At 42.7% G+C, this 144,179-nt stretch overlaps 1 protein-coding gene and 1 pseudogene across 2 annotated transcripts; both read left to right on the top strand.

Annotated features, from left to right (window-relative positions):
• The first annotated feature begins 324 nt into the window (after positions 1-324).
• CFAP58 (cilia and flagella associated protein 58) lies at positions 325-87,551 on the top strand. The gene is made up of 18 exons (XM_082223476.1): positions 325-474; positions 4,667-4,948; positions 8,442-8,590; positions 10,179-10,335; positions 11,660-11,854; positions 14,583-14,720; positions 16,355-16,514; positions 18,745-18,827; positions 21,559-21,750; positions 30,252-30,413; positions 33,038-33,184; positions 43,638-43,778; positions 44,107-44,330; positions 48,101-48,212; positions 52,377-52,481; positions 79,703-79,822; positions 82,760-82,893; positions 86,351-87,551. The coding sequence occupies exons 1-18, from the start codon at positions 466-468 to the stop codon at positions 86,469-86,471; spliced, it is 2,631 nt and encodes an 876-aa protein (XP_082079602.1). The 5' UTR covers positions 325-465; the 3' UTR covers positions 86,472-87,551.
• A 7,144-nt stretch (positions 87,552-94,695) lies between these two features.
• LOC309532797 (V-type proton ATPase subunit e 1 pseudogene) lies at positions 94,696-94,986 on the top strand (annotated as a pseudogene). Its single transcript has one exon. The product of its transcript is annotated as a V-type proton ATPase subunit e 1 pseudogene (transcript).
• Positions 94,987-144,179: the final 49,193 nt, after the last annotated feature.

Consider the following 144,179-nt stretch of genomic DNA (forward strand, 5'->3'; position numbering starts at 1 on the left):
CGAGAAAAAACAAGAACTGGCAGTCATGAGGGACTGAGCAGCTTATGGGACGAAAGAGAGAGCCCATAGTAGTCACTTGCCGGGAACTGGAAAACCCTGTTTCCCAGTGAGCTACTCAATGGGCAGCAGCAGCAGCAGCAGCAGCAGCACTGAGCTGGATGTGCTGGACTAATAATGGTCTGATTCAGCAGAAGGCGCCTTCCTGGGGCCCTGCGGGTTTCGCCTGCCGCCTGCGCTACTCCGATGCCCCTCTTTGGGGCGCCCCCTTTCTCCTCAGCCCAGCCGCCTCCCGGCCGAACGCGGGGAGGGAGGGGGAGCGGTTGCTAGGAGACGAGAGCGGCGGCCCGTGTACACAGCGGCAACGCGGCAGCGAGGAAAAGGACAGGCCCTCACGCCCGGCCTGTACGCGGGGTCCTCGTTCCCTTCTCACCTCGGGGCCTCTGCGTTTCTCCACCCGCTGCAAAAATGGCAGAGGTGAGCCCCTTCCTCACGGTGCAGCCTCTTCCGTATCTCCCCCCCCCCTCCGCCGCTCTAGGGCTCCCCCCTCGCCTTTATTACCTTTCCTTAGCAACACATTTTCCCCTATCCATCCATACCTAGGAATCGCTTCCTTTCCCCCCAAAAGGAAACAAGGGTTACTGGGCGCCCTCTCAGGTATTTCCACGACCCCCTTCTGCTGCCTCCACCCCTCCCCGCACCAAGAAGTAGAATAATATCTTCTTTCATTTGCCAGTCGCAGTAACATACATGATAGCGTGAGTTTCGCCAGTTTTAATAGATCTAAACTTTGCACGCTTGTAGGTAGGCTCACGACAATGTCCTTTCACCTTATTTTATAAAGACATGGGGTGTCAAAAATCGCCTCATCCCATCCCCTTGAGAATGTACACACACCACACATTTCCTCGCCAGAACTCAAGGATGCGCTCTCACTACCTTGCACCATTATTGTACACAGAAGTAGTATGGTTTAAGAATGGTGAAAAAGTGGGATTATAATCTGAGTTAGTGGTGGAGCCAGGTAGAACTTTGTTCTGGATTAATTGATCCAGAAAAGTTTTCATGTTTGATCATACACCTATTTTAAGCGTTTTGCTCTCCACACTTTCCCATGCCTTACCTCTTGCCCAGTTCTTCTTCCCTACCCATCATTGTGTCCTAGAATTCCTGTCCATGAATTTGTCTAATTTGTTTTACCCTTCCTTTCCTAGAACGACTCTCTTAACTTGTTTCTCCCACATCTGTATTCCATCCTGCCCTGTATTCCATCTCTGTCATCATTCTCCATTTCATTTTCTACGCCTTTTACTATCATTTCTTCTAATTATCACTTGCTGACATCTGTCAGGGACTGGAGGAAAGTTTTTCTCTCTCCCCTCATAGTAGCAGAACTCACGGATGTCCAGTGAAGCTGGATGTTGGGAAATTCAGGACAAGCAAACGAAAGTACTTCTTTATGCAGCACTTAGTTATGCTATGGAGTTCCCTCCCCCAGGAGGCGGTGATGGCCACCGACTTGGATGGCTTTAAAAGAGGATTAGACCAATTCAGGGAGGATAATGCTATCAGTGGCACTAGCTATAATGGTTACGCCTTGCCTCCATGATCAGAGACACTAATGCTTCTGAATGCCAGTTGCTGGAAACCACAGGAAGAGGGTAGTGGAGCTATTGCGCTCATGTCCTTTCTTGCTGATTTCCCACAGACGTCTGTTTGGCCACCATGAGAACAGGATGCTGGACTAGATGGGCCAATTGGCCTAATCCAGCAGGGTTCTTCTTACGTTCAGTTTCCCTTTTCGTTCTCATAATGCCTTCTCTATGTATATTGGTGACTGTTCTTTAAACCTTGTTCACTGCTTTCCTATCAACCATTTCCCCTGTGGGCTTGAGCAGACAACAGTAACTCCAACAGACATGTGTAGTGCTGAACTTGAAATGGAGAGAAAAAACGTCAGGGGCACAAACTCTCTTTTGTACTGGTGGAACATGTGCTGATCCTATGGGTTGTCAGTTTAGTAAGAATTCAACATGTGGACTAATCTTTGTGTATTGCTGATGACAACAACAACAACAACAACAACAACAACAACAACAACAACAACAGCAACAACAATAATCCTGGAAAGCATTTAACACCACTAGCCATCCCAAGGTCCCCGCCTCTATTCCATTTTTGTGGGTCCCCCCCTCCAACACAAGGGCTGGATCTCTTTTCTGTCTCTTGTTTGTAGTTCCCTAACTGCTCACTTTCTCTTCCCCTCCTTATATCTTTCTTTTGCCCCTGCCTGCTTTTACTCCTTCCCTCATCCCACTACCTTCCTTCTCTCTCTGTCTCATAACAACTTTGCTAAGGCACTTGGGATGGAGTTTGTTGTCTATTACTGGTTGGTTGATCTCATGTTTTAAAGGATGCTTTATGCTATTTTAGTCATTATGTATATAAGATTATTTTAATGATTTGTCGATATTTTACTGCCAAAGCTTCCTCCCTGGGGACAGTTGGTAAAGGGTGGGATAGATAGACTCAAAATAAACAAATGACTCCTTTTTTGTTTCTCTTGTTTTGTATGTCTGTTATTATTTCAATCCTCCTTTCTTTCATCTCTCAAGTCTTTATTTTTCTCTCCCCCCTCACATTCTGCAAGGGTTTCTTTAAGAGGCCATTTTTTGTGTGTCTTCTAGTACAGTTGTCCTATGCACCTTGTAGCTAACAATCTTTTTGTCATTTCAGCTAGCCGTTGCCTTTTCCCTTAGTTTTGTCCTTTATTAATTGAAATGTTCCCAGCCTGTGCTTCTTGATACTCTGGGCAAACGGGGGGCAATAAACCAAGCTTTATAGGCTGAATAACTGAGTTTGGCATGAACTCAGACAGGGAGAATAAAACAGAGGCAGCCTCACTGCTCTCCTTAGCCCACAAAACATCTTTACTTCCGTTTGATTTCACACATATTTTTCTGTCAGCAAGTAGTTTATCATGAGTAGAGAATACTATTACATTTTAAGCATTGTGAATTGAAATAGTTTTATGGTGAGGTGCAATATTGTGTGCTATAGGCTCAGTGGTGGCATGGTGATACAATAGTGATATATTGGCTTCTATAGCTAAAATATATTAGTTGAAACAAATGGGATCCTGTTCTCCTCTCTCCACATCTTTCTCACTTCCTTCCAGTTGATCAGCATTCATGCCCACTGAGCATGCTCGGTTCTCATTGAACTGTTCTGGGGTTTCCCCCCTCCATTTTGGATTTTTCTTTGTGAGTTGGGATGGACACACTTGTGCACAGTTCTGGCTGGGTTAAAATATTGGATTTTTCTATTTTTGTAGGCAGTTCTCACTTCTTAGAAATTCAGTTGTTGGGGCTGTTTACAGTATGTTTTACCTCTCAAATCAGTCAGCGTTATGTGGTCATTGAGTCCTCATTGGACTCCTTCAGGCTCCCTTACGGATGGGGTTTCCGGTGTGGGATTTGTGTGCACCACAGCTTCCTCAGAAACCTCCCCGCTAGTTACCTGTCAAGCCCCTCTGCTTGTCTCTTTTTTTAAAGAAACGAGGGTTTGTGTGCTCTTTTGTTTAGGAGGGATTGTTTTTTTAGGGGTGTTTTTAAAAACTTTTTATTTTTTTGAGATGTGTATAGGTGTTTTGCTTTTTGCCTGTTTTCTTTCTTTTAAGAGACTGAGAATCTTCAGTTTTTTCTTCTATGAAATGGGTATTATGTGGTGCCCACAACAGTTTCTTAAATTTCTAAGTATGGCCCTGAGCCCCAAAAGGTTGGGGATTCCTTATCTATTTATTAAAATGTGATGTTTAGTGATCTGTGTGATTTTATGTAAGAATAATTCAGGCTGCAGTATTATACTCACATGGAGGTAAATTCTATTAAACTCAATGGGGCTTACTTACTTTTGAATACAAATAGCAGGGTTTTTTATTTCAGACCAACTTAGTTATTGAAAATGTAAAAAACTCAAAATGACTTACTTCTGAATAAACATGCATAGGATTATACTGCAAATCAGTTTCTTTTCTTCAGACCTGTGGTTTATCCAACTTAAATTGAATATCTTGTTTCTAATAGTTGTTTCAGAGGAAGTGTACAGAAATGTAGGACAAACATTGTCAAACAAATGGCTTCCAGGCTGTGGCATGTAAACCATGCACTGTAACCTGCCAGGTCCTAGATATACCGGTACTCTCTAACTTCCTGGGACTACAAAGTATTGATAAGCCTAGCATTATTTTAAGGCCGAAATGGTGTTGATTCCCCCACCCCATCCCAAGTAACTGCTTAGTGAAGAATTGAAGAACAGCATACTTTGAAGTGACATCTTCAAGGAATATATGATCATGAAAACAAAGACAGCAGTTGTGATATAAACACTGGAATCTTTAAAAGTTGTGTTTTATAATTGGATACTTTGTGTAATGGTAAGTATAGATGGGCTGAAGTTATGTTTAAAAGACTCTGCTTGCCTAAAGGATTGTGCATTTAAAATAGGATGGAATGTAAGCTTCATATGGTATGAGTTGCCATAATCACAGATGTTTTAATCAAAAGGAGGTACCTTGGAGCTATTATACCAATATCTTGGGATATGTCATTATCTTTATCAAGATGCCTTTGGTGACTGACTGATAGATTCTCTCTTTCCTTTCATCCAGGAAAAATATGACAAACCTGCAATAGAAGAAAATATATTTGAAGCGTTGGAAAAAGACTTCCAAGAAGTCATCAATGAGCTTACAGGAGATCAAAGCCTTGAGAAATTTCGCGTGGAATATGAGAAGCTCCACACGGTGCTAAGAAAGTCCTATGAGAATGAAAAGCGTCTCATGGCAAAATGCAGGGAGCTGAATGCAGAGATTGTGGTGAATTCGGCTAAGGTGGCTACTGCCCTGAAACTCTCACAGGATGACCAGACAACAATAGCATCTCTGAAAAGGGTAAAGGAAGTAAAACATGACAAATGCATAACTGAGGCCATAGGAGGTCTTGAACCTGTAAAATGTTAGCACTTTCATGATCCTTAGTATGATGACTTGGTGTGAGTTACAGTTTGTAGTGGAAATTGATGTCACTTTACTGTTGATCTCACCTCTTCTAATTCTGTTAATCATCTGTGGTGGAGAGGGAAGATCAGATTATGCAGAAAAACTCACGGCACCTATACTAAATATTTAATAATACATATTTAAACCATACATTCACATTCAGTTACATTAACTTTATTCTCATGTCACTTGAAACAGTTGTATAATGTAAATGTATATGTGTAGAGTATAATGTAAATGTATATGTGTAGTGTACGCATGCTGAAGTTGTGGGTCCTTGCTACTCCCCCGTTCTTCTTCTGTAACATTCCTAGAAAAGTTTTTAATGAGGTCAGTGTTCACCATCAAACTGGCATTTTCGGAATGTAGGTCAAATGAACCTGTAATAATGATTGGGGTTACTCGTGCGTAAGTTGCCGCCACTCCTGGCTAGGTTGGCTGGTTAAACCTTTTCTGTCTGGACAGCCCTCTACTTTGTGGCTGTTTCAGTCGCTAGCAGAATCCGTCAGTGGGCGTTTCTTAAACCTTTTCCAGCATAAAAGCTGTTTGACACCAAGTCTCCTCCTACTCTCCCTGCGCGGAAGTCTTCTGCGCAGGGAGGGTGTGGGTAGCGGAGGACCCGTGCTCTCCCCGCTGGTGTCCGGCGAAGAGTCCTGGAGCCCTCTCGCCGATTCCCCCATCTGCCCCCCTTTATCCCTGGTGTTGCGCTGATTTCCTTCCCCAGCTGATGAGCTGCCTCTCTTCCTGCTGGGTCCTTCTCCAGCATCACTTGGGAGCCTTCCCTCCGCCTCTGGCTTCAATGTCAGTTCCCTGACAGAACCCATGCAACGTTTGGCATGTGGTAAAGCTATTGTGTGATTGTTTCATCACATACATGCCTCTAGTTTTCAACAGAAGCCACATTTACAGTATAACAGCAAAAGTGCTGAAAGTGAATTTAAAAGAATATGCAGGAAATGGACTACTGCGTATGTCAGACTGCTCAGAGCGACACAACCTACATTTACAATGTGCTAATTTTATAGTGTGAATTTGGTAAAAATAAAATGTATTTATATATCTAATTTTAGGGGCTAGCATAAGATTAATTCTAGTTAGAGCTAACAGGTTTTTGCAATCTTTTTGTTTTGTATCTTCAATCAGTCATACTTGAACTGCTTATTTTATTATCTTACCATATTAATACTTCTTTGTCCTTTTACCCTGATACAAAAAGGAACAACCTTGTGTTCCTCCATCTGAAATAAAACAAACAAACAAGAGGACACTTTCATAATGTTGTGTATAGTCATGCTCTAGCCAAAGTAAATGACAAAAACAAAAACCCATTTGGGTATTAAGATGTCCTTCATCTGAGTGTACAGACTCCTTTGACTATGTCAATGAGAGCAGGAAGAGTATGGAGATGAGATGATCAATTACATTATGCACCAAATTATCCAGTTGTGCCACTGTGGTCCTTTGGGAACTTTTGGGAATGTACAGTAAAGTTGCAGCTTAAGGCTAATTGATTGGACCATTTTTTCACTTAGGCAGGTGAAATATGACACCTTTTACTTAGGCAGGTGACACTGATTTTAATGAAACTATTATGACAGTATTGTAAAAAATAACTGATATCATAGAACTGTAGAATCTATTTGATGGCTTGCTTTGGGGCTGCAGTGCTAAGAAAAAACATCAATGAAATTTTGTGGGGTTTTAAGGGGATAAAGAGTGACTGGCATGCTCTGGTCCATGGGGTCACGAAGAGTCGGACACGACTAAACGAATAAACAACAACAATGGGATAAGGAATATTCCTGTAAAATATTATTTTCCCCTTCATCTTCTTTGTTGAACAAATTTGTTCCTTAAACAAATGTAAATGTTACATGGCTATTAAATACTATTTTAAAACATGGAATTGCACCAGGATTAATTTTATGGCACCAACAAGTGGTTTTCCTTTAATACAAATAGTAGCTTTAGATGGGTGATTTCAGGACTAAAGCAGAGGAAAATCACACTGCCTGCTGTGAGCATGACAATTATCACCCCACTGCAGGGCTGTTATTTGCATTTTAAAGAAATTAATATTAAATATAAAGCTGCATTTAAAACCAAATCTAGATTGGCCCTTAGATTCTAAATACAAAAATAGTTCGTCTGAGGCTAATTCTTCTGTTCTTAAACACATTGTTAGTTACATGTATAATGCTTTATTGAACTGGACTGTAAGCTTAATATTATCACTTCAAAATCAAACAATATTTACATAATAATGAGATGTGGTATGAGAGCACAGAACATAGAAGAAATATGGTAGATGAAAACACATTTCAAAAGCTTTATGAGAATCCTTTAGGGTGCTTGCCTTTTTACTCAAATTATCCTTCTGAGCTGTCCCAAAAAAGAAGAGAAGAAGCTAAGATGTGGTAGCAAGCAGCTTTCCTGGCCCAAGAGCCACAGATATTAAGGGGATGACCTTCTTACTACCTGAACTCTCTCCATACTTTTATGATTTGATGGACTAGTATATGATGGTTAAGAAAGAAAGGGGAAAAAATCCCTGGCTATGTGCTGGAAATAATATCCCAAACAGTAGATTTTAAGTTCTATGACAAAACATGGCTTCAGGTCATGGTTGAGTACCCTTCCTTTGACCCCCATTGTTTATGGGCTAGCTTAACCATAAATTGCTTTGCATTTTAATCATTCTCCCAAATATTCATATATTCACATTTATGAGATAAGCAGAAAATATTAAAAATACTAGCTTGCTTTCCCCTGAATTTCTTGTTTGAATCAAATAGAATCATAGAATCTTAAGAGTTGGAAGCTACCCCAAGGGTCATCTAGTCCAACCCCCTGCAATACAGGAATCTCAGCTAAAGCATCCATGACAGATGGCCATCCAGCCTCTGCTTAAAAACCTCCAAGGAAGGAGAGCCCACTACCTCTAGTGGGAGTCTGTTGCACTGCTGAACAGCTCTTACTGTCAGAAAGTTTCCCCCCGAATGTTTAGTTGTCATCTCCTTCTGGACTTTTTAAGAGAAAAGCTGGATTTTAAAATTATGATTATAGAAACGTTGTGCAAAATATGGATAAACTTGACCACGGATTCCAGTGGACTTTAAGCAAGATTCATGCTGATGAAAATAAGTAACTTTGAAAATACAATATAATTAGGTATAATGTTCCATATTAGTAGGTATGGATTACTTAATTGAAAGTACTAATATTTACTGGCCAGACGGAATTGGCTAATAGAACAGAACACAGATGAAGACCAAAGGTTGAAAGAAGGCTGAAAACTTTTATTCATTAACCTGGAGGAAAATTAATTAGCTAATTGTTCATTTTTAATTAAATATATGAAACTGTTTTCTTCAACCATCCACAGGAGATCGAAAAGGCTTGGAAAATGGTGGATGCAGCTTATGAGAAGGAGCAGAAAGCAAAGGAAACCATCCTGTCTCTTAAAGAGGAAATTGTGAACTTGACTAAATTAGTGGAGCAAGGATCTGGATTATCATTGGGTCAGGAGCATAAGTGAGTTGCATCCGGAGAGGGCTGGGAGAAATTGCCATTCATTGAGACTACATTTGATAAAGATAATGCAAATAATCTTGCAAAAACCTGCACATATTATATTTTAGGTGGGAAAATATATTTCATGTGTGAAAAGCTGTGTGTTTGCACCCTCAGAATAGCTTGATAATTTTTATTCAAAAGCCACAGCAGTCTATCCCCTAGCCAGGATGCCTTATGTGCCCTCCCAGCAAGTTTTTCTGCCACTGATTTTAGCAGTGGTACAAATAAAAGCAGCATGGCAATGGGGTGGGCAGAAAGGTTTAAACTCCTTGGCCAAGTCCAGTTCCCTGATGAGGATGCAAATTGCCCCTTCCTGGTCTTCAGATCAACCATATGATGAGTGGGGAGAGGGCAGTAATGGGGGGGGGGCTGTGTGCCCACACACATTTTTTCCAACACCTACCACTGGTATGTGGTCCCCAGAGTGTTTGCCAAAGGTGAATGTGGCCCTCAAGCCCAGAAGCGGTTGCCACCCCTGATCTAGGATTTATGTTCTGGGGAATGTTAGGCCATGGGGGCATCTTCAATCTCTGCATTGATTAGTGGTTTCAATGCATGAAAAATGTTAAGAAATTGTCAGTGTGCAACAGTGTGATTGGTAGATGGGAAAGCAGTTGCCACAACCATTTGGTGTTGCTATATTAGCTTTAATTTGTACTGTTAATCTTGTGATTTTAGCTTTGCTGCTGGGAGCACCTGTGTAATAGTTGCGTAGCAGTTGCCAGCATACTTGGAGCATAAATTCAAGCTGCCTTCCACATGGGTTTTCAGTTGGAACCCAGTGTCTTTCATTGTTACTCAGTGTGTCTAACTTTTGCTGTTGATAATAACAATAATAGGCAGTAGGTGCTCATGGCACCTTCCCTGTGGGTCCCTGCTTTGAAGAGCTTACAATCTAAATTTTAGCACTGCAGTACTGTATGTGGTTGTGGCAGATTATGTTCTTGTCTGTACACTTCTTGGATCCTGGACGTTTATGTGTCATGTAATATCTCAGATTAGCTGAGACAACCTATTCAAATCCAAAGGGAGACACCCAAAAAACGGCAAGACAGGACTAGAGGAGCGGGCATACAGTGAACATGCTGCAGAGCATGACATTTTAGAGTTCTGATCATTAGGTTGGAAGGAACTAAGTTTGAATCATGAATTCAGCTGAAGAATAAAAACTACTGGGTTATGATTTTTGCTACTAAGTAGTAATAGGGTGTTTTTAGTAAATGTTCACAGACATGCAATTTAGTTGACAGGTTTTGTGAGCTAATAGAAGGGGAGTTTCATGTAAAGCAGTTACCGTATTTTTTGCACCATAACACTCACTTTTTTCCTCCTAGAAGGTAAGGGGAAATGTCTGTGCGTGTTATGGAGGGAATGCCTACGGGTGGCATGCCTACAGATTTTCCTCCTCTAAAAACTACGTGCGTGTTATGGTCGGGTGCGTGTTATAGAGCGAAAAATACGGTATATCTTTACACTATCATTTCCCAGAAAGCACCTTTTGCGGAGAACACGGAGAAGTTGACTTAGATCTTTTTTTCCTCCACAGCCTGCGGGAATTGCTAAAATTCAAGGAAGAAGTAACAAAGGAGCGAGACCAGCTTTTGTCAGAGGTTGTAAAGTTACGTGAAAACGTAACAAATATGTCAGATCAACAGCACGAAGCAGAAATGACAAAAACTGTGGCGGAGCAAACCATTGCTGAGGTCTGTGTAAACCCTATTTGCTGTCACTTTTGTCTTTGTCTAGAAGGCTTTCCAAGCTTGCCAATTTGTCTCTATTAACTACCACCTGCTATTTTACTTCCTAAACCTTTTCCAGGCGGGTTGGTGAGAAGTCTTCAGTGACAGAGCATCATCAGTGCATTTAATCTCTTTCATTGATCTCTGACATATCTTTTTCAGAACAGTTTTCCTTCTGTAGGGGACTTAAATGTTTGCCAAATCTGCACCAACTGGAGCTGCTGCTTTATAAATACTGAGAAGACATGTTCCTACCCTGCTGAGTTTATAATCTAGATTAGATTGAGGGGAGACATCAGGGGAGAGGGCAGAATGGAGCCAGGAGTAGGTTTTTAACTTTAGGTAGAGTGGGAGGGGAACAGCCTGAGAACCAGGGTTCCTTCTTCTGCTGGTTCCATCCCTTTTGCTTGCATCCCATCTGGCATCCCATCTGAGTTTTGTGATCATTTCTTTCTTGTACTTGTAAAACCCATATGGGTTTGTGGGGTAGATAGTGGGGGTGTTCAGCGATCTCTAGACTTTCTTGCCCCTCACTCCTGAAACATTCCTTTCACTGTTCATCAGATCACTTCTTTGTCTTCCCTGAAATCTCCCTAAAACATATTTTGTTTCACAAAACCATTCCTTAAGCAACTGTGCTTCAACCTCACCTCCATTCTTCATGTGAAGCGTTGACTTTATCTCCTTAGCCCTATTTTGCCCAATACTGATTGTAAGTTCTCTGGCTGGGGTTCTGATCAATTTTACTGTGTAGCGACATGGGTAGCACTGTGGTCTAAACCACCTTGGGCTTATCTATCGTAAGGTCAGCAGTTTGAACCTGCGCGACAGGGTGAGCTCCCATTGCTTTGTCCAGCTCCTGCCAACCTAGCAGTTCAAAAGCATACCAGCGCAAGTAGATAAATAGGTACTGCTGCGGCAGGAAGGTAAACGGCGTTTCCGTGCGCTCTGGCTTCCGTCATGGTGTCCCATTGCTCCATGAACAGTTTAGTCTTGCTGGCCACATAACCCGAAAAAAGCTGTCTGCAGACAAATGCTGGCTCCCTCGGCCTGAAAGCAGAGATGAGCGCCACACCCCATAGTCAAATTCAACTAGACTTAACTGTCCAGTGGTCCTTTACCTTTTTACCTTTTACCTTTACCTTACTGTCCAGATGCTGTGTAAATTGTTTAAATAGCAAAAAGTAGAATGCCGAACTTATATGTGGGTAAAATATACACTTACTGATTCCTCTGATTAAAAGAAAAACATTTTTTTTGCCATTTCCTCCTGTATTGCTGTTTGCAGCTTAATCAGGAAATCCAGTTGCGTCAGAATGAGGCTTCAAGGGAGGCCCGAAGAAAAGAAAAAATGGAGAGGGAACTAAAACAGCAGCAGATGGAATTAGACAGTAAATTGGCTGAAATGAAGGCAATGCAGCAGAATATGAATAGAAACAAGGAGGAACTCTTGAGAATTGAACAGCAGCTCAAGGAGCAAAAGGTAATGTAGGGTCTGACATTGAACTTCCTTAAAAACACACACACATAGACTCTTCAGATCAAGGTCAGATTTTCAGGACAGAATGAAAACACTTGGGGAAACTAAACACTTTCTTTTTCTCGGTCATATACGGCTAATATAGATTTTGACAAAAATCCCACCTGCTCCCTCACTCGCACTGAAGTAATTTGAGAATGCCTTCTAAAGATTTGTGGCAAAATAAGACAATAAAGCCACATGCACAAAATTACATCCTGGTCCCCTGGGTTTGTTAAAAGTATCTCTGAGTGTGAGCCTTTAGTTACATGACATGAGATAAATGAATGCATAACTGTGGGATCCTGTAACATGGGAAGCAAACATGGTTCCCTACTGTTGGACTCCATCTTCCAATCCAACAGCATCTGGACTGTACCCCCCGCCCCACTGTAAGATGACAGGGTACTTCCTGTTTCCTCTGAGGTCTGCCAAGGAACAAATATGAGAGAGCAGGAATCAGGAAGGATTCTAAAGATGGGACTCATGTCTGGTTTGTAAAATTATCCAGCAGCACATAACACAGTTTTACATATGTGAGTCTAGCAATACCCATTATGAGCCCATTGATAGTTCTTGAAATTATGGTCTTTCCTTTGTTGCTTAAAAAAAAAAGTTGCATTGAAAATGTAGCAGCTCCAGATAGCGACTAGTAGTTGCATTTATGTCTTATTAAATGGGCTACTGGCTTTCTACTGAATATTTCTATGAACTTGATTCAGATGCGTTTGAACCTTTTTAGTGGATACATTAAAATGAATATGCCATATTTTCTTGTATATAAATGAATTTTATCAGAAAACTCACTTGAATGTATTTAGTTTCTGTAGGTCTTCAAGAACTAACTTTGGAAATTTCAGTGTCTCAGGGTATATTCCCACACAGTTGGTTTAAGCAGCATGGCATCTGTGGGGAAAAATCAGCTTATGCTGACTTATTATTTGACTTATTATTGTGTGAATGCTGCTTTTTTTGTGCAAAGGGATAATCCACGCCACCACATTTGTGGTGTTGGGCCAGAAGCTGATTTTGGCTGAGAAGAGCATGTGTATGACTGTCTCGGTGTGGACTGATGCAGCTTGAGTAGCAGAAGCTCATGTTTTTCTGCAGTTGCCTCAAACTAATAAAACATAAGAATGGACTTTCACTTCTGCCTAAAACAGTGTTCATGCTCTGATGCCATGGCTCACCAGACTGTCATTTCATACTAGTATATTTCTTAACATACAATTGTTGCTCATTTCCCTCTGAAATATTGAAGCCTGCAGATAAATAGGGAAGCATGACAATAATATTTTCCTATCTGTCACTTGTGAGGTTAGCTGTCAGAATGCTGGTAAAGATCTTTAGACAGAAGTTGCTGTCAAAGTGCAAAGTATTCATTTTTAAAAACCAAAATATCATTTCTTAGCATTTTTCTGATCAGGCCTTAAAATGGTCTAGATTGTTTTTTCACTCCATTTCCCCTGATGCTGCAAAGCCCTATGAGAAGCAATTTTAGTAAACAGTAAAAGAGGTTTGGTAATTGTAAGCAGTTTCTTCCTGGAACAAAAGTCTTCCTGGAGTTGCTTGTGTCATGCAAATGTATAGTCCTTCCTTCCATTCCCTGAGTGTATTTGGGTAGACGTCTGTGACAGTTGTTCATTTAGATGAAGTATTTAATAAAACCAAGCACAGATTCAGTGTATATGCAGAACTGAAAGGAAAATTTTATTGTCTCTCTCAAATACCTTGGTCCTGATGTAGCCTTTTAAAATAGTGTGATGATCCATTTACACATTACGAATGGTAATTGTGGGCCAATCCTGGCATAGCTATTAGCAGCCACAGAATGGCGCCAAGTTTGCTTTACTAACATGCTTCTCTGCTCCCAGAATGTATTGTGTGTATTGATTTTAATCAGTCTGTCAGATAGTGATGTCTTGCTACCCTTTTCTGTCCTTCCTATTGAGGTAACTGAATTTCACTGGAATATGCACTTCTATGGACTCAAGTAATTATGAGCATGTTGAACATATGAAGTTGCTTTATATTAAAAATACTATCTAGACTAGTATTGTGACAGCACCCCTGAAGGTGCACTCTTCCACTGTCTCCCAAGACAGACGGACGCCAACCCATCTAGACCAATATTATGACAGGCAGTGGTGTATCATGGTCTTAGGGGCAGTCTTTACCAGCTTTACCAACTGCAATCCTTTGCCTTGAAATACTTGAGATTGAGCCTGGGATCTTCTGCAGTGATACAATATGTAGTCTACCATCTCATAATAGTCCCTGCTTTTTATTAATGTAGCATATGTCTGTTAAGATTTATAATTTATTTTCATGATTGCTGATAAAAACCATTTGACTCTATTGCTCATTTGCAGTGATTACAGGAAGTGTTGTACACTACCAAATGTCAATAAGGCATTAAAATATTTATTGGCTACCTGTGAGGGAGGCTTACAAAGATCCTACAAAAAAGATTATACCCCCTGAGTTATTCATTAGAAGCTGCCACTCTCATTCCCAGTTTCTGAACAATTGTCATATTTCTCAAATAGGATACATTACTAATATGGTGGTAAATGGCATTTGATTAAAAAAAAGGTGAAGGAATTCTGTTCTCCTTAGAATCTTTGTAGAAGTTGAGGGTGGTACTAGTATATTATAAATACATTTATGGCTTTGTGCCACAATTCCACAGATTCTGAATGAAAGAGCCACAAAAGAACTTGAACAGTGTACAGCAAGAAATCTCAAGCTCCAGCAAGAAAATGAACAGCATACTTTGGCCATTGATCAACTCATGCAGGAGAACCAGCAGAAAACCACGGAGCTGAGAGTAAGTTCAGTATGACATCAGATACTATCCCAGTTTCAAAACTGCATTGTACAAAATGGCTGCTTAGTAGGTGTGTGACTACTAGATTATGTGTCTAGATGTTTGATCGCTATGAGGCTTCCTTTGAAACACAAATAGCAGATATGGAAAGACAATTCTTGTTGGGACAGAACATTCTCACCCCCAGTGAGAATTACATTACAAAACATGCACATGAATTGCACTGACATCCAGGATAGCCCAAACTTTGGAAGTGGTGACATCATAATCTGCTCATACAATTTATTTTCTGCAAAAACCTTATTCTTCCTATTACGGCCTCTTTTCTATTCCAATTTGTTCCCCAACCTTTTGTGTTTTTTTACATTGGTTTTGTGGCATCTTACAGATTCCTGCCTTTCCAAGATAGGCCAATCTCTCCTTGAGATGAAAGGCACTATATATACCTAAGATATTGCCATTGTTCATCTCTTTTGTTTAATCTCCAGTCAAGAACACATCTGCAGTTACAACATGGTTTCTGTTAAAGAAAAGGACAGAAAACCAATAGTTTATTGAGCTTTAGTAATGTACAACCTGTTCTTCTAAATAGAAGAAGTCATTTGCTGATGAAGTGTTTGCTTCCAAGGGGCCTGGTTGGTTAAAACAATGGAAGCAAGTTCTAGAAGCATATAAAAATATTTATCTGGTGTAGCAAGAGGATTCCATTTCAGAGTTTCAGGCTATCACGATTATTTTCTGATCTATGTTCATGTTTATTAAAAAAGTCATTATCAAAAGCTATTATCACAGCCGATGATCTTCCTTTGGATATGAACCAAGACTTTGGGCACCTAAAAAGCTAAAAAATTAATTGTGGCACAAATTTCATCAGATACATGGTAGACTCAAGCCTACGAAAGCTTCTGTTGCACAGTTCTATGAGTGTCAACTTAGAAGTAAGCCTAATGAGTTTAATGGGTCTTACTTCCAGGTGCATAGGATTACACCCTAAAATGCCATAGAACCTTCTTGTTGTTGGCATAATTTACCAATATTCTAAACTCTTTTCAGGAGTGGGGCTACTGTTGGCTGATTAGCCAGAGCCCAGAAGAGGGAATATAATACTTTAAAATAGATGTTGGCTTGCACCACTCTTTTTGCCAGTGTACGATCTGCTGAGTTGCCAGGTCATGTGACTGAACTAAAAGGTTAAGAATCAGCGTGTCTTGTTATCCTGTCCCACCCCACCACTGCATACGTTTGAGTTCTGCAGGCTGAGTCCCAGCTGAGCCACAATCAGGGAGTTACAGCAGCTGAACTAGGACAGCCCAGGATCTTCCTAGTCCAAACTCACTCATCCTGGTGAATCTTGGGTTTGGAGTGCACTGTTAGTTCTTCTGTCCAGCTGTCATTAGGCAAGTGTTGGTACTAAAGCTCAAGAGTGCAGCGGAAGAAAAAGGATAGAGAGAAAAGAGGATGAAAAACAAAAGCTGTGCTCTGTAAAGCCTTCAGGGCTCTGAATATTTTCATTTATTGCAAATGACAATGGCTATTATATATTTTTTTTACCCAACACATTGCAGTAGGAGCAAAAGTTGATATATACCTTACTAATTGTTGCCTCTCTATTCCTGTTCTTTTGTTTTCTGTAGTCGAGAGAAGATGAGGTGTCTCAGATGCGTCAAGAGATTTCAAAACTTTCTAAAGTGAGAGAGGTTATGCAGCGAAAATTACGTGCTGTAGAAGAGCAAAAGACTCATGCTGAATTCGAAAGGGATACCCTTAAAAATCAGATAAATGGGCTGGAGAGAGGTAGGAGTCAAATTTAATGCAGTGATATGGAAATTTGGTTGGGCAAAACAATTTCCCCCCAATATATGTCTTAGCTATACTTCAAGTGTTACAGAAAAAGGCAAGCTCCTGAATTCCCATGATATGTCAATTGTGGGTTTATTATTGTTTAGTTGGTGGTGGCAGGTTGAAGGTATGACAATGCGCTTCAGCATATCTTAAAAATAAACAAATTCTTGTTTATTTTTGTAATGTTAGAAGGAAGTATGGGAAAGCAAACATGCATCTGTGAAATGTGGGCAGTTGCAGTTCCCCTTGCAAGTATTTTCCATACGTTTTGTATCTCTTGAGTCTTCTTTCCAACCATTTCAGAAAAGACCTGGTTGACATGCTTGGGAAATCTGCTATTAGCAGTTCCCTGCAGGTGCAGGAACTTGCAGTTTCTAGTAGAAAATAGCAGAATGCAGAATTCCAAGAATTTTGATGCAGCAGGGCTGAGAATTGTGCCTAGTTCTTGGTTAGGAATACAATGCAAGTTGTGGGAGCAGCTATGAATATGTAGTTATGGTCCACTTCTCTTGGCAGGAATCCACCAGAGGTTTATCTCTTGTGTCCTGAGATGAAAGAAGTCAATGGAATATTAAATACTTCATTGTATAAAGGCGAAGTTGAATCTTCATTCTCTCGGTCTTAGAAACCAAATGAGCTTTTCCAAGAGATAAACAGAGTGAAAACAAGATAAAATCACAATATAAAAACACACAATACAGAATCAAAATAAAAAACAAAACCAACCCAATAACCCCCTAGTATTTGCCTAGTATTGTATCCTGTTGTGATACATGCTTTCATTATATAAATGAATAATTATTAAAGCAAACTTTTAATTCAGAAATAGTAATTTAAAAAATAAGAAATGGAAAGTGGGGGTTGTTGTGTATTAAATTCTTGCCATGGATTCACTTGATCTGATTAGACTTTCTTTGTGATCAAGAGTCTTCTACTTTGTATGGATTTTGAGTGTTGCCAGTGAATTAATGAATTAATATTTTTTCAATTACCAGCTGTATGGATTAGTGTATTTCATCAGGTTTATTCTGTATTGCAAGGTTTTGTATTGCACCCTACAGTAAGCCCAACAAAATCAGACCTCCCTGCAGCTGCAGTAAGCCCTGGAAAGAAACCTCCCACTGGCATGTTCATTTAGGAGACCTTATTGTTGGAACTACTCCTGGGCCTCCATACATCTTAATTTGGCAGAGACATACTTAGAGGTTGGTTAGGTTAGCACCTGCCAAGGCCACAGACTCGGTGGGGGGGAGGGTTGATGGACAACAATTGCTGCTCTCTCAGCACCTCAGCGGAACGATCCTGACATGGCATGGGCTGATGCAGCAACCCTGCAGAGCCCCCTCCCTAGTCTGCAGTGGTACTGTCTGTAAGGACGCTGCTGCTTGGTCCGCTGTCCTAGCATGGCAGCCGCTCCTGTCCCCCCCCCCTGCTCCCTCTGTTTGCCCTGAGAGCGGCTTTTCGGCTGATGTGGTAACAGTTGAGGCTTTTAATTCACCATAGCTGATTCGCTTTCCCCTGTTTTCTCTCCTGCCTTGACCAATTTCCAGAGTGTGTGCCGCTGCATGTTCACATCAGAGAGAAAGGGCCATTGACTTAAGCAGGGCTTACTTCTGAGTAGGGACGCGGGTGGCGCTGTGGGCTAAAGCCTTAGCGCCTAGGGCTTGCCGATCGAAAGGTCGGCGGTTCGAATCCCCGCGGCGAGGTGCGCTCCCGCTGCTCGGTCCCAGCGCCTGCCAACCTAGCAGTTCGAAAGCACCCCCGGGGGCAAGTAGATAAATAGGTACCGCTTACCAGCGGGAAGGTAAACGGCGTTCCGTGTGCGGCTCTGGCTCGCCAGAGCAGCGTTGTCACGCTGGCCACGTGACCCGGAAGTGTCTCCGGACAGCGCTGGCCCCCGGCCAATAGATGTGAGATGGGCGCACAAACCCCAGAGTCTGGCAAGACTGGCCCGCTCGGGCAGGGGTACCTTTACCTTTACCTTTACTTCTGAGTAAAGTGTGCACTGGGGCAAAACCTCCAAGTTAGTGCCTTTCTGCTGTCACCTTGTCAGAAGTAATGAATAATCATATTGACTTTTAGTTTTAAAGTAAAACTGCGTTTAAAAAATAACATCCCATAATGTTCAAGTTATGCAGTCTGACTCTGACCTCAAGGTTTATCAACTTTTCCTGTGTTTTAGAGTTGGACGGTGCAAAAAAACAAACTGAAATTGACAAAAAAGCTATAGATGAGCTGGTAAGAGAAAGGGACATATTGAACAAGGTGAGTGTGTACATCTGACTCTAGAAAATGCATCTCTCAGTCATTTGTACAAAACCAAATCCTAGTTGTGGTCATTAGTAGTCATTTGGTCAAGTATGAATATGCACACTGCTGCTGGAAAATGCTTCCCCTTTCTTGGGCCCATCAATCTTCTATGAAAGGGCTGCATTTTTGGTGGCAGGGGCTGGGAGAAATTCTTTTACTTTTGTGGGTGATGTGGCATACCATAATAGAAATGAGGTGGCAGAGAGTTTTAGTCTTTCTTTTACTGGAAAAAAACTTTGCCGTTCCATCAGGTGACCTGATGGACAGCAGCAGCATCCTTCTCATTGAGAGTGGCCCAATGGGAAAAACACGACAGGGGCATTATTGGTAAAACTAAAAATCAGTCTGACAGATATACATCTATTGATCATTAGCGATGACTGGATCAGCCTATTTCTGTTCCATGTCAGTTTTGCATGCACTCAGTCATACGTCTGTTTCCTTTTTGGTTTTGCGGATTGTGTTCTGATCCATGTAAGTCCAGGACTAGTTGGTTTGTGACATAATGCAGACTGAACAAATTTATCCTCCATCCCTATTGAAAAGAATTATTCTTGGATATAAATGTAACAAAGTTCTGTAGACAGTTTGTTTGGCGAAGTTTCACGGATGCCAGTTGTGCCCGGGATTGCAAACTTTGTCCACTATCTGTAGTAACATGCAAACTTTAAATGGAGTGTCTTGCATCTTGGGAACAAGCATTTTTTAAAAATGAAATACCAGGTGTTAAGAGTACGACCTTGGGATGATTTATGTACTTTTCTGGCAATGAGAGTCAAATTATATGTTACATAGTCCAGTGTTTCCCAACCTTTTTTGGGCAAAGGCACACTTGTTTCATGAAAAAAATCTCGAGGCACACCACCATGCCAGATGGGGAAAGGTCACTTTTTACTTATGTTAAAAAAAATAATTTAAAAATAGTAACAGCATAGAAGGTAATGGTTAGGCTAGCATCCCTCTTCCAAATATGCTAGGTTTTTATTTGCAGGGACTGTTCTACATGGGAAAGCATTCAGTTGCTCCGAAGTTTGGGGGGCCGCGGGGGTGGGCGCGCGTCCCAGGAGGCGGAGGCCAGCCCGGGCTGGGAGCCGCGCCGCGGCCCGGGGGCGGTAGGCGGACCGCGGCTCCTAGGATGTGGAAAGGGCACGGCGGTGCAGGGGGAGGAGACCCGCACGGCTAGGGCAGCGTACAGGGGGAGGGGAGCGGGCCGGAGGCGGGCGAGGGGGGCCGCGATCCCGCGCGCCGCGAACATGGCCTCCTTCCCCGCGGGCCCCGCCGAGCCCCCCGGCGGGGAGGGCGGCGCGCCCCCGCCGCTGGAGGAGAGCAGAGGCAAGAGGAGGAGGACGAAGGCGCTGCCGAGGAGGCGCGCCAACTTCTGCCAACTTCGGCGCCCGCCCCGTCGCCGCAGGCTCCTCCCGGCCGAGAGCCAGAGGACGGCGGCGGAGCAGGAGGAGGAGGATCGGGTTTGGCGACGGCTGCTGCGTCCTCTCCAAGCGCGGGGCTGGCCTCCGCCGCGCCCGATCCTCCGCGCTTGCCGCGCTTCTCGGCGGAGCAGGTCTCGTGCGTGTGCGAGGCGCTGCTGCAGGCGGGCGACCCCGGCCGGCTGGGCCGCTTTCTGGGCTCGCTGCCACCCGACGCCGAGGTGCCGTGCCTGGAGGCGCAGGCGGGCGAGAGCCTGGCCAAGGCGGGCGCGCTGCTGGCCTTCCAGCGCGGCGACTTCGCCGAGCTCTACCGCCTGGTGCAGAGCTGGCGATGGGATGTGGGAGGGAGCTCGCTCGCCGCCCCGCGTGTGCCTATGTGGGGCACGTTACAGCCCCGTGACGTCAGCGCCACGCAGGCAGCCAGGCAGGCAGACGGCGAGAGCCCCGCGCTGGGCGGCCTCTCCTCGCCGCTGCCGCCCCGCCTCTCGCCGCCCGACTTGCCCGCCTCCCTCCCACGGCACACCAGGCAACGTCTCGCGGCACACTAGTGTGCCGCGGAACACCGGTTGGGAAACACTGTTCTAGATAAGGAGCTAGGAAGATTTGAGCAGGAAAACAGCCGGAGGAGACATAATTAAGCAGTCTTCTCCCCCACCCCAACTCCTCTGCTGTTACTTTCATTCTACTGCTGCCTCCTATGGCTGCTTTTCATTAAATTTTTATGAGGAACGGCTAAGGGAGCTGGGCATGTTTAGCCTGGAGAAGAGGAGGTTAAGGGGTGATATGATAGCCATGTTCAAATATATAAAAGGATGTCACATAGAGGAGGGAGAAAGGTTGTTTTCTGCTGCTCCAGAGAAGCGGACACGGAGCAATGGATCCAAACTACAAGAAAGAAGATTCCACCTAAACATTAGGAAGAACTTCCTGACAGTAAGAGCTGTTCGACAGTGGAATTTGCTGCCAAGGAGTGTGGTGGAGTCTCCTCCTTTGGAGGTCTTTAAGCAGAGGCTTGACAACCATATGTCAGGAGTGCTCTGATGGTGTTTCCTTCTTGGCAAGGGGTTGGACTCGATGGCCCTTGTGGTCTCTTCCAACTCTATGATTCTATGATTCTATAAATAAGAAAAAGTCAGGAAATTCCCATGTCATGTATCTCCCATGTAATGTCATGTTTGGACATGAGTGCTTGGTATTATTAGGCTTTGTGAAATCACTCTTATACAATGTGTCCCCTAACCATCTTCACCGTTTGTTTGCAGAACTTGCTCAAGGCTGCTACCGTTACTCAAAAGCAGATGAACCTTGTTAAGCTCCATGAACAGTCAAAGAAGAACCTGGAAGAAGAAATTCAGAATTATAAGGATGAGGCTCAGAAGCAGAGAAAGATAATCTTTCAGCTCGAAAAAGAGAGAGACCGCTATATCAATGAAGCCAGTGATCTCACACAGAAGGTATGAGAGAGTTGTTTGCAGACTTTTGCCTTTCAGAACTAACAAGATGTTCTTTTCAGTTCTTGACTTTCTATACGAATTTTGCCAAGGTCCTCTCGGTGGTCTTTAGGGTACAAGAATCAAGTTCCAGTGAGTCATACTTATTTCTCTGCATGTTCTTTACATCTTAAAGAGTCCACTTAAGCATACATTCTGGTATCTACAGTTAGTGTCCTAAAAACCCTCCTGTTGCCTGGCTAATCAAGAGATCTAGGATCTAAAATAAACATACTTAATTATGCTGCCAGAAAAACTCTAATTCTGTGATGGGAGTAAATTATGCAGATTAAGAAAATTGACATCTTTTTACTTAACTAGCATGTTTTGCTTGATGTGAAAAATTTGCTGGTTGGGGACAGAATAATTTTGTTTTTGTTGGAACATATGAGCAGGATGCATGGGATTTTGTGAATTAGCAGGCATGCGGAAATGGGAGAAAAGGGGTGAAGAGCCTGCAGAGATTACAAAGAGCTGCGCAGAGCATGTCTTATCAGGCCTCAGATAGCATGTAGAGGGACAAAGAAAGGCAAGTGCTCCCTAGAAAATTGCTTGCCCTTCATTTCTCTTCCCATTTGAGAGACATTGCTAGGTTCTTACAGCTGTTAAATCCTGAATGACTATATAAGGTTTATTTTGCATTTTTTTTATCTGAAAGCTTGGGCAAGTGGGAAAAAGCTTTCCCCCTTGCTCTCCTCCAACCTTACCCTGCACTCTTTAGCTTGTTGCTTTTGTAGTACAGCCCATACCTCAAACACTAACATTTATACACAGATATCTCCTGGCTTCGTGCACTTAAGGTGAAATTGCTTGGGTATTAATTATTTATCCACTATAAAATAACTTACTCTTTTCTCAGTAATATAAAGGATATGGCATTATAATTAAGAAGGGTTTTTTAGATTGGCCATGCGGATATCTAGACTTATCTTCTTGCATAAAAAGCTGTTACTGCTCAGTATGTAACTTGAATCTGATCTGTTGAACAAAACACAAGTTGTGAATTTTTGCAGAAGCTATGTCATAGCCTGTTTTGTTCACTCAAGCTGGTTAGGTGGAGCTTTCTTGCTTGCTTGCCCTGCTATGTGACTGTAAAATGCTCTGTTATTTGCTTGAGAACTGACTGACGAGCTCTACATAAAACTCACTGACAGGCATGCTAGCTTCCAGTCTGTTTTCTTCTCATTGTTATTCCCTGCTCACTTTATGATTACTTTCTGTATCTTTATCTGATTAACAGATAGGTGCCTTCTTGTATGACAGCATGTATAAATTCCTTGTAATAACAATTCCATTTAAGTAAGATTTGTTATTATTTTGGTATCTTAAATTGTCTTGTGTTTATGGCAGTGAATCCTTATCAATAGCATTACATACTGTGTATCAGTATGTGTGTGTGTGTGGAAAGTGAGAGAAATTGACGTGATCACCTGTCCACAGGCTCTTGATTTGTTAAGTTAGCAAGAAGAGAAATTTTTATGTGGTAGCATGATTTTTACATTTTACATTTACATTGGCCTACTTCCTTGGCCTAGAGATAAAGAGCTATGTATGTATGTATGTATGTATGCATGCATGTTTGACGGATGGATGCCAACAACAGGAGCCATGGCCATTTCAGTGCTCCACCACAGTTGATGTTAACCATAGGAAGGAATATTAAGAACTCTTGGGTATTCTTAAAAAAGATTATTGAGGCCTGTTATGAACAAGGCACATCAGTCATTGCTGACACCTCAGAAAGGACCTTATAACTAGAGGTGATTGTCCAAGTTTGAGTATATGTAATGCCAGTCCAAAATGGAAAATCATAAACCAAGAAAAAAATACATTTGATTTCTTCACTGGAGGTGAATTCTGACTTTGGACAGCCTTGGCACATAGCTGGTGCAAACACATTTTGCAAAAATATCAGGATATTTATAGATCATCAACTTCAAGTGAGAATTAGCTCAAGATCTGTTTTATCATTGAATGCATTTCATATGGTACTCTCTAGCTACACATAAAAACCAAGGAGCAAAAATGCTAATACCTAAAAATTGCCAATAGGTTGCACAAATAAAACTGTGAAAGAAGAACATAATGAATACAATTTTGGTGATTTTGATGTTTACTGCATTCCCTTCAGTGCTTCTTCCCTTCTTCCCTTTGTCTGAGAAGCTTATCCATAACAAAGCATGATCTGCCTGCCAAATTTCTATGTTTAGGAGACTTGGGGACTTTCCAAACCAGCTGCTTATTGAGCAATCATGCTGACATATTAACACACAACTTGAGCAGAAATTATACAGTATTGTCTGTTTATTGAGTATTCATTCTGATATGTTTGTGTTGAAGTTTTATGATATTGCCAACTAGTGGTTATTATCCCATACTTTCTAGTGCAATTTTCCATCACCTTTCTTACCAAACATTTTGCTATTAAAAAGGTAATGGGATATTTGTGCTATAAATTGTTGTGTAACAATCAGGTTTTGTGTGAATAAACAATCCATCTGGAAGCTCCAAAATAATAGTAACTCTCAAAATCTTTAGTTCAGTATGTTGTTGTTGTTGTTTAGTCATTTAGTCGTGACCGACTTCATGACCCCATGGACCAGAGCACGCCATACACTCCTGTCTTCCACTGCCTCCCACAGTTTGGTCAAACTCATGTTGGTAGCTTCGAGAACACTGTCCAACCATCTCATCCTCTGTCGTCCCCTTCTCCTAGTGCCCTCCATCTTTCCCAGCATCAGGGTCTTTTCCTGGGAGTCTTCTCTTCTCATGATGTGGCCAAAGTATTGGAGCCTCAGCTTTAGGATCTGTCCATCCAATGAGCACTCAGGGCTGATTTCCTTCAGAATGGATAGGTTTGATCTTCTTTTAGTCCATGGGACTCTCAAGAGTCTCCTCCAGCACCATAACTCAGAAGCATCAATTCTTCAGCGATCAGCCTTCTTTATGGTCCAGCTCTCATTTCCATACATCACTACTGGGAAAACCATAGCTTTAATTACATGGACCTTTGTTGGCAAGGTGATGTCTCTGCTTTTTAAGATGCTGTCTAGGTTTGTCATTGTTTTTCTCCCAAGAAGCAGGCGTCTTTTAATTTTGTGACTGCTGTCACCATCTGCAGTGATCATGGAACCCAAGAAAGTAAAATCTCTCACTGTCTCTATTTCTTCCCCTTCTATTTGCCAGGAGGTGATGGGACCAGTGGCCATGATCTTAGGTTTTTTGATGTTGAGCTTCAGACCATATTTTGCGCTCTCCTCTTTCACCTTCATTGAAAGGTTCTTTAATTCCTCCTCACTTTCTGTCATCAAGGTTGTGTCATCTGCATATCTGAGGTTGTTGATATTATATACTGATAATTCAGTGTATAAAGCCCCAAACGTGTGACCATTGTTAGGTCAAGGAAGTAGCATAACATAGCACTTGAATTTGTAGGCATCCAAAGAAGCTGAATGTTGAAAGATTCAGGACAAAGTATTTCTCCACACAGCACATAATTGAAACAATGGAATGTGCTCCAACAACCTGTAGTGATGACACAAATTTGAATGATCTGCACTGGTTTCAGGTTTGCTACTGGGCTGGGTTGGGTTAAAGGTGTTACTATTTGTATATAAGGACCCTAACAACTTGGAAGAAGTAGACCTATGAGATCACCTTATGCCACATGTACCAATAGACTGCTTTAGCTCAGCAGAATAGGCACTACTCTAGGTGCCACATAATACACAATGCATTTGCAAGAACTTGATATATGAAATAAATAAATAGTTTAATTAAAAGAAGATTGATGGAAGATAAAGCTATTCATGTGGGCACACATTGCAGGGCTAATTTTCTATGCAGGACAATTAATATATCTTTTCCTTTATTACTGTTTTTCACTGTATTATTATTAAATGTTTTTATAGAGCACTTCATGGCATAAAGCCATCAAAGCAGTGTATTAGTAAAAACAGAATTCTAAAACAATAAAACTATCTGTACAGACTCTAAAAACAATGATACCATTTAATTAAATATAAAATTGATCTTGATCTTCATAAATGACTAATTATGCTTTAGGGAAAACTTTCCTAAACAAAAATGTCTTTAGTAGGTGCCTAAACAGTATCACTCTAGGTGCATATCTTATGTGATTCCACAGAGCTGGTGTGACAACACTAAAAGCCCAGTTTCTGCTATAGCATGAGCACACTTCTGGGGTGTATGGTACTCTCAACTGAGGAATGCAGTTGCCAGGCGGGTATATAGTGGGTAAGGCAATCCTTTAGATATCCTGGTCCCCAGAGTACAAGTAATGCTCTGCAAAGTAACCTTTCAAATGTAGTCTGAAAGACAAGATTGCTTAGTAGTAAGTGAAGCAAATAATGTAGATCCAATGCAGAATTTGTGATAAGCAACTTAGTTCATTTAACAATGGCTGCACTCCGAAGCATAGTTACAGGAAAGTAAAACTTAATGAATTCTGGGATTTATTTCTGAGTATGCATGCTTAGGATTGCACAGTAGTTGGTGAAAATGGAGGGTGAAAAGCAAAATACAAATAGATCAGGGCCAGTGGTATTTTTCTGGAAAAGAGGTGCCAGAACTCACCATGAACACCTCCCTTATTCTCTTAGAATGGCAATGGTGCCCACTTGAGAGGTGCTGGAACTAAGTTCTGGTGAGTTCCTGCTGCAAAAAGCCTTGATCAGGGCTATGGCAAAGGTAGGAGAAGCACCATGGCACATGATGTCTGGGCCGAACAAAAGCACTAATGCAAATTGTCCTAAATCTGGCTTCCTAGTATGAGGATATTGACAGAACCAGTGGCCGGCTATAGAGCTAATACTTCTGTGCTTTGAAGCAACTCAGAAGCAATTGCCTTTTTATATTGTTCTAGTTGACCCCAGAGAGCTTCCCAGGATCAAATAATTTAGTCTATTTTTTCAACTGATCTAGTCACAACTGAGGTTTTCTTTCAGATTTTTTAATGTTGTAGATCAGTTTCCAAAACTTATATACTGATTTGCAAATAATGTATGATGTGCCAAATTGTTTGTGAGAGAAACAACCCTCTCCAGGCTTCTTATTCCAATTTAGGCACATCAGTTTGCTAGATAGGTTGCTTGATGTACATTGTGCACTGTGGACCCAGTCACAGTGGAAGGATGCTGACTGCTTTCAGTCTGAGATGATTACACCCTGTACAAGATCAGTACATTGAAATCCAGGAAGTTTAGTATTTACAGTTTCCTATGAGTTTCTGATGAAGAAATGTTAAGAGTTCATTAGTTCATTGAATCATGCCGAAGAGCAGAGGATTCAGATTACCTTTACAGATGACAACCTCCAGCAAATTGACCAAGCGTGAATAACAGGTGCTATGCCAAAAGTGAATCTAGAATTTTAAAAATGCATTTGAATTAGTAAAACTATTTCAGATGGTACAAGTTACTTGAGTCATGGCACATTGTCCTAAGAAGACAGATATTTGTGTCAGTAAGTAAGCAGTCTGTTCCGATCCAGCTTCATGTATGTATGGCAGTTGAAAATCTGACCTTCAATGCAAAATCACTCTACTGAAGCTCATCAAGTGATACTTTGTGCATTCTTCCCAACATGCTATCTGTAAAGGAGATTATTACAGAGTTCTCAGAAAAAAAAGAACTCAGCATTGTAAGGGAAATGTTTTCCTAATCTCAATTGACAACTCTTGAGTTATTCATAATAAAATATCCATTAATTCATCCAGTTCCAGTTTGAGAGTTATTGGAGAGGTGTTACTCCCACGCAACAATTTTATAAATTCTTATGAAAGCACAGTCAGCCTCAGAACCATGGATGCCAACTTGTAAAACATAGTAAAGTAGTTTATTATTGTACTTTTGTTCATCAACTCCCAAGATGCATGGTTACAATTCAGTGATCTGTTTTCTAATTTTGCTTCAGCCTATATAATCACTAAGCTAGGCTTCAGATTTGAAATACACATTATTGATTTTGAGCTCACTTTTATTGCTATTGGCAACTTGTTTTTAACAGGAAAAAGCAAAAGGTAGGAGTAGGAGTTAAATTATAAGCTGGATCTCTGCTTTTGTTTTAAACTGTAAGCAGTTTTTAGGCATCTCTGCAGTCAGCAACAAATGCACTTGAGTACCATTGCCACTTCTGCAATAAAACTTTCTATATTTAGATGTGCTTTATCTCCTGAGTTGGTTAGAGGTATCTGGTAATCAATTAATTAAGCATTCGCCCCAAAGCTTGCACACTGATAACCCTACTATACACTAGCAAAGCTTGAATTCTTTCAGCATAGACAAATGTGCTGGTTGCAAGGTCTACTACTGAGTAGCTGTTTTGAACATTAATGTTATCTCTTCCTTTGAAGGTTCATGAACATAAATTTATGAATTTAAACAATAGGCCTCAATGCAAGGAAGCTAGGCAGGGTGGACGAATTCCAGCAACCTGTTTCATTACCATCTAATGTCAAGGTAATGAAGAAACCATTTCCAGAACCTCAGATATCTGAAATTTAAAATTTATCAGATTTCTCTGGCTTCTCCTTATGAGTTTTATTAGTGAAAATACATTTTTAAAATATTCCCATGTCTCTCATTACTGCAAAGTTTGTAAAGCTCTCCCCAGTCAGTTGGATAAATGAAGTGGAAACTACATAGCATATATGTAAATAATTATATGGGAGGGGGGATTTTGTACAAGAAAGCACAAAAAACCTTGGTGCTAGAGATAGGTTTCTTCCAGTATCTTGCATGGCAGAGACGAACATGAATGCATATTTTTCAAGAGGAAGTTGTAGTAGTAAACTGTTTTTCTTGCCGGTTTCATATCTTACGAACGTCTCTATTTGGAGCTTCTATGCTCTCCTTGCTTAATTTGAGAGCTCGTATGTGCCCTGCTCTTTAAAAAGGCAATTTTCCTTCTTCCCTATCAATATAGTATAGTGTAAAAAAATATACTGGAGAGGTATTAAGATTTAAGTGTTTGTGACACCTTAAATTTCTTCATGGCAAACTGTCCAGTGCATTCCAGATGATCTGCTTCCACTCATTGTCTCCATGTTTTCTTCTCCAAATGCTTGTTTTCCTTAAGAAAGGTGAATTGTGATATGATTAGGCAAATAATTTTGGCTGTTTTTATCCTTGCAAAGAGGTATGGAGTACAATGGGATATCCGGATTGACAGTTATGATAAATGAGAATGACAAGAGCCCATAGTAGCTCAGATACTGAGGATTCTCATGCGCACCTGAAGTTATAACACAGAGCTGTCCAAGATTATTAAATTCCACTGACCGTATAAAGAGTATTCATTGGCTAAAATGATCCATGTAGACACCCTTTTTTAAAAAAACCGTACTTTGCTCTCCTTTATTCGAAAATAATTGCAGCTCCTTAAGACAACCATTTCACACTTTGGCAGAGGGCAAGTTTCATTACTAAGGTGATGTATTGATTCATAGGCTAGTTTTCAGCAACAAATTTGAAATCTGTCAATAGACAGTTCAAACAACTGGGTCACTACAAATGAGAGAAAGACAGCAATGTTGCATTCTTCATAACATGCGGTTTCATTTCATATGCACACGTGTATATACATATACATATACACAGAGGTTGCAGGACGCTGTGGTGCTGTGGTCTAAACCACTGAGCCTCTTGGGCTTGCTGATCGGAAGGTCAGTGGTTAGAATCCACATGATGAGGTGAGCTCCTGTTGTTCTGTCCCAGCTCCTGCCAACCTGGCAGTTCGAAAGCACGCCAGTGCAAGTATATAAATAGGTACTGCTGTAGCGGGAAGGTAAATGGCCTTTCCATGCACTCTGGTTTCCGTCATGGTGTTCCTTTGCACCAGAAGCGGTTTAGTCATGCTGGCCACATGACCTGGAAAGCTGTCTGTGGACAAATGCCGGCTCCCTTGGCCTGAAAGTGAGTTGAGCACAGCAACTCCATAGTCGCCTCTGACTGGACTTAACCATCCAGGGGTCCTTTACCTTACCTTTACACAGAGGTTGCAATCCTGTACCCATTTACCTAGGAGCATATCCCTCTGAATGTAATGCAACTTATTTACAAGTAGATATGTATAAGATTACACTGCAAAAATCTTTTTAATAATTGCAGAGTGGACTTGACCTCTTCCCAGCTGCTTTTATTCCTGTTGGGGGAAAGATCTCGGGAGATCCTGTTGGGGAAAAGCTGAGTAGAGACAATTTTCAGTGGGAAAATGGTGTGTGGGGAAAGGTTATGATCCTGCCTTCCCATGCTAGTCTCCTCCTTCAGATTGCAGCTGCATTCTTTTACAACACAATAAAGTCTGTAAATATAACCCAGACCTTAGCCCAAATCTGTCTGGTTGAACAGAAATCTTTGTATTTGCAGTTAAGTCTGTATATAGAGCACTGCTAGTCGTCATAGAAGGATGGTTTAATGATATTTATTTTATGCTTTCTCTGACAGGTCCTCCATCACATGGAAGATATCAAAGTGCGGGAAATGCAGATCTTTGACTATAAAAAGCAGATAGCAGAGTCTGAAACAAAATTAAAACAGCAACAGAACCTCTATGAAGCTGTGAGATCAGACAGAAACCTCTACAGTAAAAATTTGATCGAAGCCCAGGTACTAAAAAGCAGTTCTCTTACTAAGTTTGTTTCCCATTTTAGTTGAGCCATTCAGTGGTGGCTGGTAACATTTTGACATGGGAGGGCTGCAATTTTCAGATTGACAGAAATGACTGTAAATTAAAGACAGTATAAAATGTGTGTGGGACGGAAAAAGCGTGTGGCTTTGAGTTTTTGAGGATTATTATTATTTTTAATGGCTTGATATTTTCAGTAGGAGGGCTGTGGTCCTATAGCCCAGCCTCCACTTGAGCCACCCATTCTCGGTTAATATCTAGAAGATATAACAATGTTGACATGATTGTTTTCATATCTTTGTCCCTCCTGTGGGAAAAGTTATATTACAAACCTCAGCCACATTGACCTGACTGTTTATGCAAACAATCGTGACTCTAGAACAGAGCTTTCCAAACTGTGTGTTGCAACACATTAACGTGTCAGCTGCAGTGTGTAGGTGTGTCACATGAATGCTCCCCACGCTCCTCCTGGGGCTGGAAAGGGGTTAGTTTAACCTCTAGTTTCCTAGTAAAACTGAATTACTGTGCTGCGAAAGGATGCATGTCTAAAAAGTGTGTCACCAACATGAAAAGTTTGGAAAGCTCTGCTCTAGAACATAGAGTCTAGGTGGCTGCAGGGCAACCATCCACGATACTATCTTCACATGTATGTCTTTGAAAGATGAAGAGATGTCAGGAGTCAAATTAGGAAAGTGACAAGTCTCTGGTGGTTCTGGATTACAGGAGAGCTTTCCATATCAGATGTCCTCCAAAGATGATCTAGAAATTTGTACCCAGTGGAGAAGGGAACCATTTTTCAGATGGCCTAGCTCAAGAACATTAGAAATAAATGCTCTTGAATGATATGATTATCTGAATATAGTATTGTTTTAAAGTAGATGCCTTGAAAGTGTCTGCCAAGGGGCATCCAAAGCTCCAGGGGACTACAGGAGAGTCAAACAAGACTGTATCAGATTGGTAGCTCAACCATCAATTTCCTTTTGTCTTCAGCTTTGTGTGAAGAATCAATAGACATGTATAAACCAATATTAAGCAACAAACTATTTTCTATAGTAGGGAAAAGCTGTCGTTGCAGCATGAAGGAAAAAGATACAGATTTTTTTCTGAGGGAAAGTTAGCCCATCAAATTATTAAGGAAGTAGCTACAAAGGAGAACATAATTTAAATTTGACCAGGGAATTTCTTGCACAGGCTTGTACCTGGCTAGGAATATAGCCCTGGCCCAAATGGAAGTGGGTAATTATGGCATCTATAAGGTGTTAATTTATTTCAAAAGAGTGTGGGGAGCAAGAGGATTCAGTTAGCATGAATTGCAAAATTCAGGAGTAGGAGAAAACATCTGTAGCTGAACATAACTTTTATAGTATAGTCAAGCTATGCTATAGCAATAAGACCATCATTCATAGTTCAGTAACAAGCCAGCCAGCCATGAAAACAAAGATGGTCTTATCTGAAAAACTATGCAGAATTGTCATCTCTCTTGGGATATAAGCTTAATTGGTGCAAGCTTGTTTGAGAAAGCAAACCTCTTGGTAGGCATTTTCAGCTTATTTAATACGGAAAATTCCCCCATTGCCCAATCCTGTTCACACTGCTTCTGATCTCCAGGGTATCATAAGCTCAGACACAGTAAAGCCATTTGATAAAGGAGTTGTTGGCTGAATTTCAGTACTTGCTAGAATGGTTTCACATTTTTGGATCATTCTGGTTTTGGGAATTGTTGCTTGTTAATTTAAACGAATGTAACCTCAAGCTTTGCAAAATTCATGGGAGCTTTTCCATTTTCATTACCATAGTAGTAGATTTGGAAACATATGTGCATACCAACTTTTAAAATAGCTGGCTTTCTTCATGAGGATTTGTAACATATCTAGGATTATACTCAGCTTTCTCCTGTTCTCTTTACATGAGTGATGATGTGTATATCACATCATAAGCTCTAGTTTCAAAGGATGTGTGTGTTTGTGTGTGTGTGTGATATTTCTTCTGTTGCATTTACCTAAGTGAGAACCAGAGCTCTTATTTTGTCATTGTATTATACCTTTATATCAGGCAGGAGCCTGAGACCTTGCTCCTGCTTCTTGATACAGTGGTGCCTCGCAAGACGAAAATAATCCGTTCCGCGAGTCTCTTTGTCTAGTGGTTTTTTCGTCTTGCGAAGCAACCCTATTAGCGGCTTAGCGGATTAGCGCTATTAGCGGTTTAGCGGATTAGCGGCTATTAAAGGCTTAGCGGCTAAAAGGCTATTAGCCGCTTAGCGGCTTAGAAAAGGGGGGGGAGCGAAAAAAATCGGAATTTCCCTATGGGCTTGCTTCGCAAGACGAAAACGTCTTGCGAAGCAAGCCCATAGGGAAATTCGTCTTGCGAAGCAGCTCAAAAACGGAAAACCCTTTCGTCTAGTGGGTTTTCCATCTTGCGAGGCATTCGCCTTGCGGGGCACCACTGTATTTTTCTGGCTTTTGATGGCATTGTTCATGGTATCCTCCTGGACTGGCTCTGGGGTGGACTATGGCTATGCTGAAAGAAAAATGTGGGTTTTATATTTATCATTGCTTTAGAGCCATTGGTACCTGCATATAGTAAGCCCTCAATTCTGTCATGTTAGGATGAAATCAATGAAATGAGAAAGAAGCTGAAGATTATGACACACCAGGTAGACCAGCTGAAAGAAGAGATCTCTGCTAAAGAGGCAGCTCTTGTGAAAATGCACCTGGACCACCAGCGGATAGAAAAAGAGAAAGAGGCCTTAAAGGTAAGGAACTTCCATTAGGAAAAGTGTCCCAGTATTGATCAGAGGTAAAGGAATTGGTTTTAAGTTGTTGAATTGGCAGAAATGTACCTGTTTACCTTCTTGAATAGACTTTTTTATTGTCTATATAAAAGACATCTTTTTTCTGTCAATAGCTGTTGAAGAGCAGTATTAAAATATATTTCATCTTGTGTGGCTCTTCAGAGTGGACCAAGGGCAGGAGCTGCTGCACTAGTGCTGTTGTGGAACATTTATGGTTTTAGTAATGGTAGGAGTGCATCCTGCAGTCATTGCCAGTGAAAGCAGGGAGAACTGGAAGTCTCCCATTCCATTGCCCAGAAGAGGCCCTGCCACTTGGCATATGTTGGTGTACTGCTCATTCTGCTGTGCTCCATCCATCAGCCTGAGCTGATAAAAGTGGTATCCGATTTGGTGTTGTGGATTCCTGGGGATTTCAGCATCCATGTTAAAGCTGCCAGATCCAGGTGCCTCAGGACTTAATGGCTGCAATGGCTGCAGTGGGGCTGTCCCAAAACGTCACCAAACTCAACATAGAACACACTTGATCAAGGAGCTAGATCGTGATCTGAAAGGGGTTGGTGGGATTTAACGTCTATCAACTTGTCATGGAAAACTCACTTCCTACTTAGGTTTAGGCTTGCATGAGCTTTTCCCCTCCTGCAAGGATGGGGCACCTATTAAAATGGTCCCTCCTCTGGAAGCCGTTGGATTCCATAGAGCTCTGGAGGATTTTCCTGCCAGGGTGCCCTAGGATGATTGGGAAATAACTGATTCTACTAACACTTGGGGTTCCTCAAAAAGACTCTACAATTCAAACTGAGTTCTCTGCTGGCCCATGCTGGTTATTCATCATACTTTTTGGTCTACATTTGTTGAATTAACTTCTGTTTAACGGATTTGTAGGATAGGAGTATTTTAAATTAAGTTCCCTAGTCTTTAAGTGGCAGGGTAGAGTCAATATTCCATGGTTGCCCTCATTTTTCTGGCAGGGCTTGTATCCCTTTAACATTTGTGTGATTCCTGGCATGGAGATGCATAGATGGAAAATTGTCAGTTCTTGAATTTTTGCTGGCCATGCAACTATAAAAAGTTTACGATCTTGCCAGGAAAAAACATAATAAAGAATATTATAGAGATCTAATACTTTTGCTGGAAATGGTTCCTTTTTAGCTTAACATACATAGCTGTCTGATACTAAGCCAATGAATCTTACTACTAAGTAATTATATATAGGATTGTAGTCTTAGTTCCCTTCTTGACAGGTTGTACCAATGCCATTTTAGCCAACTGCCTTCATTCATGTTTCATTAGCCACTTGTGCTTGGAATCCACTGAACTATTGGTGTCTGGATTGCTCTGTCATAACATTATTATTGTAAGTGTGGATATACCCATTAAACCCCAGTTTAATAGTACTAGACTACACTGATATTTGGCACAGATCTCTAGAGTTAAATATTTGCAAATTAACTTGAGGAGTTTGTTGCTTAATCATTAGATAATAAGGCTAAGGGCCCAGTCCAAACTCCCACCTCCTGCCTCTGGCCAGTGGGGCTTTGTGGAGTGGCAGGGCCACCACTGCATCTGCAGCCCTCATGGTGCCTGTGGAGGCAGGTGATGGTGGAGGATGCTCAGGCCCCATCCATATGTGATAGCTGTGCCAGCCCAAGCTGGTGCAGCGATTGGGCCCTATGCCATTGTGCTGTGGCTGTAAAACTGACTTGGGATCCAGTCAATCCTGAGCTGGCACAGCCCCCCCCCTTCATCCTTTTGAATGCCCCACTCCAGGGCTTTCTGCTGGCTCCCACTGGTGAGCTTCATACCTACTTGCACAATTGACAGCCTGTGGGAGTCTGGCTGAGTCCAAAGAGCTGGGAAGTGAGATACCACCACCAAATCTAAACCCCTCCCCAGGTGTAAGGATGGGTATGGTGAATTGTATGGTGAATGGTGGGTATGGTGAATGGTGGGACTGCATAACCGCAGACTGATCTTTTGTAACTTTAGGGGGAAAGAAGATCAAGGATTTGAAGAGAGATAGCTGAACTGGTTGAATATGGAGAGCAGGCCAAAAGGAATAGAGAGGCAAAACCTAATATAGAGCAGAGATATCCAGGATTCTGGAGTTGTTCACTATTGGAAGCTGATGTGGAAATACTATTCTTTGCATAGTCTTATTTCTAGTATTGATGGATACTTAACAATTAACATTTGAAATGCTGTGCAAAGTTAGTAATTCCGACTTCCCTATAGTATATTAAGAAAGAAGAAAAAATACACACATGGAGAGATTTTAGTTTTTCATTACCAAATAACTAGATTCCCTATGAGTGGATTTCTGGTCAGGTGGAAATTTACTTTTGAGGAGCAGCAGAAAGTCATAAATCTGTGCTAAATCAAAAAGAAAGTAGGAGAATACTGTCAGTGCTTCTTTTAGTTACAGTGAATGTAGCTGAATCTGGCTGCATGAAATGTAACTTTCTCAACTTCAGTCTCTCTTTTTTTGTCTTTTTAAGATCAAGAGAAACAGCATCCATAGCAGGTCATTTTTATTTTCGCTAAAGGGGGAGATCCCTTCCTTGCTCCTTTTTGCTTTGCTTTCTTTTTGTCAATTTTATGCTACGCTCCAGTGACTCTGTAGGTTTTCAGCTATTGTCAGCACATTACTGTTATGACAGAATGTCAATAGAACTCTGTAAAGGGGTGATGAATTTGGGTTCTTGGTCTGTCTGCGAGTTGTTATATCAGCTATGGAGAAAGCATTCAGAACTTTACTTCTTGTGCAAAACTGTCTCCTTTAACTAGCCTCTAATGCCGCCTTGTCACTGTGGAGCCATCCACCAACAGTTTGACAGCAGCTTGATTGCTGTGCTCTTTTACCTGTTCAATTATTCAGCAGCAAAAGTGTCTGTGGCCTATCCTCACTTTAGTAACTGGCTTGAGGGCATTCTGCTCTGATGCCTACAGAATTTCTGCTAAATACCTAGAATGCTAAGAGTTTCCTCCTCCCTCTTTTACAACTTTCCCAACCCCAACCCCAACCCAAATATTGTGCATTCAATTCAGTGGGCGTCCTAGTATGCAACATCTACATTTGTCTTTGGTGCTTTGGCCAGGATCCAGTGGATCAGCGGGAAAGCTTACCCATGCACTGTGTGTTTCCTGTCACATGGGAATGTGCAGATCCTATACCTGAAGGTATTTAGATCACACCTTTGTGAGATTTCTGACACCTCTAGGGCTTCTGCCTAACATGGGGCTCCTGGATTGTCTGGTAGTTGTTTAGATTTTGCTTTGCAAGATAGCTTAGATTTTCATGCACTTAATGCATCTGAACCAGAATATTTGCTTATATCAATAGCCCACATCTAAAGCTGTATCTTTTTTACAGCTTGTATATTCTGTGACAAAAAGGATAGCGTTTTGATATTAAAAAAATGTTTCAGCAATGCTGAACCACATGAACAGTTTTACTCTTCCAGACAATTACTTTTTACACGCTGTTGCTTGCATTTAATACTAGGCAGCATCCATTTTTGCTCTGCTGATAGAGTTTGATTAGTGTCCAAACTGGAGTAAGTGTGGTGCAAATATTGTGCATATGGGAAAATAAAAGTTTTATTAAAGAAAACAACACGGGAGCAAGGTATTTTATTAGTATAACAGAACAGTTCTACCAGTTCTCTTAAATTATTGCTTTCGCAACCAGTTTTGTTGTTGTTGCATTGCTTTTTCTCAAGAGACCAAACACACATCCCCATTTATTGGAACCGGCCCTTTTCAGAATCTGTTGTGACAGAGCAGGATCAAATGTCTCTGTCTCTGAAAAACATCCTGTCCTGAAAATATATCGCAAATGTTTCTTGCTTTTAAAGATATTCCCCAACTAAGGAATCAATAGGAATAGCCTTTTCCTTTCTATCACTTTAACAAAGTGATTGTCCCTTTAACAATTGAAGCACCACAGAATATTTGGTGGTTCCTTTGGCATGGTATCATTATCATATTTGAAAATAGCACACCTTGAGTTTCTCCCAGTGAACTACTGTACTAGCAATGTATCTAGGAATGATACAACTTTGCTAAAGGCAAAAGCAATAAATTACAGATAAATAACAGCCCTATTATGTGCAAACTTTATCACCTCAACTCTTGACTGTGAACGTGTTGTAGCTTACAGTATTACATAATATTATCTTATGTACTATCCTTGAATCTTTGTTTCTGAGTTCTCTATGCTGTTCCAAGCATACTATAAAAATGTCAGCAGCTTGAATGAAGGTGACCTGGACTGCTTCCATGGTTATGGGCTTTGTCTGAAAGTATTCTCTGTCCACTGCAGGGGTAATGCTGTTAAGTCATCTGATTGTAGTGATTTCATGATCAATCAACCGTCTGTGTGATTGTGTCAGAATTTTCTGTGTCAGAAAATGTATACTTTCACTTGCACCAATTCCAGACAAGTTTGATAAATTATAAAGATAGTGGTGGGTTATTACTGTAAGCAACTGAATTCTCCACTATCTACTACTGTTCATTTTCCCCCTCTGTAAGTTTAAGAAATGCCCGAGAATTACAAATTGAGCCTAAACCACACTGACATTTCTCCTGGGTATGATGTACAATACAAAGATGTTGGACATATTGTTACAACCTGTCAGGGGATGATTAGCTGCTTGTGCTTAAAATAGTGCCCCTTCAGAGTTTGTGCGACCCCACAAACCTCTGTGTGTGACAGAGCTCCTCAGACATGTCTGCTCTAGTCACTTGTAGAGTCCGACAGTGGCTGTCTGCGGAAGCGCTTCCAGCAAAGAAGTTCCTTAACGGAAACGCGTCTCCTGGACTCACGACGTGACAGCTTCCGGCGAAGCATAGGTCTCCCTGCAGTTGCTTCTGACACCTCCCCGCTATTTTCGCTCGAAGTGTCTCTCACCCCTTTCTCTCCCCTTCTGCTTCCTGCCTGGGCTGCTGCGTCTCTCTCAGCATTACTGAGATCCTCCTCCAGAGACCCCGCGCTCCCCCTGCTGGTCCCTGCCTTGGCTGTTGACTCTCTCCCAGTCTCTGGGAGCCCTACCACTTCCCTTTCCTCCGATGTCAGTTCCCTGACATCCACCTCCCCTCCAGGGCCCCCCTCTCCCCCGCCCCTACTCTCTCCTCTGGGCGGTGAGGAGCTGAAACCCCTAAAAGAATCCTCTTCATCTTCCGACGTCTCGAACATTTCCCTCCATCGGTCTTCGTTCCGACTCGCTGAATCCTCCTCCACCTCGGAATCAGCGAACCCCTCCAACTCTTCTTCTTCGTCGGTGGTGGCGAAGTATTCCCTCCGGAACCTCGCCACTGGCTGGGGTTTCCGAGGGAATCTCTGATGAAAAGTTTCAATCAAAACCTCGTCATCTACATCCTCTGCCCTGACCCAGGTGTTTTCCGACTCCGGCTCCCCTTCCCACATTACCAAATACTCTACTTGCTCTCCCCTCCACCTGGAATCGAGAATCTCCGCTACATGGTAGCTGTGTTCTTTTTCCTCCATAGCTGGTCCCCTATTGACCCTCCCCTCTCTGTCCCCTATATACGGTGACAGCAATGATCTGTGGAACACTGGGTGCAACTTCATGTGGTTAGGTAACCGGAGTCTGAAAGCCACTGGGTTGACCTGTTGCGTGACTTCAAATGGGCCCAGCCTTTTGGGTCTTAACTTCTTACAACCTCCTTTAAATGGTAACCCTTGGGTGGACAACCACACCTGGTCCCCCACCCTAATGCTTTCTCCTTCCCTTCTGGTTTTGTCTGCCTGCCTCTTATATTCCTCCTTCGCCCTGTTTAAATTAAGTTGGAGCTGGCGATGGATCGCTTCCATTTCTTCAACGAACTGTTCTGCGGCTGGAACGCTCCAGTTCTCCCCCTCCCCCCCTGGGAAGGCTCGGGGATGACACCCGTGATTGGCCAAAAAAGGGCTCATTCCCGTGGACACGTTCTCCGCATTGTTATAGGCAAATTCTGCCAACGCCAGCTTCTCCACCCAATCATTCTCTCTGTCATTCACATAACACCTCAAATATTGCTGGAGGACACCATTAGCTCTTTCCGCCTGCCCGTTGGTTTCTGGATGGCGGGCAGTGGAAAAATTCACCTCTACATGCAATAAGCTCATGAGCTTCCTCCAGAACCTGGAAGTAAATTGTTTCCCTCGGTCCGAAACCACCCTCAAGGGGGCACCATGCAATCTAAACACATTTTCCACAAACAATTTAGCGGTTTCTTCTGCTGTGACCGCATGTGAGCAGGCTATAAAGTGGGCCATCTTGGTTAACAGGTCTACCACAACCATAATGGCTGTCTTCCCTTTGGACCTGGGCAGATCAGTCATAAAATCTATTGCCACTGCCTCCCATGGTCTTTCCGGCGTGGGTAGTGGTTCTAATAAACCTGCCGGTGCCCGCCTCTCCCCCTTGGCTCGTTGACATCGGTCACACCCTCTCACATACTCCCGCACATCTTCCCTGACCTTGGGCCACCAGAATTCCCTGGTAACCAGCCACATGGTTTTGTGTTGCCCAAAATGCCCTGCTGTGGGGCTATCGTGCAGTTGCTTGAGTACCTTTTCCCTCAATTCTCCTTCAGGTACGTATAACGCTCCCTTGTAGTACAACGCCCCGTTTCTCTCCTCAAAACCCCCGGGTTTGTCTCCCTCCCTCCTGAGACCCCTGAGTTTGTCCTGGGCATATTCATCCTGCACCGTTCCCTCTATCAGTTCCCTTAGCCCCACCAATGCCGCCCCACACACCCAGCGATCCTCGGGAATGACATGGGTCTCTTCGGGTGCACCCTCTCCCTCCAAATATTCAGGTTTGCGTGAGAGAGCGTCCGCCCTAACGTTCTCCTGGCCTGGTACGTAACAAATCTCAAAGTTAAATTTGGAGAACTCCTGGGCCCATCTCAACTGCCGTTGGTTGAGCACTCGCGCAGTTCTCCAATACTCTAGATTCTTATGGTCCGTGCGTACTTGCACCTTCTGTTGTGCACCAATTAGTAGGTGCCTCCATCTCCGGAAGGCCTCATAAATCGCAAGAAGTTCCCGGTCGTACACCGTGTAGTTTCTCTCAGATTTGTTCAGCTTTCGCGAAAAGAAGGCACACGGTCGCCACTCGGACCCCTCCTTCCCCGGCTGCAGAAGAAGCACCGCCCCTATGGCTCTGTCAGAAGCGTCTGTTTCGACCCTCAGCTTTTTTTGTAAATCCACATGTAGAAGTTGTTCGTCAGAGGCGAAGGCCTTTTTCAGTTCCTCAAACGCTCGCTCCGCCTCCCCCGTCCAAACAAACTTCTTTTTGCTGCTGAGACAGTCCGTGATGGGCGCCGTCAGGTGAGCGAAGTTTCGGATGAACTTACGATAAAAGTTTCCAAACCCTAGGAACCTCTGCACATCCTTCTTAGTCTTGGGGGTTTTCCATTCCAGCACCGCTTGAACCTTGCCGGGGTCCATGGCCAACCCCTTGTCTGACAAGCGGTACCCCAGGAATTCCACCTCCTTGGTATGAAACTGACACTTCTCCAGTTTCACCCACAGTCTGTTGGCTTGCAGCCTGCTCAACACTTCTCTGACGTCTCTCACATGTTGCTCCTCATTCTCCGAATACACCAACACGTCATCTAAGAAGGCCACGCAATTCTTGTAGAGCAAAGGCCCCAGTACATGGTTCATAAAGGCTTGAAAACACGCGGAGCCTGCTTGTAATCCAAAAGGCATAACGAGATATTCAAATGCCCCCAAAGGGGTGAACATGGTGGTCTTCCATTCATCCCCTTTCCTTATACGTATCAGGTTGTACGCCCCCCTTAGGTCCAGCTTTGTAAAAATCTTTCCTTTTCGCACCCTGGTCAAAATATCATCAATCCTGGGCATAGGAAAAGCCACCGGCTCTGTCACTGCATTTAGGGCCCGAAAGTCACATACCAGTCTCGGCTTGTCCGTGTTCTTTTTATCCACAAAAAACACTGGGCTACCCCCCGCTGCCTTGGACTCTCTGATGAAGCCTCTCTTCAGGTTCTTGTCAATGAACGCTCGCAACTCCTGCATCTCCCTGTCTGACATGGCATACAACCTGCCTACAGGAAGCTGTGCTCCAGGGAGTAAATTGATCTGGCAATCAAAGGGCCTATGCGGGGGTAGTTGGTCAGCTTCCTTCTCGCTGAACACGTCGCTGAGATCAGCATACTGTGATGGCACCTTCCCCTTCTCCATCACTTCCGTCCCTGCTAGGGTGGCTTGGGTCCCTGCTGACCCCTTTTCCCCCCTGCAGTGTTCTAAGCAATGTGCGGAACCGAAGGAAACCACTCTTTGATGCCAGCCCACCAGCGGATCATGTAGGGCTAGCCAGCTCATTCCCAAAATAATGGGAGCGCCTCCCAAGGTGGCCACATTAAACGCTATCAGTTCTGTGTGCCTTGCCACCCTCATTATCATTGGGATGGTCTGCAAGCTGACGCCTCCTCCCAACAGTTCTCTGCCATCGATCGTGGTCACCTGCAGGGGGTTGCTTAAGGGGATAGTCTGTATCTGGTGTTCAGCCGCAAACTCCTTGCTCATAAAATTGCAGGAGCTGCCTGAGTCCAACAGCGCCTTTATTTTTAGGGGGTGTCCATTTTGCAACTCTAGCGACACTTCAATCACTAGAGCAGGTCGAGGAGCTTCTGGCACTGGCACTTGGGAAAGGGGCACTTTCACTGCTCTTTGGCCTGGCTGCAGTGCCCTGCTGGCAACCAGGCGTTGGCTTTTACCTTCTCCGTTTCTCCCTGCTCTTCCCCCTCAACAGTTCCCACCATCCCTTGCCATTCCTTCCTCTGGGGGCAGACTCTGGCAAAGTGGCCTGGCTGTTGGCAGAGATAGCATTTCCGGGGTCCCTTTCCCTCCTTCTTCGCCCCCTCACTGGGCTTTGAAACTGCGCGCGCGCGGGCTGTTCCGATTTCCATCGGCTCTGCCGGCGGGAAAGCTGGCTCAGGAATGTCTGGAATGCGTAACTCCTTCCAACGTTCCCCTCTCCCTTCCCGCCTCTCCAAGGCTCTTGCCTCCTGGCGCGCTCCAATGGTCAGCGCAGATTTGGTCAGCTGATCCATAGACACCGCCCTGGGGCTCCTGGCCAGCTCGTCTTTCACAGCTGAAGAAAGACCTTCTTCAAATAGCATCTGAATGGGTGCTGCCGATAAATCCCACCCCAATCTGTGAATCAGCATGGTAAATTCAGTCCAGTACTCACGGACAGATCTGCTTCCCTGCTTGCAAGCCATTAGCTGTCTGCGCACTACCCCCTCCTCAATATCGCTGGAGATCATGATATCCATTGCACGAAAGAATTTCATAGTGTCCTTCAGGATATCGTTGTGCGTTGCCATCAGGGGTCGAACCCAATCTCGCGCTCCCTTCTCAAGATGCCCAATTACGAAAGCAACTCGGGATTCCTCATCAGGGAACTCATCAAACTGCACATTCAGGGCATATTGCATTTCAGTCCTAAAGGCATGGTAATCCTTGGGGTCCCCCCCAAACTTCTGCACTAATCCTGGTACCTTGCTGGGGAACTGAGTGGTTCTCCCCTTCTTGTCTGCATCTTGAGCCCTCCTCTCCTCGAGCCTCGCCGTCTGCAGCGCAAGTTGGACCTCCAATGCTCGGTATCTGTCTTCCAAGCTTGGACCAGCTCCACCCCCTGCGGCTCCGGCTCCTGCTGGGTCGCTCATGATGCCTTCTCCTGCACAGGCAGCGTACAGAGACTGTCGGACTGCTGTCAGGGGATGATTAGCTGCTTGTGCTTAAAATAGTGCCCCTTCAGAGTTTGTGCGACCCCACAAACCTCTGTGTGTGACAGAGCTCCTCAGACATGTCTGCTCTAGTCACTTGTAGAGTCCGACAGTGGCTGTCTGCGGAAGCGCTTCCAGCAAAGAAGTTCCTTAACGGAAACGCGTCTCCTGGACTCACGACGTGACAGCTTCCGGCGAAGCATAGGTCTCCCTGCAGTTGCTTCTGACACCTCCCCGCTATTTTCGCTCGAAGTGTCTCTCACCCCTTTCTCTCCCCTTCTGCTTCCTGCCTGGGCTGCTGCGTCTCTCTCAGCATTACTGAGATCCTCCTCCAGAGACCCCGCGCTCCCCCTGCTGGTCCCTGCCTTGGCTGTTGACTCTCTCCCAGTCTCTGGGAGCCCTACCACTTCCCTTTCCTCCGATGTCAGTTCCCTGACACAACCTTTCTTTTATAAGAGTTTAGTGTACATTTGTGTGGTATTTCTCATTTGCTGTTGAGAACCAGCAAACTGAATCCAACAAAACATGAGAACCTAAGCAAGAGTACAAGATTGTCTAAATCTTAATAATCCTAAATTCCCAGGTTTATAAAGACGGAAGCTGTTAATAAACACAATTTATTTCCTGTTTCTTTTGTTTCTGTCAGAGTGAACTGCTTAAAATGAAACAACAAGCTCTGGAGACTAAACACTTTATTGAAAAACAAGAGGAAGAAGAAAGAAAACTCTTGAAAATTATTTCTGAAGCTGATGCAGAGAGGATCAGGCAAAAAAAGGAATTAGACCAGGTAAGTAATACAAGCACTGCTTCAGTGGCACTTACGCCAATGTGACTCAGTTGAAGCAAATTGGCATCAACCCTTTTAACATACCATAGTGTTATAAAACAGAAGGATGCCAACTTGTCCTAGTTGAAGATCTGGCCTACTGTCAGGACTGCTTCAGACCCTCTTCAGTAATATTTTTATTTACTGACAATATGCAACATTTTGGTGTTATGGTTTTTTGTTTTTTTTTGCTGATGAAGGCAGTGCTCCCCCTTATGCTTTATGACTGACAATTTTCATACTTTCAGCCCATCTGTAGAATCTTGTCTTGGCCTGCCACTTTTTCTAGGTTATCAGTGAAAGAGACATTCTGGGGAGCCAGCTGGTTCGTCGCAACGATGAATTGGCTCTTCTATATGAGAAGATCAAAATCCAGCAATCAATTCTGAACAAGGGAGAAATGCAGTACCGGCAAAGAATGGAAGACATCCGACTACTCAAGCTGGAGATCAAGAAACTTCGTCGGGAGAAGGCAATACTTGGCAAGAGTGTAGCTAATGTGGAAGAACTCAGGTAGAAAGACAGAATGAATCAATTTTGCTTGTGGCTGCGGCCATGACACTGCTTTTGAGACACTGGGGAATGTTTGTTTTCATGCATGACAAAGATTTGTGTTGACATATCAGTTATTTCAAGGAATGATTTGCTTCACATGACCTCGTACAATACTAGATTTAAATTCAAGCAAATAAGCCAATCAATAGCCAGGAAAAAGAAACATCATTTTAAAGGGAAGTTGCTGGTACCAAACTATCCCACTTCCAAACTTTACTTACTTCTACAATTGCTACAACGTAAAACTTGACAGGCTGCAATGGGGAAAGTGTTCAGAGTTCAGTGAATAACTTAGTGGGGCCCAGGACCCACATTAGCAGAGCTGTTTTTTATTAGGTAATTCATAGTGGAAACAGAACATTTGACATATTTATAACAAGCCCTAATATGTTCTCAGTTTTTTGTCCTTTAGATTTATCAGGTAGCTTGATCCTAGTAGAAAGATTTGCTTAAATTTTCATTCGAGATTGTGTTTACCTCAAAGCAAAATTTTATGGGCTTGCTAGATTTATCTCCTCCTTTTTTGTGCTAATACTTTAAAAAGAAAAAGAAAAAAGACCTTGCTATACTTGAGACATATTTTGTTCTTTTGGGAAAACATTGTTATATAGTCACTGTGGGCTTGTAAGAAAATAGACTAAAGAAAAGGACTGCTTTCAGTGAGTTACTGGTTTGGCAAAGGAGGATTTAGTTCTGTCTTCTGTTAAGTAAGATTTATGCTGTTGGCAAAACTTCACAGACATTAATAAGGTTTGCTCTAGAGAGTTACTCTGCTAGTCCCAAAGAATAAGAACAATAAAATAGGTAAGGTGCTTTTTTTAATTAATTGGACTTATTTCTTTGGGTGAAAGAGTGTGCAAATTTCATGGAACTTTTTACTGTAGCTAATTCTCAAATGCTAAATGACTTTTAGGCAATTAAATAACAGGGTGCTTCCTGAAAAGTAAATCTTATTGAAATCAGTGGATGTTACTGTGTAGTAAGTGTATATAAAATGCAGCCTAAGATAGTTTTAAAAGATTTTTCAGGTAATGTGCCAGTGGTGGCTATAATGAACAGATTTTTTTTTCTCTTTTGGAAACTACTGTAGAGAGAGGCAATGGTCATGTGATGTTTTTATTGTGAACTTTAGATATTTGAGAACTAACAATTTCTGTTGAGCGGCTTAGTAGACTGATACCTTTTTGTGGGGTGTGTGATATTTTCCCCCCTCTAGGCCCAATTGGCTAGTGGTTTTAATATATGGGGAGAGGTCCTAACAGAGGATTTTGTCTCAGTGCAGTGTCTCAGTGTCCTAACAGAGGATTTTGTCTCAGTGCAGAACTTGAGAGAGATGACTTGAAGGTTCCTTCCCGCCCTCATTTAAGATTTTATTTAGATTTAAGCATTCTAGAAAGATGTGGCATTTATTTGTTGTCTATGGTCAATGATACACTTTGGATTTTGGGCTGAAATGTATTGGGCTGGGTGCTTGATTACCATGTGGAAATTCAAGTATATGCTACTGTGGCAAGGTTAACTTCTGTTAATGGCATCAGCAGCTCTCTGTTTTAATGAACTCCCCAATCATTGCTAGAATTGCCAGAAAATAGTTATTTCATCATTTGCAGTGCTAAGCTGCTTTAATTGGTAGTACAGTTACTTCTTTGGGTTTGGCCCATCCATCTAAGAATCGTTTCATACATTACAAATGTAAAATGTAAAATTGTTAATGCATCCTGTTTATGGCACTAATAATTAATATTTTTATACTTGGAAATAGAAATGAAATATAAGGTATATAACTAAAATTATAACAATAAGAACTTTGAAAATCACTTACATCATGGTGTATAAATTGATATGAAGCTAAAGAGACTTCCACTATGTTTTTATTTAATCAGAGCATTTATACCTTGCTCCTCACCCGAAAAGATTCCAATGATGGCTTATGTCTGATCAATGAAACAAGACCATCTACTGTATGTCTACAGGCATACAGTGTAAAAGACACTGTAAAGAAAAGGGGATAGGGGAAGAGGGGAAAAGCACACTTGGGAGGTTGTCCTCCTCAGGACTAGCTGGAATGGAAAAAGTTCAGGGGCAGGAGGCACCCGATGAAGCTGATCTTTCAGCAGAGCTGAGGTAATGAGCTGTTCCCCATCTCTAAGGCAGTCTTCGGGCAGTAGCAGCTGGTGGAGCTGTGCAGGAGGGGCTGTGTTGCTCTGCTGTCTTCCCAATGCTGTATGTTGCTGCCATTTACCAAGAAGTCGAGGGGCAGGGCAGCAGGTGTTTAGCATGGCATGGTATGGGCAGTGGTGTGTCCAATCCAATATACCTGCATTGTGCTGAGCTTCTGTTGCCTTGTCCCCCTGCATCTTGGTGGCAGTGATGTCCAGCATTGGGAAGACAGGAGAACAGTAGTAGGCTGCCTCAGAGACACAAAGCAGAGCTCATTCCTTCAGCTCTGCTGAAAGACCAGATCCACTACTGCCTGCTGGAATGACCGTTACCAGGTGATAGTTGATGGAGAGGTCTAATGGAGCTGGCAATAACTAAATGTTGTATTTCTTGTTGCAGCCATGTAAGAAGTCACAGAGAGCCGAGTGCACTGACATCTGCATTTGTAGAAAACGCATGACTGAAAATACACATTTCTCATGTGTATAGATTACATTTTTAGGCATGCCTTAATATATTTTATAGGTATATTTTTACTCTTAAGTCTGGTGAAGAGATAATGAGGATAGGTGGGAGTTTTTTCAGTTCCGATATTTAGCTGGAACACTATGAATAGAAATGTAAGTGGGACTTCCTCAAGCTGCCCAAAGGAACAATTTAATGCATGTTTCCTCAGCTACAATAAACTTCTGAAGTCTGCCTGCTTTGAAACAGCCTTCAGTTTATATCTTTCGATGAATGCTCCGTACCATGTTGTAGGGCCAGCCCCAAACATTTTGGCACCTGAGGCAAACCACAAAATGGTGCCCTCCCCCAACTAGGGAAGAAGGGATAAGTGAAGTTCCTACATTAGGAACAAAGGGGAATAAATATCTACATCAGAATTTCTTGCCTCTGTGGATCCTGTTGCCTGAGATGGTTGCCTCAACTTGCCTCATGTATCGACCGGCCCTACCATGAAGTTCCATGAGTCACAGATGGAATGTCTGGGAAATACTCGACAACAAGGTCACTTAGGTTGCTTTGGGGACATTACATTTATCTCTTTGTGGTAGTGGGCATGATTGGATATGTATGACATCTGGACAGTTTCAACTATAGTTTTGTTATCACTAGCCACTCATTACCTCATCTCAAGTCCTAAATAATGCATGCTGATTGTACCATATTTCCTTTTACCATATTTTGCTTCTTGAAACAAGACTTCTAATTTTTGATCTCTTAGGTAAAAAAAATACTTTGTGACAAGCCTAATGCTGGTATTTTGCATAGCAGACCTCTGAATGACTGCCTTGTGTAAATAGGGAAAGTTTGCCATTGCTTTTGGCAAGAGTCGAATGGGATAACTGAAAATAGCATTACATCATGAAACTCTTCTGCACCCAGTGCTGGAAATGTTTGCTTGAGTAATTGAAATTACTAGTAAATACATGCGAAAGAAGAATTGTACTGAGAGATGGCTACATGTTTCTCTCTTACACCAAATAAAAGAGTTAATAAACGTTTTGCCATATTCATATTAAGTTCTTTGCAGAGGTCATGGTGTTTGTATTTCTTACTTTTTGAAGGCAAGAAGTTTATCATATGCAGAAGGAGTTACTAAAGGAACGGACCCGCTGTAGAGCCTTGGAGGAAGAGCTTGAGAACCCCATGAATGTTCACAGATGGAGAAAATTAGAGGTAAAGTGTCACCTTTCAAAGAGACCCGGTTTTTCAAATAGATAGCATGGTGCAAAGCATATTTTAATCTGTGCAAACTGACATTAAAAAGGGCAGACAGGCTAAAATTTCCACACCATATTCTATAGTGGTTAATGGCAGACAGGCTTTATAGGCACAAGGCATTTGGGGATTATTTTTGTGTTGCTTCCATGATGTATGATTGCAGAAAGTTTTGCAGAATGAAAACTGATAAAGCCCAAAGAGAAGAGAAAGGTCTGAAGGTGAGATTGAGAGAGTTGATTAACTTGGACAGGGGGCTAGAGTATTAAACAATTCAAAGAGAGTCCCACCCACCTTAAAGAAGGAACGACTCTTCCATGGTCAAATGTGAAATGCTGCATTGGATGAAGTTTACAGAGAACGGAAGAGAGAACAATTGAGTTGAAGCAGAAAGGGCATGTATAAATTTGGGAAAGAAAAGAATCTTAGTAACCAGTACAACATTCTGTGTAGTCTATTATAAACACGTACACTCGTTTGCTTCACAACTGAAAGCAAAATAAATAAAGATCTTTAATATAAGCTAAATCCATGAGCAGAAACGATACATTTGAACATTTCTCAAGCTGCTGAAATTTCTGTTTTGCATGCATGTTGGTCTTTTATGCAGTGCCAAATGTTGTTCAGCTGACCTCTCAAATTGGTAGCAATATTCAAGTTTCTGAAGAACTCCAGCTGAATGTTTTGGTTGTATTGATTTGCCCAGCAGACAATTCTGATATTTTGATGCTTTATTTTCATCTGATAAAGTATTCTGGAATTTCTCCTTTAGAAGCAGATAGAATATAGAATATAATTTAATTTAAATGCTTAGAAATTGCTTATATTTTAGAGATATTTACTGTAGCCTGTCCATAGCCTATGGGATAACGTCAGCTATACATCTAAATCTTACACATAAGCAACAATTTGATACTTGCAGAAAATGAAGTCTTTGAATTCTAGAATCATTTTGAAATAGCTTGATCATCCAGTATATAGAATCAGTTGAAATAATTTGTAACAGTGCCTCAGTTCATCTCCAGAACAAAAAATAGAACAATTCCTGCAAATCAACACTTCGGCTGTTAAAGGCATGAAGCATCTATGCTTTAGTCCTTAGGAATTTATTAATTGGACATGTTTGTGTAAACAGATGGGAGGATTCTAGAAAGCTGCTATCGGCAGCCTGGTTCACATTTTACAATAAGCCAAACAATGGCTTATCAGGTTCATGCAAACATTTGTTCAGTGGTTGCAGCTTGTTGTTAAGGAGCAGAGACCTAAACTGTGATGCCAGGTTCAGATGACATGCTGAGCCAAACCTTGGCTTAACTGCCACATTGTGCTAAAAGGACTAGGGAGGAGTAAAGTGGATGGGAGCTCTTCTCTGAGAGCCAGCATCTTTGTGCAACCCCTGTAAGACATAGTTTGGCATACTGTGGAATGCAAACAGGGCCAGTATTATGAGCCAGTGTGTTTGTGGTTGTAGAACACAAGAAAAAGTATTTGCAGTCTGTCTCACTAGGAATCACTGGGCTCATTTGTTTTTCAAGTGTGAAGATAGAATAGCAATAGCATATATAAGAAAAATGTGGTTTGCTAATATCCCTCTCTCCGCTCGCCGTCCTGTGCTAGAAAACCCTATAATTGCCCGCATTGTTATAGGACCCCCTTTGCTTCTGGGACCCTGCTGTCATAGGAGATTTTTCTTGCAGCATGTTGCAGTGACTAAACTTTCACACTACTGCCCTGCAGCAAAATAGCAGATGCCCCAGGGCAAACAGCTCCAATGTTGATCACTGTTGATAAAATGTTCTGAGACAATGTGCATGTCAACACAATTTTCCATGTGAGCACCACCTCTGGAAGTAATTGATGACAGTAGTCTCTCTGTAGCATTTTGCCAATGTATTCCAAAACTACCAGAATAAGAACATAAGAGCCCTGATCAGCCCACAGACCCATGTGGACTAGCACCCTGTTTGCACTATGGTCAACCACATACTTATGGGAAGCCTGTAAGCAGGATATATATGAGTGCAACTGCATTTGCCTCACTTGTGTTCCTCGACAAGTGGTACTCAGATACATTCCTCCTCCAGTTCTGAAGTCGGTGCACAGCTATCATGACTAATAGCCATTGATACTGTAATCCTCCATGAATTTGTCCAAACCCATTTTAAAACTCCAATTCAGTAGCCATCATTTCATCCTGTGGCAGCAAATTTCATAGTTTAACTATGCACTGTGTAAAAAATACTTCTGTCCTGAAACTTCCAATATTCAGCTCTCATTGGGTGGCCCTGGGTTCTAGTGTTATGAGAGAGGGAGAAGAGCATTCCCCTATCCACTTTCTCCACGCCATGTATAATTTATTCATCATTTCTATCATGTCCTCCCTTACTGAATTATTGTATTTTAATATTTTGCTGGAAGCTGCCCAGAGTGCCTGGGGAAACCCAGCCAGATGGATGGGGTATAAATAATATATTACTACTACTACTACCACTTCTACTACTCACTCCTCCCCACCCCCAACTGAAACACCTCAAATGTTGTTTGCAACTTTTCATATGGTGAAGTTGTTACAGCGGCTTGGTAATTTTGGTTGCCCTTTTCTGCACATCTTTCAGCTCTAAAATGCACTTTTTGATATGTGGTGACCACAACTATACACAGTATTCCAAGTGCCCCAAAAAGTACTGCAGCAATTTTAAGATTCCACTGAGCAAAGGGAGGAAATTTTATTCCAGCTGCTGTTAAACTATTTGCTGAAAAATCTATAGCACAACTATTATATGGTACACAACTAGTTCCCCTCTCTAATTTGAACTCCTATGAAAAAATACAATCAGGATTTCTTAGGTCAATTTTCTGAACCCGTAAATGTGTCCCTAATGCAGCCCTGTGACTGGAGATGGGCCTATATAGGATTGAAGCCAAAGTGTGGCTAGTTACTCTATACACATGGCTAAGACTTAATAAGACTCCAACTGTGCTGTTTCCCTTGTTGCTAGTTCATAACTATCAAACAAAATGGTGGAAGGGCATTACAAGAAAACTGTCCTTTTATGGCCTTTCTCCTGAATAGTTTGTAAATGGGGAGGGCCAGATATATAATCAAAGAACAAATCTGGGACATAGAATTCCAAACTGATTTTCTCTGATCCTCTAAAATCTATAAATCTCTGCACAAATCTCAAATATCCCATCCAGCAAACGCTAAACATTGTTGGACATTTTCCAGAGCCCATTTTAATGTTCTCCCTTCAGCACTACTAGAGGGCAGATATCATGACATCCCAGCTGAACAAAGATTATGTCCATGCAATTCTAATGAGATTGAATCCATTGGGCACGTTCTTCTACACTGCCCGTGGTACCTGAAGAGAGCTTTTTTTACCTTTATTAACGAAATTTCCTGGATGCTTAGAGGAAACTTCTTGGTGTTAAAAATCTAGATATCATCAGGCCTGTTGCAAAACTCTGTTTTATAGCAACAAGGACAAGACAGGCTATGGTGACAGTGATGGCTGACGAATGAGTACTGATTTTAATCTCCGGAATTCAGATTTTAGCTGAAGGGGTGTTATTTTTAATGTAAATAAGTTTATAGGCAATTTTTAATTACATCCACTTCTTCATGTGGATGTGGCATATATTGTTATTGTTAACTTTGCTGTCTGGTCTTTGACCGCAATAAAAATTGATTGAGGGGCTATATCAAAAGTTCTTTGAAAGCCCAATAATACAAAGTGTAGCATGAATGTTACAATTCAGAAGATGGTACTACTGGCCAGAAGACGACAATCATGTGACTACATTCTATTGTGTTCAAGATATGTGCTTGCTTGCACATGTTCTGTTGATCAAAGAAACTGATGCTTCCTCAAATCCTAAATGAGGTGCATAGGCAGATCTCCATGACTGCTCTGTGTGGAAGCAATTTGAACCTGCTACCGTCTAGATTGGTAGCCTGGGCTGTTCATATTGCTAGGGGAATAAATAACAGCTTTAAAGTTTAAGTTTTATTATGTAAGGCCATGTTTAGTGTGGAAGGTATTCATTTAAGTTTTGAGCAATTAGGCATACTACAAGGCACAGAACTTGCAACTAAAAATTTGTATTCCTATCATGCAGGCCAGCGACCCAAATACCTATGAGTTGATACAGAAGATACATGCATTGCAGAAACGACTTATTAGCAAGACGGAAGAAGTAGTTGAAAAAGAGTTGCTCCTCCAGGTACAGTTGGCATGTTGGATGTATCCTGCTTACATACATGTGTTTCTCTTGGGTCATTTCCATATTATTGGGTTCATTTTTGCACAGGTGTTCTTTTTATTTGCTTTGAGGGATCCATATATCATCCCCCAAGGCTGTGCTTCTGTTGCAGGAATACTGTACTCCCCAAGCAATCAAAAAAGTATCTTGTGTTGCTGGGAAAATGCAAACTTCCTTCAGCTAGTGCAGTCAGTGGTGATGGGATCATGTGGAATGTGGATGTATGAATGACTGGTGTGATGAATAGTGCATGTGATGTGAATGGTTGCATGGAACAGAGATCTATTTGTCTTCAGAGCTCCTTGCTGGCTAATTTCTTTTTCTAATGAGCACACTCCTTAGAAGACTTGTCTAAATCAAAAAGGCTTCCTGCTGCCTTCTGACACATTGTTATACATAATTTTGCTAGATTAACACAATTTTGCTTCACATCACCAGTGCAGAACCACTCAGCTGTAGTATGCTAGATGGAAGGGAATAGTCTTAGTTGAGGCATCTCAGCTTCCTATATTCCTCCAGCTGAGCAATTCTCTGGGGTACAGAGCCATGCTGTTCTTTGTTTAAAAATGGCTCTACAGCAAAACTATAGAGCAGGGCCATGGTACCGTCACTGCACAAATCAAATCTGACTAGAAATGATCTCTGAGAAAGCTAATAGAATAAAGGAAGAAATGTGATGGATTGTATGCAAAAGCCTTGAGTGCTGTTCAGATACTCTGGTATTCAGTTTATGGAATTAAACACAGTGCATGTCCAGTAACTAGCTTTAGATGGCAGCACTTATTCACATATAAAGTTTGTTTACATGAAACTTTGTTGCTGCAACCCACATTTCAGAATAAAAAATGTAGTGAAAAGTCCACCCCTCTACTTCCACTTATAGCAACAACAACAATCAAAACACCAATTTTGCCAGCTTTAAAGGCAGCATTATTTCCTTGGTCAGGTCGTTCTGAATAATTTTGATCATGCCACTAATTACCAGGTCAGTAGAGAATAATGCCTGTTGGATTTCCTACTTTGCTTATTATGGCGTTTGGTAGAAGATTTCAGTGAGTTTTTTATGACTTAAGAGTAAGACGTGTTTTCTGCATCACTGGTTTTTCTTGCATGGACGCTAAGTATTTCCTCCTTTTGCACATTAGTTCTGTAGTTCATTTTTTTTGTGGTACATACATATTGATGTGTTTGGGAATGCCCCTAAAATCTGAAGGGAAGGTTGCACATCTTTAAGATGTACCTCTGCTTTGTATTACATTTCACACAGTATGCAAGTCCATTAAGTGCTCTGTGTCCCAAAAGGCAGTCTGTATTTTCCCAACACAGAAAATACAAGTAGAGATGCAGGATTATGCTTTGACCTGGTGGAATGATGCCGCTTGTGTTCATACATGTTCTCCCTCTAAGTAGAATAGTCTAAGCCTTGTGCTTTATGTCTCTACACAGTGATTGTAAATGCATCAGGTAAGCAGAAATTTTTAATTGCCTGAATAATCTTATGTTGCTAAAATGCAGGGATACAGGATGCAAATTGGAAACGGGAGTTTTCCTCTTATTTAAGTAGCATGAGGTATTTTTTGGAATTTCCTGTTCAATATTTTATCACTTGATGAGCACAAGGAGCATACTATTAATGAAGAAAGAGATCATTTTAGAAATTTCCTAAGGAGGTTCAGCATGTGTATATGGGTAAAACATAGCAGTTAGTATATGGTCAGAAGAGTTAATTTGATTTCAGTTTACACTAAGATGTAACCTCTTCCTTCCTCCTCTTATCATCAGCTTGTTGATCATTTATAGGGTTTTGTTTTGACTCCTCTTGAGTCACTCCCTTGCTGCTAGTTTAGCATGAGCCAGCATGAGATTTAAATTTAACGGGTTTTGACTTTTTTGACTTGCCCAGTCTGCATTGTGGCTCATTTTTGAAGACCAGCTTAGCACATTGTCCTTTAAATCAGTTAGTGTGTAAAGTCAAGTTTGCTCCCTTCTGCTGGAGGTCAGTGTCTCTCTCCTCCCCTCTTCACTTTCCTCCTCTCTACCCCCAAATTTTTGGCATATATATGGTTGATAGTTCAGAATGGGATGGTGGGTGTTAATCAAAAGCCCTGGTTTTGGTACCTCCCGACATACAAAATTATAAGATGTATGTTTTTCAACACAGTATGTTTAAATAAATGGCAACATTTCCTACAATCATGAATCCATACCCTGAGGTCTTCATCTCATCAAGAGACTAATATGAACCAAGGTGGACCTTGCTGTCATCATCTGAGGCCTTTCTTCCTGTGTCTCCTCCATGAGAAGCCTGGAGGTTGGTAACATGAGAATGGGTATTTTCTATGGTGGCTTCCCATTTGTAGAATTCTCTCCCCAGGGAGGCTCGCCTGGTGCCATCCTAATATGTTCTTAGGCACCAAGCAAAAACTTTCATCTGTAACCATGCCTTTGGCCTTTAACTATCTGTGGCCTTTCAGAAGTGGGTAAAGGTAAAGGTACCCCTGCCCGAACGGGCCAGTCTTGACAGACTCTGGGGTTTGTGCGCCCATCTCACATCTATTGGCCGGGGGCCAGCGCTGTCCGAAGACACTTCCGGGTCACGTGGCCAGCGTGACAACGCTGCTCTGGCGAGCCAGAGCCACACACGGAACGCCGTTTACCTTCCCGCTGGTAAGCGGTACCTATTTATCTACTTGCCCCGGGGGTGCTTTCGAACTGCTAGGTGGGCAGGCGCTGGGACCGAGCAGCGGGAGCGCACCCCGCCGCGGGGATTCGAACCGCCGACCTTTCGATCGGCAAGCCCTAGGCGCTGAGGCTTTAGCCCACAGCGCCACCCGCGTCCCTTCAGAAGTGGGTAGGATGTTTTTAATGTATTTCCCCTCCTCTTGGCTTTAATGTATCTTTGTGGGGTGTTTTTTTTGGCTTTGGGTTTTCCTGGGCAAAATAACAACAACAAAGTAAGTAAGTAAGTCAATAAATAAAACTTTTCCCTAGTTTGTTTGTTTGTTTATACATTTAATCCCACCTGATGTTCTCTCTCTCTCTCTCTCTCTCTCTCTCTCTCTCCATTTTATCTTGAGGTAGGTTAGGCTGAGGGACAGTGACTGCCCTAAGTCATCTAGTGGGCTTCATGACCACTTCACACTACGAATAAAGGAACTGAGCAGAAGATCTGAATGCCCCATACACCATGGCAATTTTATTCCTGTTTTATTCTGGACATGATAGTTTGTTCATGAAGCTGAACTGAAATGTTGAACTGTAATCAGTATTAGTGTTGTCCAGGTAGTAGATGCTGTGCATAACAGCATAGCTCAGAAGCTCCTATATATAGTTGTAAATAATCTGGATAAAGGCCCTTGTGTTCACAGATAGTTGACATTTTCCCACCTTCAGCTACTGTTCCAAATTGCCCAGCTCTCCCAGGAGCTGCTCTGCCATTGCAGGAAGAAATGAGGTCTTTTGTTGATTCCTGTCAGTCTCTGAGCCTTTCTTTTATGTTGCTGTGGGTGGAAGGTGATAACCTGGAAATAAATGGGTCCCTATACACCACAGCTGTAAATGCTACAGGAAGATTTGCCACTTCCAACAGGAGATGAATTTTTATGGGTCTTTCATTGCATTCAGGTCAGTTTGGTTTCCAAAGCCTGGGGAGATTGGGTCAGAGTGAGAGCCTAGCTAGTGTGGTACTTTTATTCTCTAGAATACTCTGAATTTGAGGCTGCAGTATTTTGGAGAAAGCGTTTTTGTTGAAAGAGCTATTGTAACTTTTTGAAAACTGGAAAGATACAGTGAATGTGTGTGTGTGTGTTTGTTTGTTCATTTGTGTGTGTGTAAACTTTTGTCTGCTATAGTATAGTATTTTGGGTGTATCATTAGATGTAATGCTAAATAAACTTTGGGGATTTTATTTTATTCATAATAAAAATGACTATTAGAGAAAGCCCCCTTATGCTTACTCTATTAGTTATGATTATGTACAAAGTCTGGAGACTTTCAATTGTGCAGCATCCTCACAGCAGCAATAAACTGCTTCCACAGGGAAAAAATGAGAAATCTCATAATTAATAAAGCATCTGTGTCCCTTAACCCCTATTTATTTCAGTCACCTCTTCATCCCTAAAAATCATCATTTGATTTATCTCGTATGTGCAGTCTGTAGTACTATTTATATTGAATGGTTGTTGTCAGCCTGTGTGTCTGTGGGAGAAGGGAGTGTCAAAGGAACCATGCCTGACTCTCAGATAGATGCTTTGTTGTGCTTTTAGCACAAGCCAAAGGATAGAGCCAGCACCTTTATTGCTTGATGCTTTGTGACTACTGTGGAGAGCAGAAACACAGAAGATCTTTCAGTGTCTTAACAAACTCTTCTTTCATTTTTCTTCTTCAGCAGTTCAGTACTTCAGCTGGTCTAGTTTAGTAAATTGGGGGATGGGGAAGATAAAATAAAAGTAAGAGCAGTTCCCAATTGTTTCCTTACCCCTTATTTTTTTCATTGGGACATAGGAATCTAAAACACACAATAATCATGCAGAGTACGAATGGTTGAAGCCTTGGAACTGTACTAATTTGTGGGGTGGAGGAGGAGTAGAAAATAATGACCCCTTATGGAATAAAGCTGCATTAGTCTGGTTAAAGGAACAAAAGCAATGATGTCTTAAGTTTCCTTTTGCCACCATTTTATACTTCCTTCTACACCTTCACAACAGGCCCAATGCAGGAAATGAGCAAAAGCAATGATGAGTTAAGTGCATATGCTTAGAGTATTTTCTTTTTGTTTATTAAGGTTTGCCCCCCACCCCAAAAGTTCTTAGTTTGCTAAAAGTTGTGAACTACATGTGCTCAGGGTCCTCCCCATCATGCCATAATGAATATATTGTGTTACTCTTTAAGATACCACTAGATTTTTTTGTGGTACCTTATTGCATGTATGCTTTTTGGAGGGAAGGGTGGCCTATTTTTGGGAATTGCACCAGGGCCCCCAACAACCTTAATCTGCCCTTGCTTGCCTGAGTTTTCTCTGGACCCAGCTTTGTCTTATTGTGTAGAATTTGAGGCCTCTTGCCTCATAGTAAAAGCCTGTTATTCTGTACTACACAGCTCCATCCAGATTTTGTGCCATGCCTCTCTGGCTTTCAGCTCAACTGCCATATGACATTTCCTAAGAAGAGTGTAAGGCATTTGGATTCCTGTAAAAAAAGAGAAGTTGACCAGTAAGCTTACTGTCCAGTAGAAGCAGTAGAATAAATGACAGAGAATCTAAGTTTTCTGTACAGAAATTTAAGACTGGGTTTTTGCATTTTTCCACTGGTACAGGAGCCATAGCAGTTGATTCATTCCCATATAATGTGAGAATCATGGGAGACCCCTGCCCCCATAAACAAATGTTATTGGGTATAGATGCTTGCATGGCTTCCTCCTGTATCCTATGTTACTGCAGTGGAGCTGGAAGGTGTTGTGCAGCTGTGGCTCCTATGCTGATGAGAGTGTGAGCACTGGATCTAAGCCGGGGGGAAAGGAGCTTTCAACACATTCCAGAAACTCTCGGTATATTAATGGCTATTCTAAAGATAATTTGCAGCTTTAGGCAGGAGCTGATAATTGGGTAATTCCAGTAAACAGACTGAAGAAAGCTCTGACCCTACATTAAAGGACATCAACAAAACCAAGAACAAAGGGATACTAGTAATCCAAAGCTTGTAACTGTAGAGGAATTATAAAGAGAAAGTTCCAAGGCGAAAGTGAGCATTTGTCTATTTAGCTGTTTCATTTGTTTTGTCTGTAAGCTGCTTTGAGTCGCTTTCAGGAAAAAAGTTGGGGTATATTATTGGCATTCTTCTGTCCTGAGAGACAATGGAGTGTCCCCCAGGAGGAAAGGCAGACTCCTGTGACCTTCCAAGGGTTCAAGCCTGGGCAGTGTGCATGGAGGTTCTGGGCTGCCCAGACGACATGATCCCCTTCTTGGCCTTGCTGTTGTGGTCCAAAAAAAGCAGAGCAATATGGTTGGCACCAGCTTATCTGCAGGAGTTGCCAGAAGGAGGCATATATAACCATCTTAGGGACTCCACTCCATATTCGTATAAATTTTACTCCTTAGCCTTTTCTTCTCCTGAAGATATCCTGCAAGGCAGCAGTGGATCAGTTTTCCTTCTTCTAGATAGACTACCTTCTCAGGTTGAGAAGCCCCATCTGCCCCTCACTTTCCTCTACAGCATGTGCAGAAACCACCTTCTTGACCGTTGGACCCACTATTGGTCTCGTCCACTCAATTTGCCATTGCCTTCTTTGCATGCAGGGGAAGTCCCTATCTCACCAAGGGTTTGAGACCCATCAGCTATCCTCACCTGGTATAGCTAGCCAGTTGAAGCAGTTCCCGGGGTGTGGCTACTGTCACATGCTGTGTGACAGCTTCTAGGACCTACAGGTGAGAACTGAGTGCAGGATGGGGACCAAATGTGGACCAACTACCCCAGGAGGAGCACAAAGTGTCCCCCCACCAGAGGTACTACCCATCCCTTAGTATATAAATCAATATATACTAATGCTAATAATAATTATAAGGGCTTGAACAAGTTGGAAAACTCCAATCCTTCCTTGGATGATACTGTGGAATGTGCTGTCTCACTGCACTAGAAATGTCTTTTTTTAATATAGTTTTTATTAACAGGCCAATCAAATCATTCCAAATCACATTAATTCCAAATTATACAGCCAGATTTTTAAATTTTTGTTGGGGGTACCCATACATCAAGCTCCGAAAGGGGACCAAACATCACTCATGTTGCTGCTTTAATTAAACAGTTCTATCCAGTTCTGTCCAGATAGTCTCTTTGTTACTTTCCTCATCTTCTTGTTGTTAACATATATTCCTTTCTTTGCGATCTCTGATAGTCTTCACAAGCGGGTTGAAAACAAACATCCTCTGTGTGGGTTTTACACTCTCCAAAAATCATATCACATAAAGAACAGGCGCCATTTCCACACCTCCATAAAGAACATTCCCTCCTTCTGTCCGTTGATTTCCTCAGGCTTGCCAAACATATCTCAGGGGGCCCTGCCAGGTCAAGATCACATTCCGATAACCATACTTTCACATTCTGATGACCCTGGTCCTCCTCCCCCTCGTCCTTCTATAGGCAAGCCTGTCTTAGCGAAACACCATTTGTAACTGCGTCATAAAACTTCCTCTCTTTGATCATTTCCACACAGTTCTTGATCTCCTGCTTGTGATTAATAATTTGCAACGATTCTTCTCTCTGGAGGGGAGGGTTATTGGTACTCACATAAGATAAAAAAAGGAAAGTTTTTTCCTCCCCCCCTTTCCGTTTCACACCAACGTACCAGTCTTTTAATGATGATTCTTCACTTGATTTATTGTTTACCCCCTCGCTCCGCTCACAGAGATCCATTAATCAGCAGTCTTTACTCCCGATCTTCACTTCATGTATGTGCATTAGCTTCTTTCCAATTATATATTTCCAGTTATATATTCCGAGCTAATGCGAACCAGTGCGCAAATTAGAGACAGCGTCCGGGAGAGCCGGCCTCACTCGAGGGCTTCATGCCAAGTGCCCACACCCCCTTCTTTCGAATCCGGGGGTGAATTATGGACACCGCTGGCAAGGCAGTCCCCCCCATTCCCTTGGGGGGGTAAGGGAGGCTGTGTACCCCCATATCAGCCTCTTAATTACCTCGTGTGGGTCGGAGAGATGTTATTGTCGGCCATCTTCCAATGCGCCCCCTGGTGGGGCGCATTGGAAGATGTCAGAAGGATGCCTCTGGGTGAACACATGGTTTTTCCCATGTAATGTTTTGTTAATGCATATATTTGTACAAGTTTCCAGTCTAGGATGGTTTTGAATCAAATTGTGCAACTTTACTGGTTATGCACCTAAATGGAATCTTCCTTACTTTAAACTTTGGGAGAGGCAGACTTTTCTAGAATGTTCTGCTTCATGATATGCTCAGCTACAATTCTTATGTTCACAGAATCATGTCAGGAACCTCAAAAGTCTAGTCTAATCTCTTGACAGTACAGGAAACCTGCCACTGCAGCATCCATGCTATGTGGCCAGCCACTGCTTACAAATCTCAAATGAAGAAGTATGTACTATTACTGTGTAAGGGAGCAAATAACAAATAGTAAATGAACAAAGTAATAGTAATTACCTTGTAGATATAGCTAGCATAGCTTGAGGAAAAAGTGAATTATGCATGTCTTTATTTGTTTAAAAATATAGCCGTCTCCCTTTAAAGCAAACTCCCTTTCTAAATTTGATTTTCTGTCTAACTGACTAACAGTCTGGTTTACTTATCTGCACATTCAAACCAGATAATAGTGCAATGACATCATATTACCTGCTGGTTGTCAATCATCTTCTCTAAAGACTTGTCATGATCATAAAGAAGGTATATGCAGGAAAAAGAATGGCTTTAGCTGAGAGACAGTGCAAAAAGAACTCTCTGTATTCCAGAATAAATTGTGAAATCCTCAACATATTAGATATTTCACATAGGTTTGGTAGCATCCCACTCCCAAAGTCTGATTCTAAAATCTACATAGTGAATTTTGAAGTCCTGAACCCTTAAACTGTTTTGGTTTAAGAGGACTCTTGTACCCTTAATCAAACAAATCTTTATGCTGGGATTTCTATTCAAGAATGTAAATATATTTCTGAGCAGTGTTTTCAGCCTGAAGTTGGTACTTCACCTTGATATCTGATTTAGCCTGAACCTAAAAAATGGTTATGGAGCATGTGCTGTATTATTTCAGTTTGATGGGTTGTATCCAGTGAAGTCCTGTTGGTTTCAAGGACTTTTGTCTATGCCCGAAATCTTTCCAGATGCCCAGGGTACCCCCAGAACAGATTTGGCAGGGCACGGAGGGAATAAGCCCTGTTTAGCTTCACTGATATAGGCCTGTTACACTTCACATTCTTGCTTTTAAGTCTTGGCATTTGTTATTCCCTAAATCATTCAGGGATCTCAAATTGTTTGACATGCTTCTTTTCTGATCCCTTGTTAAAGTTTTCTAAAACCTTTGCAAAACCCCATTTGAGGATTGGGCAGCCTCCTTGGTCCTCGAGATGCAATCTAGGATGGAGAGTCAGTTCTAGCTGGGCTGGGAGCTGTTGCTTGAACTTGGCCCTCCCTTCCCCCTTTTCCAGTTGCCCCCCCCTGCAATGTTGGTAGCCCCTTGATTATAATCGTTTTGGGCAGGAGGTGAGCTATACCACATAGAGCAAGAGATGGGACAGAAACATGATATTGTGCAGAAGAGACTAAAGGGTGTGTTCACATTGCCACCTTATTATTTCTAATTCCAATTCATATTGAAATGGTGTGTAAAATAGGGAGGGGGGGGGAGAGAATCATCATGGTTTTTAAGTTGAGAAGCATTCTGATGTTGGCACTAACTTTTCCTTCCTCCCCAAAGAACAAAACCTTCAGGAGAAGGCAACACTTTTAAATCTGTGCTTTTTAAAAAAGGAATGGCAATGATCAGTTTAACTTCATCTATTAGAGGTAATCAGCTGAATTTAACAAAAGGAAAATTGTTTTCCAATAAAAACCAGTTATGTTAATCTAGCATCAAGAGATGGAGAAAATAAAGCAGATCACTTAGCACCCAAATGAAGAATTTGTGATAAAAAACTTCCTCACTTCAGGTCTTAGTGAATCTTTGTACCTTTTCTTTAAGAGCACAAAGAGAGAAGAGGGTTTTTTGTGTGATGAATCTTCTTTTGGACAACAGCAAGATGCAAATTTGACAGAAGAATTAGACAAAATTGGATCAAAATTACAACTCTGGGGAATCCTCACCATTTTTAGCTATTTTGATGGGATCTCAGTATGAGATATTTTCAGACTAAAGGTGCCAGTTACAAAGAAGACAAAGTTGCAGCCGGAAGAGAAATTAGTTTGAGTTTATTGTTAGGAAAGCTCCATGAATATTTAATCTCCTTTATGTTTTAAGGGAATTTAAAAGATTCATTGGAGCTAAAAGGCAATTCTACTGGGTCATAAAATTGCACCCATTGCATCACATGGGATTTATATAATTTCTTCTTACCTATTCTTGATGGATGGGTGCCAAGGAAAGCTTTTGTTCTCTGCATTTTTATGGATGTGCTCCGTTTTGCATGCATCTTAAAAATGAGAATAAAATAGTTTAAAATACATAAATAAATTTATATATTTATCTTTCGCCAGGCTCTCTGTCTAGTTCAGTGGGGGTCCAGAGTGTTTGTTCCTGGTGTTGCGTAATCGGGACAGATTAGGGATTCTGCTGGTTACCTCCCACTTTGCTGCCCAGCAGTCTTGCTGCCTGAGCTGATCTTGGAGGTGGTGTTGAGGACTTCCAGACTGCTAGTGTTGGGGGACTTCATCATCCATACCAAAGCAGTTAGCTCTGGGGTGGCTCACGACTTAATGGCTGCCACATAGAGTGCATTGCAGTTATCCAACCTCAAGGTTACCAACACATGGACTGCAGTCATCAGGCTATCCCTGTCCATGGACTTGGAAGAAAATCCTACAGTGTTCAGTAGATTTTACCCCCATTTAGTTGTGTACAGGTCACAGCCTGTCAGGGATGACAGGGCTCTGGTGAGTGTGTGATGGAGACAGGGGGTCTGGAGGCTGACCCAGGAGAGGGGGGCAGTGATTTATGGGGTTTGATGCCACCCACAACGCAGCAGCCAGGACAGAGGGAAGGGGAAGGGTCAGTCAAAGGTGGAGATGGGGGCAGGATGTGTCAGAAGCAGAGAAAGAGGCTCTTCATGTGACGGGTGAACTGGTCAAATCCCCATCATCCCCTGTCCTGCTGTCTCCTAGAACCAGGAGGATCTTGAAGAGGGAAGTGGAGGGGCAACCTCTGTGCAGGAGAAGTCCGTCTCAGGTTACAGGCATGCACACCATCAGACAAGGATACATAAGCCCAGGGGAGGGCATGCTCCTACTGTTGCTTCAACTGCTCCACCAGGCGTGAACCTGGAAAAGTTAATGCCAGCTATGTTGGTGCAAGAAGTGTGTGCACGTGTGCATCTGGTGCACCTTAGGAAGTGCTGTAAGTGTTGCTTTTGTCATTAAAGAATTAACTATCAGCTATTTGCCTTCCATGGCTGTGTTTGTGTGGGAGAGCACTGGAGGTATTGATTTGTTGTCCTAGTAAATGGAAAACTCCTACTTCCCATAACAAAAGAAGATGGCAAGCCAACAAAAATGCAGAAAAGAACTGCTGTGTTACTTTGTTTTTTAGAAAACATGCTGAGTATAGTGATAGTACGTTCAACTCGTGTCATTGGAAGACAAGGTGAGGGTGAACATCTTCTAAGAGGCTGTAAGGTATCTTCTTCTCTCATTAAGTTGTTTTGAAAATGTTAGTCATTTTGGTGCAATCTGCTCCATGCCATAGGGGACAAACTTACTACTTAAAAGCACTCGGAGAGACAGAGAGGCATGTCAAGGATGTAGCAGAATACAGACTACAATGCATTCCATCCGATGCAGAGAAACCACCCCAATCTCCCCTTGCTTGGCTGCAGGTTGTTTTACTAGTCGTTCCTTAAACCCTTGTTATTGTGCATCCCTACAACTGTATGGAGCTGCTTGCCTATGAAAATACGACAGCTTTTATCAATGACTCTAACTAAATGAAGTTCCTTCCTGAAGAGCAATCTTAAACTTTCAAATTCTGTAAAGTAGTTAAGAAGCTTGCACAAATATCCTTGCCTATCTAGCACAGGTAAAACGGTAAGAGCAGACCTACTGCAGGGTAGTGCTCCTATTTCCAGCTTAATTTATCATAATTGATGGTAAAAAGGCTTTTGAAATGTCTGGAAAATCAAAAGGATAAAACTCTCTATCTCCTATCATAGGTCAATAATGGCTACTAATCTTAGTGGCTATATTACCTCCAGTACCTGGCTTAATGTCCCTGAATATTAGTTGCTGGGACTCATGAGCGAAAGAGTGCTATCAGTATTTCCACTGATATCAGGCACGCCACGATAAGAACAGAAAGTGACACTAGATGGCCTTTGATCTGATCCAGCAGCACTCTTATTGTGTTCTAGCACTCTTATTGTGTTCTTACTCACTGGGGGAACCAGAGTAGCCACAAGTCCAAGCCTAAAACCATATTGAATTGGCTTCAGATCCTATGGATATACTCTTAGAGGAATTGTTATTATGGAAAGAAGAATATGGCTCTAGGGTCTGACTGTCTTTCATCTTGAAATTGCTTTGAGTGAATAAGTAGCTTCTTTTCAAAGGAGTTTGTCATATTGCCAAACTAGAATTTGTTGGCTGTATGCCCCTCACTAGAAAGCAATAGTGAAGTTCATGAATCCAGCTGCAAGAAAATGTTTCCTTCAAGTTGCTTCAAGTTGGGTCTCACCGTTTGGATTAACTTCTCAGATATCCATGCTATGACATCAGTTCAGCATGGGGTAACTGAGGGCTAATTTCTCAACTGTTAAAACAGAAAACCTAGCAAAGGATGATGCTTGCGTGTCATGAACACACCAGCTCCAAGTGTAATCTTGCAGCCGTCTGCAGAATGCAGTCAGGAACAGGGAGGCTGGGCTTTCAAGCCAGCACAGGAGAGCTCACAGCTGCCAGCGTTGACTCCCCCTGACCTTAGATGGCTGGCTGATAAGGGAGGAACAGAGAGCAAGCTGGAACACAGCCAAAGCTCCCCGGAAGCCCAAACAGGCGCAGAAAGTCATAGAGACAGCTTTTCGAAACAGGAAGGGGCTGCAGCTGACCAAATAAGTCCGAGGTGTAAGCGTATAGGAAGGCTTCTAGATAGGAAGCAAAATAAGAAACATAAAGGTTGAAGGTTCAGTCTCAAAGAGTCTTTTCTCTTCTGTAGAATATGATTTTTCAATGCTGATCAAGGAAGGTGGGATAGCTTTTAAAAAGGAAGCCAAATATGGCACACACATGACAATGAGTGAAGTTCATGGATTTCTTGATTTATATGAACTGAAACGTTGCAGCTTTCAGAAGTGTTTGCTGAAATTTATCACAAGTGAAAGACCTTTTAAGAAGAGTTTTTTGAGAATATCCATATTGCAGCTATCTTGAAAAGCTTAAGGCAACTTTTCCCCATTGTTGTAAAAGAAAAGAAAAAAGTGAAGGTTACTGTATGCTAATTTTTCATATGCCTCATAAAACATTTCATCATAGGCATCCTGAGCTGAAAATGTTCTTATTATGCAAAAACTTTAAAAAGAAGAAAACAACCTCACTATGCTCATAGAAGTAAACTGAACAGGGCTATACATTGTTGCATTTAAACTAGTATCAGCTTCCTATGTAATATCTTGAAGAAGGGTTCTTAGCCCACTTGGAATTTTCACTGCTTCATTACATCATGAACAAATAGTTCTGGAGTTCAGTGTAGTTGACATTTTGGTTATAATGCCAATAAACATGAAACCCTCAAAGCAGAGGGTTTTGTTTTCCTCATCAATGCAATGTCAAACCTCACTGTAATTCTTCCACTAATTGCAATTAAAGTCTTTGTAAGATTAAATGTTTTAGGACTCTTTTTAGAACAGTAAGCAGCACAGCTTTTAAAATATTTTAAACTTTCTGTTAAAATTCTGCTCTTAATGCTGGAACCTTGATTATGACATTAGTCTCAGTCTCTGATGAATAGCAGCAGTTCTGGCTCCTTTCTGTTTGCTATAAATTCTTTTCTGGGTATAAATACCCAGAATCACTCTAGAAGTTGTATCTACCACCAAGCAGAGTGTGCTGAAATATTAGTTTAGGATGGTAGTTGCTAAAGAAAAATGTGAGAAGCAGTTTCGGGTTCTAATGTGAAATGATGACGAGAATTCTTGGGAGGCTGATGCTGGACTGATAGGGGAAGAAGAAGAATGCTTGATAGCACCCAAAATAATGTTTGTGCAGTCTGTATATTTGTTAATAGCTGATATTCTACAAATGCTTTATTGAATGTCCCACCATATAGATAAAAGAAAGCATAAAAGATTACTTTTGTTTGCAGTGACCTGCAGTTGTCCAAGAACAACAAGTAAAACAAAAAATGCATTTTACAAAGATATGTAGTGCACATTTCTGCCTGCAAAGCAGAATAAATATATAGCAGGGATTTGCAAAATGTAGTGAGAGGTTCTTGGTGTTTAACAAGGATCTAGTTATTTCTGAAATATGTAACCAAGGCAGCAGCATTGGAGGACTAGAATTGTAATGTGACTTCTTGGACTGTGAATGAATCTTCATTAGGAGTGAGACTGTTGATCAACTCTAGTTAAAATGACAGACTGGGCTTCCTAATGACAGAGTTAGCACTTGTGCCATTTTCTAGACTAGTGCAACAGCCTGACTCAGGAAAAACCCCCATCAAAGTGAACACCCTTGTGTGTTCAGAATTGTTAGCTGCTGCATTGGTGTTTCCCTGGGCAGCATTCTGTTATCTGCAAGAAGAGGACTACAAGAGCATGCAGTTCATAAGGCTTGAGATACTGGCCTTTGATAATCAACTTGGCTTGGGAAGAGTGAGCAAAGTGAGCAAGCAGCAAATGTAATGTTCCTCTGCAAATGAATGATATATTTAGCGTAAGACTTCTAGCCTTTTCTATCTCTCCTTTTCTGCTTGCAATAGAATTGTAGTCTGGATTGCGGAGAGAGCTATTTGTGCTGGCCTGTGGGTGTGTTGCTAGGTGGTAGTGGACAGGTAAACATGCTGTAGTACAGAGCTTTTTTTCTGGAAGTTCTGTTCCTTTCCTGAAAGGTTCTACTCTGGATCCTACCCTATATTTTATTCATTCATTCATTCATTCATTCATTCATTCATTCCAAGAACTGACACTATTTGTGGGTCACAAGTTGTGCAGGCTTGCGTTGTACAGCAGAGATCAATGACCTGGGTTATATTAGCCTCCATCAACCAGCATGTGTGCAATTTAGTAGCTGAAATTCTGTATCCTGAATTTGTTTCATGCAAGGCACTAGTAGGACCAAAATCTGATTAAGACGGCAGCTAGTTCACATTCAGAAGAAGGAAACACAAAATATTAAAATAAATGGAGTGACAGGTTCAGAAATATGTTGTCATGGTTTAGCCTAGAGGCAGATCCATGGGCTTCTTCGAGCACTACTGGAAAAACAAATCTTACAGGCTGGCAGGATTTGCTAAAAATAATCCTAAGGTTTATTTATACAAATAATATACACTGGCAGAAATGCTGAAAAGCCTCAAACCCTCAGTCTGAGTCCCCTCCTTGATGTGCAGTTCTCATAAGCATTATTTACTATGGGAATGGGGTAGGAGTCTATCAAGGATACAGGGTCTCTGCTGTAGCCCTTTTCTATGTATTGTTTCATTTTTCGTTGCTCTGTCTTTATTGTTAACAGAGTGGTGATCCACTTTGTTATGTCCCCCTTTTCATAATTCATCATTAATTTATTCAATTGTGCATATAGCCCATCCTTTTTCAAAGGAATAGGGCAGACATCAACATATAAAGCAATCTGAGTACTTGGCTATTACATTTTTTTGTATTTTATTTTAAGCTCCCTAATGAGAATACTGTTACTCTGTTTTAATTTAATGTTTATATGGTATACATTGCTCTGCAATGATTCTGCAATGATTCTCTAATTAATAGGCTTTGTTTTACTTTAGTAAACTTTAGTTTTAAAGATGAGCTGCATTTAGCTTGGGACAGACCATCTTATGATCAGAGGGCATATTATGTTTACTTAAATCTGAATAAGAACTTTCACTCAGGGATGACTGGCATTTTAATTTGGAACAACCTATATTATTTTTTCTCATAAATGTCGAGCAGCAATAAGTCAGGCTTTAGAGAAGCAAAGTGGCATAAAACATCCAAAAAATGAAAATATTTAATAGAAACTTGCGAATGAATGTCCAAGCTGTGGGCAGTCTGAAGCCAGAAGGGAACACAAGAGTATATTAATTGGGGAAGAGCTCTCCATGTTAGCTGTGCAGACATGTCAAATTCTCAAAGCCTCAAGCATGCTCTGGGGTAGGGGGCAGCAAACTTTTTCAGCAGGGGGCCAGTCCACTGTCCCTCAGACCTTGTGGGGGGCTGGACTATATTTTGAAGAAGAAAAAAGTGAACGAATTCCTATGCCTCACAAATGACTCAGAGATGCATTTTAAATAAAAGGACACATTCTACTCATGTAAAAACATCAGTGGCGTAGCGTGAGTTGTCAGCACCCGGGGCAAGGCAAGTAATTTGCGCCCCCTAACCCGGGGCAAGGCAAGTAATTTGTGCCCCCCCAACCCCTAACCTGCCGATCTGAGGCGAGTTGCCGCTGGCGCTGGCGCCCAAACGACGCCGCTTGCCCGGAGGAGGAGGGGGGCAGAGAGGCGAGGAAAATGCAACATGGCCCAGCAGCTGCAGTAGCAGCGGCGGAGGCGGGGCAGTGAGGAGGGGCTGCCTGGCGCGTTCTCCACGGCCCTGACGCGCGGGGACTGCGATGAGCGCTGAGAGCCGCTGCCTGCCGGACGCCTTCAGCCCGGGCGCGCGCACAGCTCGTCAGTTCCGTGAGACATGGGGCTCTGCTACAGCCTGCGCCTGAGGCTCTTCGGCGACTCCGGAGGCAGCGAGCGCCCCCCCCCAGATGTTGCGCCCGGTGCGGACGGCCCCCCTTGCACCCACCACGCTACGCCACTGAAAAACATGCTGATTCCCGGAATGTTTGCGGACCAGATTTAGAAGGCGATTGGGCCATATCCAGCCCCTGGGCCTTAGTTTGCCTACCCATTCTCTGGTGTATCGTTTCAAATACGGAATGGAGTTAATGAGCCTTTTTTGCCACTTATGTAAAAAATAAATAAAAATGGTGTGGTTTGCCTTTGAAGCAGGGAGGGCAAGAGTTGGGGATTGGAGGCAAACCCCTCTTCAAGCTATATCCAAGCTAGAATGGGTATGGGACTCGTTTGATTTGGTGCTTCTTTTTTTGAGAGGAGGAGATTTGCCTTTCAGCCTGCACACAGAGAGACACCAAACTTCTTTAGTATCTATAATTTTGGTTGCATTTGTTTTTAAGTAAATTGGAAAGATAAACTCTGTCAAATGGGATTCAGGAGTCCTGTCCGCTTTGTTCCGTGCAACTTCTGGCTTACTGGAATACAGTAACAGAATGTAGGCAAATGACCACTGTTAACACACATTTTGTTTCTTCTTTGAAGAAGAAAGAATTAAGTATAATGGGCTTCCTTTTGATGTTTCCCTGACATTTGGTGATCTTAACTCAGTGACAAATTAAATGACAAGACTTAAAAGAAATAGATACTGTTTAGTGATAATAATAATGGGTTTAATACAAGACATGTGGTTCTGCTGCTGCTAGATGATGACAGTAATACATATTGGAGAGGAAACCAGTTTCAGCTGCATAGGATAGATTTCACTTTCTAATAGAAATGTATGCATTGTCTCTAAATGGGGTTATTATCCACTCCATTGCACAATGTTCAGAGGACTTGGTTGGCCCTTGTTGAGGGTTACGAGAGAAATAAATTGGAAACCAATTGCAAATAAGACCAGCGGTCTATCAGCTGCTCCTTATTTATCTATATTACCAGGACCCTCTTACAAAATACAAACATGTACAACATTCAAGGCTGGGACATGTTTGGTTGTGAAAACAGTTGCCATCTTCTATAGTCACAATTAATGGAAAAGCCAACAGCATGAAAAACAGTTCAATCCTATTTTGAATTGCATAATGGAATTTCACCTATGAGTAAACTAGAGGTTTTTGTTGTGGGATAATTTCAAAACAGTGATCTCTGTAATAATTATGAGGTTGTATTGTGAAAGAAAATGTATCTTGTAAATGATATTGATATTTTTCATTTTATTTTGGTATCTTTGTTCATGGATACCAAAAAGTCTAAAACTAGGTAAGTTTTATTCATAACAAGGGCAGCCACTCTGGCTCCAGGCTTCAAAATCATGAATTGCTTTTGAAAATATTGGCCACACTCCACGCAATTGAGTGATTAACTAGAAGTATGTGTACTGTAGATAGATGTTTTTTCTACAATTCTTTTTATTCACACCCAGGAGTCTGACAGGAAGACTTATAGTGCTACATAGTAGCAAGAAAAGCAGGCAAAGAGGATGATCAGCAAAGGCAGCTTAAATGTGAAGCAAAATATCCATGTGGGTTCAATCTTTCTTCTTCTTCTACATCTCTGTTTAAAATATTTTTCTTTCTTTCTGGTTGAAGTCTCATGATGCAAAGCTTTCTACAGAAATGCGGGTCTGAAACTCATTACTAGTTAAATACATCAAGCAAAAAATTGGTCAAGGATGTCCCTTTTAACATTACCATCCTTTTCTCTTGTTTTTCTGAGTCATTTATGGTACTGACAGATTCTCAACATATTTGTCTGTTTACTATGCAGTGCTTATTTTTTAAGGTAATCCAGAAACTAGTAGTTTAGGGTTTCATTTCTAACAGACAGTTGCATTAGAACAGAAATCTTCTGATGAAGTGCTAAACCTGTATTAAGACAGATTCTGGGATTCTAGGTTGACTAAGTCATATTTGGAGTAGACCCACTGAAATTAACAGACTTACGGTAGGTTCTTTAAATCCATTGACTTCCATGGTTCTTCTTTGAGTATGACTAACAATGGATATCACCCCTTATCTTAATAGAAGGGCAAGATATCTCTACTGATTTCTTAAAAGAATAACACCAATGGAAAAGCAGAGGACATTTTTTGTTTAAGTATTTGTTCGGTTGAAATGCTTTCTAGCAACCATTTTCAGCACACACACGGGAGACCCACAAAGTTTCCCAAAAGGCAACCCTCAAGCTTATATTTTTCAGACCTGTTGGCTTTATTGGAAGCCCCAATTGACTGTCACTTCAGCACCATTCATATGATTTAAAAATCAGCTTTCTCTATAATACAGTGAAAGTTAATTAAGAATGGCTTAATGCCTTTTAGGACTTTGTTTACTGTCAGTAGTGTAGTCATGTATTGAAATCCGACAAGATTTGTGATTAGGTCACTCTTGCTAGGAAGAATAAGGTGTATTTGAAGGAAAAAATTATTAAGCTGCAGCCAGTTGGGGCTTTGAAGTGGCTCACAATGGAGTGCATTGAAATATGAGGGTCAGTGGTGTGCTGTTGTTGCGTAGTCGTTTAGTCGTGTCCGACTCTTTGTGACCCCATGGACCAGAGCACGCCAGGCACTCCTGTCTTCCACTGCCTCCCGCAGTTTGGTCAAACTCATGCTGGTAGCTTCGAGAACACTGTCCAACCATCTCGTCCTCTGTCGTCCCCTTCTCCTTGTGCCCTCCATCTTTCCCAACATCAGGGTCTTTTCCAGGGAGTCTTCTCTTCTCATGAGGTGGCCAAAGTATTGGAGCCTCAGCTTTAGGACCTGTCCTTCCAGTGAGCACTCAGGGTTGATTTCCTTAAGAATGGAGAGGTTTGATCTTCTTGCAGTCCATGGGACTCTCAAGAGTCTCCTCCAGCACCATAATTCAAAAGCATCAATTCTTCGGCGATCAGCCTTCTTTATGGTCCAGCTCTCACTTCCATACATCACTACTGGGAAAACCATAGCTTTTACTATACGGACCTTTGTTGGCAAGGTGATGTCTCTGCCTCCCCCCCCCTTCTTTTTAAGTGGTGAATTCGCAAACAAATGACAACAAATTACTTTGCCCTAGAAAAAAGGGGAAATGCTTTTTATGGTGGAAGGGAAAAAGTGATTATTCTCCATTTTCAGTTCAGCTTCTAAAGGACTAATTGAATAAATACTAGATTTTTAAATATACTCCATTGCTGTGCTCTTTCACAGCATAATCTGACATTGGCCACAGTTCCAAGAAAAAAACACTGGGTTTGACAGACCGCTGGTCTGATCCAATATAGCAATTGGATGCCAATGATAACCCATCTGTCATAAAAGAACACTTGGGTTTAGCAGATAAAATCTGGGGACCGTGTTTGTTTTTTTCTGCTCCATGAAGAAATTGTAACTGGAAGGAAGCCATATGAAGAGGCATTCTGAAGCCACTGAGACCATTCTGTTTCTTTGTTTTCTAGCACCTAAGCCATTTCTAAGCTATGCCATGTATTTGCTATTTAATTTCCCAAGACCTTTTGATTTTACTGATTAACATACACCGGCTCTTGCTAGTTGTGTCTGTTTGGCCCTCTACTGGCTTTTAAAGACATGCCAGAGCTTCATTTGAAAAATCTGTGCTGTCCGAACTCAGAATTAGTCTTCTTCATAATAACCTTTTCAAGGGCCAATAAACCCTTTCCATTAGGTTTTAGCTATATTCTTTAAATTGCAGAATCTTAGAATTGGAGGGGATCACATATGCCCCTAGAGCAGGCATAGGCAAACTCGGCTCTCCAGATGTTTTGAGACTACAATTCCCATCATCCCTGACAACTGGTCCTGTTAGCTAGGGATGATGGGAGTTGTAGTCCCAAAACATCTGGAGGGCCGAGTTTGCCTATGCCTGCTCTGGAGAATAACATATGCCAAAAGAATTCCTAATGGATGACTGCCCAATCTCTTAAAAATTACAGGAGAAGAAATTTTCACAGCTTCTCTAGACTGTTCCTAAGCTGCTATTGTCTTTACCCATTCCAATGTTAACTGAAAGCTGTATTCTGGTAGTCCAAGTCCATTGGTTTATCCTTATAGAAAATGTTGAGCAACTGTTAATCTTCTTTAATAACATTTTAAATTCCACAGAAGTCAACTTAACCCCCTTTCCCAGCTCCATTCAAAGCACAACTTTCCTCATAATTCTATGGCTTGCATTTTAGACTGTTTATAAGCTTTGGTGTCTTTTGAATCTTTTCTAGTTTATCAACATCCTCCTTTAACTGTTATGATGCAAATCCAACACAGTACTCCAAGGGAGGTCTGAGCAGAGCTATATTTACTCCTGATTTTTGCACATATCATCCAGAGATTTTTGCCTTCATCCAGAGATAACAGGGTAGTTCACAACATACCACTTATTTCATTTATTAATCACCTCCTATGAAGCATCTAGTGGCAACTTCACAAAACCTATATAAAAATATATATTAAAACATATTTATATAAAAACAGCTGAAAGTTACATATACGAAAACTATTTTAAATCCAATACAGATTCCCAGATTCCCGACACTAGGGCTCTCCCAGTTTGTTTCGGGCCCCACACATCAAGCAGGCCACACGCTGGATTTGATCTTTGGCGTCGGTATAGATATGATCATGTTTCCTTCGATGAAGGTGCCATGGTCTGATCACCATGCTCTGAAAGCCAGGATTGACGTTCCACCCCCACCCTGCTTAGGTGGCGAGCGGATTTGGGCTCGCCCGCAGAGGCTGATGGACCCTGATAGATTCCGTCAAGCCTTGCGGGACCTTTCTCCCCCTGGCAACTCATTGACTGAGCTTGTTGAGGGCTGGAATACCCAGCTACTGGCAGCCATCAATGAGATCGCACCCAAGCGCCCTCTGCGACCCCGCAGAAACTGGACTCCCTGGTTTACCGAGGAGCTCCGGAAAATGAAGCGGGACCTCAGACGGCTAGAGCGAGTATGGCGGGGTACCCGTGACGGAGCTTCAAGAACATCTTATAGGGTTTTTATGAAAACCTACGAGATGGCAGTGAAGGCCGCTAAGAAGTCCTACTTCTCGGCCTCCATTGCATCCACTAGCTCTCGCCCGGCGCAATTATTTAGTATAATTCGGTCTTTAACGTCCCTCGAAGGACAGCCAAATTTAAATAACAATTTGACACACAGCTGTGAGGCATTTGCGAGCTTTTTTGCGGAGAAGGTCCTGTTGCTCCGCCATGACCTCCCTGCCAATTTGGATACAATAAAGGAACTAGAGGCCCCTCGACTGTCCTCAGGTCCAGTATTGGACCACTTTGACCGGATATCCCCAGCCGATGTGGACAGACTCCTCCGAGCTGGAAAGCCCACCACTTGTCCTCTCAACCCGTGCCCGTCTTGGCTAATTAGAGCGTGTCCAGACGAGGTGCGGGCCCCCCTGGGGGATATCATCAATTTGTCCCTTGGCACCGGGACATTCCCAGGGGAACTGAAGGAGGCAGTGGTGCGCCCGCTCTTAAAGAAAACATCATTAGATCCCTTAGATCTATCCAATTACCGCCCGGTTTTGAATCTTCCATTCCTGGGTAAGGTGATTGAGAGAGCGGTTGCTGAACAGCTTGGTAGGTTTCTGGATGAAACATCGGCTCTGGATCTATTTTAGTCCGGCTTCCGCGCTGGTCATGGGACCGAGACGGCTCTGGTCGCCCTAACAGATGATCTCCGCAGGCAGCTGGATCAAGGCGGGTTGGGGCTGCTGATTCTTCTAGACCTGTCAGCAGCCTTCGACATGGTCGATCACGAACTCCTGGACCACCGCCTTGCCGACGTAGGGATCCAGGGCACAGTCCTTCAATGGCTGCGCTCGTTTCTCTCTGGTCGGGGACAGAGGGTGGCGCTTGGGGGGAATTGTCATCGCGCCACTTCTTGGTGTGTGGAGTGCCCCAGGGTGTGATACTCTCCCCGATGCTTTTTAACATCTTTATGTGCCGCCTCGCCCACCTTGTCCGGAGTTTTGGGCTGGGCTGCCATCAGTATGCTGATGACACCCTAGTCTATCTGTAGATGGATGGCCATCCTGACTCGGCCCCAGACACACTGATCAGATTCTTGGAAGCTGTGGCTGGATGGTTACGTGGGAGCCGGTTGAAGTTAAATCCTTCGAAGACAGAGGTCCTCTGGCTGGGACGGGACGTAATGGGATTGAGGGGGCAACTCCCATATCTTGCGGGGGTGCAATTAGTGCCAGCACCGTCCGTTAAGAATTTGGGTGTAATCTTTGATACCTCCCTCTCCATGGAGGCGCAGATTGCAGCTATAACAAAGGCGGCATTTTTTCATCTCCGCCAAGCTAAGCAGTTGGCTCCTTACCTCTCTCGCCCTGACCTAGCCACTGTGATCCACGCGACGGTCACCTCCAGACTGGATTATTGTAACTCACTCTACGTGGGGCTGCCCTTGAGACTGACCCAGAAACTCCAGCGGGTGCAGAATGCCGCGGCGAGACTCCTTACGGGGTCTTCGCTGCGAGATCACATTCACCCGGTGCTATACCAGCTGCACTGGCTCCTGGTGGAGTACAGGATCAGGTTTAAGGTGCTGGTTTTAACCTTCAAAGCCCTATACGGCCTAGGACCCTCGTACCTACGGGACCGCCTCTCCTGGTATGCCCCACAGAGGAACTTACGGTCTTCAAATAAAAACATCTTGAAGGTCCCATGCCACAGAGATGGCCTCAACTAGAGCCAGGGCTTTTTTGGCTGCGGCTCCAACCTGGTGGAACGCTCTGCCACAAGATACAAGGGCCCTGCAGGACTTGACATCTTTCCGCAGGGCCTGCAAGACAGAGTTGTTCCACCAGGCCTTTGGTCGGGGCGCAGCGTGACTCCCTCCTTTGGCAATTTTTACAGAACTTTAGTTTATGGTTGCCATCAATTTTGATTTTAATTAATTTTTATAATGTTGCACTATTTTAGTGTTAGCCGCCCTGAGCCCGGCTTCGGCTGGGGAGGGCGGGATATAAATTAAATTTATTATTATTATTATTATTATTATTATTATTATTATTATTATTCCAACTGGGATAAAGAAATGGTAAATTGCAACTTATTCCTAGAGTTTCTTTGTCTTTCTTTGGTTGGGGTTTGAAGTGCACCTCTCTGGAGCCCATGACAGTTAGTGATACAAAAATATGCATAGTTTTCTGAACAGCAATAAAATGTTTCTCATGTATACACAAACAAAAAGAAAAATTCAAAGCATTTTTTAAAAAGGCTTTAAGCATATTTGACATCATTCAGCAACTGTCTTTTCTGCTCTGTCATGTTGCTTTTCAGTTTCCGATTAACTGGCCACAAAGCAAACCATGAAAGATGCAGCCACTTTGTTTGAACATTGTAAGGACATTGTCAAATATTGCAAAATGAGACTGGATTTAAAGCAGAAAGAATCCATGCAAAATATGAGTGAAAAGATCAGTGACAAAGATGAAAGACTTTCTTCCAGCAAAGTGTTTAACTACGGCATCTATCATTTCAAGGAGAAACTAGAAGAACTGTTTTTTTAAAAAATATTTTTTATTGATTCTCCAATATCATTCCAATAACAGCCTCATTATAACAAAACAAATTTTATCCAATTAATACAATTATTAATGCCAAATATTCATATGTCAAATTATACGATTCAATTAAACTAGCTCCCTCACATGCTAGAGTTGATGAGTTCATTCTTCTACATTTTTTCTGCATTCCAAAAATTTAATAATTTCCATTCCATTCCATCCAGATATAATAATCCCTTATATAACAGCTACAGTCTTGTGATTTCAATTAGTGTTGGCATAATAGGTAATTTATAAAGTTTCAAGTGAGGAACTTTAGCTGTACTCCTTATTCTTTCCTACATGTGACAATTTTCCCCATGATGTTTCCCCATCCATATATGGTGGTATATCCGTTATTCCTGCAACTGTTGATGGTTCCCGTCATGTCATGGGAGAAGCTGTTATCTCACAGTTTCCAAAAGTCACTGCATCACTTCATCCCGTGATTTGGCTTCCAGTAAACAAGCCGTCTTCACCATTTTTCCAGACAGTCAATCTAGAAACTTCTATTCTCGCAGCTGGTAGGCTCATTTCCTCCCTGCCACTGATTTATGACCATTTAACCTTATCTCACACACATTCCTTTATGGATAATGGAGATTAGGGAGGATTTTGCTCTATATTTTCAAAGCATAGCTTTCAGTTCCTTTCTCTCACATACCCATTTCCAATTTTGTTAAATTCCATATTCTATCCCAATTTATTCCATCCTCACTTGTGCTGATATTTTAAAATAAAACTTGCATTCTAGGTTGGGGGTTGTTGTATCATAAATGTAGAGAAAAACCTTGAGTAAGCAAACCATGGGCTCCTCTCCCCCCACCGTCTCTTTCACTAAATGAAATCTGCTCTCAATCCAAACCTTTCACATCCTTGTAGCTGCGTTGTTTTTGCAGCTTCTTATCTCATTGTCTCTGGCATGTGTCTGTAGTTTACTCCAATTAAAGCCCAATTAACAGGATAACCTGTGCTTCCAGGGACAGGATGGGGGGGGGGTGTCGCAGCAGCCAGAGTGTTCCATGCACCCAGTGCCTTTGCCTGCCATCACATTCATGGGGAAGCGAGTGCCAGACTGCCAAGCAAATGGCAGATGAGAGCCTGGTTCCTCTTCCAGCCGAAGAGGAATGCAGATAATGAAGTTCCTCCATCATTATCTGTGTTGAGAGAAGCTCCATTCCTGGCGCACCGGAAACAGGAAGCCCGAAACTAAAAGAACTTTGTGTAGGATGAAAGGGAGACCAGATTTGGTGACTTTTGGTGAATAATTGCTGGCACTCTTTTTGATTGTTGTAAAAAAAAGTCTAAGTAAACTGGGATACAACAGTGGCCAAACTCAAAGGTTTTGCAGGTGTATGGATTCCTACCCATACAAGTATTCTCTACATTATTATTATTATTCTACCACGCTTTCACTCTAAGATCTGAGGGTGGGTCACAACAATTTAAAATACAGTGCAAAGAGTTTAAAACAAATTGCAATTACAAATATAGTGTGGGTCCCAAAAGCATAGTGTCAATGGCCAGGGTAAAGTGGTGTGTCTTCAGCATCTGTCAAAAACTGTATAGTGAGGGCATGTTTTACAGAACTAACATATTCACCTCTCTTTCAAACCATTGCCTAGATTCCTTGAAGAAAGGGCAGGATCAAGATCATGAAAATTAGGGAAGACTAAATCAGTTTTGTTAGTACATCATTGCATATTTCAAGCATTATGTTGTTTCAACAGAATATTAATTTTGAGCAGGTGATTGTAACTAAGTATAGAATACTGGTACATTACGAGTGGATTTGGTAATGCAAATCTTAAGCATGTTGCAAGATGAACTCTGCATGTAAAAAATGCCAGTGGCTAGGATTATTATTTATTTTATAGAATTTACACACAGCTTGATTATTTAAAACCCCCTCAAAGATAATAAAATCAATTTAAAAATTACAACAAAGGATTGAATTTGAATTTATCTTCAGCAGTGTATGCTTCAATATGATATGTTAAACACTCTGGGGTTTTAAGCCCAATTATATAGCCTAGGGAAAAGGATGAAAGTGCAACTGCAATCAGCGAACTCAAGCCTTGAGTTCTGCACTAGCCACCTCAATAAACATGAATACCTGCAAAAGTAGAACCATATGGTTTGAGATGCATTTGCCATACTTCGTTAAAGAGACGCAAAACTATAGTGAAAGAGACGCAAAATTCAGCTCAAATTAACAGTGAAAAGATGCAAAACTTTTCTATTTTGCTTCAATCAGCATTATAGGCCAGCATGTTTATATTTTCGCATATGCTCTTGATAAAAGTTCTGTGTTGTGCCTATGAGTAATCCATATAATTATGTATTTGTATGGTGGTTGTTAAATCTGTGTTGCCCTGTTCTAATTATGTTGTTAGCTTTCTTGGGTTTTTGGAATATTAGTGCTTGGCTAATTGTTATATATGTTATATATGATTATTCTTGCAGGCTGGCTTAAAAGCACTATGATACTGAGTGGCAGAGCAAATGTTTTAAGATAAAAATATAAATAAAATAATCTCTTAGTATGATCAGTTTTTAAACTGTAAAACCTTGTGAAAATTAGAAAGGATTATCTCATTACTGTCTTACAGCGTGATTTACAGTTTTCATTAATATACTGTGCAACATTTTCATATGCTTGCTGGTAGCCACTTGGTGTAGTACAGGTGCAAAATAGATTCATCGGTAGAAGTGGACTCACTTGTTGGAGGAATTGACTCAGGATAAACCATATTTACTAAGATAGCAGATACGATTTTTTTGTTTGAGAAGCAGTAAAGCACCACAGCTAAACCAAAACAGTTAGCTTATGAAAATCTTTATGGTCTGGATTGTTTTTATATTTCTGTTCTCATGTCTTTGCATTCCCTCTCCTTACATACATTCTAAGGTGGCAAGTGAACAATCGTAACTTCCAAATTGGTTTCATCTCACCTTGTCTCCTAGGAGAAGGAGAAACTGTATGTAGAGCTGAAGCACCTCTTGGCCCGTCAGCCTGGACCAGAAGCAGCAGAGCAGTTGCAGTTGTATCGGCACACTCTGCGGGAGAAGACCAAGCAGCTTAAAGTAAGAGTCATTTCCAATAATTCATTATATAAATAGTGAGTGTAGAAATAGATAGCTTGTATTCCGCAGCCCCAGGAAGTAGGAAATCATTGTTGTCAGGGACATAAGGACTTGTGTTCTGAAAAGTTTTTGGAACCTGAAGGTATACTTCTTAATTCATGGATAAGTACTTTAAGAATAGAACTACAAGTATGTTGTCACCCCAGAAAGGTAAATGGGACTTCCAAATTCAGAGGCAGAATTCTTCTGAGTAACATATCGAAGCAGAAGCAGCATGCTTTTGGTAAAGTCTTTTTCAGAGGCAGTTTGCCTCTGAATACCAGCTGTTGGGTAGAGAGAATGCAGCTGCACTGCTTGTGGACTTTCCCTGGGCTCGTTGGCCACTCGGACTACAGAGTGCTGGACTATATGGGACTTTCACCTGATCCTGCAGTCTGTTCTTATGTTCTTGTACCACTAACCTCTTAGAGTTCTTTGAGAGTGTCAGCAAATGTATTGGTAGAGGTGAACCTGTTGATATTGTATACTTTTGAAACAATACCTCACCAAAGGCTCCTGAGTAAGCTTAGCAGTTATGGAATGACTAAAGGTTCTGTTATTAATCAGTAACTGGGTAAGAAACAGGAAGCAGAGTGTAGGAGTAAATGGACCGTTCTCCCAACAGAGGGATGTAGAAAGTGGAGCTCCCACAATGATAGGCATTAGGACATGTGCTTAGGAATGAGCAGTGAAGCAGCCCAATTTCCTGATTGCACCAAATTGTTCAAGGTGGTTAAAATGGAAATGCACTGTGAGGAGCTTCAAAAGGATCTCTCTAAACTGGTTGAATGGGCAATAAAAAGGGAATGCAGTTCAATGTAAGCAAGAGTAAAGTGATGCACAATAGGGGGGAAATTATTAATTTCACATATATGCTAATGGGATCTGAACTGATGGTGACTGTCTAGGAATGGGACTTAGAATCATAGTGGATAACTTGATAAAGATGTGTGTGGCAGCTTTGAAAAAAGCAAATTCCATGTTGGGATCATTAGGAAATAGAACAGAAAAAAACCTGCTACTATCATAAAGTTTGGTGATCCATAATTTAGCATGACTATTCTTATGAATCACATGAACTGTGCTTTTTGGGAAATGCCCACGAGTTCTTTACACATACAGTTCTGAAGAAAGCTATTGTATGAATTTCCTAACATTGTTGTTTGCATTTCGTGGTATAATATTTGTTTATAAAATTAAGAAATTAAAATCTAATTAGAGCATAAATTTACAGCCTATTACTATAAATGTGCATCCCACTTGGGTCTTTGGAGATGCTGCCAGATTTTTATACGAGACTTAATTTCCTTTTTAAATGAGTTTTTTTTTTTTAAACATCCCCGTCAAAACAGTTTTCCTTCTGTCCTTAACAAGCTAGCAGAAACGGATTGAGAAAACATTGCTAAATCCTTCATTTTTCTCTAATGGTGCATTGACTTATATTAGTCTCGCATCTTATTAGAGGGCTGACAAGAGTAATCTTTCTTAACCCCTTGTCACTGTAAGACAGGATTTCTTGGGTGAGAAAAGCTTGTTTATGCCTCCTGGAACCGCTTGATGCACCATGTTAAGCAGCAACAGCTAATATGTAATGTAGTGCTCTTCCTTCATTTTCATTGCATGAAAATACAATACATTCTTTCCCCTCCTCCCATCCCTGTTTACGCATTCTAAGGAAAGCAGTGTGAAAAGTAATACCCATTTGCCATAGGTGGTAATAACTAAGGCTGCAGCTTATACCTCGGATAGGAGATGACTATTAAGGTTTTTGTGCTGGCTTTTGCACTCAACATATTACGGAGACATTGGATAAAACACAGCAATTAGTTGTCTGGGTTGTTTTAAAGTTTGTGGGCTCATAGAGTAATGTTTGAAACTAAAATAGCAGTCTATGCTTATGGTCAAAGAGTTGTAGCCAACAAAGGTAGAGCAGATCCATTGAAATTAATGGACCTAAGTTAGTCATTAAAAAAAAGTGTAGTGGCACCTTAGAGACCAACTAAGTTTGTTCTGGATATAAGCTTTCGTGTGCATGCACACTTCTTCAGATACGATAAAACAATCATTTGGTTTCATTGATACCAATATTGATAGCAGTTATTACATACAGACTACTTCCATTTGCACAGCACATGAATAGATATACTATACTTACTGCGACATTCTGATAGTATGAAAAATCTTTTGAGATAGTCAAGAACAATATTCAATATTCAATATTGGTATCTGAAGAAATGTACATTCACACGAAAGCTTATACCCAGAACAAACTTACTTGGTCTCTAAGGTGCTAGTGGATTATTTTTTATTTATTTCAACTGTGTCAGACCAACACAGCTACCTACTTGAATCTACGTTAGCCGTGTGCATTAATTTCAGGGGGTTTACTCTGTAACTTAGTCTGATTCACCTCAGAGAAACAAAAACACAAGAACAAAACATTAAATTTGTTCTTTTCTAAGCCTTATGATTTTGAATATTGTTCTTGAATTTCTCAAAAGATCAGAATGTCACAGTAAGTATAGTATATCTATTCATGTACTGTGCAAATGGAAATAGTTTGTATATAATAACTGCTATCAATATTGGTATCAATGAAACTAAATGATTGTTTTATTGTGTATTTTAAGCTGTTCATTGTGTATTTTAATTATGGCATGCTTTTAATGGTTCTGTATTTTAACCATGTTGTGAAACTGGTTTTTATGCTTTGTAAACTGCTTACAAACATCCAGACACTAAGCAGTATATAAATTAATGCATTGTAATGATGCAGAATGAGAGAATTGTTACCCAGTGCAGGGACAGATTTAAATAACAATTATTTATAAAAGCCGTATAGGTACAAGAAGACAACAAAGCACCCATGGCATTTGTTTGTTCTTGGTTTTTTTAAAGGTTTTGTCTTCTGAATTGAACATGTATGAATCACAGAGTCAAGAATACAAATATGAAATTGAAAGACTTGCCAATGAGCTTCTAAATGTAAAGAAAAAATACCTCACCCAAAAACGCAAGGAACATGAAAACAAGTAAGTGATAGTACCAGTGGTGGTAAAAATTACATTATTTAATAATAAATTACTGCCCAGCTGAGATCGGATTATGACAGCAATCTCATGTGTGTGGATACATGTTCCCCTGGTGAGATATGTGAAATTGCCAAATATTGAGTACTTCCTGTAAGTCACTTGTGTGAAAATTCCCCCAAGTGTAGTTTTATCTCTTTTCTCATGTCAGTGCCCAGCTTTCTTAATCCTTTAATTGCAACTCTTTTTTTCAGCCACATCCTGCCCCCCCCCCCCGCATTTAATTTCTGTTCTGGGCTTTTTATGTTGGTCCAGACTCAAGTAAACAGTTGCACTAGCAGGAGACAGTGCAATGAGTCCTGCTAGTGCAACAGGGCTCCCCCTTCTCCCCTGTACATACCTTGTGCACCCACTTCCACCCCCAAATTGGCTGTAGGGGAAGGAAAGGGGAGATCATTTCATCTTCCAAGAAAAAATGCTTGCACTGACATAATGATCATAATAGCTTGATGCTGAATTGCTCTCTGAGTTTGCTATTTCCAGACTTATTTGAATTGCATCCCATCACTGCTTTGTTTGGTCTATGGGGTGTTAGCAGTTTGACTTCACCCCAGAAGGTGCACTCCATTGTCTTTCGAGACAGACGGATGCCAATAACTGCTTTGCTGTTTCTCATTGATGAGGGCTTTGTTCCTTCACATTGGAATTTGAAAAGAGTATATAGTCAGTCTTCCAAAATCAGCTACATATCACAAAACCCTAGACCAGGGGTCAGCAAACTTTTTCAGCAGGGGGCTGGTCCACAGTCCCTCATAACTTGTGGGGGGGAGGGCTGGACTATATTTTGAAAAAATAATAATGAACAAATTCCTATGGTCCACAAATAACCCAGAGATGCTTTTAAAAAATTATTATTATTATTATTATTATTATTATTATTATTATTATTATTATTAAATAAATAAATAAAAGCACACATTCTACTCATGTAAAAACACTAGGCAGGCCCCACAAATAACTCAGAGATGCATTTTAAATAAAAGGACACATTCTACTCATGTAAAAACGCGCTGATTCCCAGACCATCTGCTGGCCGGATTTAGAAGGTGATTGGGCCAGATCCGGCCCCTGGGCCTTAGTTTGCCTACCCATGTCCTGGACCATCCCTGCTTCTAGAAATTCTCAATATCACACCTGTCAATTCAAAACCATTCAAACATCGCAATTTGCTTATGCAGAAACCACTTAACATGAGAGAAACCCCATGTTTAGAACTTCATGTGATCACACACATGCCTATTTAGCTGCATGTACATGTTGTTTACCTGATCTAATAGTCTCTTGATTCTGTTCTCAGTCACCCAGTCTTGATTTTTGCAGTCATGCTTCTCCCCATCTATGAATTAGATGTGCATCAGGCAGTTCAAATAATTTAATATATTCCTGTTTCGCTCCTTCCTGTGCTAGAACGTGATTTTTAGAACCTGCACTAGTACCCATTTAGAAATACAGAATTTGATTTCAAACTAGTTACTTCCTTTACCACCCAAACTTCATGTTTTTAGATAGCAAACAGTTCTGATGATTGAATTAGCAAAACCTCTGCCCATCTGCAAATGGCATAATGTTGCCTTGATGTTTGGAATTAGCAACAATTGTTCGTTGCTAATGGCCTTCCTGGGGCTTTATGATCAATACACAAAGCTACCATAATGTCTAGCGATCCATTTCCAACAGCTAAGTGTCCTTTTGAAAACAGCTATAATCTTTAGAATTTGAACCCTGGGCTTAGCTTTTCCATTTCAGCATTACAGGGAACGAAATTCACTCTGCCGTATTTTATTTCTAGAATTTCATTTCCTGCTACTGTTATATTTTTAAAGGGCAATGGACCATCTATAAGGAATAGAGTTACGCCTACATATATATGAGAATTACATACAGTACTATGAGGTTTTCATTTTTGTCAGTTTTATGGCACTTCCATAGTAAATTGTTTATAAGTCCAGAAAGGAGAATTAAGCTATCTCCTTTCTTCTTTTTTATTTTTATTTTTTTCTTACTATTTCCTTCTCCTTCCTTCTGCCTCCAAAATAGTCATGTAGTCAAGGGGACCTGCACATGTTTAGCTACTTCTTTCTAGTGTAGTATATAGTCCAGTGTCTATTACAGCTTGAATAAATTTGCAGTGTAGGGCATGATTGTGGGACTGCTACAGAAAATCATCATAAGCTCTCTTATGCTTCTTGCTCTCTGTTGCATGTTTGGATCACAGCACATTAGTCATTATTTAGGAGAGTTTGGTGCACAGTTGCATACATGCTTGCAACAATCTCACCCTTTCTCTTTTCCTCAGTGCCACAGTCCTTGAATTACTTTTTAAAAGAAAACATTTACTAGGAAGCAAATTTAAAATGTTCTCCAGGAAACTATTTAGTTTTTTGAACCATAGGGTTGTATCCAACTAAGTTCTACTCAAAATATATGCAGTGGAAGTAATGGACCTTAGGTGAGACGTGCCCATTAATTTTAGTGGGTATGCTTTGGGGATAACTAGCACTGGTTACATACAACCTATTGTTAGCTTCAGACATTTTTGAGGCTTTGATCTGTACCATAAAAAGTCCAAAGATTTTTTAAAAATTGTTAGAAAAAAATATAATACAGCATTTTTGTGCTTTAGTTACCACCAGTTTACAGTGATCTGATAAATTTGTTTGAATATTTTGCTCCATTTATGTAATTTTACATCTCAGTTCAGGAAAATGTGTCTTTCACATTGCTCTCCTGGCTCCCCCCCCTTTCCTCATTAAATATCTGAGTGGATAGTTAAACTATGCTGCTTTCTCTTAAGGCTGCTAAATTCAAGTTGTGATTGTTCTTCCTATGGCTTTAAGTCTAACGGTCACACCTATCAGTTCAAAGTTATATAGGCAGTGTTGGCTTTGTGTAAAAAGACCTGGATAATTATCTCTATAAATCTGTTAAATGGTGAAAATGGCTAACACAATTTCTTCATTAAAATTCAACAAAGGGGGGGGGGAATCCCTTTTTTGCCTTTGATGATTTCAGCTTTTTATTTGAAAAACAAATAATCATTTGGAGGAACAGTGCCAAGATTAGAAATTCCAAGTCTTACATTTATTATTCTTTTAATGAGAAACTGTGACCATTTTGAGGGGGTAACATTAGAAGAGCTCATTTAGTTCTAATTTTTAATAATTCTGCGTACCGTAAGCAGTCACCTAATTAGATCCAAACAGGCATCTAATTGTGGTTGTTTAGCTAAACAAGCTTTCATCAACTTATTTTTAATGATCTCCTGATAGAGCTATTGCTGCTATTAAAACTTTTGGAACTTTTCAAAATGATACTGAGATAAAAAATGTAATAATATGCCCTCTTTCTTTCTTTCTTTCTTTCTTTCTTTCTTTCTTTCTTTTCTACTTCCATCCCTAAGGGAAAAGGAGAGAGCCTTGAGTAACATAGAGCATGACTACCAAGGAACGAGAGCCAGAGCTTCACGCTTCACCGGAGGTGGTTTCCCGCTTAACAACCCACCTCCCAAAATTGTAGCCTAACACTATTGCATCATTAAACCTCATCCACTAGAATGGAAAAGAGACATTGGCATGTCCAGCTGAACTAAAATGTTTTTGAATACAGATTAGATAATATTATGGTTTTTAAAATAATTTGTAGCAAAATATTTCGTCGAGGTTACTGTGTTCTTTCATTAAAGGCAGCATTCTGGCATAGGCAATGCTATTTTTTATGCCCAGTTAGTTGAATGCTGCGCATAATGAAGTCACTCCCCATCCTATAGATATATTTGGAGCAGATATTTCGATTTTACAGTTTTTGTTGTACTTCAAAGTACTCAAGACTAGAAGTAAGTTCAGTTGAAATCAGTGATACATGCTTCCAAGTAAATATATTGCATATAAAATTGTAATCAACTGTAAAATATCCATATCTATATTGGCTTAAACTACCTCTTCTTCAGCATGAAAAAACATGAAAAATAACTAGAATGCTAATAATTTAGCTTAAGAAAATATAAAGCTTAGAATTCATCACTTTATCGGAACAACATTAATCTGTGAAAGTTTAAAGTCATTCTCAAAACTGATTAGGAACATTGGGAAGGTATGCGATAACATTAAGCCCATACTGGTGAATGTATTTCCTTTTTTATGCTAGCTAGCTAGTATGATGGCAACATCTTTGACTGTACATCTCAGTCTGTACATTTAGATTATGCCTATCTTTCATTAATTTGTTTCTCAATCTAGAATCCAAATATAACCAACCTTACATTTTCGAACCTGTTAAAAGGAAGACACTGATTTAGTTCTGCAACATTTAAAGATTGTTTACATTTTACATCATATATACCTCCCCGCACCAAAACCTTTTCAACCAAAGAGATTTAATTAACATTCATTAGCAAGCCATTTAATAATGTCAATATGTGAGGTGCTGAAGAATGGGGATAAGAGTTTAAAATAAAATGTCTTTGATGTAGTCTTGCTTCAGGGATGAAAAACTCCCAGGAGAGAGCCTGATAAATATTTCATTAAAAAAAAACTTTTGCAAAGATATTGATCTTTTGTTTGGTGGAATACAGAATTGTATATTAAAGCCCCTTTGGAAAACTATTAATGTTAAGTGTTTATTTCACAGAAATCAAGTAATCTGTGATGGGGAATCATTTTGCTTTTATAGAAAGGACAAAGATACTTAGTTATTGGAGGAATTGCCATTGTCTTTAATTTCTGAAGCAATTATTATTCTTGTTAGGGTCTCTGTCTTTCGTGTCTTGTTTCCTGAAGATACCAGTGAATACTTAAAATTATATTTCTTACCATTTTCTTACCATCATAACAATCAACCCACTATAAACAAAATGTGCAATGTACAACTCCTAGTATCTTTGCTGCACCAGCTGCATGGAGCAGCAGAGACTGATTTAGGTTGGAGCATCCATCTTACCAGTACTGCATTGGTGAATTAAATGCAATCAGAAAAAGAACATCTGAACCAGCTTTGTGGGTAAGCCCTTAGACATGTTGGTTTTTTATATTCTTTCCCAAAACATCTTCACAACTTTCTTAAAATGCTATTATATGCATATGTGTTTATTTTGTTTTCTTTATATTGAAATTTGTCTCCATTCAGTACAAATTGGAACAATACATAGTTGAAGGTGTAGCTGCTTTACCCTGGCACAATGCCACCAGAGTCAACAAAGCTAAGTTTATTAATACCAGCAGGTAATCTGGCATGTTTCTGTATAGACAGGTGGCTCCTCGTAGGATAAAAGGATGTATGCTGACTTTAGCAGAATCATTGCTCTCATTTCCCCCTACACCTTGACCCTTTTGCTAATGAAAGCAGCAAAAGCATAACTGAAACGTCATCTCAGGTTCCTAGTGAGTTCATATTTTCCAAGGATATTTGAGTCATTGTCCTGTATAATGTCAGCATGATCCAGCTAAAGAAAAGCACTTTTAACCTCTGTTGATTTCAACTGAGATAGGCAATCATGTGCTAAGTCAGTGGAAATTGTAAGGCTACAGTTCCTAATAAAACTTACCAGGAAGGAAATTCTTTTCAACTCAAGAGGATTAAACTTCAGAGGAAGCATATGTATGAGCAAGCTGAAAAGTGCTTTACTTCAGCTGGATCATTCCCAGCAGATTTTAAGGTTGGGTGAATATGATTTTTTTTTTTGATACGGTCAAGCTGTGTTTGCTGATGTTCTGCAAAAAAAAGGAAAGGGGTTTGTGATGTATGGCTACTGCCCACTTAAATAAGTGCTCAATTAGAAAGACGGGGGTTCAGATTTCAATCATTCCACAGTAAGAATGGTTTGTCTTGGTTTTATTTGGCAATTCATATCTACGAAATGCAAACTGTCAAATTGCCTCCACACCAGCAATGAGCATGTGAGGCTGGTTTTGAGGTTAAAGGTCACAATTTAATTAAGGACCTGCAAGGGAAAAAAACTAGAAAAAAGTGTGGGTCATCTACCTTAGTGAAGAGTAACATCTTTTTCCTATACCATCCATGTGCAGCACATCTAACCTGTCTGGTAACTGATCAGTGATCAGTGCCCTGGTAGCCTGTTCACATAAAACTGCAAGCTAAGGAGCAGAACCATCTCCTCCTGCTGTCTAGCATTCAGAGGGATGGCCTCATCAGCACCATATCCACTCTCCACAAGGTTGGTCAGCTATAATGATGGGAGTGGGTAAACATCAGTGCTCACCACTGAAGTGAAGCCAAATCCCCTCCATGGCTGCACTTACATGCCTGTTATGCTGGAAAAGCCAACTGAATTGATCAACAGCTCTTCAGATTTGCAGTATGGAGTAGGTGAAAAAAGATGGTTTCAGCAGTCACCCCAAAATTTCTTACTTGGCTCCTAATGGCAGCTGGCTAATCTCACATGTCAAAAAGGGATGGATGATGCAGGACAGCTTATACAGGCAGCCTGATTTTGTCACACAGATGTTGTTAGGGCTGCCAAACATCCGCATTACCAGGATTTCAAAGGCAAGTCAAGTTGGCATTTTTGTATATAAAAGAAACTCCAAAAATTCGGGGTCTTCTTAAAAAGCTCAACAACTTTCCGTGTGTCCTGGCTTTTACTTTTTGAAATATGGTGTGAGACTTTCACAGTGCCATTTCCAAAGGGTGTTAGGGGCAAAAGTGGGAGTAAAAAGTGCTGGGTATCTTTTTAAAAACAAACAAGACACATTTGTTGAGCTCATTTCTTGGAAAATTGCTATAAAGCAGTTTCTGCTCAGAAAAGTACCTCATTCATTAGACCAGTGTTTCCCAACCGGTGTTCCGCGGCACACTAGTGTGCCGCCAGACGTTGCCTGGTGTGCCATGGGAGGGAGGCGGGCGAGTTGGGTGGCGAGAGGCGGGGCGGCGGCGGCGAGGAGAGGCCGCCCAGCGCGGGGCTCTCGCCGTCTGCCTGCCTGGCTGCCTGCCTGCCTGACGCGCAAACCCCCGGTGTAGGCGCCCCGCTTGTTGACACGGGAGGGGAGGGGGAGAGGAAACGCTGCTGGTGCCGCTGCTCCTCGGCGGCGGCTCCTCCTCTCAGCCCGCCCTGCCTATATTTGCGCCAATCCCCGCCCACTAAAGCATTCGCGCCTCCCAATGGGAAGCCTTGCCGGGCGGCGGGCGCTGCTGCCTGAGAGTTCTGAAGCCACGCCCACTTTCCCAGAGACTGGCGGTTCTGAGGGATCCAGGGCAGGGCCGGCGCGCGCGCTTCTTGCTGCCCGGGCGCTTGCTCTAATCCCGCCTTCCCTGGGAGGGAGGGACGGCGGTGGCCGCAAGCGTCCGGGGTGGGGCACGCGCTGGCTCTCCCTGGCGGCCCCCGTGCCTGGCGTTCTATCAGTGCGCCTCCTCTCTCTTTCCCCACCCATCCTCCACGTGCTGCGCTCTAACCCGGAGTTAGAAGCGAATTAGAACACACACCCCGTGTGTGGTGTGTTTTTTTTGCTGCTCCTCTTTTTTTAGGGCTTTTTGGCGGCTTTTGGGACGGCGTCGAGGGGTGGCGCCCACGCTCCTTGTGTGCCTGTCCCGGAGGCTCGCCCGCGCGGTAGTGCTAGAGGAGGAGAGAGGTGGGCATGGCGGCTGTTTTGGAGCTGTTGCTGCAGGACGAAGTGGCAGCCAGCGCTGTCGTGCGGTGGCTGAAGGCGAGCCAGAGCCCCTGCGCCGTGGAGGTAAAATGCGCAGCGCCGCCCTTGCTTCACCCAGCCCTCGGTTCGAGCGGGAAGTATCCGGGAAAACGGAGTTGATGCCGGCCTTCAAAACTCTGCGCTCCAAAAGGGAGGCGGGAGGGGAAAAAAACAGGTCGACCACTTGAGGTTTCCTCCTGTGGCGGGATGCTAAGTGGGAAGCTGCAGCCTTCAGGCCTGCGCTATGTGAACTCCTGAAGGGCTCTTGCGGTAGCTTTTCGGGAGCCCAGGTGTATATATGTGCCCCCCTGAGGGAGCCCTTCACTGAACCTGAGAACCCTGCTGTGGAGTTGGTGGGACTGAGTTGCTGTGCGCCCTTACGAATCCTTCCCAAATGCAGCTTTAATGATTCAGAAACAAGACCTACAGAATTCGTTGGAAGTTACTATTTTTTTATTTTTTTTTACATAAGTAAAAAGTGACCTTTCCCCATCTGGCATGGTGGTGTGCCTCAAGATTTTTTTCATGAAACAAGTGTGCCTTTGCCCAAAAAAGGTTGGGAAACACTGCATTAGACTATAATTAAAGGTCAAACGTTAGGGAATGGACATAAAGGTGAAGAGGGGGATGAAGCTGTCAGGTTTGGAGTCTGGTTTGGGGCCATGTGGACAGCAGGTAAGTGCCAGCATCTCAACACTGCTTGCTTTATAAAGGAACAGATGCACATTTCTAGGGCTGTCAACCCAGTGCCCTTTACAAAACTGAAAATTCAAATCAAGGAGTATCAAGGGGAAATGCATGCCAGTGTTGTTTCTCTGATCAAGAGCTTCACCTCATGTCTTCTCAGGGGATCTCTCTCGTAATTTACTTCAGTGCTTCAGGGTAAGTGATTTTCCATCTGCCTTTATCATCTGCCAGCAAGGCAACCTTACTGTGAGCAGTGTGTGCTTTCGGCACCTTTCACCTTTTCACATTGGTATCCCTTGAACTCAGCTCCAGGCCCAGAATGCAGTTCTAATATTCTTTGTCTGTTTTATTTACCTCTGTGACATTTTCTCAGCATGTGGCAAAGTGTGGTTTGGATTAGATGAATATGCTGAGGTCTGTAGTAAATACCTTCAACTCTGTGATTAGATCCCCTTCAGAATACACTATTCCAAAATATCCAGTGAGCTCTTAATAGCTAACAAATTTATCTTGGCATGAGTTTTTGTAGACAAGATGAACGCTTTTGCCACATTAAATGTGTTGATCCTTAAGGGGGCACCTGGGGCCAGTTGAGGGTATTTTTATTCAGGAGACAGAACAGCAAATTGTGCTGCTGTTTCTCTAAGTCAAGGTGCAGGTTGGCAAGTTATGGTGGTACCTGAGAGAGAAAACCCCACAAGCACCCCTCTCTGGAAAGAAAATGCATCAGTAGTAAATTTTAAAGTTACAAATTGGTGCCGTTTCATGACACCCACATCAATTCTGTCTAATAATAGGGCTACCCTTAGAGGCATAGGACTATTTTAATGCTTTACTGCAACATGCTAGCACAACTTAGAAGCTCCCTCTCTCCCTTTCTTTCTGGCCAAAGTACATTGATCAATCAGTTTCATTGATAGCAAACCCAGTTGTCACCTGACCAGTTTTAGAACAGTTTTGGTTTTGCCCCTCCTTACAAGAAGGTTTGGAACATGGGTGGCGCTGTGGGTTAAACCACAGAGCCTAGGGCTTGCTGACCAGAAGATCGGTGGTTCGAATTCCCGCGACAGGGTGAGCTCCCTTTGCTCGGTCCCTGCTCCTGCCAACCTAGCAGTTTGAAAGCATGAAGTGCAAATAGATAAATAGGTTCCGCTCCGGCAGGAAGGTAAACAGAGTTTCCATGCGCTGCTCTGGTTCGCCAAAAGCGGCTTAGTCATGCTGGCCACATGACCCGGAAGCTGTACGCCGGCTCCCTCAGCCAATAAAGCGAGATGAGCGCCGCAACCCCAGAGTCGTTCACAACTGGACCTAATGGTCAGGGGTCCCTTTACCTTTACTAGAAAGTTTATTTCACTAGTAAGTGGTAATTCAGAATGTGCATGCATTTAAATGAACAGTATTGCGTGGCTATTCCCTCCCCCTCCACAGATGAAAATGAAGACACGGGACACCAGAATTTTAGGTTAATGGGCGAAAATGGCCACAACTTTATTGATTACAGGCAAGAGTGGTATTGGCTTTAGGCATTGGCCCTACCAGACTAACCGGTCTAACCGGTGAGGGTTAAGCACCAACAGGGGGAGCCACCCGAGATGCATATCCCTAGGCGCTCCCCGAGGGGTTACCGCTCGGGGGCGCGCTTTAGGCCCTAGCCTCCGTAGGTTTCGGACGAGGCGACGCCCCTCGGAGTCCTTTAACGAACTACCCTCCAAGCCTTGGGGGAGGTGATGGCGCTCCTCCTCTCGATCTCCTCTGCATGACAATACCCCGGCCAATGCCTACCGCCAAAACCCAGGAGTTGTGACGTTTTGCTACGAGGTAGGCGAAAAAACCAAGTGGCTTTAAATTCCAGCCAATTAGCCAAATGGAAAAACTCCTACCAGGCCCCTTGCGGCGACCAGTCGAAACCCATAGCAAAGTCAAGGGCGAACCTAAAGGGCGGGTGGGTGGGAAACCGCGTCGGGTAAGAGGAGAAAAGGGGCGAGCCGAGGGCTGCCCTGACCTTAAATGGCCCCTAGAAGGCCCCCTAGAAGGCCCGATTGGCTGGCGGTGCGTGGGTATGCTAATTGAGGGAATCCCTGGCTCCCGCGAGGCTGGGGCCAGCCCCGCGGGAGTGTGGGCGGGGTCGTGAGCCCGCAACCCCCCCTCCTGAAGTTCGGTAGTGGCATTATGTCAATCAAGAACCACTGTCCTTGCAGGAAGTGGTTTCCTGAGATACCTACCAAAGATGCAACACATGCAGGGTAACCTGAGTACCAAATTGGAATTCCAGGCTAACCACACAACATGTCACTACCATGTCTGTTTTCAGGTGAGTTTGTGCACTGTTTCAGTGAGGTGATTGTCAAGGTGCACGTGTCCACTGTTTATAGCCTGAGGAATTTACTCTGATGGTTCGTTTTTTCCTATGGCAGTTGATGAGGTCAGATTTGTAGGTCACCACCTGGAAACTGATTAACATATCTGTAAAATGGAATGCTAGACCTGACTACTAGCCAGCTTTCAGGAACAAAAAGATAATTGACCTCAGGAAACTGCCTTTGGCAGTCTCTTTATTATTTTTATTGGGGTGTCCCACAAACCAATTACTTTTCACAATGGGCCTTTTATGAAGCTATTTAGTTAGCTATTTAGTTTAAAATGGATTTTAGAAAGACTAGTTGTAAGGGAGACAGGAATCCCAAAACAAGCTCAGTAGAATGGATTATTATTATTATTTATTTGGTTGGAATAACCAGGGAAGGAACATCTTGAACAATAATCCCGCTAGATTATATTGGTGTCTAAGTCTATGGCAATTGATTAAAAGAAAAATTCTGCATGTAGTGCAGATGTTTATGCAGTATTGGATCCACTAAGATGACCTGAGAGAAAACATGGGATGCCAAGTTTTGTTCTTCTTCCAAACAAGGTAAGTGCAAGGATTCTCACTCTTTTTTAGTTAGTTATTTTTTAAAAAAATATATTCTAAACTATCCTTCATTCAACAGCTTCCAGGGTAATGCACAATCATAAAAATACAATATAATAACGTCCTTTAAACAACAATAAAACTGAGAGGCAACATAAATGCAAAACTACTAAGCAGAACAGACACCATAAAAACAATTTAAAATGTCTGGGCAAATAAAAATGTCTTAATCTGGCACCTAGGCCTGAGGGTGCTTGCAAAACAAATAGCTCTATGATTCAAGCTGAGCCACCTATTGCAAGGGGATTTGTTTTCAAGGAGTTCAAGACAATGCATATTATTTATTTATTAGATGTATACCCTGCACGTTCTTCCAGAGTAGCCCAGGGCAGCAAACATATCAATACTAATACAATTAAAACTTCTAAAAAAACAGTTTAAAGCTCCTAAAAGTAATCACCTCCGAAATTATTAATTTCAGGATTGCCAGGTACATAACTTTCAGCAATCATGAGCATGTTTTGGGCAGTGGTTGGCGGTGTCCTGCCATGGTTTGTGCCCAAGGAGTGTTATCAACACAATGTTGGTGACATGTGCTGTCTACTGCTAACTCTTCTGGCTGATTGCAATCCTGGCTCAACTGAACCCACTCTTCGGACCACAGTTAAAAAGTGAAGTAATTTGCTATCTAAAGTACCATTGGTTCTTAACCAATGTGCTCTTCTACTGCAGTTTGTGAACTGGGATATGAAGATATTTTCTCTATGTAAAGCCCCATCAATCCAAAGATGCCTTCTAATGTACCGTATTTTTCGCTCTATAGGACGCACTTTTCCCCCTCCAAAAATGTAGGAGAAATGTGTATGCGTCCTATGGAGCGAATGCAGGCTCCTTGGCTTCAGCGATAGCAACGTGAAGCCTCTGAAGTGCAGAGGGAGAGCTCCCCCCGTGCTCCGGAGGCTTTGCGTTGCTTTTGCTGAAACCTGGAGAGCGAGAGTGGTCGCTGCGCTCCAAAGGCTTCGGGTCAGCGAAAGGAACCCGTAGCCTTTGGAGTGCAGTGTGAGTTCCCCCTGCGCTCCAAAGGCTTCAGGCGGCTCCTGGCTTCAGCAGAGAGGGAGAGCTGTGCAGCGCCCCTTCAGCAAAGCGGGAGGAGAAATGGAAGGGGCTCCGTTTCTCCTGCTGCTTCGCTGAAGGGGTGCTGAGCAGAGAGGGGGAGAATTTTTTTTCTTGTCCCCCCCCTCTAAAACAAGGTGCGTCCTATGGTTGGGTGTGTCCTATAGAGCGAAAAATACGGTACTTTGAATCTGACCATGTCTGCTCAGTGCCATACTGTTTGTTCTATTACAAGAATTGCTTGCCTAATCTTGTTGCTTTTTCACCTTTGAAAGTGCCTAATAGATATCTATATCTCTACTTAGTACAACATTGTGCTTGAATTTCAAGTATTATAAATACCCCTCTTCTTTGCACTGACAGTGGCTAGATGGAATTGAGAATTGCCTCTGAGCATTTATATGCTCTTTCAGGTACTTGGGTGCAAGGCATTTAGGGCCTTGAATTACTAATACCTTGAATTGGGTCCAGTAGCTCACTGGCAGCCTGTGTAGCCCTCTAAGGACCAGTGACACATGGTCCCATTTGGCTGCCCCACTTACTCACCTAGCAGTAGCATTCTGCACTAGTTGCAGCCTCCAAGACAGCCCCACATAGAGCACATCACAGTAGTCAAGGCAGATGGTCACAAAAAGCATGGTCAACTGAGGCCTGGCTTTCCTGATCCAGGAACAGGCATACATAGCTGATGAACCAGCCTAAGCCGGGCATAAGCACTTCTGGTCACAGAAGCCATCTGATACTCCAATGACAAGTCTAAATCCAGAAGAACTCCTTCAGTGGAATTATAGCCTCTCCATCCATATGATTTTTATGGATTATGTTTTATCTGAGCCCCACCTATTTATTTAAAATATTTGTAACCTGCTTTTTAAACTAAATGTCTTCAAGGCAGCTAAAAAGAATACAGAGTCCAAATGTTGTGAAAGCATACCTAAATTATTAAGTGCTAGTTAACAGAGACTTTAAGCATTGCAGCAGAAACAAGAGGAAGCTAGTCACGGCAAGCCAAAAGCCAACCAGAAGCAAATTGGGCCAATCCTACTCTGTTTTAAAGATAGAACTCAATGTTGACCATTATAAACCAGGTAAAGTGGGAAACAAACTTATGTAGCATGGATAATGTCCAGGGGATCCCGCCGAGTTGTTTCCCGCTGTGATCTAAAGTTAGTCACAGAGGAGCTATCAATGTTTGGAGCTTCCCTGCCTCACTCTGAGAAACATGAAGATGACCGCCACTTTTCTGTTGAATATCCACTGATAAAAGAGCATTATGTTGCATAACCTGTTTACCATCACAGTTTCATGGAACTTCATGAGCTCAGAAGCCAGAACCAAAGAAATGAGCCTGAAGACCAAAACAAAAACCAAGAAGCCACAAACAAAGAAGCAAGTGCAGACTCAGGAGGTGAGAGAAAGATGAGGAAAAGTCAGCAAAAAGAGGTAGCTTAACATTGCTGCCACACTTTCTGTGTCCTACTTTGGCTTTTGTAGCACTGAATGATCATTGGACTGTCAGTGAGAAACAGCAGCATGTAGCACACTCTAAAATAGTGATTTCATTTTCTAAGACAAAGATGAGCAATTGTCTAGCTGACCTAGCAAGGTTTCCTCAAAAGCAAACCAAGAAATGAGTTCCATGTTACACTGCAATATAGTCACCTTAAAATCTTACGGCTATAGTATTTTCTTGTACTGCTTAGCATGTTCATATTGAGATGCCTCATCCAGTGGATTCCAGATGGTCGGGGCTTGAGGGATCTAAATACATTTAACAAGTTCCTTAAATTCACACATTGCAGCTCCTCCTTTCATCGAGGCAGATTGAGATAAAATAGTAGAGGTGGGAATGGAGTGTCACGGGCAAATTATACAAACAGAGAGACTATTTCCAGAGACAGATGGACCGTAACTCCCCTGTAATTTCATCGTATCGTCTTGAAAGTGGTGTGGTATGAAAGCCAATTCAGAATGTGAACAGTGCTGGAGAAAATAATGTGCTGGATGCTTAAAAAAAGAGAACAATTTGCACTTTGGGAACTTTTCAGAGTTTAAGAAAGAGAGAGGAAAAAATTGCACAATATCTGGTACACAAACACCCCAAAAGGACAGTTTAAGGTGAAGAATATCAAGTTTGTGATATTCTTTAAAAGAGGATCAGATAAATTCATGGAGAACGAGGCTATCAATGGCTACTAGCCATGATGATTAAGAATTGCCTCCACTGTTGGTGGTGGTCTGCCTCTGAACACCAGTTGCTGGGAAACCATGGGTCCACCAGTGGAAGTAGTGCCCAACCCACTTTTTGCCAACTTGTAAAATGTTGGGGTGGTATCCAGCAAAGTACTAGCTCAACTAGTATAGAAGGAGTTTTTTTGCCTACACAACAGAATGTTCCCTCCCTCTCCTCTTTCTACGTGTCACCATAAATATGTTCTGGGGCTTCCTTCCAACCCTCAAGAGCAGATCTGTTGAGGGCTCAGAGGGTTTGTGGGGAGAGAAGGGCAGGAAGTTCTATTGCGCAAGCAGAAATCCTTGGGGTAGTGGAAGTACTTCATTGGACACTGCCCTTGGTAAAAAAAATTCACCCTCCTTTGTGGACCCCACTCTATGCACATTTCCATCTGACAAGAGAAAAGACCCACAGAAGGAAATGGAGTGGTGGTGATGCAGAGAGAGTTATGTTGAGGAAAAGAAAGCAAAATATGGATGGCGGTAAAGGGAACCCTGACCATTAGGTCCAGTCGCGGATGACTCTAGGGTTGCGGCGCTCATCTTGCTTTACTGGCCGAGGGAGCTGGCGTACAGCTTCCAGGTCATGTGACTAAGCCGCTTCTGGCGAACCAGAGCAGTGCACGGAAACGCCGTTTACCTTCCCGCCAGAGCAGTACCTATTTATCTACTTGCACTTTGACGTGCTTTCGAACTGCTGGGTTGGCAGGAGCAGGACCGAGCAATGGGAGCTCACCCCGTTGTGGGGATTCGATCTGCCAACATTCTGATCCGCAAGTCCTAGGCTCTGTGGTTTAACCCACAGCACCACCTGCAACCCATGGCATAAGTGTTGCTAATTACAGTTGATATGTATTGATGAAACTGGCAAACAATCTATAAACCTTTCCAGACTGTAGACCAGGCATAGGCAAACTCAGTCCTCCAGATGTTTTGGGACTACAACTTTCATCATCCCTGACCACTGGTCCTGTTAGCTAGGGTTACGATATGAATGCAACACAGCTGCAAACCAGCTCGGTGAAAACATCACATGATGGGGCTGACTGTGGGAAACAATGTTACAGTCAGTTCACAGGGCAATTCACCGGAATTTGCTCAGTGTGTAATATGAGACCTTCCTGTTGTGTTTGTAGAGGAAGTCTTCGTCACTTGCTTGCTGAAGTCTGAACTGATCGAACATGTTATATGTAGTGCTGCAAAGTCAGAAATAAAGAGATGTAAATAGACTTTTCTGACTATCTCCTTTCCCTGCTGGGAAGCAAGGAGGGAGGGGGTGTGCATTTTCCCATGCTGGGAGATGTCGCCTATTGAGACCTATCCTGGACTTGCGGGGATTGCAGCCAGGGAGGTCACCGGTAAACAAGCTGGGAGTCTGGGAGAGTTGCCAGTCTCTCCCGAGAAGGCTTGTTTTCCAACAGTTAGGAGTTGTAGTCCCAAAATATCTGGAGGGCTGAGTTTGCCTATGCCTGCTGTAGACGTTGGCAATATGATCACGCACAAAATGCAGCTTCTGAACTAGCTTCAAGGGAAGCCTCACACAGAGAAAGTTACAGTAGCCTAACTTTGAGGTTGCCAGTGTGGGGGTCACTGTAGTGTGGTGCTACAGAAAGACAACTTGAGCCTCTCGGTTGCTTTGGAATGAGTTTTCTGGAGATACAAGGTGACAACTCCTGAAACACTTTTGCTGTTTGCTAGCATATGATTAGGTCAGTTAGCTTTCCAGACATCTGAAATTCAGTTTCAATTTAGAGAGAAACTCTAGCGAAAGGGCTTTTTTGTCACAGCTATAGTCCCAGAAAAAGTTACAAGAATAAAGAGTTAGAAGAACATTTGTATGGCATGCTAAGATTATTCCACTGCTTTTTCTGTGGAGAAATAGTGCGTGGACAAAGTTTTCTTTTTTCTTTTCAAAAATACAGTGAATCATTAATGTTTGTACTGTTTTGCAAAGAAAGATTCATGACTATCAGAGTTCAGGCCTAGTATTAGATTTATATGTATGAACTGAGATAAAGTATTTTAAAGCTGGAATGTATATTCAATCAGGCAGCATTTTACTGTGTTTTACTGTAAATTGGTTTGATGTTGAAAGGTTTATTTCACTATTGTCCAATAATTTATTTGTCCCTCCCACTTCTCTGAAAACAAAACTGAAGTCTTAAACATTATTAGTCAATGATTATTTTTAAGATTGGTATTAAAGTTTAAAAGTAAATAAAAAAGGAGAATGGACTTTCCGAGTTTCTTGCAGTTTTGTGCGGTGTATTCTGAGTTATTGAGTCTAAACAGTAGAAATGCAATGCATTTGTTTGAGCAGAGGCCAAGTCTGGACCCCCAGTTCATTTTTAATTGACTACCATTCAGACATGGCCTAGATCAAACGGTGCCCAGACAAGGATATATTTGGCACTTCTTCCACTTACTCAACTTTTATTTATCTTTTTAAAGAACGGCATTTGTAGCTCCTTTCACAACTTGGATGCATGATTTGCATGCATGATTTATCCCTATAACAGAAGGTGATAACGTGCATGCATGGATCACATCAGAATTCCTAACATGCACAGCAATTGATGAACCGGCACAGATGATGTGAATTCTCCCCTTCCCACGCATACAATGATAGTATGATGTTGGCAACACAGGTCAGCAATGTCAGTTTTACAGCTGTTCATACTACTTGTTTCAGCTGTTAACAGCCTGAGAGTGCCCCGTTCCCAGGTTTGGTACCCTGGACTGCTAGCCCTGCTAGCAATTACTATGTGAGAGTGCTTGTGTGTGAATTGGATTGCCAAGTATTTATTTACAAAATACTGGTTCCTTGGGTGGCAACAAGGAACAACACAGTGGGTCAAATGGTGCTTGGAGGAATCTGGTGGTTTAGGGCAGAGTCACGAAAAAATAGCATGTGTTGGGAAAGGGCTAAAATTTCCATGAACTTTGTTTTTCCTAGTAGGTTGGTACATGGACACATTACGTTGAGGAGGGAATTATAATGACAAGTGGTTCTGGATGCCTTAAGGCAGGGATAGTAACTGCCATTGTCCATGCTGGTTGAAACTAATGGGAACTGGAGTCTTAACAATACAGTGGAACCTTGGTTCTCGAACTTAATCCATTCTGGGAATCTGTTTGACTCTCAAAACTGTTCGAAAATGAAGGCACAGCTTCTGATTTGCTGCAGGAGCTTCCTGCACTCAATCGAAAGCTGCGTAAGCTGCGTTGGATGTTCGGCTTATGAAAAACATTCGCAAACTGCAACACTTCCAGGTTTGCGGCGTTCTGGAGCCAATTTGTTCTGGAGCCAAGCCATTTGGGAACCAAGGTACCACTGTATAAGGAGGTCACTACAGCTGCCCTTGTTTTAAGAGGACTAACACATACAGGATACAGGACACAGGACAGGATGTATGTATGTATTGTCGTGCGGGGGTGGATATATAATGCCTGATCCTAGATTGTGGGCTGTGCAAAATAGATATAAAAGAAATTGTGATGTTGGTTTAAAAGGAGCTTTTGGAGAGCAGCAAAGACTAGGGGAAACAGTGGAGTAGAGAAACTGAAGAGAGAACTAAGGAAGAAGAGAGAAGGAAAGAAAATGGATACCGTAGATGAAGCAGAGAGAAGGTTTGGCTCTTGATAGACTGAAAAGACCTGTGATAAGTGTCTATTCAGCTAGCAATACTGAACTGACTTTTTTTAAAGTTGTTTGTTTATTCAACAAATCCACTGTTGCCAAGTAACAGTTGTGCAGGTGTTTTAAACGTTCATTAATTGTTATAATTGTTCATTAACTGGCTGCCTTAGCAGTTTCTAATATTATGAGACAAAGAAATATCGTGAAAAGTCATGATCAGAGCAACAAGAGAAGTGAATGCTTTGCTTAGTAGCATGCTGGATTGAGATGAGGGGTTCAAGGTGAAACAATGAAAACTCCTTTAGTCTGAGAGACAACCAGGGCAGGAACCAGGGTTTTACTGAGAAGACAGAAAGGAAGGACATGTTTTTGAAACATTTGAATAAGAGAAGCAATGTGATTTGGTGAGGGACTTAATATGGGGGACAAAGCAGGCAGAGGAGTCAAAGCCAAATCTATGTGCCTGTTACAGGGTGGATGGTGACATTTTCAATTGATGTTGTATGTGAGGAGGACGACTGAGAAGGAAACATGAGACATTCGTTTCATGATTAGAAAGAATTGCTGTATATTGGCGATACTGCATTCCTGCCTCTTCCCATTTTGCAGCTATGCCTTCTGAGGCATGGATAATTGTTGTTAATAAGAATAATTTTGAAAAATCATACAAGGGTGTCATGCAGAATGTTATGTATTATCTACCTATCTATATACTCTTATAGGCAGAGAGAGATAAATACAGCAGGCATAAAGAGTTTCAAAAAGTCTCCTGTGCGCATGATCTTCCTTCATGACGTGACTGCAGCTAATGTCGCAGTCTGATTTATTTCCCAAGGACTGCAGCAAACGGTGTAAGTGCATACAAGATAATCGTGTTGGTGATGGACGCACAGGAGAAGAATGCATTGTGCATAATAAAGAGGCATCTAAAAATAGCAAATGGTTTGTCTTCGGTTTTGTACAATGGTAAACATGTTAACATATTGATTTCATAAAGTGTATTGATTCCAGGTTTGTTTGGCTACCCGTTTACATCTGCTGACAAAAATCTGCTGACCCTGCCTCATTTTAGTAACTTCTCCCTCTGCTCCATTTTCAGCTGCCATTCTCTGCTAGTATACTCTCTCCAAATACAGTTGCTTACTCATCTTTTATTATAAAATGTATTGAATTGTTCTCTGAATGAACAACTTGTAATATTCAGATGACAACAGAGGCAGTGTAGCAAATTTTATCAAGGGATTGTAGGAGGATAGAACCACTAACATTTTTCACTGTAACTACATCTTGATATGCAGCAATTAGCTGGTAAAGCTTTTAATGGCATAGAGATTGCTGTTATCACCAGCTAATTGCAGTGTTGCTGTTGAGGGCACACTCACAGAGACTGGTTGGAAAGTTGGCAACCCTGTAGGAGGGATTAATTTCACTACCAAGCTCTGTTCAGGTGTTATGCATGAAGAGGGAGTGGCAACCCAAGTAGGGGCCATGAGGCTGCAGTGCATATGCCAGCCTTGTCCCCAACACCTCCATCCATTCCGCTTGTGCCCTTTCTGTGTTGAGTGGGAAGAGCTCCTTGAAGAAAAGGTAGGATATAAATGCTACAAATACCTAATAAAAACATGCTTAAAGGTCTCCCCATGTTTGGGAACCATGCATTATCAGAGACCCTGATTTTTTTTTGCTAATATGAACATTAATTATACTGTACATATTAGAATATATTAAAAAGATGACATCCAATCAATGCCTAATGCAAAGAAAGTCCTTTTGGAACTAAATGTAAATGGTTCTAGAATGTATAAGCTCAGAGAGACAGCTGTATCTTCTGAGAAGTCCTTGGTATAGAAAACTTGTACTAGGCAGCAGATGGTAGCCATTTTTCAAATTAATTCTTATTGCCATCTGAATCTGCTGTTAGCCTGGTATGTGTATATATAATAGGGTTTTGTAATCTCTTGCTTTTCCCATTAGCCATATTATGCTTGGCCATGTACTCTGTGCTAATGCAAACGAAGAAGAAGAAAGCCTCCACAGGCAATGGTGCCAACTTTGGTTTGGCAACCCTGTTCCACCCCCAGACCCCCAGTTCCCCCCTCCCTCTAATTTCCCTCCATCACTGGCCTTTGTTATAAAACATTCCCAATATTGTGCTAGTAGAAATACAGTGGTACCTCAGGTTACATACGCTTCAGGTTACAGACTCTGCTAACCCAGAAATAGTGCTTCAGGTTAAGAACTTTGCTTCAGCATGAGAACAGAAATTGTGCTCTGGCGGCGTTGCGGCAGCAGGAGGCCCCATTAGCTAAAATGGTGCTTCAGATTAAGGACAGTTTCAGGTTAAGTACTGACCCCCAGAACAAATTAAGTACTTAACCCGAGGTACCACTGTAATGCAAAGTAAGCAAATACGGCATAGCAGGTTTGTAGAATTTTTAATTCCAGGAGCTTCCTTCATTAATGTTTTGAATATTTTTTTAGTGCCAGAGATATCCAGACCTGGCAATAATGTCCTCCTTTCTTGAAAATTAGCCTATCACCCCTGAAATGAGGTGTTTCAGCAGCAATTGGGGGGCAGAGTTTGGGGACATGACCTTCCAGAAAGTGGAGATTGATTCACTTTCTCTTTATTTTTATGAGTGCCAGCAAAGCCTTAATTGAATTATACCAGCTGGCTTGTTTTTATTGCAGCCCTAGCAGACTTTCTGTATTCTGCTCCCCCCAACCGGAGTTTTAGCAAACCATACATTCCATACTAGGTCACAATCCCTGCTCATGGGGAGGCTATTTCTGGGAGCGTGATCTTGGGATGCTCACAAAAGCATAATAAGTAGCTTGGACCTGGGAGCCCTTCTGATTTTTTCAGTGCTGATCGCCTAACAGATGCCTGGAGTCAGTGCATCATCAGTGCATTGAGTCACAGCAGCGAAGTTATTAACAACTGATTTGTGTGGAAGCAAAGCTGGCCACAGTAGTTATCATTTCTCCTAATAGCAAACATTGAGTGGCTTTTAGACAATAATGGAACTTCCATGATTTTGGTGCGCATTGCTCAGATGGATAGCATTACTGTCAGCTATTTGCTTCCTTTCTACCACTCCTCTCCCCTTTTAATTACCACAATTTTGAGCCCCATTCACTCCCTCAAAGAGCACAAAACAGCTTTCCCTTTCTTTTGTTGTGTGCATGTTTGTATGTTGTTTTATTCTGATCACACTACGTTAGCTTTAGACTTGAATGCGAGGAATCTTCCTCTGAAGGCATGGAGGAGTAAAGGATATGTACACTTGTGAGGATATCCATGACCTGGGAACACGGATGGCAGATTGAGAGTATATGGGTAAAAGATGTAGGAGCGGAAAACAACAGTGACCACACTGTGAGTGTCTGATGGAACTCAAACTCTGCCAAGAATGTAAGGTCCAACAAATTCCTCTACTGCCTCACTGACACTTTCATTTTCTAGCAAGAGGCTCATCTATCTTGGACCTGGTCCTCACCAACAGGGAGGAACTCATCACTGAAGTAAAAGTACAGAGAACCCTGGGAGGAAGTGATCACATCCTCTTGGGTTTCATGATCCACAGGGAAGTGAAAGCTTAAGGTAGTCAAAGTTGGATGGGAGTTTCTTAAAGGTGAAATACTGAAGGTACAAATGCAGACAACTCTAACAAGAAAGAAGAGTGAGACGCATGTAAAGAAACCAGCGAGGCTGCGTTATGAGCTTACAAATGAGCTGAAATAAAAAACCTGGCATGTATAAGAAATGCAAGAAAGGGGAACTCACAAAGGGAAAGTATAGCCCATAGTTGCAGGGAGGTGCCTTAGCTGAGATTTCTGCATTGCAGGAGGTTGGACTAGACTATTGGGGGCTCCTTCCAACTCTACAATTTTATGACTGGCAGGTGGGAGATCTTACCCAGCTGTCAAAATGACCTATGGAAGATGGTTGTCAGGGAAGTCAAAGGATCTGACTGGCTGGGAGGATCCTGTTCCCTACCCCTGGCCTTGATGGAAAAAGAAGGGGAGGTACGAGGGCAGCGAGAAGAAGGAGGCCAGAGCCAGAGTTTCAGGCCAAGCTCTAATAGCATTTCAGCCTTTGTGTTATGACCTTTAAGATGTGCAGTTGCATTTCCACATATAATGACTGTTGACATAGTTCTAGAGCAGGTGTGGGGAACCTTTGCTCCTCCAGATGTTGCTGAACTACAGAGCCCATCAGTCCCAGCTACCATGGCCAATGACCAGAGATGATGGGGATTGTAGTTCAGCAACATCTGGAGAGTAAAAGGTCCCCATACCCAGTTGTAGAGGGATAATTGTAGTGTGATAACCCCTCCCCCTTCACTTTTTAAAAATAAGGTCTACCTTGTGCACATTCCAGTATAGGAGAGGGAAACTGCAAAGTCTGCAAAGATATTTTTAAAAAATAATAACACAAACTTTGTAGAAAGTGGACAAATCAATGAGATATTGCTAGGATTTAGGTTAGCTTTGCTATTTGGTCACTTCGGAATGGAAGTGGGGGGAACCATTTCAAGGTAAGTGCTACTGAGCAGGGCTTTTCATGTTCTTATAAAGTAAGTGATATAAAAGTTAAATTCAACAAATGTTTATAAGGTGCAGGCATAGAGGAGGAGAATTGAGTGGTTCAGTGCTTATTTTCTTTTTTAAAACAACAACAACAACAATCATATGCTCGCAGTGCTGTACAGCAGGGGTCTGAACGTTCTGCAGATGCACGATGGTTATGATAAGGATAACAAAGAACAATGTGAAAATAAACCAAGCTATTAAGGACTTTGGGAGAGAGCTTTGGGTGCAGGCCCATTCTGATGTGCTAAACATGGTGGAAATTGGACTCCTAGTGCAATCCTTTCAATGTCCACTCAGAAGTAAGTCCTATTGAATTCAATGGGGCTTACTCCCAGGTACATGGCACGAGGATTGCAGTCTTAGGGCAGGTACACACCATACAATTAAATCACATGATTTCCCCTAATGCATCCAGGAAACTGTTGTTAAGGGTGCTAGGAGTTGTATCTCAGTGAAGGGTAAACTACACTTCCTTAGATTCTTTGGGGAAAGGTATGTGCTTTTAATACTTGTTGAGTGTGCTTTAAATGAATGGTGTGAGTCTGCTGGTAGCCTTTCTTTCCCTTCATAGAGCTTAGAGGCGTGCTGTAGATTATTGGTGGGTACTAAATAAGTTGAAAGCTAAAGTCCTTTATTCTTCCTAATTTTCATCTACACATAGACCATTTCTCTTTCAACTGGCACATTTTGACCAAGATCTATTTTATGTCTTTTAGGACAAATCATTTCCACTGCACTGTATTCTTTGGTAGTAGTAGCAGGAGAAGGTACATGATCCATAGTGTGAGATTTATGTCCTCCTCTCCCCAACGAGTGATGAGTTACCCCAGGCTCCTTCTATATTTCAGGTAAATCTTTCCCTGGGCTGTGGCTTCCCAATAATTACTTTTTTTAAGAAGAGAGGGTGACACACTGTTGTAATGTGCCTCTTGACAGCTTCCCTACCATGTTCTTCATCAGACGTAGCTTCCAAGAGGAGCTTCATGTATGTGGAATATTTGTTTCACGTGTACACCTGCAATTCACTATAGCTTCTATTTTAAAAAAACATCCAAGTGATTCTATCATCCTCCTGTGCACAATGGCCATTTTTACATTAACTTCTTGTTCTTTTAGGTGCTAGTGTTCTTTCCAACAATTAAGGTGCTTCCGGTCCTGCAGTCTTTTTGGAAGACTTGCCTCTGCCATGTGAATAAGGAGCTGATGTTTTCATTAGGACAATGCTCATTATATTGCTCACCAAAGTCCTTATTACAGGTTCCGTGAAAAATATTTATTTTTCAACATTTTTAAGCAATGCAACCAGACAAGTATCAAACAAAGGCGCTAGATGCCCAGCAAACCTGGGAAACAAATGCGTCACCATTTCAAATCCCATAAACATTTCACTAGAAGAAGAAGAAGAAGAAGAGTTTGGATTTGATATCCCGCCTTTCACTCCCCTTCAGGAGTCTCAAAGCGGCTAACATTCTCCTTGCCCTTCCTCCCCCACAACAAACACAACAAACACTCTGTGAGGTGAGTGGGGCTGAGAGACTTCACAGAAGTGTGACTGGCCCAAGGTCACCCAGCAGCTGCATGTGGAGGAGCGGAGACACGAACCCGGTTTCCCAGATTACGTGACTACCGCTCTTAACCACTACACCACACTGGCTCCACACTGGCTCTACTTATTTTTCTATGCTTGTTTAAACTGCTTTATCTTTAAGTCATCCATGGCTTTCTCTCTGTCGGTTATTTAATGATTTCCTGCCGCACCCCCCTGGCTCCTGTGGCCAATTTGCTAACCAGTGTGGTTATTTTTATAATACCCCTGTCTCCAGTCCCTGTTCCAGTGTCTAATGTCTCATTTTTCAATTCAATAACAAGAATATATTTCTTTTTTAAGTCTTGTTAGATCACATAGTGAAAATTATTATGTCACCTACATAGGAATTGTGTATCAGGAGAAATGCTTGTACATATGTCTTACTCTAAGAAAAATATTAATAATTTTTTTAAAAAAAGAATTATGTCCTCGATGATGAAAATACGATTGCAGTGCTGAAACAGTACAGTGGTACCTCAGGTTACATACGCTTCAGGTTACATACACTTTAGGTCACAGACTCCGCTAACCCAGAAATAGTGCTTCAGGTTAAGAACTTTGCTTCAGGATAAGAACAGAAATTGTGCTCTGGTGGTGCAGTAGCAGCAGGAGGTCCCATTAGCTAAAGTGGTGCTTCAGGTTAAGAACAGTTTCAGGTTAAGAACAGACCTCCAGAACGAATTAAGTACTTAACCTGAGGTACCACTGTATATGAAATTGAAAGAATATCCAGGTTGTGCCATCAAGGGAGGACTTTGTAGCTGATGTCCAGGGCCCCACTCATCAGAATAAGCAGGTTGCCCTTTTCCAACTCGACAATATCCTTTTTGAGGTGAGCTGACAAAATAGCACTCGGTGCTAGAGACTGTGGGAATCTTGCCACATAGGCTGTTTATTCCACTGCTATTATTGTGCTTTACTCTGTTGCTTGAAGAACACAAAGACTTATAAAGAAGAAGAAGAAGAGTTTGGATTTGATATCCCGCCTTTCACTCCCCTTCAGGAGTCTCAAAGCGGCTAACATTCTCCTTTCCCTTCCTCCCCCACAACAAACACTCTGTGAGGTGAGTGGGGCTGAGAGACTTCACAGAAGTGTGACTGGCCCAAGGTCACCCAGCAGCTGCATGTGGAGGAGCGGAGACACGAACCCGGTTTCCCAGATTACGTGACTACCGCTCTTAACCACTACACCACACTGGCTCTCTAAAGACTTACCTTTCTGCCCAGGTTTTCCCTGACCCATAAGATTAGATGCTGTCTTATGTGTTTGAATCCCCTGCACTATGTGTGTTTTCATAGAATCATAGAATTGTATAATTGGAAGGACCCCAAGGGTCATTTAGTCCAACAACCTTCCATGAAGGAATGCTGCCCACAGCCATCCCTGGGGGAGCTTGAACCACCAACCTTCTGGTTAGCAACCAGATGCGCTGACCATTGCGCCACCTGAGCGAGATCGTTTTATTTGCTTTTGTATGCTTTTACATGAATTTATATGTTTTGTGGTTTTATTGGCATTAGGGTGTATTCTTGTTTCAAGGATATTGTTTTGTTACATTGTATACCATTCATGCTTTTGTGAAAAAAAATACACTAGGTGCTTTATAAATGCTTTAAAATTAATAAATAATTATGAGCGTAGCATCACAAGTGTAAACTCTGGTGTAGTGCTTGCCATAACTAAATTATTTGGCAGTTTAATGTATTTCAGAATAATAATCTCTGGACATAAGCTAAAAGCCAAATTGGTAAGAAAAAAAAATTATACTGAAATATGGTTTACCTCTTTGGTTTGGATACAAAGCTCCCCAAGTGTTGCATATTTGAATACGACAAATGAAGTAAAGCGATAAAGACGAAAATACCTTAACCCGTTTGAAAAGTGCAGCTCACTTCAGTTCTAATAATAGGCTCCCCATCCCATATCTTTGTAGAGAATGTACTTTCTCAACATGTCAGAGTTTTACTGACATTATCACACGAAGAATTATGGAATTAAAAGGACAAATCCTTGGCTTGCTCTCTTTATGGCACTTTATGCTTCTTACAATCAGTTTTGGAACAGGAGCACATCAACCCTCCCTATTAAAAGTTTATACTGCATATATATATATATATATATATATATATATATATATATATATATATATATATATTAGGGGATGATTAGCTGCTTGTGCTTAAAATGGTGCCCCTTCAGAGTTTGTGCGGCCCCACAAACCTCTGTGTGTGACAGAGCTCCTCAGACATGTCTGCTCTAGTCACTGTTAGAGTCCGACAGTGGCTGTTTGCGGAAACGCCTCCAACAAAGAAGTTCCTTAACGGAAACACGTCTCCTGGACTCACGACGTGACAGCTTCCGACGAAGCATGGGTCTCCCTGCAATTGCTTCTGACACCTCCCCACTATTTTCACTGGACGTGTCTCTCACCCCTTTCTCCCCCCTGCTTCCTGCCTGCGCTGCTGCATCTCTCTCAGTATCCCTGAGATCCTCCTCCAGAGACCCCGCGCTCCCCCTGCTGGTCCCTGCTTTGGCTGTTGAGTCTCTCCCAGTCTCTGGGAGCCCTATCACCTCCTTTCCCTCTGATGTCAGTTCCCTGACATCCACCTCCCCTCCAGGGCCCCCTTCCCCCCCGCCCCCTCCCTCTCCTCTGGGCGGTGAGGAGCTGAAACCCCGAAACGAATCCTCTTCATCTTCCGACGTCTCGAACATCTCCCTCCATCGGTCTTTGTTCCGACTCGCTGAATCCTCCTCCACCTCGGAATCAGAGAACCCCTCCAACTCCTCTTCTTCGTCTGTGGTGGCGAAGTATTCCCTCCGGAACCTCGCCACTGGCTGGGGTTTTCGAGGGAATCTCTGATGAAAAGTTTCAATTAGAACCTCGTCATCTACATCCTCTGCCCTGACCCAGGTGTTTTCCGACTCCGGTTCCCCTTCCCACATTACCAAATACTCTACTTGCTCTCCTTTCCACCTGGAATCTAGGATCTCCGCTGCATGGTAGCTGTGTTCTTTTTCCTCCATCGCTGGTCCCCTATTGACCCTCCCCTCTCTGTCCCCTATATACGGTGACAGCAACGATCTGTGGAACACTGGGTGCAACTTCATGTGGTTCGGTAACCGGAGTCTGAAAGCCACTGGGTTGACCTGTTGCGTGACTTCAAATGGGCCCAGTCTTTTGGGTCTTAACTTCTTACAACCTCCTTTAAATGGTAACCCTTGGGTGGACAGCCACACCTGGTCTCCCACCCTAAGGCTTTCCCCTTCCCTTCTGGTTTTGTCTGCCTGCCTCTTATATTCCTCCTTCGCTCGGTTTAAATTAAGTTGGAGTTGGCGATGGATCGCTTCCATTTCTTCAACGAACTGTTCTGCTGCTGGAACGCTCCAGTTCTCCCCCTCCCCCCCTGGGAAGGCTCGGGGATGACACCCGTGATTGGCCAAAAAAGGGCTCATTCCCGTGGACACGTTCTCTGCATTGTTGTAAGCAAATTCTGCCAACGCCAGCTTCTCCACCCAATCATTCTCTCTGTCATTAACATAACACCTCAAATATTGCTGGAGGACACCATTAGCTCTTTCCGCCTGCCCGTTGGTTTCTGGATGACGGGCAGTAGAGAAATTAACCTCTACATGCAGTAAGCTCATGAGCTTCCTCCAGAACCTGGAAGTAAATTGTTTCCCTCGGTCCGAAACCACCCTCAAGGGGGCGCCATGCAACCTAAACACATTTTCCACAAACAATTTGGCGGTTTCTTCTGCTGTGACCGCATGTGAGCAGGCTATAAAGTGTGCCATCTTGGTTAACAGATCTACCACCACCATAATGGCTGTTTTCCCTTTGGACCTGGGCAGATCAGTCATAAAATCTATTGCCACTGCCTCCCACGGTCTTTCCGGCGTGGGTAGTGGTTCTAATAAACCTGCCGGTGCCCGCCTCTCCCCCTTGGCTCGTTGGCAACGGTCACACCCTCTCACATATTCACGCACATCTTCCCTGACCTTGGGCCACCAGAATTCCCTGGTAACCAGCCACATGGTTTTGTGTTGCCCAAAATGCCCTGCTGTGGGGTTATCGTGCAGTTGCTTGAGTACCTTTTCCCTCAATTCCCCTTCAGGTATGTATAACGCTCCCTTGTAGTACAACGCCCCATTTCTCTCCTCAAAACCCCCGGGTTTGTCTCCCTCCCTCCTAAGACTCCTGAGTTTGTCCTGGGCGTATACATCCTGCCCCGTTCCCTCTACCAGTTCCCTTTGCCCCACCAATGCCGCCCCACACACCCAGCGGTCCTCGGGAATGACATGGGTCTCTTCGGGTACACCCTCTCCCTCCAAATATTCAGGTTTGCGTGAGAGAGCGTCCGCCCTAACGTTCTCCGGGCCTGGTACGTAACAAATCTCAAAGTTAAATTTGGAGAACTCCTGGGCCCATCTCAACTGCCGTTGGTTGAGCACTCGCGCAGTTCTCCAATACTCTAGATTCTTATGGTCCGTGCACACTTGCACCTTCTGTTGTGCACCAATTAGTAGGTGCCTCCATCTCCGGAAGGCCTCATAAATTGCAAGAAGTTCCCGGTCGTACACCGTGTAGTTCCTCTCAGACTTGTTCAGCTTCCGCGAAAAGAAGGCACACGGTCGCCACTCCGACCCCTCCTTCCCCGGCTGCAGAAGAAGCACCGCCCCTATGGCTCGGTCCGACGCGTCTGTTTCGACCCTCAGCTTTTTTTGTAAATCCACATGTAGAAGTTGTTCGCCAGAGGCGAAGGCCCTTTTCAGTTCCTCAAACGCTCGCTCCGCCTCCCCCGTCCAAACAAACTTCTTTTTGCTGCTGAGACAGTCCGTGATGGGCGCCGTCAGGTGGGCGAAGTTGCGGATGAACTTACGATAAAAGTTTCCAAACCCTAGGAACCTCTGCACATCCTTCTTGGTCTTGGGTGTTTTCCATTCCAGCACCGCTTGAACCTTGCCGGGGTCCATGGCCAACCCTTTGTCTGACAAGCGGTACCCCAGGAATTCCACCTCCTTGGTATGAAACTGACACTTCTCCAGTTTCACCCACAGTCGGTTGGCTTGCAGCCTGCTCAACACTTCTCTGACGTCTCTCACATGTTGCTCCTCATTCTCCGAATACACCAACACGTCATCTAAGAAGGCCACGCAATTCTTGTAGAGCAAAGGCCCCAGTACGTGGTTCATGAAAGCTTGAAAACACGCGGAGCCTGTTTGTAATCCAAAAGGCATAACTAAGTATTCAAATGCCCCCAAAGGGGTGAACATGGTGGTCTTCCATTCATCCCCTTTCCTTATACGTATCAGGTTGTACGCCCCCCTTAGGTCCAGCTTTGTAAAAATCTTTCCCTTCCGCACCCTGGTCAAAATATCATCAATCCTGGGCATAGGAAAAGCCGCCGGCTCTGTCACTGCATTTAGGGCCCGAAAGTCACATACCAGCCTCGGCTTGTCCGTGTTTTTTTTGTCCACAAAAAACACTGGGCTACCCCCCGCTGCCTTGGACTCTCTGATGAAGCCCCTCTTCAGGTTCTTGTCAATGAACGCTCGCAACTCCTGCATTTCCCTGTCTGACATGGCATACAACTTGCCTACAGGAAGCTGTGCTCCAGGGAGTAAATTGATCTGGCAATCAAAGGGTCTATGCGGAGGTAGTTGGTCAGCTTCCTTCTCGCTGAACACGTCGCTGAGATCAGCATACTGTGGTGGCACCTTCCCCTTCTCCACTACTTCAGTCCCTGCCAGGGTGGCTTGGGCCCCTGCTGACCCCTTTTCCCCCCTGCAGTGTTCTAAGCAATGTGCGGAACCGAAGGAAACCACTCTTTGATGCCAGCCCACCAGCGGATCATGTAGGGCTAGCCAGCTCATTCCCAAAATAATGGGAGCACCTCCCAAGGTGGCCACATTAAACGCTATCAGTTCTGTGTGCCTTGCCACCCTCATTATCATTGGGATGGTCTGCAAGCTGACTCCTCCCCCCAACAGTTCCCTGCCATCGATCGTGGTCACCTGCAGGGGGTTGCTTAAAGGGATAGTCTGTATCTGGTGTTCAGCAGCAAACTCCTTGCTCATAAAATTGCAGGAGCTGCCTGAGTCCAACAGTGCCTTTATTTTTAGGGGGTGTCCATTTTGCAGCTCTAGCGACACTTCAATCACTAGAGCCGGTCGAGGAGCTTCTGGCACTGGCACTTGGGGAAGGGGCACTTTCACTGCTCTTTGGCCTGGCTGCAGTGCCCTGATGGCAACCAGGCGTTGGCTTTTACCTGCTCCGTTTCTCCCTGCTCTTCCCCCTCAACAGCCCCCACCATTCCTTGCCATTCCTTCCTCTGGGGGCAGACTCTGGCAAAGTGGCCTGGCTGTTGGCAGAGATAGCATTTCCGGGCTCCCTTTCCCTCCTTCTTCGCCCCCTCACTGGGCTTTGAAACTGCGCGCGCGCGGGCTGTTCCGATTTCCATCGGCTCTGCCGGCGGGAAAGCTGGCTCAGGAATGTCTGGAATGCGTAACTCCTTCCAACGTTCCCCTCTCCCTTCCCGCCTCTCCAAGGCTCTTGCCTCCTGGCGCGCTCCAATGGTCAGCGCAGATTTGGTCAGCTGATCCATAGACACCGCCCTGGGGCTCCTGGCCAGCTCGTCTTTCACAGCTGAAGAAAGACCTTCTTCAAATAGCATCTGAATGGGTGCTGCCGATAAATCCCACCCCAATCTGTGAATCAGCATGGTAAATTCAGTCCAGTACTCACGGACAGATCTGCTTCCCTGCTTGCAAGCCATTAACTGTCTGCGCACCGCCCCTTCCTCAACGTCGCTGGAAAACATGATATCCATTGCACGAAAAAATTTCATAGTGTCCTTTAGGATATCGTTGTGCGTTGCCATCAGGGGTCGAACCCAGTCTCGCGCGCCCTTCTCAAGATGCCCAATTACAAAAGCAACTCGAGATTCCTCATCAGGGAACTCATCAAACTGGACATTCAGGGCATATTGCATTTCAGTCCTAAAGGCATGGTAATCCTTGGGGTCCCCCCCAAACTTCTGCACCAATCCTGGTACCTTTCTGGGGAACTGAGTGGTTCTCCCCTTCTTGTCTGCATCTTGAGCCCTCCTCTCCTCGAGCCTCGCCGTCTGCAGCGCCAGTTGGACCTCCAATGCTCGGCATCTTTCTTCCAAGCTTGGATCAGCTCCTCCGGCTCCGGCTGGGTCGCTCATGATGCTTTCTCCTGCACAGGCAGCGTACAGAGACTGTCGGACTGCTATTAGGGGATGATTAGCTGCTTGTGCTTAAAATGGTGCCCCTTCAGAGTTTGTGCGGCCCCACAAACCTCTGTGTGTGACAGAGCTCCTCAGACATGTCTGCTCTAGTCACTGTTAGAGTCCGACAGTGGCTGTTTGCGGAAACGCCTCCAACAAAGAAGTTCCTTAACGGAAACACGTCTCCTGGACTCACGACGTGACAGCTTCCGACGAAGCATGGGTCTCCCTGCAATTGCTTCTGACACCTCCCCACTATTTTCACTGGACGTGTCTCTCACCCCTTTCTCCCCCCTGCTTCCTGCCTGCGCTGCTGCATCTCTCTCAGTATCCCTGAGATCCTCCTCCAGAGACCCCGCGCTCCCCCTGCTGGTCCCTGCTTTGGCTGTTGAGTCTCTCCCAGTCTCTGGGAGCCCTATCACCTCCTTTCCCTCTGATGTCAGTTCCCTGACATATATATATATTCCTGATGAAGTGGCAGAGTTACATCTTCACATCCCGGAAATCACACCAGTCACATGGAGTGGAAAGATTTGTTTTTAAAAGCCTGATCATTTAGCTGTCCCAGGCTCCATAAAGGAAGAAATAATGGTTTGTGATAAAGAACTGTAATAAAAAAGTTTTGTTTTTTTTTAATAACAAAGGAGAGAGCCACAATAAAGTGAAAATCCAAAGGTTTGGAGTCATGGATAGAATGACCTGGTTTGATCTCCTGTTCAAATTGCAGATCAGTCACACCCAAGTGGGGATCAGTTGTATCAACTTCAATTAGGTAAACTGGATTTTTGAAGAAGATCTCCAATGGCAAGTTGAAAGCTAGCTCTAATATCCAGCATGATGCCTGATAACAAGTCTGTGTGGGGCTATGGCCATCTCAAAATACACAGGAAATACTTATTTAATGCAATGATCCTAGAAAGCACAGTTCTACCCAGAGATTAGATTTTTTTTAAATGAGGGAGGATTAAGAAAGAACAACTGAAAAAAGAAAGTGCAGTGCTTCCCAAGGAACTGTTCACTCCAGAAAATCCCAACAATGTCTACTGCATATGATTTTAATATTGAATGTAACAAGCTGGAAGAATATACAAAACATGGTGAACTGTGATAATACAAAACAGAAGCAACTTAGTGTAAATTCCCAGGTGGGTCCCTATTTGTGGAATGCCCTCCCTGGTGAGGTGCATCTGTCTCCCTTGCTTCTGACTTTCAGAGGAAATCTAAAGATGTGCCTGTTTATTCAAGGATTCAATGACTGAGAAATACCGACTGTGCCAACCTTGAAAGTAGTAACTGTGGGGGTATGTACAATAATTGTTTTTAAATGCGTGCATATCATAGCTGTCAACTTTTCCCTTTTTAAAAGGAAAATTCCGAATAGGATTCCTCGCAAGAAAAGGAAAAAGTTGACAGCTATGTTGCATATGGTTTTTATTTGCTTTCCATTTAAAAAAAATATGTTTTAGATGGATTTACCTGTACAATAAAATTTGAAACCCCATTCACATAAATGGGTGGGTTTAAAAGTATATATGTATTGAACATTCAACATTTTTGTCTCTTCCCTCACTCTGCTGGAAAATTGAAAAGTGGAAGCTCTTTTCAAGAACTGTGTGACAATGTTCACAAAGCTCTACCTACCCAGTTCGGTTCAATGCTAATAACATCTCTTGAATGCTCATCTGACTTTGCTTGAGCCCATTTGTACCACTATGCAATTACCCTCCTGGCATAGTGTGACTGTCAGACGGCCCTCTTGGATGGAGCAGTCGACCATGGTTGATGTCAGCCTTAGCAGTCAGTTTCATTGGGGGTGACTGAACAGTGGATGCATGTTTCTGTCTGGCTTATTGGAGAGCTGCTTCCTTGGAGGTAATAATCAGAGATGAACCTAGGTCATGTATGATCTAGTGTTGAGATTCCTGCATTGCAGGGGGTTGGACTAGATGATGTCTGGAGTCCCAACTCTACCCATTTGTAATTCTCATTCAGTATTAATACCTTTTAAATTCAGCCTGTTTTTCTCCTCTCTGATTCTATGCCTGCCCAATGCTAAATTGCCATATAACTTCAGAGCTTGCAGGGTGAGGTTTTTGTATAGGTTTGTCTGCTTGTACATATATGAATTGTGGCTGAATTTTCAGTACAGTCCACCGGTTGCTTCTGCCAAATATTGCTGCAGAAGGCCAAAGCTAGCCCATTTGGGGAGTGCAGAAATGGAGAGAGGCTTTCCTTTTGATTTGGGTCAGTAGCGGGTTTCAGCACACATTGAAGCGAGGAACATTTGCAAGTGCCACTGGAGGCAATGTGGAGTTCAGTGACAAGCACTAATTTTGAGTGATTGTTCTTTGCTTGTGGACAATTACACCCCAATCGCAGAAGGAATCTGAGCATGGCTAATCTAAATGGCCTGGCATTTTGCTATTCAGTGAGGAATGTGGTTGGTTTTTTTATTATTTGTTAAAGTTATTGAGCATTTAACCTGTACAATAAAAGTTCAAGTGTTTGTAGCAGCTTGCATTTATTCCTCACATTTACACAGCTTAAAGGCAGGAATGAAACACCTGAGCGTATTTGGTGTTTACCACTGGTGGAAAATCGGTTCTTCTAGACATTTATATTTAGGAAACTTTTTTTCATTGCCTAAGAAAGAGGTTCTCGTGATTCTCAGAGCATGTCCTATCCCCAAGACAGGTTGTAAGAATTTAATATGAAACAGATATGGCCTTTATACCTGAAAGGGCTCATAGCAGCAATAAAGGACCCCCCAGGGAATGGGGAAGTTTATGCATCATTCCCAGAAATGTCAACAGCAAGCTTAATGATGATATCTTTTGTCCACACAGAGCAGTGACCTATTGTGGCTGCTGTAGAATGGGCTGCAAAACTAGTAGCCCTCCAGATACTGCTGGGTGATACTTCCCATTATCCCTGACCACTGTCCATGGTCATTGGAGCTAATGAAGTTGGAGTTCAACATCATTTGGGTGACCATAGGTCTACTCTCCTTTGCTGTGGAAGGTGAGGGAGAAACCTCATCATCAGCCCCTGAGATTTTTGAACTGTTAAGTACTATAGTAGGGGTGGGTAATCTTTTTCAACCACCTGCCAGTGACATGGCCAGAGACAAAGTAGGTGGAGCAATGGATGCAAATGTTACCTTTGTACAGTTTCTACTCACATTCCTATGTTCCTCTCTGTCCTCTGCCCAAGAGAGGTAGTGGCGTCATCTGGGTTTAAGGGCACATTCCCGACAGGCAAAAGAAAGTTGCAAAGCAGGGCCAGACAGTGATCCTTGAGCGGCTGCATTTGGCTCCCAGGCCTCAAGTTCCCTGTGTTATAGGGTCAGGATACTGGTTTAACCCCAAACCACCATTTCACGAGTATAGAAGCCTTGCTTTTTCCCATCATCAGTCAAGTTAGGACTGAAAGATGTATAATTTTCAAGAGCCATCCTCTTTTGTGAAGTGTTTGTTTTTGCACAGTTGTGTAGCCTCAAAAGAGGAAAAACAAATCTGAACAGAATACTTCCTTTGTGCCCGTATCATAGTTAGTAGCATCACACCAGGGAAATTGATTTCTCCTGCACTGCTTGACATCCTATCCACAGCTGTTCTTGTCTTTGCTGGTGGGCGCTGAAGGTTGCCTGTTGCATCGTGCTTGAATCCTCATTGCAAAACGCTGTTGGCAAATGATGGAAGCATGTCAAAATAGACAGAAACTTGGCTGCCATTGCATCACAGAGCAAATCATCACTATACTTGCTTCTTCTTGTGTCTCCTTCCGAGAATAGTGAGTGGTTTTGGATGGAAGGATTTATTATTTGGGGGGAAGAGAACTGAAGTATGTAGCCCAGGTCTTTAAGCAAATATGGCCTAATTTGTTGTTTAGTCGTGTCCAACTCTTCATGACCCCATGGACCAGAGCTCGCCAGGCACTCCTGTCTTCCACTGCCTCCCGCAGCTTGGTCAAACTCATGTTCGTAGCTTTGAGAACACTGTCCAACCATCTCATCCTCTGTCGTCCCCTTCTCCATGTGCCAACAGTCTTTCCCAACATCAGGGTCTTTTCCAGGGAGTCTTCTCTTCTCATGAGGTGGCCAAAGTATTGGAGCCTCAGCTTCACAAATGGCCTAATAGACCACCCCTTTGCTGATTCGTACTAGAGAAGGACCAGTATCTTGGAGGCCCCTCGTCATCAGCTAGCAGCTCATTAGGAGTGCCCAGATAATTGTGAAACTATAAATACTGAAGTCAGACATAAGATTACCAGGAGGTGTCATCAATTAGGCAATGAAAGCATCAGAGAAATGTCAGGTTAAAAATAACCTTGAATGGTGTAAGATTTATTTTTTTGTGTCGTTCAATTCATCTTCCCTCTCTTAAGAAATGAGCTATGTTGGAAACCTTCATTACTATTTTTTTTAAAAAATAATCTATCACAGAAGGATATGATCACAGAAGCTCATGAAGGAGGTGCAATGCCAAAGAGGTTCCTAATTTTCATAACTGAAGGCTGCAGTTCTAAGTTTCAGCCTCTGGTAGAAGTTCACTTAGGACCAGCCTGCTGCAGGGTGGGAAATGATTCCATACAAAAATATTGCCAGCCACCTGGGGATGACGTTTGTATGGGGAATATAATGAGTAAACTGGTCTGTTCCTGGGTACAGCTGCAGTGACGCAGCTTTGATATATACCACTGTGGTGGAAATTGTTTTCTGTTGTTGTTGTTGTCAGCACCATGTCTGTGAAAAGACTAAATCACTTGATGGATTTTTCTAAGTACTCAGAAGCAGAGTCTACATGGAGCTAATGGTCACTGTATGTACCAGTTCTCAGGTTTTATCCTATAAGAATGTCAAGGGCAAGGGATAATTTTCTGCATGCAACGGGACATCGACACAGTATGGTTTATCCACATAGCATGGCTGGCTTTTCAAAACCATGTTGGTATTTATGCAAAGTATTTTTGCTTTGGAGAGCTGTTAATGAAAGAGCTTACCCAAAGTTCTTAAGTCCTGAGGGGCAATACTCAAGATCACTTTTACTTGTACACACACACACACACACACACTTAATGAGGGATAGCTCAAGTACTCAAGTAGGTAGAGCATGAGACTCTTAATTTCAGGGTTGTGGTTTTGAGCCGCACTTTGGGCAAAAGATTCCTGCCTTGCAGGGGGTTGGAGTAGATGATCCTCATGGTCTCTTCCAATTCTATGATTCTATATTCTGGAATTAGAATAAAATGCAAACTTGCATAAATCTTTCAGTTTGGATTCAGTACTGTGGACAGGGATGGGAGGGAATCCATTCAGTCCAAATTTAAAGCAGATGTACCAAATAAGTTCTCAGACTAATACATGAACTAAAGCACAACACTCCTTCAAAATATGCACGTATCTGAATTTTGTGATGCAGTTCTCCAATCAAATAATGCATATAAAATGCACATATTGCTCAAACGTACATGCCCAAATGTGTACATTGGTGAAAATAATGTACAGAAATGCATTCTGTTATGGGAGAAATTGCTTTAAAATGGATATAACAGGCATTCGTACAAAAACATGTATATGGAGAGAAGCATGTGCCAAAATACACATGCATGTTCATGAACACTTTGCTGTTGGAATCAAATGTGGAAAATATATATGTGGAAATGGGACAAATCAAATTTAAGACGGGAAGAATGAGGACCTGAGAGGAAACAAAACTGGTCCATTTCCAGCCGAGGAAAGCTTCACTTTCTGGATTTCCATTTGGCATACATCTATTAAAGCCACAGGAGCCATGCTGGGGGGGGGGGAGTTGACAACCCTAATTGTGGTAATCTATCACACTGCACTGATACTCTATCAGTGAAAAGGGAATGATTCATGTCTATTTAGTAAATCAATGTAAATTTCCAGCTTTTAAAATCCAAAATGCAGATTTATTTTTTTCTGTGGGCAGCTAGCAACAGGCATCAAGGGAGAAAGCCTCTCCTTTTCTGTAGTGGAACGCTCTTGCCAGAGATGCTCACCTGGCCCCAACTTTCATGTCTTTTAGGACCAGGCGCTATTAATAAGTAGGACTACTAATTATTATTTCTCTAGGCTTTTAAAATATTATTAAAAATTGATGTTAACTTATCCTCTGTGTTTCATGTTGGCTTAGGGTGTTGGTTTTCGCCCCACAAAGATGTTTTTGTGGTTCACTGTGGTTAGTAGATTTAGCTGAAATTCTCCCGCCCCCTTCTGATGTGGTTGTTTAATGTATTGGATTTTGTATTGGGTTTTTAAATTGGATTTATGTTTTCAAATTGTTCTTGACGGTTCATCCTCCAGGAAACTATGGTTGTGGGAATGACTAACAAATAAAGTAAATATATAATAATAATTAAATTAGAGACCTAGGATATTGGTTCCCTAACAATTCTAATAAGCAAACTTACTCTGCTTAGGGAATCTCATTCCTCGGTGACTTTCTGAAGCTAAATGGTACGTGGGAAATTTTGTTTGTTCCTGCTTTGCTTCCTGCTTTCGCCTGCCCCTTTTGCCAGGGAATTTGCCTTTTTGCAGCATTTTCCAAAGCTAAAGCGGATGAGTAAGCCAGCTAGTCTAAGCAATCAAACGATATCCTCTGCATGGGCCACGCCAGTGCTTGCTTTAGAAATGGTAAATAAGAGAGGATCTTGGTATGTTGCCGTGGCTGGATCCATCCCCACCTTTCTCCTCTTCTCTGTTCATCCTAATTATAGCCTCAGAAACTTCCTCTGAAACAGCAAGAGGGATTAGTTGAAGTTCTATTGCTTTTTGATTAAGTGGCTGAATACTTTGATTGATGCCTTGTTTGCTCGTTTCTTATCTCTGACAGTCTTTCTTGACACTGCAGAATCTTCACCTCTTGAGCTGAACTCGGAAGGCTTGAAAGTCCTTAATTTCCAAGTCCTTGTGAAAACCTGGACTCCAGAGCAGGATGGGAGAAACAGTCCTTGGGGAACTGCTAGGAAATGGATTTGATGTTCACATTAGACCCAGGGGAGCTTACCTCTGTGTTGCTTCTCATACAGTATGCAATTTTTAAGTATACCCCATGTACACCCCTTAATGTCTATATAAGAAAAGCACACCCTGCTTTTTCCTTTACTGCTTACATGTTGTGGGGAGCATTTCTCACCGGTAGCTTACCACTAGGGACATTGTGATCATTCAGATAGGGGCACTGACAAGAGCAGAAGAGCCCTGTTGAATCAAGCCAATGGCCTATCTGGGCCAGCATCCTGTTCTCACAGCAGCCAGCCAGATGCCTTTGAGAAGCCTGCAAGCTAGAGATGAGTGCATAACAGCACTCTGCCCACCTATGATTCCCAGCAACTGGTATTTTGAGAGTGGAGAGGCAGGATGTAGCCATCCTTGCTAGTAGCCATTGATAGTGCTGTCTTCCATGAATTTGCCTAATCCTCTTTTAGAGCATTCCAAGTTGGCGGCCTTCACTGTCTCCCATGAAAGTGAGCTCCATAGTTTTAACTCTATGCTGAGTGAACTTTGTTGATAAGCACTACATCAAGCACAGTGGTACCTTGGGTTACATACGCTTCAGGTTATAGACTCCACTAACCCAGAAATAGTACCTAGGGTTAAGAACTTTGCTTCAGGATGAGAACAGAAATTGTGCTCCGGCGGTGTGGTGGCAGCGGGAGGCCCCATTAGCTAAAGTGGTGCTTCAGGTTAAGAACAGTTTCAGGTTAAGAATGGACCTCCAGAATGAATTAAGTACTTAACCTGAAGTACCACTGTACTCTGAAAGATCAGCATCAAAGGCTTGTGAGCAGGATCAGGGTGAAATCCCACTGAAGGTTGGACTAGGACAATGGACTCTTAACATCCCACCAATAGTGCAAACCAGGGTCGAAGTTTGTTTCTCCCTGCTTGAATTTTTAAAAAGCAGAGGTGCAGTCAGCAGGGTGACCTCCAGATGTTGTGGACTACAACACCAATCAGCCCCAGACAAGATGTATGTATTTCTGGTTGTTTTATTAATTGCATCTATATCCCACCTTGTTCTTCAAGGTGGTGTCCCCATTTCCCCCCTCCTCATTTAATCCCCCACCAAAAGCCCCTGAGGGAGGTTAGGCTGAGAGGCAGTGACTGGCCCAAGGTCACCCAGTGAGCCTCATGACTGAGTGGAGATTTGAACCCAGGTCTCCCAGGTCCTGGTCTGACACTCTGACCACTACATCAAACATGGGTAATGGTCCGGGATGATGGGAGTTGGAGGAAGACTGGCTAGTCGGTTTAGTCTAGTGTCCTGTTTCCAGCTAGTGATAAGGAGCTCACCAGCAGGGCATGAACGTGGCAGCCTTTCCCTGGGTTTTCCACCTTCTACTGGGTATCAAAAGGCATAGGGCCTCTGGACATGGAAATCCCATTTGTCAGTTATGGTTGATGGCCATTGATAGCCTTATCCTAACACCTCCTAGTCTTTTTTTCTTTTTTTAATGGGTTGACATGGCTTTCTATCTCCTTTGTAATTACAGAGTTGATAATACACCTGATTGGGTTTCTAAATTGTTTCCAATTTGTTGTACATTTCCCGGATTCTTTGCTTCCAGGAAGAAGGATGGACACAGCACAGACATGCATTCAAACCAATGTGAGAATGAGTACATGGCAACCAGGCATCACCCGCTGTAGTCACTGGTTGCTGTTGCTGTTTGGTGAAGGGCAAGGAGGCAGCCTAGGATGGAACTGTGATAATGGGCCACAAGCAAACAGGAAATCATGAGGGCAGCTCATTCTGGTAGACTAAGTGTATCAGTTCTGATTATCGGATGTCACAGCAGTGCAGGACTGGAGTATAGTCTGTTTTGGACAAAGAACCGCAGGCTAAGCACTACAGTTTATTGGAACAGTCTTTTTGAATCAAGAACATAATAATAAAAAGGAATTCTCATGGGACAGGCAATCGAGTGTATCTAGTCCAGGACTCATGCTTCCAGCAGTGTCTCGAGTGACATATTTCTAAAATTGTTAAAAACAGAGGGCAATGACAAAGCAATCTATCCATTTCTGGCCCCTTCCAGGCTTTGGAAATTTAAGATACTGGAGGTGTTTAAGTCATTAGGGTGAATTTCCTGCACATTCATCCTACCTCAAAGTTATTGATGTTTGCATCTTCCAGAATAGCTTGATTGAGGGAAATTGCATACCTGATGCTTTTAGCACAACACACCTTCTAGCAAACTCAGGTGTTGAGTGTCAACAGGATTGTGGCCCAAACAAGGGCCCCAAGGATACAAGAGAGAAGTATCAGTGTGAGTTGGGGGGGGGAAGGGAGCACAAGGTTTGCATAAGCACATTTAAAAATAAAATAAAAACAAATCCAAGCCACTGAAATTAGTGAGGAATGAGCATGCACAGTAGCAGGAAAATTATTATTACTTTATGGATTTTATGTTGAGTAGCAATTCTGAAAGAAAAACTGTATGCCCTCCTTTGAGGAAATAGCTTGCTGGTACCCTGAAGAGGAGACTTCCTTTTAGGAAGGAAGATACACGGCAACATTTTGTTGTCTCCTGTGTATCCCTGTTTGTGATAAAAGGCTTTGCTATGGCCAAACCTAAGCTGTTGGAGATTCAACTTAGAAATACATGCCTTACATGAGCAAATACATTTCCCCACTGTTCAATTCTATATAGCTCTTTACTGGGCTGGGCAAATTTTATTTAACAATTCTAGCTTGACAAATTCCAATCTAATCTCTTTTTTAATATGGAAAATGTAACTTTTATTTGCAAAAGGGAAAGATCCATTTTTTCCTCAAACAATATTTTATGCTTCATTAAATTGTCTCTTTTAATTGCCTTGCCAGGAACCAAATTATGTACTTCTTCTTGTCCCAAGCTAAAGTGATTTTGTTCTTTATCAATATTATCAGCTGCTTAAAATTGTGTTTCACTGAAAAAATCCCTTTCTTACCCTCCCCCAGTTGCCCAGGGGAATAAATAACCTATAATGGAGGGAGGGAACTCCACCATTTTTTTATTTTTTTGTCATTCAAATAAGTCTCTTTTTCATGAAGATTTTCTCCATGAAAATTGCATTGATGACAATAACTGCCTAAAGCGCCTTCCCTTTTTCTCCACGGACAAGAGCGCTAGCCAAGAAAATAAACAAATGAGGCATCCCGTGTAGCAAAAACCATTATGCAGAGGGAAAGCAATAATCATTTAGATATGCACATAAAAGGGAATAGGTTGTAGCAACAGTATAATTGCTTAATTTATATTATGCGGGGAGGATTAGCTCATTGCATTGACAAAATAAGCTTTTAGTTGTAGGCCAGCCGGTTCCTGATTAGCAATGGGCAGGCCGTTTCCAAAATAGAGGGAGGGTACCTGGAAAAGGGAGGCATTTGGCCATCTGCTCATTGCTGATCCTGATACTTTATGACTTCCAAGCCACCTGCCCCTTGCTGCAGTGCCGGTTTCAAACGTAAACACAAGTGAAGTATTGCAACTGACTCCTGTTTACTTTGCAACTATTAATTAAGCCCCACTCCAGCCCAGTGAGGTATTGTTCTAATTTTAGAAGCGATTCATTGAGAGAAAGAGGGGGCAAATGTTTGTGCCTGACACATTTGTGACTAAAATACCACAGGAGTCTCTAAGTAGCGTGACTCTGAGGTCTGCTGTGTGTTTATGACGGGCTGATTTTCTGTTGAAGCACGATCTGGCCCTGTATACCACAGAGGCACACGGCCCCAGTCATACTATACATTTAAAACACTTTAAGCAGTCATAGCTTGTCTTAAAGAATTCTGGGAGTCATAGTTTGTTAAGGGTTTGCTGAGAGTTGACAGGATACCCTCATGTTCCTTTCAATGAGCTACAATTGCCAGAGTTCCTTGATTGCTAAGCTACTCATAACTGTAGCTCTGGGAGGGGAACAGAGGTCTCTCAACAACTCTCAGGACCCTTAAACTACAGCTCTCAGAATTCTCTGGGGGAAACCACAACTTCTTGAAGAGGTATCATAGTGCTTTAAAAGTATGGTATTAATGAGGCCATTGTCATTCTCTCTTAAGTTAGGGGAAATCCTCATTATGAGATCCCAGCCAGGCAGTCTGGTAGAATAGAGCTAAGTTGGGTCTTCTGTGTGAGGCTTGGGAAGACTCTGGAGCCAGCCCTTCTGGTGATAAAGCAAGGAGAGTGGTGGCATCTGGGTCACCACCCAGCTCCAGGAGGTGCCATCTTAGAAGAGGCATCTCATTTGTACACGGCAGGCATGCCTCCTCTAGAAGCAGAAGCAGAGTTTGGATTTGATATCCCGCTTTATCACTACCCTAAGGAGTCTCAAAGCGGCTCACAATCTCCTTTCCCTTCCTCCCTCACAACAAACACCCTGTGAGGTAAGTGAGCTGAGAGACTTCAGAGAAGAGTGACTAGCCCAAGGTCACCCAGCAGCTGCATGTGGAGGAGCGGGGAATCTTACCCGGTTCACCAGATTGCAAGTCCACTACACCACACTGGCTCTCTACTTGTTCTCCTAAACATTCTCCATCCATGCAAGCCAAGTTCACCAGCTTCCTCATGTTAGAGTGGACATCAGAAGGGCAAACTAAGACAGGAATGGAGGCCTTGTCTCCCAGTATTAATGTGGCTCTGAAGGTTACTAATGCAGCTTTCTTTCAGACTTCACACTGAGCCTCACCTCTCCATTGCTTTAGTTGCTTTCTGAAAGAGTACAACAAACCTGTCTTGTCTGCTGTCCCTTCAGCACTCCACAGAGGCTTACAAAGCTATGTTCAGAACTGCCTCTACCAGCCACCATATGCGTCAGTTCCTAGGGGCCAAGGCAGTTCTCCTCCAATATTTTTTTTTTAGGGGGCCAGGCCCCCTCAATGTTCAGAGGGTGTTTGACAACACCCTCAAGCTCCTTGCAACGTTGCTCATGCAATGTCAGGATGTCACGTTGGGCCCCCTCAATCAACTTAAGATGGCCCCTCTGCCAACCACCATTAATTTATGCTACTTTTCTTTCTCCACTCCACCCCACACTTCAGTTAACAAAATATTTGTTTCCTGTTTAAGCAAACCAAAGCTTCAGTTTCTTGTATATTCTTGATGCGCTGCAAGAGGGCTCTGGAGGACAGGCCTCATTCCTTCAAGGACAAAATGGAGGAGATGCAGGGAAAGCAAAGTGTGGAGAACACAGAACTTGCACATCTTCCTCAGACAGCCATAATCAGATAATTGGCTGTGTGAGAGGGTAGGATAGGGGAAATTGCCTCTCAAACAGCAGGAGGGAAATGCAAGGGATGATCAACAAGAACGGCAACAACTCAGTGTGGGGGGGTGTCTCTTTCCACCTGCATGTTTTTAAAGCTGTTTTTAAAATTCAGGATTTTTCACAAGAATCCTCCCCTGCCACCTATTTTTAGCAATGTTGGGTGCAACACTGTCATACCATATCCCCCCCCTGCTTTGGGACATATCTAGTCTCTCTCCTTCCATCCCCAAGCCTCCTACATTAGGGATAGCCAACCTGGTGGCCTCCAGACATTGCTGGATTGCTGTCCTTGCACAGGCTTCCACTAGGGCAGTGTTTCCCAAACGTGTTTTTGAACTACAACTCCTATGATCCCTATCTTGCAAGACCAGTGGGCAAGGATGATGAGAATTGTAGTCCAAAAACAGTGGGAGACCCAAGTTTGGGAAACAATGCAGTAGAGGGACCTTTTTGGCCAATTTATCACAACCCTGCTTTGTGCATAGCAGTGTGGGAACATCAGGGAATATGTGCAAATAGTACTACCACAGAGGGATGTGGGTGGCGCTGTGGGTTAAATCACAGAGCCTAGGACTTGCGAATCAGAAGGTCGGCGTTTTGAATCCCCACGACGGGGTGAGTTCCCGTTGCTCGGTCCCTGCTCCTGCCAACCTAGCAGTTTGAAAGCATGTCAAAGTGCAAGTAGATAAATAGGTACCGCTCCAGCGGGAAGGTAAACGGCGTTTCCGTGCGCTGCTCTGGTTCGCCAGAAGTGGCTTAGTCATGCTGGCCACATGACCCAGAAGCTGTACGTTGGCTCCCTCGGCCAATAAAGCGAGATGAGCACCGCAACCCCAGAGTCGGCCACGACTGGACCTGATGGTCAGGGGTCCTTAGTACTACCACATGGGTGGGGCCAGTTGCATTAGCCTTTAGGCCACTTTTGTTCTGGGAATCCAATCTGGGAAATGAACTTTTAGTGGTGTAAATTTCCCTTATTTTCAAAACGCAGTTCAGTTACAATTGATTCCTATTACAGTTCCATGAAGAGGTCCTAGCCCAGAAAAACCAGTGGATATGATTTCCCTCCATGTATTGTAATATTTAATCTTCCTTCTCTCTCTCGTACTGAAAGGCTCCTTGTGGCTTCGAGCTTGCAGGTAGTTAATGCTACTCTTGGGAATAACTAAGTCATTTAGAGCAATTTTCCCTTTTATCTTTCTTTTTTAAAAATTTGATCAGAAGATGTAGGCCAAGGGATGCAAGGGAATTTAAAAGGCAAGTTCAAAGCCACCAAAGGAAAGCTAAAGGAAAAAAGAACAGATAATTTCATATATATATATATAATTGAATCAAAGGCAAATCTCTCAGCAACTGTTGGAACTCTTTTCAGAATCTCTTGCATTCTGAGGGCTTTGTTTGCAGAATGGTTTGAACTCATGGACCCTGAGTCTATACTCAAAGTTGAGTGAAATGAGGTGAGAGGCTATTCCCTTTCTTCCCAGGCTATGCTTAAACCACCTCACTTCTTTGCAATGGATAGTATTGAGACAGACATAATTTGAAATGAAATGCCCCCACTCTCCCACCTACAAAATGAAATAATCCCACTTCATTTCCCCCTGGCCTACACAAGTCTAGTCCTGTCCTGTGTGAACTTAACAACAACAAAATTCTCCCAGGCAAGCTGCTCACATATGTGTCTACCATCCTGAATATCCCATAATTTAGGTTCTTTGGTTCACCCCAAGTTCTAGTATTATTGGGGGCAATACACTTTCCCTATACAGTGGTACCTCGGGTTAAGTACTTAATTCGTTCCAGAGGTCCGTACTTAACCTGAAACTGTTCTTAACCTGAAGCACCACTTTAGCTAATGGGGCCTCCTGCTGCTGCTGCACCGCCAGAGCACGATTTCTGTTCTCAACCTGAAGCAAAGTTCTTAACCTGAAGCACTATTTCTGGGTTAGCGGAGTATGTAACCTGAAGCATATGTAACTGGAGGTACCACTGTACCATGCACTTGTTTCACCTTTAAAAAAAAATACAGAACAAAAAAAATTAAATCTCCAAAAGCCATAGTCTGTCCATATTGGGGGGGGGGGGGAATCTCTAGACCATAATTCATTTTTGAATCACTGAGTTGACAGACTCTCATTCCTACCGACCATGCTCAAAAATCAGAGGCAAAGGGAAAAGCCCATGCAGAGGACTGGGAAAGATGCACAAAAATATAATGGTCATTGCACTCTTTGCAAATGCATTTGTTTATATTTCAAGCTTACTTATGTTCCAGCAGAGCATTTACTGTATAATAATATTGCTGCCTGAGGCACCTTCTGCAATTAAGCTGAACTGCCAAACTCATTTGTTATATCCACAGTATCAAACCTGATTGTTTGCATTTGGCACCAGAAAACCACAAAAGGAGCCAAAAATGCTGCTCCTTTCTATTAAATTGAAATCCACATGCAAGTTCCATGGTTCTTCCCTTCTGTTGTGTAAGTACTGTGGAAGGCACCATCATTTTAAAAGGGTTGAAAATGGTATTCATGCAATCTAACATAGACATTGCCTTTCTATAACCAAACAGGTTTGCATGTTTGGGAAGTGCTACAGGCAATGACATCTTTATCATACTACCTTCAACCAGAGCTGGTCCTTCCATTAGACAGCATGGGACACCTGTCTTAGATGGCAGGTGCAGAGGGACAGGCAGGGGCAAGGTATTGAAGGACGCATCTGAATGTGACATGCAGCCTGCTCAGTGTCCACTATTCTAATTTGCCGCCTTTGGGTGTAGCTGGGAATGCTGCCCTGTTCTCAGTGTTAAGTAGTATTTCATGGCCAGTCTAGGCACCTTCTGTACAAAGGAGGGGTGGGGCAGTATTTTGACCAGCAAAGTTTCTTGGGTCAGTACTGCCCTCAACTCTCTACAAACACTAACAAACCCTATCAGCCATTTTGAGCCTAGCTGACCAACCAGGAAGTAGTGCTGAAACAATGGAATTGACCCTACGGTAGTATCCACATCACTATCCACATCTACTTCCACTCTTTCTATCATCCTCGAGAGGCTCAGCAGGAGTAGGAATGTCTCATTTTGTCAGTCTTGGAAAAATCGAGAACATCCTAGAAACTCTCTGTAAACACACTCATCCTTCCTAGTCCTGAAAGTGGGGGCAGAGATTTTTAAACATGAGAAATTCTATTAACTTGGCAAACTCCAATGAATTATACACATTGATTTCCACATCATTTTTTTTAGTGTTATTGCCTTTATATCTGTCTCCTTAACTATTTCCAGCAGGCCTCCCTCCCTCTTTCTTGTTCTTCTTCTGCAAGCAAGGCAGTATGTAATGGGTTTGCTTTTATGCTCAAAGCTGAGTAATTGCTGTGCACAAGGGAGTATTCATATACAGGAACCCTAGGACATTTGGTCAATTGGCAGCATTTATCCCATGCTGTGTCCTCCCTTACCTTGTTAAACAGTGGAGGAGAGAAGCAGTGCACAGGCAAGGAAGGGCCAGGCACTCAGCTGCAGGAGGGGATGGTTGCAAAAGCCACCACAGTGACAAGTTTTAAAGAAAGATATGTTTTAAATCCTATCTGGGCAGAGGAATCTAGAATCCTGTTTTAAAAGAGACAGCCTAGAACATACATTTGGGCTTCAGTGCTACACCAAAGCTTTCTACCCAGTGCTGGCATCTCCTTTTGTTGTTAAAGAAAAGTGTGGCACTTACTGTAACAACTTCATGGAGAATACCAGCACCTATTTTTCTAGAAAAAAGCACTGATTTCCACCTTTCCATTAAAAACTGCAAAAATAAATAGGCTTTTCTTGCAAATAAATTAAGAGGTTACATGGGTAGGGACCTTGACCATGCTTAATGACCTTTTAATTAACCACAGATGGTTTTGAATCTCCAGGGTGTTGCAGTTTCCAGAATCTAGTCTACTGCAGCCATAGGCGCCAACTCTAAGGGGCCCAGACCCCTTTGCCCACCCAAATATTTGTCCCCATCCAAATTCACCTTGCCGAGCTACCCCAGCCTCCTTCGTCATTAGTGCATGAGAGTGCAGATAAGGTGCCTGATTGCCCACCTGCCTCCCTCTCTCCTGGGGCACCCTCCCTTTCCCTCTTCCTTCCTTCCCTTCGGTGGCCTCAGCCTGGCTTCCTGGTCCAGTTGGGGAGAAGAGGGGGTGGTGCATGGGCTGGGCCTGCCCTTGTCCCCCAGCAAGCCTCCCAGCACTGGCCCCAGGCAGTGCTGTGTCCTGCACCGTAGCCCAGCTGCCCAGGCCTTGGAAGCACTGGGTGAGGGAGGACAGCAGCACAGCCTCCACCAGACCAGGGGGGCTCAGCCTGGGCCATGCTCACTTGGCTCCAGCCGCCCTCTCTCTATCCTTTTGGCAATCTTCCAGCATGGCGCTCCTCCAATACCTTATTCAAGTTGGCACCACTGACTGCAGCAAAACTAACCAAAGAGTCCTGTGGATCTTAACCACTAATAAAATGATCACAGAAAACGTTTTTGTGGGCCAAAGGAAATGAAATGCATAAAGTACAGACAGAATCAATCATGCCATTATCAGCAACCATTCACAAGTGATAGGTAGGTGATAATACAAACATGCTAGTAAATTGAATAACTATATGGATAGAATCCTATATGGTAGAACAAAGCCACACTCCAGTCCAGCTTACCTGGAGGGGACTGGAACAGAGTCGCAGCGAGATCAAGCACACTGGGTTATCCGCCACATTGTGGGTGCCTGTCACGCACGTTACATGCATGTCATCACATGATGCAACGGGCCCTGTTGTACCCTTCCACGGCTGTGACAAGCCCCATCAGGCCTTGGTGCGCCATGTGATGTCATGAGTACATGGCATTGGGGCACCCACAGTGAAATTTTTGTGGGTGCCTCGGCACCCAGCCCCCCCCCCGAGATAGCCCTGGTGAGACCTATGGTGTGGGTATACCGGTGGGAGCCTTGCATTTGGTCCATTGCAATACTTTTCACAAAAACTATGCCAAGATAAAAGTTTACTTTGTTGTTGACTCGCCCTGAAAATACTCCCATGAGTAGGCATGTTAGTCTGTGACAATTCCACATTTTCTGTTTTGTGTAGAGCTTTTCAGGTTAGCTTGTCTTTTCATCATTACCTTTCTTTATGTTTTTGTGTCAAGGACTTTGAAGAAGAGTCACTCAAGTATAATAAGAAATGGTGGAGTTACTGAAAACACAATTGAGGGGAAATTAGAAATAAAAAGAGAAAGAAATTGGGATGTGCAATTAATTACAATGTAAGATACAAAACAATTAAAAAATAGGTTGAATGACATGTTTGTGAGGATATCAAGTTGACTTTGCTGATACCATCATGAAAATAACCCAGCAAAACAGTCTGGGAGATTAATAAATACTTTTTTCAATCAAGTTTTGTTTTGGGGTAGGGCTACCATACTAGTATATATGTAAACAGTGTTTCCGTGTGCTCTGGCACTTGCCACGGTCTTCCGTGTGCCAGAAGTGGTTTAGTCATGCTGGCTACATGACCCGGAAAGCTGTCTGTGGACAAACGCCAGCTCCCTCAGCCTGAAAGTGAGATGAGCATCGCAACCCTATAGTCGCCTTTGACTGGACTTAACTGTCCAGGAGTCCATTACCTTTTTACTTTTATGTATGTGACTGTTTAGCCCTGGAAGCAGTATTCACAAATTACATTGATTGAGTGTACTATCTGTGCACCTGTGTACACCAATAATTGAACTGTACACTTGTGCAGTAACTCACAGGAAGCATTCATTGAGTGAAGAGTCGCTGTACCTGTGAACACAATGGCTGAGCTGTACAAGTCAACAAGTATACCAAACAGCCCCTCAGCTCTGCTTCCCTTTGGTACTTTGCATGCTGATTGCAGCACCTGGGCTTGACGAGGCAAGTGACCCTCACCTGTTCCAAGCCTACTTCAGCTGAGGAATCTCACACCTTCTCCCAGAGCTAGCAAGCTCTACATGGCCAGCTAGGGAGCTGGTTTGTAGGTCCTTGCCTGGCCCAGTCTGCTAGAGCGCCCCTTCTGCTCTCCCTACACCTCAGAGACTACCATGTTTGTGGAGACAGGAGCCCCTCTGGCTTTGGTGATGGGACCTGCTCCTCTGGTTCCTGTGCACTGACCCCCATCCCCTCACCATCCTCCGTCACTCTGTGAGTACTTCCTTCCTGTTGGTGGTTTAATTCACACAGAAATGAAAAATGTTTATTAATGAAGATTTAAAATGGAAAATGGCTAAATGTATATTGCTAACACAGGTTTTTCCCATAAGAGATTTTATAAAGGACTCTGAGCTCTTACAGAGAGAATGATTTAGGGACTCAGTGTTGTTCTCTGGTAGCTAACACGTGAAGGTTGTAACCTGGGATCATGTGAAAGATATTGGGATGAAATCGCCATTTTGAAAGGAGTTACTTTGAGTCTTTGCCTACCAAAATTAATGGACTGAAGATGCAAATAAGAGTGTCTCTCTGAACACTACTGGGAGAACAATGCATGCAAATGGTTGTCTTGAAGGGAGAGTGAACAGCCTCAAGGCTGGAAAGTAGGGAGAGAGAGAGAGAGAGAGAGAGAGAGAGAGAGAGAGACCTTTGCTTGTAGGTCTGTTTGCTTATAGGTCTGTTTGAATTATTTCCTATTTTGTAAGATGCTGAGCCTGTGCTGGATAGCACAAGACATTGTATGGATATTTTTTAATGTTTTAATTCTGTTTTAAAGAAAGTTCTGCCGGTAAAAGTTTAAATAATATTTGTTTTCAAAAGGAGCCAGTTCTTACGCTTCCTGTGGCTGTAAACTGTGTAATATTTAATATCTGTAACACTTCCCTCATTCCCTGCTTGCCCCAGTGCGTCCCAGTCTCTGCTACACCCCTCACCAGAATCCTTTCCCTCCTCCCCATCATCCTGCCAGGTTATGACATAATTCTACCCCTGGAGCTGGTGTAGTTATTTTCCCTTGCATGGTTTTTCTGCCATGGACTCTTCTAACCTCCGTAAGGGTTGCTCTGATAGTGAAATACAGGGTAAGAAAAACAACAGTTAGCTTTCAGATTCCGTTCCAAAATCCCTCTTCAATTTGATGTCCCATATCTTTTTCTCATTACTATATATCATTACGTAGTTCAAAAGGTTTAACTCCCATTATGATCTTGTAGATTGGTGAGTTTCTTTACTTTTACACCCACCTTTTCCAATTTTAAAATATAGTTACTGTTTTGATTTGGTTAATATATAGCGTCTCATTTGAAGAAACTGAAAGTGGGTTAATATATTCTCATTATCTTCTGAGAATAGTAATTAGCAAACATTGTTTTTAAATAAATATTGGTATCTAACTCATGTTCACCCAATCCAAGTGGAAAAGACACCCATAATTTTGTTTGGATTATGTCTTCTGAATAGAAGTCTATTGTAAAATGAGAAATAGAGGAGCTTATTAGAGGTTTGAATTTATTCTAGAGTCTCAACACATGCAAGAGGCTGGGGTTATTTTTAGTATTTCCTAGTTTGCATACCTCTGAAGTATATAATACATATTTTAATGGGATTTTAAAGTATCTCCATTCAAATACCTTCCATGGACCACCTCCTTCAGTAACCTACTATGACAACAACTGAAATTGATAGGAATGATGAATCTTTGGTAGGCCTTTGAATAACACATCTGCCAATCATGGATGTTTATTCACCCCAATTAAAAGCTATTCATTTGTCATCCTCTATCCTTCAATTCAGACTGCAGAATTTCAACAGGCAAGAATTTAAAACAACACCGATCTTGGCAGGTCATTTCTTGAAATCAAATATATTTCATCTAGCCAGAAAATCTTTAATGACCATGAACGGAATTAAAGAAATATTTAAGGATGGTTTTGCCTTAATCTCCTTCTGCAAAGGCAAATGTATTGATCTGTAAACCATCTTTTTCATTAATCTTATTCAGGGATAGCAAACCCTTTTCAACCTGAGGGCCACACTGAAGGTTGACCACCCTGATAGAGGCCATATCCCACCAGTTGTCATGGTCTGAGGGAACACTCAGACAAATGCACACACCATCATTACACATACACCTCATGTACAGTACACACATAAAGACTCCACACTCATACAACACATAGAGGCGGGCACACACGCATACAAGGACATGCAGATAGACAGACATTTTTGTAGATAAGAGATCTTTTTCTCCTTACCATGTGATATTGCCAGGCTTTTGCGAAGGCCTGAAAGAAGGTCATCTTAAAATGTTACACCTAGATAGCCAGGTGAAGTAAGGCCTCTACATAGCAGGATACATAGACTTGGGTATCATCCACAAAATCAAAAGGGTTTTACCATAGGAATATATGAAGCTGCCTTATACCTAGTAACACCATTGAGCCACTTGGCTCAGCACTGTCTACACTGACTGTCAATGGCTCTCTAGGATTTCAGACTGCGGACATTCTCAGCCCTACCTGGAGATGCCAGGGATGGAACCTGGGATCTTCTGCATGCAAAGCCACTGAGCCATGGCCCGCTCATCCTTGTGGGCCACTGGACAACCAATTTAGGTTGCAACCCTATGCCCAGTTGCCTTGGGGAAAATCCCAGTGAGCACAATGGGACTTGTTTTCGAGTGGACATGTAAAGGATTGTCCTGTGAACCATTTTACAGTCCATATGCTTTGGAGAACTTTCCAGTCCAGTGCTGTAGCATGCCCTGCTATCTCACAACTAGGAAGATAAATTTCTAATCATACTGTATTTGTTATGCTGGTTTATTTGTGTGTTCATGTGTATATGCACTTAAAATTAGAGCCCGCATTTGTACTCAGGGTAATATACAACTAATTTGCACGATGCTTGCCCACCTCCACTCCCTTGGACTTCTTTGCACTATATTTTAGTGACTAGAATCTCATTCCTTTGCTAATTTTAAAGCAATTGGTTCCTACAGTTTATAAACTTTAGCTGAACTGACAGGATCCCTTCATCACACCCTCAGTTTCTTCAGTTAGATTTTCTCTACCCTAAAGCAGACTTTGCCCCTAGATTTACTGACCCCAATGCAATAATCTGGCTTCATAATTTTGTTGCAGTAGACCTGCTGGCAAGTTTATTAAGTAATAAGGGATGACAGGCAGTGCATTTCTTCATGGTTATAGTGTGTCTTGGGTGGTGTTGATAAGGCACAAGGTCGAAGACTTGTGGTTTTAATAGCTCAAGAAGTGCACTCTGGAGATAGAGTATCTTATAGGTCTAATGAAGTGGAACTGAAACATAAAGAAAAATGTGATAGTAAACTGGCTCTTACCTCTCTGCTTAGGAAAAAAGTGGTGCTGAGAACACAGAATCAGTATATATGCATTTCAATATATCTATAGCTTTGTGATTTCACCTGCATATCACAGAAAACTGGAGGGTGATTTACAGAGCTGATGGGAATATGGTGATCCTATGAAGTCAATGACAATATTTCTACATGTTTTAACAATTGTGTGTGTGTGTATACATATATTCAATAAAAAGAATTTTGGAAGGTGCAAAAAGCATTTCAGAAAGTGGACAATTCCAGAGGAGGGCAATTCCAGAGGAAGCTGTTAGTTTGGAAGCATTTTTGGAAGCAGTGAGGAAATAATTGCCTGTGATACACATGCCCATTTGGGGGGGGCGGGGGCGGGGGCGGTCCTGGTATGTTCTTAGAAAGAACAGTGGAATGAGTAGAATGCTTCCTGTAAGAGGGAAATAGACTAGGCCAAGCCTGGTGGTCTGGTACAGTCACTTTTAGCACTCTATTGACTTTGGGGGTGACTAGGAGAATTGGTTTTGATTAGACATTAGGAAGATGGAGCCAAGAAATTTGTCTTCCTCACTCTGAATCACTTCTCTTCTTCCAGAGTTAAAGAAGGTCACTACTCTGTTCGCAGCCCAAAAGTGGTGCAGAGTGTGGACACAACTCTGTCAGCAGGGGTGAGAAACTTGAATCCTTCTGGCCAGATCCAGAGGTGGACAGCCTTCCACAGGCTACTTTGACAAGTAAGCCAACATAGCATGATTTCAGGTGATTGCACCTTCAATCTGTGGCTGCAGAGGAAGGATCAGGAGTCTGCTGCAAGCACACTGCTGATTTTTCCTTTGAAGAACTCAAGCCACAGCCTCAAAGGATGACCCTTTCTTTGCAGCCCTACTTTGAATTCAAGCTGTGGCTGCACATGAAGTATCAGGAGCACACCTGGAACAGCTTCCAATTCATTTGACTTTGGTGCCTGACTAAGCCATGGCTTTGCCTTCCCCACACCTGACATCAGGTGGTGGGCAGGTGGGTGTAGGACTGACAAACCTAATTAGGTCCATGGACCAATGGTTCCCTACTTTTGCCATGCAGAATAGGAGTGTGTTTCTGGTAGCCTAGCCAGCTTGTTAAAGTTCACTCCTAAATGATAACAAATAAAAACTCTGACCAAACATTTCAAAAAAGCGAAAACATTTACCTTGCCTATAAATGTATACCACACTTCTTATGTTTGATGGGGGTCTATGGGGTGTTAGGGAAAAGGTGGTACCTCTGGTGTGGGACATGTCATGCTCCTTCTGGGGTAGTTTGTCCACCTTTGGTCCCCACCCTGCTCTCAGCTCTCGCCTGTGGCTTCTAGAAGCTGTCAGCCAGGAATGGTTTTGAATGCCTGGCTAAACCAGGTGAGGGTAGCCAATAGGTCTCCAACCCTCAGTAAACCGGGGACTTCCCCTGCATGCGAAGACAGGCTCTGGTGGATTGAGCAAACAATACCAATAGTGGGCCCAACAATCAAGAATGCTGTTACTGCATGTGCTATTGAGGGAACTGAGAGGCAGGTGGGGCTCGTCAACCTGGAAAGCTAGCCCATCTAGAAGAAAGAAAACTCTGGTCCTAAACCTTTGCTGCCTTGTAGCTACACACATTCACAAGAAAGCCTTCAGGAGTAAACCCCGACAGAAAACCTGTATCTGCTGCTTTGTGGGACATCTTGGGGAGAAGAAAAGACTAAGGAGTAAACCCTGCACAAATCTGGAGTGGAGTTCCTAAGATGGTTGGATGGTGACTTGAACGCCTCCTTCTTGCAACTCTTGCAGCCAAGCTGATGCCAAATGTATTGTTCTGCTTTCCTTTTGTCCATAGTAGTGATGCCAAGGATGGTGGGGTCTTATTATCTGGGCAGTCCAGGACCTCCATTTGCACAGCCCAGGCTTGCATCCTGGAGCAGTCACTTTGATGCAAACGCATTAGAAACAACTTGTGAGGCAGCAGTTATGAGTTATGAGTCTCTGCAGCCGCAGCAGATGCTGTGATCCTCTAGCACAGGGGTCGGCAAGCTTTACCAGACGGTGGGCTGGTTCATGCTCTGTCCATCAGAGGATGGGCCGGAGCGTGTGCGCACGTGCTCTCTTCCAGGTCAGAGGAGCACCCGTGCACGTGCGCCCATGCTATTTCCAGCACTCCTCCGACCCAGATGTGCGCCGGAAATAGCGTGTGCAGATGCCCACGGCACTTCTTCGTCCTGCATGCATGCACACATGCTATTTCTGGTGCACATCCGGGTCAGAGGAGCACCCATGAGCATGTGCACATGCACCATCAACCTGGAAGTTGGTCCCCATGCCGCACCGCGCCAGTAAGAGTGGGGGGCGGCAGGGGACGCCACGGGGCGGTTAGACGAGCCCCGTGGGCCACTACTGGCCCATGGGCCTTAGATTGCTGACCCCTGCTCTAGCAGTTTGACTTCTTCCTCCGTGGCACACTCCATGGTCTCTTGAGACAGACAGGTGCCAACAATGATACTGGATTGGCAGCACCACTGTAGTGCTAAACATAAAATGTATTTTTTGTGTGCTGTGTAGCTAAGCCTCTCAGTATTAAATGTTTATATCATTATTGCTTCCCTGTGGATATTCTATCAGATGTTGAAAGATGTCATCTGTGCAATAAAGACATTAAAACAGTCTAAGAAGCCAGCCTTGCTTTGCAATGCAAACACAGCCGGTGCTGAGAAAACTGTTAAATCTCCATCTCTGTAGAGAAAGAAAGAAATAATTAATGTATCTATACATAGCCTTGGAGATTGATAGCTGTAATTTAGACCTGGCTGCTCAGCACTTCTATCAGAAAATGACAAAGTGCCTTGCAGAATTACCTGTTTCCCAATCAATCACTCACTTGCTATTCAGAGGGGAGTGGATTTGCTATCCGAGGAGACGAGATCCTAAAAGAAACTAGGACAGCCAAGCCATATGGAGGGCCATATGGGAAATGGAACATCTGCAGAAACCTTAGAAAGACATCTTTGAGCAAATATTTCCTCCCATCTTATTCATTATGAAGGGAGATTGGATTAATTATGTAAATCATATCCATCACAGATCCACAATGCTCTTTCACAAGCCTTTAATCAGCCATAGACTGGCACAGTAGGGGCCAATTCTGTGCTGTGGGGATTTGCCAAGCATGGAATTTCATATTAAGAAGACAGTTGGGAAGGAAGAAGTGTGCTGTGCTCCACCAAAATGTGGAATAGACTTATGCCCACTCTTGGAACTCCATTTTGACACATGGTCAGCAAATTCATAAATAAGTAAAGGTAAAGGGACCCCTGACCGTTAGGTCCAGTCACAGACGACTCTGGGGTTGTGACACTCATCTCGCTTTACTGGCTGAGGGAGCCAGCATGTGGCCAGCATGACGAAGCCGCTTCTGGTGAACCAGAACAGCGCACGGAAACGTCATTTACCTTCCCGCTGGAGCGGTACCTATTTATGTACTTGCACTTTGAAGTGCTTTCAAACTGCTAGGTTGGCAGGAGCAGGGACCAAGCAACAGGAGCTCACCCTGTCGCAGGGATTCGAACCGCCGACCTTCTGACTGGAAAGCTCTAGGCTCAGTGGTTTAGACCACAGTGCCACCCATGTCCTAAATAAGTATGGGCCAGTAAAACAGCACTCCCAGACTGGCTGATACTGGAATACTGAGTTAACAGTCTGAAGAATGGCAACAAGGGGGAAGCAGAGCACACGGGGCATTGCTGAGAAGAAGAAAATGGAGTTCACTTAGACACAGCTTGGTGACCTACAGACTATAAGGTGGAGAGAATTGTGCAATTGGCCCAGCACATGCAGTTTGTATGTGCTTACTAGAGCAGCATTTGCCTCAGCTGCAGCAAAAGCATGTCGCTCCCATATCGGTCTCCACAGCCACAACAATTTTTGTAACCTTCCAACAATTTTGACTTCACCCCCAAAGGCTCACTCCTCCATTGTCTTCTGAGACAGATGCCAAACAACCAACCAGCCAACCAACCAACCAACCAACCAGAGCAGCACATTGGAGTGTACAGTAAAAGAAACATCATTTAACCCTGTACAAATCATACCACAATTTAACTCAACATGCCTGATGGCTGTTTCTTTGCATGTGTGCCAGAATAACTTCCTTCCATTCATGCTCTGCAGTCCCCATGATGCTGCTTGCAGTACATATTAATGAGTACAGATCATGAATGGGCACATAGGCTATAGGATTTCAGCTCTTTAGCTCTTTTCTAAGCCTTCACTTTCTAATTTCCCTATCGTTCAGTTGGGGGCCTATGGTATCTTGAGGAACGTCTGGATGTGGGCTACCAAATACCTGAATGCTTCCCAATGTAAAAAAACAACAACACCTCACTATGCACAGTAAACTAGCAATTTGGGGGCAAGCCCTCTAAGTTATTCATGTGCCGGCTGAAGCACCATTGTTTCAAATAGAGAGCTGACAGAAATATATCTTAAGACTGGTTCTTGGCTTTCTGTGTTGTTCTAATTTTTCTCCTCACATTTTTATAGTGGTTCTCTAGGTCAGAACACAAAGCCATTTTTATGGAAGTATGTCACCTTGCCAGACTGTCGAGTCTTCTGTGTCTACATTTCGAATCTACTTTTATAGTCTTCTCAGCTCAAGTTACTAGGTCAGATGGTGTGACTCAATGTAATTCTTCAGCCTCCTTTGGGATCAATGACTATTTATGCTAGCTGAGGATCTATTCCACTTACTTTAAATTTCTAAATGTAATTAACCAGGAGGTAGCTGTAAGAATGGAGGTTTCCACACACCCTGGAGTCAAGCACATTGATTTTTAAACACTTCAGGCCAAATTGGTGCAACTTTTTTTCCAACAGAAAGCAGTTAGTAGAAGAAAAAAACAAACACCTAAGTTCTTGAAACATTTGATTCAAATTGATCTCCTGGGGCTTGTTTGCATGTTTCCCAGTATTTACATGGCAACCCAATATTTCTATGCCACCATATGAAGATCAGTGTTGTGAGACCATTTGACAATCCTAGAGAGGTTCATCAGGCTTCCATTAGGGTTACCCTTAAAGGTCGAGCAGTCAGGATGCCGACCTGTATAGAAGGCAGGACAGCTTAGTGTATGAACTGAGCAATGGGATCTCTGCAATTGTGGATTCAATCTCTGCATTACTCAGGCTTCCAAATGCCGATGGAATGTGTATATTGACAAGGCTTGGCCAGATGTACTAAAAGTCCTGTGGAAAATGGTACATAAACTTTCCACGGTATAGATTTTGCCCTCAGGTTTTGTACAACTGCAGCGCTGGATTGCAGCATTCAGTTGTGCTGAAATGGTATTGACTGAAGGTAAAATGTAGGTATTTATCTACTCAGTTTTATATCTGGATACTTTATTGCCCACTCATGAAGCAATTGTTTTTAAGTACTTCCTCATGTCGAGCTGGCTCTGCCTGGCTCCAAATAACCTGCATCAGTGCTGCTTTAACCTTTCAAAATTAGAAAAACAGGCAAGGCGAGAGAGAAAAGCCAAGCTTTCATTTAAGGTAGGGACGGACTGAGAGATACCATTGGGTGGAGGTGAAAGACAATATACCATCATTAAGTAGCTTCAGTCTTGCATTTTGCAGGTGGGATTTGAGTGCATACCGGAAATTTAGATCTGCAGAGTTAAAATGGACTGAAGCATTCTGTTGCTGTAGCACAACAAATCCACTGGCAGCAGCAGGAGGGGAATGGCAATGGTGGCAAGTTTGCTTCTGGTGGCTAATGCTGGTCTTGTTGTACCACTACAAGGCCATGCATAGCTGATATGAACCACCATCCACATTATAAGCAAGATTTCATATACTGTATGACCAAAACAAGATTGTTATTTGCAAGGCATAATAACAGCCTCTAAATCAGGGTACTGTACTGTGTTTTAAGAGTGTCTGTGGACATTGTTGCTAATGGTCAGTCTTAAAAAATGCATTTCTCTGGCATTTATATCTAACTTGGAGGGAGAATTTTTAAAGTTTCCATCCTTGGAAGAATTGCACTTTTGGGGGGAAAAACAACTTTTGGCTTTGCTAGAGATACCCGTGAGATTAAGGATGGCTAGATGGTGGGTCTTGCTGAGGAGATGCACCATAAAGGTCGAGGCAGTAGACCATGCAGTGGACAGGATCACGAGTTTGGTAGGCCTGGGCACTTCAAAGTTGTGAGTTCCCTAGTGAGTAAAACATGTTTCAAAGAAGGATTAGCTTTCTTTCTTTTTTTTGAGAAACCAAACTGGATGCTGCTCATATGCATATGATGTTTAAATCTTTGTAAATAGCTCATTGCCTAGCCGTGTGCAGAAGGGACGCAGGCGGTGCTGTGGTCTAAACCACTGAGCCTCTTGGGCTTGCCGATCAGAAGGTCAGTGGTTCAAATCCCCGTGACGGGGTGAGCTCTCGTTGCTCTGTCCCAGCTCCTGCCAACCTAGCAGTTTGAAAGCACGCCAGTGCAAGTAGATAAATAGGTATCGCTCCGGCGGGAAGGTAAACGGCGTTTCTGTGTGCTCTGGTTTCTGTCACGGTGTTCCGTTGTGCCAGTAGTGGTTTAGTCATGCTGGCCACATAACCCGGAAAGCTGTCTGTGGACAAACACCAGCTCCCTTGTCCTGAAAGCGAGATGAGTGCCGCACCCCATAGTCGCCTTTGGCTGGACGTAACCATCCAGGGCTCCTTTACTTTTTTACCATTGGGCAGATTCAAACTGGGGGACTATGAGGATGGAGCCTTTCTGCTTAAACTGCTGGGTTCTTGCCATAGGAAGGCTTGTAACTAGCTATTTGCTTGTTAAATCTTTTCCCACTAGTTGGTTATGACCCTTTCTGTCCTTACATAAATGACTCCTTTTAGCAGACTTGGCCTGTGTAACAAAACATCGGTTGTGACCAACTGGCAAAAGTCTGCTCTCTGTTTTGGTTGTGCCTATTTTCTGCTTACAAGCCCCTCTCTGGTTCTTCATTCCTGCTAATCCTCCTGCTTATCAACCTGGCACAGTTGCCTTCTTAGATCTGACCTCCTCTTGCCTTGCCCCTCAGTCAGACTCTCTGGCTCGACTCCCTTGCTGGAAGAGGTAACTGGCAAAGCTCCAGGTCCTCCCCTTCTTTCTTTGAAAGAGCACATTTAGAACAATTTTGAGGCTGATCCAAAACAGTTACAAAAAGAACAACCCACTGGGCAACACCCTCTACCACATTGCAGAAAGGTAAATGCCAGTAGCCTAATGCTTGGAGATATAGGGAGCATAGGCTCCAGCCAAATCAAACAGATTTGGGTACCACAGAGCTAAGAATGAAACAGATCTAAATTCCAGCATCCTGTGCTGACTTGTGCAAGCACGTAGGCTTAGCATCCCCCTGGCAGCTTAGCAGCTTTCAGTAGCACTACATCCTCGTTGTAAAAAGGCCGGGGAGCTACTGGCTGCCTGCCACTTCCTACAGGTTGTAAAACCAAATGGCTCTTGTGACAAAGAAGAGAAGCAAAGAAACAGGGCGCAGGTGTTCAAAGGGCTGCAACCTGCTTCAGCTCCCTGTCCTTGCCAAGGATGGCAGGTGCAGAATAGTGTGCATTCAGGGCAAAGGGAATGGGAGCAGAAATCTTTGGAGCATTGCAGAAGTCTATCTGACATGCCTAAAATCTACAGTCACCACTGAAATGATGCATGCCTGTCCATTTCTCTCTCTCATTTTCTGTCTGAGCCTCTTTTCCTTTGCTTCACCGTCTCTGCATCCTTTTGGCTTTGTTGACAGCTTGTTTGTGTGTTTCCCCTTCAAGCTGCTTGGGTAGCTAAAATATCTTTGATTAAATCATTTTGCTGATTGGCTGGGACAAGCTTTTCAAATCGCTTCTCGGATGACAGTTGTTTCCACTGTCTGCTAAACCTGATCTAATAGCTGAATCACTTATTCACCAGTAAGTTAAGACCC

This window comes from Podarcis vaucheri (assembly GCF_965113315.1).
Source record: "Podarcis vaucheri genome assembly, chromosome: 5".
Lineage (NCBI taxonomy): Eukaryota > Metazoa > Chordata > Lepidosauria > Squamata > Lacertidae > Podarcis > Podarcis vaucheri.

What these genes read in the sequence shown, in the direction of transcription:
- CFAP58 (XM_082223476.1), top strand. An exon ending in AAAGGGACATATTGAACAAG is followed by an intron (nt 18,828 to 21,558) that starts GTGAGTGTGTAC and finishes GTTTGTTTGCAG; the next exon opens with AACTTGCTCAAGGCTGCTAC. An exon ending in AAGAGAAAGAGGCCTTAAAG is followed by an intron (nt 33,185 to 43,637) that starts GTAAGGAACTTC and finishes TGTTTCTGTCAG; the next exon opens with AGTGAACTGCTTAAAATGAA.